This window comes from Lynx canadensis, chromosome A1, assembly GCF_007474595.2.
Source record: "Lynx canadensis isolate LIC74 chromosome A1, mLynCan4.pri.v2, whole genome shotgun sequence".
Lineage (NCBI taxonomy): Eukaryota > Metazoa > Chordata > Mammalia > Carnivora > Felidae > Lynx > Lynx canadensis.
Window position 1 is genome coordinate 202,740,049 of NC_044303.2, and position 144,179 is coordinate 202,884,227.

A 144,179-nucleotide genomic window follows, 5' to 3' on the forward strand; every position below is an offset into this window, starting at 1 on the left:
GTCCCTCATTCCTGTTATAAAATATCTACTCAGAGTTCACGGAGGAAAAAAATTCACAAATCCACAAAACAGTATTGTAACATTGTTTATGGGGTAGTGTTCAATGGTATCTTAAACTTATCTTCAATATTTAAACATTTTTACACAGAGAATAAACTTATGTATTACTTACATGTGATATAAACTTAAAATCATCACTACTCTCTATTTGTAGTTCTAGTTTGATGCTGGCCAAGATACAAGTTTTATCTTACCAAAGATATTTATCTTTTGAACTTTTTTCAGATCAACCACAAGTATGATCAATACCTCCCTCCCCCACCCCCCCACATTGCCGCATTTAACCTTCATTCATTCATCACTCATTCATTCACTCATTCATTCATCAGTTACTGAATTCCTACTACATACAGGTATTGCTTCTAATTATTTAGATATGAGCTATAGTTTGATTTTTGTAATTAACAGATGGTTAAAAAATTTTTTAAAGTGGCGTGTATCCACAATTGAAGTATCTCAGCAGGAAATCAGTATTTTAGGAAAAATTACAAAGCTTGTAGGAAACACAAAACGATGAATATCACATATGCATAACGAACAGGCAAAATGCTGATGAAGGCACCACCTGGGCAATTTTAAAATAGCTTGCAATGGGAGGAGGGGACATTTCTTACATTCTGATAGGTACTTTTTTAAGAGAAATAAACTTAAAAACATCCAATCAAGTATGAAGCCCAAATAGGATATCATTTTTGAAATATATTGGAAAAAGTTCAAAAACATTTTTTTTCTGCAGCCCTGTCAATGGAACAGAAGACCCAGAGGTTACTAAATTCTGCATAAAGCAAAGAGGAAGAAAAGAAAACCTATGTAAAGACATGTTTGTGGTTGTATTATTTAGTTTTTCTGGGACTAAGAAACAAGAAAGATACTCTAAGGCTGAACGAAATTATTCCAACTCTTTCTCTTTCCTCTCAATGCAGTGGCATTATCTGTTGGCTTGAGAAACCAAAGGAAATTAATGAAAGACATTTGTGATGGTTAATTCTGTGTGTCAACTTGATTGGGCCACAAGGTGCCCAAATATTTTGTGAAACATTATTTTGGATGTTCCTGTAAGAGTGTTTGGATGAGATTAACATTTGAATCAGCAGACTGAGTAAAGTAGATTGCCCTCCCTAATGTGGATGGGCCTCATCCAATCAGTTGAAGGGCTAATAAACCAAAAAGGCTGAGTAAGAAGGAACTTATTCTGCCTGACTGCCTTTGAACTGAGATAATCAGCTTTTTCCTGCCTTCAGACTCCAGCTGAAACATTGAATCTTCCTCGGTCAAGCCTACTAGTTTATGAACTGGAACTATGCCATCCTCTCAACTGGATCTCTAACTTGCTTACTCACTCTGCAGATCTTGGGACTTTCCAGCCTCCATAACTGCATGAGCCAATTTCTTATATTAAGTGTATATCTATATATGTACAAATCTGTATCTGTATTTATCTATTTAATATAGACTTATTTATACTAAAAGATAAATATAGATAAAATTTGTAGATACATAGATATAGATATCTTCTATTTGCTCTTTTTCTCTGGAGAACCCTGACTAATACAGTCACATTTGGTATGGTGTAGACTCTTAGGATGCTTCTTGTCAGTATCTCTTTTAAAAAACAATTTACTTTGGGGGCACTGGATGACTCAGTGGGTTAAGCATCCAACTCTTGGTTTCGGCCCAGGTCACGATCTTGCAGTTCGTGGATCTGAGCCCCACATCAGGCTACATGCTGACAGCTCAGAGCCTGCTTGGGATCCTCTCTCTCTCCTTCTTCTGCCCCCACCTACTTGCTCTCTCAAAATAAATAAATAAAACTAAAAGAAAAATCTCTTAAATCTCCACGCAAAAACAAAAAACAAAGAAAAAACAAACCAAAGAATGAGAGAAAAATTTAATGGGTAGAAGCCCTATTATTAAACTGTACTCTAGGGAGGGACATACATGAGAACTTAAAAAAAAAAAACTTATCAGGATATTCGATATAAGCACAAATCACAAAATTCTATTTCATTTAAATTTGAGAGAAAGAGGGGCGCCTGGGTGGCTCAGTCGGTTAAGTGTCCGACTTCAGCTCAAGTCATGATCTCAACTCCGTGAGTTCAAGCTCTGCATGGGGCTCTGTGCTGACGGCTCAGAGCCTGGAGCCTGCTTCAGATTCTGTGTCTCCCCCTCTCTCTGCCCCTCCCATGCTCATGCTCTGTCTCTCTCTGTCTCAAAAGTAAAAATAAAAACATTAAAAAAATTTAAAAAAAAATTGAGAGAAAAATATTTTAGGTCTTTCATTCACAAAACCCAATGAATAAACATTTAGTTATGGTGAGTGTATTGAGGTATGAGTATATACTGTATATTATTTACATTTATTGGTAGGTACTTGGGATTATGTGTATTAAAAAATGAAATATCACTCACTAGAAATCTTAAAATATAATCATTTCTGTCCCACTATTCTGTAAAGCTTAATATAGATTCTCATCTTGATCTCAAGTATTGCCTCTCTAGTGTCATTTTTGTACCTTGATAGTAATAAAGTTTAAAGCAAAGGTGTACTGTTTGAGGGAAACAATAGATTGCAGTATTATTATTATTATTATCATTTTCCTTCATCTGTCTATGGCACTGAGGCCTTGGTTTATGTAGCTTCCCATGGCCTTTGGTCTTTCATTCTGTAGCTCCTCCTTATGGTACTGGGCTGAACACAAGCTCGATAAAGTCAGGGTCCTTTCTGGTTGTACTTGCTTTATATCTTCAGCATTTAAAATAGTGTCCAGCCCAAGGTAAAGGATAAACAATTTATGGATGAATAAATGGCAAAATAGTGCACAAAAACAAGAATTCAGTAGGGTCTATTCACAGGCAGATTTGTATTAGATGATAAGACTTGCATGAAATCTTAATTTGTGAAGTTTTGCTACACTACCTAAACTTTACAGGTAATATTAGGAATAAGGTAAGGATAAAGCATTTCTAAATATACCCCAAACAATATATATCTTAATTAAGAGAAACTTTCTGGGTTTGTTTTTTTTTGTTTTTGTTTTTGTTTTTTTGGTAATATAGAATCTCCTTAAGAACAGAACTGTTAACTTTTAAATCTAAAATATGTTAAACTTAACACCAATAACTTAAGAGGATTTTCAAAAATTAGAATGCCGGTGGCTTCTTTTAGAGAACTTACGCACTTTCGTGGTAAGAACAACAAAAAAAAGTTTTTGAAATTGTGTGGTTTCAGAGCATAGAGGAAGAAAGCAACAAACTTTAGAAGTTCCTCATTGCCCATCTTTTGTATAAATTTGCAGGTTTCATAGCATGAATTTTTTACCCGGGTGGAAAAAGCAAAGATTTTTCCTACTTCGGAATTATCACTCATGTAAAATATGTTAAAGTGTAAATGACTGAAACATTCAATTAAAGTACAGAAAAGTGCAATATTTTTAAAAGTTTAAAGTAAAACCTGCATGAGTGTGTCTGGTGGTTAGATTTTTGAGGTCTGGTATTTCCTACTGGTTATATTGCTAAATCTTTTTTTTTTTTTAACATAGTTCCTAAAGAATAATAAAAAGAAAAATTCTAATGTCCGCTTCTTACCTACTTTAACTTTTATTTTTTAACTTCTCAATTATCCAACTTTTGGGATATGTTTTATCTGCTTTCTTCCTTCATAGAGAGCCTCTTGTATTTGTTTCTTTGTTTTTATTCCTCTTTTCTACAGTCCCTCCCCCCTTTTTGTCACCTACCTCTTGTATAGAGGAAATGCAGTTGCAATCATTGTGTTCTGCGTTTTGATTTACACTTTACCTCCTGTCCTCTGGTAAAGTAATTGACTAAAACCTTGTGTGTAGTTAGATCTTAGTGCGGTGCTTTTTTATTCAACTAAAACAAAGATGACAGTTTCCTCACTTGCACGTTAAGGTGGAGTGTATCTTTAGTCATGGAATACAGCTGCCCCATTATTCTCACAAAACAGCTTTCCTTCCAGTATTTCTTATTTTATTTTATTTACTTTTCTAAGTGATCTATACGCCCAACGTGGGGCTTGAACTCAAAACTCTGAGATGAAGTGTTGCATCCTCTACTGCCTGAGCCAGCCAGGCGCCCCTTTGTATTTCTTATTTTAGAAACACAACGCAGCACCACTCACTGAACTGCCCAGCCCCAAGTGGGAATTTCAACTTTGGCTTCTTCCCTTCTGTCCTTTCTACCCCACGGCTAAGTACCCCTGAGTTCCTGTATATGGCCTCCTAAATAACTCATGAATAAATCCACTTCTTTCCAACTCTTCTCTTGTTTATTCCAATCCATTTTCCACAAAAAAGCCACATTAGCCCTTACTGGAAGCTCAGACCTCTCCTCCTCCCTATGTGAGGAGTACAAACCAACCCCAGAGGACCTTTTAGACTCTGACTCCAGCTTTCCTCCCTCACCCTGGGTTTTTCCACCATTCTCTTCCCTGGCCTGATAACTACTCTCCAGCCATGATGTGGTTCTTTCAACTCCTGGAAACTGCTCTTTGTCTTGTGCTTATACATTTGTTTTCTTACTTCCTGGCATTTGCGCATGCTCTCTGCTCTGTCTGGAACACTCTTTTCTCAGCTCTTCCTCTGCCTAACTCCCACTTATCCTTCAGAATTCATCTTAAATGTTATTTCCACTTGTAAATCTTAATGGACTCTGAAGAACCTTATTTTCGATCCCTTCATAGTACTTACACGTCATTTTCTTTCTAAGTGGGTGGCCCATCACATTGCTGTTTCTTACTAGGTGAAACCTTTTGTTCACTATTTTGTCTCCAATACCTAACATTATACCTTACTACGATAAGCACTAATAAACCATGTTTGAATTGGTGAGTTCACATATTTCATTTTAGGTTTATTATTTTGACTAGATTGGGTGCTTTCTGCCTTCTTATTTTTCTGTCTCTTCCACTTCCTTCTGTCAAAGACAAACAAAACTGGGCACTCGACAAAGTGGTAAGGACAAATTCTAATCAGTAATACGTTATCACATAAAGAAGAGAGTCCAGTGTGAACTGAACTCAACTTCAATTTGTACAGAAGTGACTGGCTGCTTTAAAAGGAGAATGAGTGAATTGGGGAGGGAGTGATCATGGGCACAGTAGAGTCAGGGAAGTGGAAAATTACCAAATGCAGTGAACGGTTCTTCCCACACGAAACCCCTCTGGGTTTGCTAACTGGTGCGCTTATGGAGGTGAAGCTCCTATCCTCCAACAGAGGTTGGGAGACAAGGCCCCATCTTCAGGTATTGGCTGAAACAAACAGTGAATTCTTTTGGCAGCTTTGAGTTTTCTTAGGTGGACTTTAACGGGGCGCTAGAGTCATCCTAGGGATGTGGCCTTGTGTTGTTAGAAACTATACTGATATTTAAGTCTTTGTTACCAGAGGGGAGGGTGTGGGGGGATGGGTTAGACAGGTGTTGAGGTTAAGAAGTGCACTTGGGAAGAGCACACGGTGATGTATGTAACTGTTAAATTACTATATTGTACACCCCAAACCAATATAACCCTGTATGTTAACCAATTGGAATTAAAATAAAAACGTAAGGTAAAACAAAAAAAAAGTCTTTATAGGCCAAGATTGAGGCTTGTCAAGAAGAAGGCTCAGAGGAACCTGGCTAAAGTTTGGTCAAGGAGGGAACCAATGGCACTTCTTTGAATACTTCTAAAATCTCCTCTTTTTAATTTTTATTTTGCCTTTCCTTTGCTAATGTTTCTATCCAACAGAATTAAAGCGAATTAAATGTATTAAATAATCCTTGATGCATAATATCAAGGCACCTGGCTGGCTCAGTCTATAGAGCCTTTGACTCTTGATCTTGGGGTCGTGAGTTCCACCTTGGGTAGAAAGATTACTTAAAAATAAATAAACCGTGATATATAATATAAATTTAACAGAGCTATATCGACTCATACTGATTATGCATGTAGCATTTGAAACTGAGAGCAAATTGATATGAATTGGCACCAAGATACTAATTTCTAACACTGATGCTATTGCCCAATAATAGCTGTTTATATATCAGGTTTATGAATATTCCTGAAAAGTCATTGTTGGCCACTTCTAGAGGGACTCTCCTATCTTCCTTCTGAAGTGAGTAGTCAGGGTCTCCCTTTATTCTGAGTGTATCCTTCTTGGTCTATGGTAATGATTACGACCTTACATCTCATGTTTCTGACATCAGAAGGAGATGTCTTCAACATTTCACTAACTTAGAAAAGGAAGGTAATAAAACGTTCTTTATGGTAAGCATTTTTCCACTCCAAGCTCAAAGAAGGAAGTTTTAGGGAGCATGAAATAAATATTTCCAGTCAAACTGAACAGACTTGTTAAGCCAGGAGTTTCTTTCTTTCTCTTATATTTATGGGCCTATCCTGATCAAGGACAAAATAATGTACAGATAAAATTAAGTAGTTCAAGTGCGTTTTTTGAATATTTGATCTACTCACTAAATCATGTGGTTTATAACTCAGTACAGTTCTTCAATTATCCTTCCTAACTTCATTTCCTGGTTTATAAATAAAAATACAAGGTCTTTCAGATAACTCAATTAATTTCTTAGAGTTTGATATATCCCTCTTTGTGATATGTCTATATGCTAAAACTGTTTGGTCCAAGGTGATATTTCTGAGCTCAATATAAAGAGCTATGTTGTAAAAACACCAAAGATCTGTTCTTAAGAATGACAGTTAGGGGGGAAGCCATGCATAGGTGGGGGCAAAGGATATATGAGAAATCTCTTTACCTCCCTCTCAATCTTTCTGTGAACCCCAAACTTCCCTAAAAGTCTTTAAAAGAAGAAAAAGAAGAAAGCCAGTTAGTTGTTGCTCTTATTTATACTATGATACTGAGGAAAAGGGGAAATGGGGAGATGTTGGTCAAAGGGTACAAACTTCCTGTTACAAGATGAATAAGTTCTAGAGATCTAATATACAGCATGACTACAGTCAACAGTACTGTATGATATACTTGAAAGTTACTAAGGGAGTAGATCTTAAATGTTCTCACCACAAGTACAAAAATGGTAATTATGTGAGTTGATGGAGATGCTAACTAACTCCTTTGTGGTAATCATTTCACAATATATGTGTGTATACGTCTTAAACTTACACATAGTTATATGCCAAGTATATCTCAGTAAAGCTGAGGAAGAAGGAATAATCTGTTTTATCTCTAAATCCAGACTTAGAGTAAGTATATTGGAAAGAAGTTTGTGTTCAAAGGAAGAGAAGAAGGTGACAGAGTTTTCAAGGCAACAAATAGCTTCAAGTAAGTCTTTTTATCATTCTTTGATTAAATATTCCAATAGCTTATGGATGTTACCATTCTATTTTTGGAGCATTGTTATTTTTGGAGTTAAATGCTTACTTCTCAGGGAGCAGGGAAGTACTGTAATACCTTTAATATAAAAATGCTCTGTTGCTTTTATAGGGCTCAAAATGGGTGGGATCTCACTGGTAAGGTCAGGTAAAGGAAGAGTTCTTGTTTCTAGAAAAAGGGATTGCTTTTGGACAGAGTTCTCTCAGAGAAATGAATGTAAATAGGCATTGAAGAGGAAATTCTTTTTGTAAAACAATCCCCAAGTTATTTCTTACCAAATTCATTAAAAAAAAAAAAAAGGTTGCAAATTGCATGCAATTGTACATATATAAGATTGCACTTAAAATGATTTGAGCCTAATAAGACCAGGGAAACAAAGTGGGTATATATGTATGTATGTGTGTATATATATTTGTGTATATATATATATATATATATATATATATATATATTTTTTTTTTTTTTCCAAGAACAAGAATTTCCTTTAAAATAAAACACAGAAGTCATATTTGAAATTGCCACTAGAGGGCAGAAAATGGGGGAAATGATATATAATAATAGTGGATTTCTAGAATCAGAACTTAAAACCTCTTGGAAACTCTGAAAACAACTGTCATAATAACAAGAATTAGTATTTATAAAGTGGCTACTATGTACTACTAAATTTTAAAGATTTCCTTTTTTTTTAATGTTTATTTTTGAGAGACAGACAGACAGAGTGTGAGTGCGGAAGGGTTAGAGAGAGAGGGAGACACAGAAACTGAAGCAAGCTCCAGGTTCTGAGCTGTCAGCATAGAGCCCGATGCAGGGTTCAAGCCCACAAACTGTGAGATCACGGCTTGAGCTGAAGTTGGACACTTAACCAACTGAGCCACCCAGGTGTCCCTTAAGATTTCCATTTTGTAAATGGGGAAACAGGTTAAATGATAAGTGCAAGGTCATGTAGTAAGCAAAAGGTAGCACTGGATTCAAATCCTACAATTTGACCTCAAAGTCTTTACATAGGATCACAACCTCTCTCCATGGACAACAGTTTCTTTTCTTTGAGTGTACTTTATTGAGAAGAAAAGAGTGTACAAACATCCTCTGAACTGTGAGTAGGAGCAAGAGGTTTTCCCAGCATGATGCATTTTCTAACTTGCTTCTACTGTGTTACCTGACAAACCAGGAATTTTGTGGGTGGTCTCATATACACACCTCGGAAAACCTAAGTCTAAAAATGTGATTCATTAATGCCGCAAAATGCCAACATTATTAAGTTTTCTGAGTAATTTAAACTAATAAGCAGGACCTGTGAAGATATCATTATTAATAGTATGAGGGGGAGGCTGAGCCCAGAATGAAAGAGTCGCTGCATTAACGAAACAGAAGACCAGAGAGCACAGCGTGTTCTTCAGCCACATTTGTGAAAGGTGCAAATTAAAATAGAATGGTTGGAGGAGCCAAGATGGCAGAACAGCATGGAAGCTTTTTGTGTGTCTCGCGTCCATGAAATACAGCCAGACCAACACTAAACCATCCTACACACCTAGAAAATCGATCGGAAGATTAACACAACAATCTGCACAACCTGAACCACAGAATTCAGCAGGTACGCGACACGAAGCGCTGAACTTGGGGAGCAAGAAGCCCCGAAAGGTAGGGACCTCCTTTTGTAGGCAGAGAGAGGACGAAGACTTGGGGGGGGGGCATACGGGAAAAGCATCCCTCCCCAAAAGCAGCTGGAGAGAAAGTGGAAAATTCGAAACAGTGCAGGGACTCAACTAAAAAGGGAGAAAGGAGAAAGGAGAGGGTTTAAATTCCATTGAGACTGTAAACAGGGAGAGCGCAGAGTCTGAAACTCCGCAGCTCCATACCTGGTGGTGCTCTGGTGGGAAAGGTGAATCCCCAGGAACAGAGTGGTGTCTGGGAGGTTCTCGGGCCACACGGGGAAAAGAGGTTCCACTGCTGGAAGGACATTTGGTAGAGACTGTTGAAGCCACCTGGTCCCAGCAGATCCCGGAAGGCAGCCACATTCGCTGGTGCTGGGGCAAGGTTGTTGAGGGTGAAGCCTGGTGCCAGATGTGTGTTGTGATTTTCCATGGTCCCTGAAACGCTGAGGCCACACTGTCTCGTGATTTTTGGGTGGGCGGACTGGCACCTGGCCGCAGTCTCGAGGCACCGGCAACAGCAGGGTCCAGTAGGCGTTCGTGGGTGCAGCCGACATTCGGCCACTCCTCATTCGGCCATTGCTCAGTGAGACCCTCCCGCAGAGGGACGGAGCGGGTCAAAGCCGCAGTCCTTTGGAAGTAAGGGGGCTGGGGAAAACAGCCGCATCTGAGACAAAGCTCGGGAGAGAGGTACTGCCTGGGGCCCGGTCACGGAGAGTGGAAAGGCAGAGAGTGGAAGAGAGCTGAAGACGGAGGACCAGTACGCGATTGCTGATCCGGGAGAACAGACTGGGTGGCTGGATGGTGCCATTTTTCACAGCTCCCGCACATACGCATGTGCGCCCACGAGCACCTCAACAATCCACCCCAGTAGGCTAGCAGCGCCATCTAGGGGACAGCAGAGCTGTTACACCGAGCCCCGCCCACCTGGGCCAACTTCACTCTTCAAGAACACAAACCTCACCGCCAGCTTAATCTATGGACTATAAAGAGCTACATGGACTGACCTCTAGGGGAAAACGAAGCAATTTCAGTCTGACTTCAATCTGTTAGCAGGTTCATCTATTCCATTTTTTTCTCTCCCTTTTTCCTTTTTCTCTTTTATAATTCTTTTCTTTTTCTTGAATACAGAAAGAGTAAAAACCTCATCTTTATTTTCAATTATTATTAAAAATATCTGTCTTTAATTTTTGTTACTATATTTTTTACTTTTGTGTAATTTTTTTCAAATTCTATTTTACTCCCATCATTTTATTTCAGTCTACTATAGAGTATTCACTTTTTCAAATTTTCAAACGATTTCTTTTTTTGTATTTTCTTTTTTCTTTTTTTTATCTTTTTTCTATTTTTCGTGTTTCTTTTTCTTAAATACAGAAAACGAAAAAATTCGTATTTCTTTTTAACTTTTATTAAAAATATTTTTCTATAATTTTTCTGCTATATTCTCTACTTTTGTGTATTTTAGTCTACTTTAGTGTATTCATTTTTTCAAATTCTCAAACGATTTCCTTTTTTTTCTCTCCCCCCACTTTTGTTTGTAGGTTTGTTTGTTTCTCTAATTTGTCAAACCACTTTCTACACCCAGACCAAAACACACCTAGAATCTAGCATCATCTATTCGATTTTTGTGTGGATGTGTTTTTTAATTTTTAATTTTAATATTTTTTTAATTTTAATTTTTTTAATTTCAATTTTTCTACCTGATTAATTCCTTTTCTCCCTTCAAAATGACAAAACAAAGGAATTCACCCCAAAAGAAAGAGCACGAAGAAATGACAGCCAGGGATTTAACCAACACAGACACAAGCAAGATGTCTGAACCAGAATTTAGAATCACGATAATAAGAATACTAGCTGGAGTCAAAAATAGATTAGAATCCCTTCCTGCAGAGATAAAAGAAGTAAAAAATAGCCAGAATGAAATTAAAAATGTTATAACTGAGCTGCAATCATGGATGGATGCAGCGGCGGCAAGGATGGACAAGGCAGAACAGAGAATCAGCGATATAGAGGACACACTTATAGAGAATAATGAAGCAGAAAAAAAAGGGAGATGAGGCAAAAAAGCACGATTTAAGAATTAGAGAAATCAGTGACTCATTAAAAAGGAACAACATCAGAATCATAGGGGTCCCAGAGAGGAAGAGAGAGAAATAGGGGTAGAAGGGTTATGTGAGCAGATCATAGCAGAAAACTTTCCTAACCTGGGGAAAGACACAGACATCAAAATCCAGGAAGCACAAAGGACTCCCATCAGATTCAACAAAAACTGACCATCAACAAGGCATATCATAGTCAAATTCACAAAGTACTCAGGCAAGGAGAGAATCATGAAAACAGCAAGGGAAAAAAAAGTCCCTAACCTACAAGGAAAGACAGATCAGGTGTGCAGCAGACCTATCCACAGAAACTTGGCAGGCAGAAAGGAGTGGCTGGATATATTTAGTGTGTTGAATGAGAAAAATATGCAGCCAAGAATTCTTTATCCATCAAGGCTGTCATTCAAAATAGAAGGAGAGATAAAAAGTTTCTCAGACAAACAAAAATTAAAGGAGTTTGTGACCACTAAACCAGCTCTGCAAGAAATTTTAAGGGGGACTGTCTGAGGGGAGAAAAGAATGAATATATATATATATATATATATATACACACACACATATATACATATATATATATATATATTTAATTTGGTATATTTGGTATATTTTTAATTTGGCATATTTTAATTTGATATATATATATATATATATATATATATATATATACCAAAAGCAACAAAAGATTAGAAAGGACCAGAGAACACCACCAGAAACTCCAACTCTACAAGCATCATAATGGCAATAAATTCATCTTTCAGTACTCACTCTAAACGTCAATGGACTCAATGCTCCAATCAAAAGACAGAATGGGTAAGAAAACAAGACCCATCTATATGCTGTTTACAAGAGACCCACTTTAGACCTAAAGACACCTACAGATTGAAAATAAGGGGATGGAGAACCAGCTATCATGCTAATGGTCAACAAAAGAAAGCTGGAGTAGCCATACTTATATCAGACAATCTAGACTTTAAAATAAAGACTGTATCAAGAGATGCAGAAGGGCATTATATCATAATCAAGGGGTCTACAGACCAAGAAGACCTAACAATTGTAAACATTTATGCACCAAATGTGGAAGCACCCAAATATATAAATCAATTAATCACAAACATAAAGAAACTCATTGATAGTAATACCATAATAGTAGGAGACTTCAACACCCCACTCACAGCAATGGACAGATCATCTAATCAAAAAATCAACAAGAAACAATGGCTTTGAATGACACTTAACAGATGGACTTAATAGATATGTTCAGAACATTTCATCCTAAAGCAGCAGAATATACATTCTTCTCCAGTGCACATGGAACGTTCTCCAGAATAGACCATATACTGGGATACAAATCAGCCCTAAGTAAGTACAAAAAAATCGAGATCATACCGTGCATATTTTCAGACCACAATGCTATGAAGCTCGAAATCAATCACAAGAAAAAATTTGGAAAGGTAACAAATACTTGGAGACTGAAGAACATCCTACTAAAGAATGAGTGGGCTAACCAAGCAGTTAAAGAAGAAATTAAAAAGTATATGGAAGTCAATGAAAATGATAGCACCACAACCCAAAACCTCTGGGATGCGGCAAAGGCAGTCATAAGAGGAACGTATATAGAAATCCAGGCCTTCCTAAAGAAGGAAGAAAGATCTCAGATACACAACCTAACATTATGCCTTAAGGAGCTGGAAAAAGAACAGCAAATAAAACCCAAAACCAGCAGAAGACAGGAAATAATAAAGATTAGAGCAGAAATTAATGCTATCAAAACCAAAAAACAGTAGAACAGATCAATGAAACCAGAAGCTGGTTTTTTGAAAGAATTAACAAAATTGATAAACCACTAGCCAGTTTGATCAAGAAGAAAAAGGAAAGGACCCAAATAAGTAAAATCAAGAAGAGGAGAAAGCACAACCAACACAACAGAAATAAAAACAATAATAAGAGAATATTATGAGCAATTATATGTCAATAAAATGGGCAATCTGGAAGAAATGGACACATTCCTAGAAACATATACACTACCAAAACTGAAACAGGAAGAAATAGAAAATTTGAAAAGACCCATAACCAGTAAGGAAATCAAATTAGTAATAAAAAATCTGCCAAAAAACAAGAGTCCAGGACAAGACGGCTTTCCAGGGGAATTCTACCAAACATTTAAGGAAGCATTAACACCTATTCTCTTGAAACTGTTCCAAAAAATAGAAATGGAAAGAAAACTTCCAAACTCTTTCTATGAAGCCAGCATTACCCTGATTCCAAAACCAGACAGAGACCCCACTAAAAAGGAAAACTATAGACCAAATTCCCTGATGAACATGGATGCAAAAATCCTCAACAAGATATTAGCCAACCAGATCCAACAATACATTAAAAAATTATTCACCACGACCAAGTGGGATTTATACCTGGGATGCAGGGCTGGTTCAATATCTGCAAAACAATTAATGTGATTCATCACATCAATAAAAGAAAGGACAAGAACCATATGATCCTCTCAATAGATGGAGAGAAAGCATTTGACAAAATACAGAATCCTTTCTTGATAAAAACCCTCAAGAAAGTAGGGATAGAAGGATCATACTTCGAGATGATAAAAGCCATATACAAGTGACCCAATGCTAATATCATCCTCAATGGGAAAAAACTGACAGCTTTCCCCCTAAGGTCAGAAACAAGACAGGGATGTCCACTCTCGCCACTGTTAGTCAACATAGTATTGGGAAGTCTTAGCCTCTGCAACCAGAGAACACAAAGAAATAAAAGGCACCCAAATCGGCCAAGAGGAGGTCAAACTTTCACTCTTCGCAGATGACATGATACTCTATATGGAAGACCCAAAAGATTCCACCAAAAAATTGCTAGAACTGTTCCATGAATTCAGCAAAGTTGCAGGATATAAAATCAATGCACAGAAATTAGTTGCATTCCTATACACCAACACCAACAATGAAGCGACAGAAAGAGAAATCAAGGAATCAATCCCATTTACAGTTGCACAAAAAACCATAAAATACCTAGAAATAAATCTAACCAAAGAGGTGAAAAATCTATACACTGAAAACTATAGAAAGTTTATGAAAGAAATTGAAGGAGACACAAACAAATGGAAAAAGATTCCATGTTCCTGGATAGGAAGAACAAATATTGTTAAAATGTCAATACTACCCGAAGTAATCTACATATTCAATGCAATCCCTATCAAAATAACACCAGCATTCTTCACAGAGCTAAAACAAACAACCCTAAAATTTGTATGGAACAAGAAAAGACCCCGAATAGCCAAAGCAATCTTGAAAAAGAAAACCAAAGCAGGAGGGATCACAATCCCAGACTTCAAGCTATACTACAAAGTTGTAATCATCAAGAGAGTATGGTACTGGCACAAGAACAGACCCTCAGATCAATGGAATTGAATAGAGAACCCAGAAATGGACCCACAAATGTATGGGCAACTAATCTTTGACAAAGCAGGAAAGAATATCCGATGGAATAAAACAGTCTCTTCAGCAAGTGGTGCTGGGAAAACTGGACAACAACATGCAGAAGAATGAACCTGGACCACTTTCTTATACCATACACAAAAAATAAACTCAAAGTGGATGAAAGACCTCAATGTAAGACAGGAAGCCATTAAAATCCTTGAGGAGAAAGCAGGCAAAAACCTCTTTGATCTTGCCCTCAGCAATTTCTTATTCAACATTGTCTCCAAAGGCAAGGGAAACAAAAGCAAAAATGAACTACTGGGACCTCATCAAAATAAAAAGCTTCTGCACGGCGAAGGAAACAATCAGCGAAACTAAAAGGCAAGCGACAGAAGGGGAGAAGATATTTGCAAACAACATATCAGATAAAGGGTTAGTATCCAAAATGTATAAACAACTTACCAAACTCAACACTCAAAAAACAAATAATCCAGTGAAGAAATGGGCAAAAGACATGAATAGACACTTCTCCAAAGAAGACATCAAGATGGCCAACCAACACATGAAAAAATGCTCAACATCACTCATCATCAGGGAAATACAAATCAAAACCATAATGAGATACCACCTCACACCTGTCAGAATGGCTAGCATTAACAACTCAGGCAACAACGTTGACGAGGATGTTGGCGAGGATGCGGAGAAAGAGGAGATCTCTTTTGCTCCGCTGGTGGGGATGCAAGCTGGTGCAGCCACTCTGGAAAACAGTATGGAGGTTTCTCAAAAAACTAAAAATAGAACTACCCTACGACCCAGCAATTGCACTACTAGGTATTTATCCACGGGATACAGGGGTGCTGTTTCGAAGGGACACATGCACCCCCATGTTTATAGCAGCACTATCAACAAGAGCCAAAGTATGCAAAGAGCCCAAATGTCCATTGATGGATGAATGGATAAAGAAGATGTGGTATATTTGTACAATGGAGTATTACTCGGCAATCAAAAAGAAAGAAATCTTGCCATTTGCAACTATGTGGATGGAACTGGAGGGTATTATGCTAAGTGAAATTAGTCAGTCAGAGAAAGACAAAAATCATATGACGTCACTCATATGAGGACTTTAAGAGAAAAACAGATGAACATAAGGGAAGGGAAACAAAAATAATATAAAAACAGGGAGGTGGACAAAACAAAAGAAATTGATAAATATAGAGAACAAACTGAGGGTTGCTGGAGGGGTTGTGGGAGGGGGGATGGGCTAAATGGGTAAAGGGCATTGAGGAATCTACTGATATCATTGCTTCACTATATACTAACTAATTTGGATGTAAATTTTAAAAAATAAAAAAATAAAGTAAAATTACAAAGTTTAAATAAAATAGAATAGAATGGTTGAGTCATGGGTCTCCTGGGTGGCTCCGTTGGTCAAGTGTCCAGATCAATGGAATTGAGTATTGATTTCAACTCAGGTCATGATCTCATGGTTTGTGGGATCAAGCCCTGCTTCGGGCTCTGTGCTGACAGTGCAGAGCTTGCTTGGGATTCTCTGTCTCCCCCTCTATCTGTCCCTCCTTGGCTCCTGCTCTCTCTCTCGCTCTCTCTCTCTCTCTCTCTCTCTGTCTTTGAAAATAAATAAACTTAAAAAAATTGAAAAAATAAATTACAAAACTTAAAAGATAAAACTCCAGGAACCCAAGGCAGGCTGCCCCAATAGCATATTAATTATTTTGAGCTGAAGCTACTTGGGAAAGAGCCAGTACAAGGACGTTCAGACCCTCCTCTGTCTCCCTGGAGACAGGAAATAATTCTCTCATGTGAAAGGTACGCTCCATGTACTAAGCAGTAAAATGACATCCTTATCACTGAAGATAGGGAGTTTAAAGCAGAGAAAGCTGTAGAAACAACTTTGTTACTTTTTGCTAATCTACTACCCCAGCCCCAATTCCACTTAGAATTTCTTACTAATTAAAACTCCCACACTGTTTTCTTTGTCCTGTCAATTCCTCCCAAATTTATTGTCTCTATGTCTAAAATGTATAAAAATTACCTGACTTGGCCATTTCTTTGGGTCTCATTATTGGACCTCTGTGTACACATAGTAAAACTTTTTCTCCTGCTAATCTGTCTCAGGTCAGTTTAATTACTAAACCAACTGAAAGAATGTTAGAGAGTAAAGGAATTTTCCCCCTCCCGTACAAAGTCAAAAGTAGAAAAAAAGGAAAGGGACTACTCCATAAAACAGTGCAAACATTTCAAAATCCTTGGGTTTTAAAGAGAATTGATTGGTATTCTTATTGCACCCGTAGGTCACTGGGAGAGACACAGGCTCCCTGTGATGCAAATATTAGTGAATATATATTCATATATATATTGCTCAAAGGATGCCAGGTATCTATATGCAAAACCATAAACATTCCCAAGTGATCACTATTTTGTCTCCTCGGAGTTTTTATCTGTGAAGTAGAACTAGTCACATTCAAATGATTGGTGACTTCTAAGCCCCTGAAGGTAAATGAAAAATGAAATTGTATTTTTGTCTATTATCGCATATGGAACTAACAGATGTTATTACCAGAGAGAATGGAAACCTTTATTTACCCTCCACCTAGTTTTATAATCCAGTAGACACATTCAAGCTGCCCAAGGAAGTATAAAATATTTTTAGTCATTGTGCTATTTTTATGATTTTACTAAACTGTAATTTCTCAAAGATCTGAGATTTTATGACTCTTTTATGGAGATTGCTTATGTTTCTAAACTTTCCTGTTATTTGATTTTTACAACCTTGAAAGAACATATGCTTATGAAGAGATGGTGTGTTTACTCTGCTGTGGTCAAGTGGGAATTATGTAATATGTACATAGTCCATTTCACAGTTAGCTAGTTCAATTTTATTTGTTAGAAAATTGTCTCCATTGTCCATTAATTAATTGACTAATCCAACAAACATTTTTTTATCACTTTACACATATGCAAATACATACTGAACATTGGAAGTTAAAAGCATATGCACATAAACACACACACTATTTCCTGCTTTCGTAGAATTTGCAGTCTAAAGAGATTTTTAGCCTTGGAGAGTCTGGGTGGCACATTCGGTTATGTGTCCGACTCTTGATCTCGGCTCAGGTCACGATCTCACAGTTTATGAGTTTGAACCCTGCATCAGGCTCTGCACTGATGTCATGGAGCCTGCTTGGGCTCCTGTCTCTCCTCTCTGCCCCTCCCCTACTTGTGTACGTGCGCGTACACTCTGGGTCTGTTAAAATAAATAAATAAACTTAAAATTCGTTTCATTCTTTTAAAAACATATAAATACATAAATACATAAATACATAAATACATAAATAAATAAATAAATACAGGGATTTTTAGCCTTTAAATTGAACTAAAAGTCTACCTTCCTGCAACATTTTAATTGCTGATTCTCTACATCAAAACAAACAAACTTATTGTCTCTTCCACATGAGAGTTCTTTAAAAATCTGAAGAATCATCAGAACCGTCCTTCTTTAGATGTTATGAATAAATCTCCAGATCCCATATCATTTTCTATAAGACCCTCTTAAAATGCAATACTCAGAACTGAATTAGATACTGTCTGCCAAATGCAGTTAACAAATGGGATGCCTTCTTTTAAAACAGCCTGGTATGTCAACCTTTCGTCACTACTGTGTAAACCATGCTGAACTACGTTTTCCATTCCCTTTGTCGTATGGTAGGGCGGACCACAGGGGAGGTACTTGGGAGAGTTGGAAGCAGAGGGGAAGCAACAGCTGTTTCCAAGCTCACACATGTCGTTTCCAATCTGCTGAATCACCTCCTTGGGGTGAAGTAGCAGCTGGGTCTGCCAAGCGCCCTAGTTTGCCCTGGATCCAAGTTTGGTTTCTTTTATTCCTCAGTCAGGTGTATTTGTTACCTCTGTGAACAGAGGACCCTGGAAATCTTGCAGAATACCTTTGTCAACAAGGTCCAAGGCAAAGAAACTAACATGGTTTCAGTCTGTCCTCTTGGGGTTCAGTCTTGTGCCTCTGGCTTCCAATTTCCCCTTGGTCTCCTCCAGTTTCCAGCTATCTTCCCTTCCTGACTGCCTTCCTAGCAGACTTTATGCATCAGCATGAGAAGCAGCAACAACCACATCACCAGGGGTGCTTAACCAGCTCCCACAGTTGTCCAATTCTCTGGAGCAAATTATATATATTTTTCTCCTAGTGATTCTGATTTCCTAGTTGAATGGATACAATTAGAGTAAGATTTTGTTATTTTCAAATTTAATTTTGAAATAATCCACACACGCACACACTGATGTACCCCATTTGTGAAGCAAGACATTTCTGATACACCTGATGCTGGTTGCCCTTTGCCAACACCAGTTGCTGGTGCAACTGCCATCACTGTTGCATTTGTATTTCTCCACCTGTCCCCTCTTTCTTAGGTAACCACTATTCTGGATTTTATGCTTACCGTTCCTTTGCTTTTCTTAAGGTTCTAATGTATACATTATTTAATTTTTTTTTAATTTTTTTTTCAACGTTTATTTATTTTTGGGACAGAGAGAGACAGAGCATGAATGGGCGAGGGGCAGAGAGAGAGGGAGACACAGAATCGGAAACAGGCTCCAGGCTCCGAGCCATCAGCCCAGAGCCCGACGCGGGGCTCGAACTCACGGACCGCGAGATCGTGACCTGGCTGAAGTCGGACGCTTAACCGACTGCGCCACCCAGGCGCCCCTACATTATTTAATTTTAAGCATTTTTGAATTTTAAATAAATATTAGACAGCTGTAGGACAGTGAGGACTTGTAAAAATTATCTTCTTAAATCTGTATATGTTCTGTTGAAAATATCATCCAGATAAGTGCCTCCCATCCCATACTATATTTTTCCCTTGTTCAGTGCGATTACCTTGATTTTGGACCATCAACCTAGACTGTTGACATTAGTTTGGATCTTGCTTCAACTCTCTAGTATATTAAATCTCCCATCTGCTGTGTTGCTTTCCCTCAAGCCTTGCTGAGAATATTTTCTACGTTTCCATTCAAATGATAAAAATATTAAGAGGAGAGGTTCGAGAACAGGGCACAGACACATGGTACTTTTGCTTCACCTTGGTATGGCCTTCAGTTCAGTTTATATGTTGCTTTGCTGCATTAGCAAAGTGTTCTTAGCATCATTCTTATCATACCTGCTGTAACTGTTTATTTACTTATCACTCTCAATAGCTAGACAGTAATATCCTTGGTGAAGGGACAAAGCCTAATTCCATTTTGTATTTTCTGTGCAATCACAACTCTCAGTACTAAATAGGCACTCAGTCATTAAATTATTTACTGAATGTACCAGTTTCATCTAGAAGGATAAATAGGAATTCAAGAGCTGAATAAGGTGGGAAAGGGTGTTTTAGACAGTGGGAGCAATTAAGGGGCAGGGTAAATTGAACAAAATTAGGGACAAGCTTGGTACTATTGAATTTCCTTTAGGGAATTCATATTATAGGAACCTAAGTAGGCAAATAAGTCAATGGTCAGACTAGGCTTTCAGCTAAACCATCTTAATAACATACTACAGGAAAATGATAGTGGGGACCACTATTGGTATAATTTTTAAATGAACTGGATAAACCATCATGTTTTTCACTTGAAAAAGAATCTCAGAGCTATTTGAATATTTGCTTTTGTAAGGACTTTTTGACACTAATTCATCTTTCTTTATTATTTCTTTCCTTTTCTATATTGCACCTCTGGTTTTTATTTTTGTAATATGCTTGAAGGGAAGAAGAGGGAGAGAGGGAGGAAGGAAGGATGGGAAAGGAGGAGAGGGATGGACAGAAGGAAAAGATTTATAGGTGCTGCTTCCAAAGATTCTGATTCAGTAGACTGAATTGGATGCTACTATAAAACTGCATTTTGAGACATTTCCAGAATTGATGGTGATGTGCACCTAGGTTTGAGAGCCATCATCTGAGGGATGTGGTCATGTGTTGATAAACAAATGAACACACAACCACAAAAAAATCATCTATGAGTCCAGTGTAAGCTACTGATCTACTAATAGAACATGAGTGACACCTCCAGTTGGAATTGCATCAGCAAATGTCTCTTCTGGTTCTGGATCTGGATCACATTTTACTGCTGTCTCCTTCGATCACCTGTAAATCAAACACCAGCAAATTTTCTGAGTTGACCTTTGTTCGGCAAACTGATCATTTCCTTGAAAAGATGTTGACATCTCCATTTTAGAGTTCCTCAACAGTTTTACTAAAAATTAGAAAAATTTTGAGGCATTAAGAGTTTTAAAATTATATTTCTATTGATTAATTTCTCTTCTGTATTAATTAGATTATAAATTCAATGGTACACATGAAAGAACTGTATTAACATGTTGCCTATAAGAAAAAGCAAATTGTGGAGGCTGAATAAATATGGGTGATAGTGGCAGAAAGAATGTTTCCAATGAGGGGAAAAAAAACCCTCATTAGAAGCTCATCTCCATTAAACTTATTCTCACAACAAGAATCACCTGGAATGTCGTTCTAAATTATTCCATAACAAAGTCTTAAAAATAGAAAAGCCTAAGAAAAATAACTACACAAAATCTGAAGTCATAAAAAAATTTCAAAGTCAATGCTGACTTGAATACAATACAGGAATGTTAAAGGAGACATTGTACATCCAGAGTCCTGGCTTTTAAACCAAATTAACCACAACTGATTACAGTGTTAAAATTGTACTTTCTTGCATTTGCTATACTTTTAGATGTCTTTAAATTCAGTGGTTTGAAATTGTTTTCTAGTAAAATACTTTTAAAAATCAACCAATATTACTGCTTCATTAACATACACTTTTCAAACTGCAGTGCATTTTTGTTTTGCCTTTTTTTTACTGTATAGTTTGATTTGAGAATGAGAGAGATTGAAATAAACTTAGGTTTGATCCTAGGCTGGGAAAATTAGACTTAAACGGAGCAGCCACTGCTATTTGACAGGATTATTATGTTGCTATTTTAACAACAGTATTCACTTCACATTCCAAAATGCTCTGGTAATGTATAAGTTGTATATATGGTTTCATATTTTATATTTTAAATATACATTAAATTTTGCTTTTTTATAAAGAATTTATACTTTCAGTCAGATATTTCTGACTTTTCCAATCACACTTTTGGGGATATAGACTTCAACTGAAAATTTGGTCATATATATGAGTTTGAAATAATATATACGAATATATATATATATAAACCTATATAGGTGTGTATAACTAGATATCTTATCTACATATATAGATGTGTGTGCATACATGTGTGTGAGAGCAATTAAGAATGAATTTGTGTATTTTAAGGGCATCTCATATACTTCCATTCCAAGAGAGCACTAGTGTTTTGTTAACTGAGAATTTCTGAATATTCTTTTCTGCAGACATAACAAGAAAAATATTTTTAAAGTGTTTTATATAATTAATTATAATTCAAGCCAATAAAAGGTATTAAATAGAGAACAAGAAATAATACTAAAAGCTGTGTCCCCAAAGCATGAAATTATTATAATATAATGTTGATGAAATTCCCTATTAGTTGGGACTACAGAGAAAAATACCATTTTATATTTCTAGTCCATTTATGTATAACACAGAATGTAGCAGTACAGCTATCTGATAAATATATAAATATATAAATCTGATAAATATATCTGATAAATATATATATACATATTTAAAGTTAAATCGTTTAGGTTTGATAAAATTGTTTTGTGTTTACTCTCCTTGAAATTGGTATTAGATATATAAAGTATAGATCCTACCTAGTAGAGAATGATCAGGATTCATATGTCACACACACACATACACACACACACACACACACACACACACAACTGTACATATTTAGGACCAGATTCAATTTGGAACTTTGAGAAGTTCAAATTTTAGAGAAACATTTGTCTATTGCCGTCAAGTAAACAATAACACTGAGAGCAGAGATGCTAACCCAGTCAAGTCCTAATTCTACTGGAAATGTATATAAAGTCACTGGAACAGCTCAACTCGTGGAAGAAAGCAAATTCCACCGAGGAGGTTCTGGAGTAAGAAATTGGCAAGAGTTTATCTTCTCTTCTGCCTTTCTCTTCCTCTGTGTATATAAGATGTTACCCTTTCTTCCTGTTTATAAACCTGAGTTGATCAGAAAGGTGAAACTGAACAATGAGTGTCTAAAATTTCACTTCCCTGGGGAACAACAATATCTGATCTCACACTACTCCACTTCAAAGATAAAGGCTTTGTTGAAATAGGAAACATAGGTTGTGTGGGGTCACAGGTGGGCATAACCAGTTATTTGAAAGTACTCCAGAAAGTGCCAAATACTATTGCTTTTAAAGTCAAAATGGGACTGAGGCACCTGGCAGGCTCAGTCAGTGGAACGTGTGACCCTTGATCTTAGGGTTGTCAGTTCGATCCCCACATTGGGTGGACAAATTACTTAAAAAAATAAAATCTTTAAGTGGGCAAAAGACATGATAGACACTTCTCCAAAGAAGACATCCAGGTGGCCAACTGACACACGAAAAAATGCTCAATATCACTCATCGTCAGGGAAATACAAATCAAAACCACAATGAGATACCACCTCACACCTGTCATAATGGCTAACATTAACAACTCAGGCAACAACAGATGTTGGCGAGGATGCGGAGAAAGAGGATCTCTTTTGCATTGTTGGTGGGAATGCAAACTGGTGCAGCCACTCTGGAAAAGAGTATGGAGGTTTCTCAAGAAACTAAAAATAGAACTACCCTACGACCCAGCAATTGCACTACTAGGCATTTATCCACAGGATACAGGTGTGCTGTTTTGAAGGGGCACATGCCCCCCATGTTTATAGCAGCACTATCAACAAGAGCCAAAGTATGCAAAGAGCCCAAATGTCCATCGATGGATGAATGGATAAAGAAGATGTGGTATATTTGTACAATGGAGTATTACTCGGCAATCAAAAAGAAAAAAATCTTGCCATTTGCAACTATGTGGATGGAACTGGAGGGTATTATGCTAAGTGAAATTAGTCAGTCAGAGAAAGACAAAAATCATATGACCTCACTCATATGAGGATTTTAAGATACAAAACAGATGAACATAAGGGAAGGGAAGCAAAAATAATATAAAAACAGGGAGGGGGGCAAAACATAAGAGACTCTTAAATATGGAGAACAAACAGATGGCTACTAGAGGGGTTGTGGGAGGAGGGATGGGCTAAATGGATAAGGGGCATCAGGGGGCATTAAGGCTAAGGGGTATCTACTCCTGAAATCATTGTTGCACTATATGCTAACTAATTTGGATGTAAATTTTAAAAATTAAAATTAAAAAAAATTAAAATAAATAGATAAATAATAAATAATAAATATGTTTAGCCCTAGAAATGAATGAATGAATAAATAAATAAATAAATAAATAAATAAATAAATAAATAAAATTTTTAGAGAGAGAAAGAAAGAAAGAAAGAACGAAAGAAAGAAAGAAAGGGAAAATGAGATGTGGCTAATTAAAAAGGTTTTGCTATATATTCATTGAGCTATTTCTGATAATATTCTAAAGTAAAATGCTTGCTTAACTTTAAATATAAGACATTATCTTAACAGTTAGTTTGATTGTTATATAATCTTTATTGCAAACAAAATATTTTGTAAAGAGATGACAGTATTTTATAGGTAGTAATTATATTCTGTCATTTCAGTGAGTCTGCATCTGAGTTAAATGCTCTTACATTTGCATCTAATCTGGTATTGAACAATATAAATGGCATAATTCTTCGAATAATTACAACTTTTTTCTTCTACTTAGAACAACATTCGATACCAAGTAGAAAAGACAGAAGTCAAGAGAGAGACCGCAGAAGAAAGGTAACAACTTTATGGTTTAGTGTTTGTAACGGGACTTCCTTTTTGAACAGAGGCCCCACGTTTACATTCTGCACTGGGTCCTGCAAAATGCGGAGGTATCTCCGCGCAGCTTATTGAGGCCCCGGAGAGGATACCACCAGGGGACAGAGGTCAGCGACGCTCTTCCAGGTGCTGCAGCAGGTGGACTTCCTACCTGACTCCACCATTGTGGCAAACTTCTCCAGACTCTCTTTGCCAGCTTGTGGGGACCAACGCGCTCAGACTCCCACCATTGCTCTACCCTGCCCTGCTTATTTGCTTGTCTGGCTGTCCGGAGACAGGTCTGGGGCTCGGACTACCCACCCACAGGCCAAGCCTCCCGTCACCCGAAGGCTTACATGTGCTAGGGAGGACCAGGGCCCCGGGGGTGGGCAAGCAGCTTCTTCCCTGAGTCACTAGGGCCTCAGTGCCACCTTTCCCCGCCCCCGCCCACGAGGAGTGACATGGCGCCCTCGACGTGGCCTGTGGCTGCCATTGCCGCTGCTGCCTGCCGGTGGGGAAGCCCGTGTGCTCCGGCTGCTGTGTCTGCAGAGCGGGGATGGAGGACTTGGGCAGCCATAGGGGGCTTTCGGCACCCTGGGCTGTCCCCCCTCCCGCCCAAGGAGTGAGGGCTGGATCCCCACCTGCAGCATTTGCTCCTCCGGGTCTGCCCATAGTGGGGCCCAGGCCGGGCCCACCTCGGAGGAGCCCTCCCAGGTCTGCTGCACTGTCTCCAGGCCTGGCGGGGGCTGGGCTGAGCCTTCACCGTGGGGCCTGAGGCTAGGGGAGGCCACGTAAGGAGGTCCAGGGGCTGGAGGCCTCCCTCCACCGGGGTGGGTGACGGGCAGCGCCGCCAGGCCACCCGAGGTAAGAAGGAGTCTAAGGGCACCCTGCCCGGGCCCTGCACAAGATGCTCTCTGCAGTGCTTGCAGCCACAGCTCAGAGAGCTTCAGCCACAGGAAAGCGCTGTCTGCATAGACCAGGCCAACAAGGAAGCCACAGAAGAGCTGCAGGAAGGGGGGCTTGTTGTTGAGCATGTAGCCATGGCAACAGCCACTGTGGCTGTCTAGGATAGTAACCCTGCCCCGCCCAGCGTGACCAGGTGGACAGGCATATGGCCATGGCCACCAGCTGCACTGGGTACCCTGAGGCCTGCCTGCAGCACACCCATTAGGCTAGCAGCCAGAGGGAGCAGGGCAGAGGCGTGCAGGGACCGCAGCCGCCCAGGGAGTGCTCCCTCCACCAGCTCAGAGTGGGTGGGACAGCAGGCTCAGGAGCAGGCCAGATAGGGCTGCGTAGCCCAGGTCAGTAGCGGGAGCTCCTGCGGCAGCTCCGGGGCCAGGGTGAGGATGGGGCCAGTCCCACCGGCCACAGGCTGCTCAGCAACGCTACAGACAGTAGAAGGGTGGGTACGTGGGGTGCTCTGGAATGCACAGCATGGCTCAAGGTGTCAAGGATGGTTTGGGGGCTGTGTGCTTACTGGGAAGCTGGGAGGACAGAATGAGGACACAAGGACCGGAAAGATTCTTCTAGTGATAGAGAGTCCCAGTGTGGTTTGGACTCAGCTTTGCGACTTTAGGAAAGATACCCAAATTCCTTGGGCCTCAGTTTCCTCCTTTGCAAAGCGTAACCCCTTGCCCCTGGAATGTTGCGTAGGGCCCCTGGCAGGAAGTCCAGACCCTAGCTTCTTCATGAGCTCAAAGCCCATTCTGCTTGTACTCAGGTGCTATGACCCCAGCCGGCACCTGTGCACTACCCCCTCCTAGGCCACCCTCCATTAGTCAGCCATTTTTCTAGGCTTGGGTCTCTTCCCCCAGCCCTCCCACCAGTCTCTGTGTCCAACCCACTTTTTAAAATTTATAGAAATAACAAAATACAAACATTTGTTTTAAAATACCTTTAAGGGCACCTGGGGGGCTCAGTCAGTTGGGCATCTGACTCTTGATCCAGCTCAGGTCTTGATCTCAGGATGGTAAGTTCAAACCCTGTGTTGGGCTCCATGCTGGGCATGAAGCCTACTTAAAAAAAACAAACAAACAAACAAACAAAAAAACCCAAACCTTAACAATGACAGAAACAAAACATTGCTATGAATTATATACTTAAGAAATATTTAACTAAGATCGTGTAAAATTTACATGAAGGAAAAGTAAACATTTCCTCAGACTACATAAAATGGAGACAACCAAATAAAGAGGAATCAACATTACAAAGTTGTCAACCTTCCCTAAATCAATCAGTAAATTCAGTGCGATTTCTTTTTAAATTCTACTTTTGGGGAGCTGGGGTGGCTCAATTGGTTAAGCATCAGACTCTTAATTTTGGCTCAGGTCATGATCCCAGGTTCAAGGGATTGAGCCCGGCATCAGGCTCTATGCTGAACATGGAGCCTGCTGAGGATTCTCTCTCTCTCTCTCTCTCTCTCTCTCTCTCTCTCTCTCTCTATTTTCTCTCTCTGCCCCTCTCCAGCTCATGCATGTATGCATAATAAATAAATAAATAAATTCTACTTTTAAAAGTAACTGATCATGAGAGATTGATTCAAAAGTATTCATTAAGTACAAAAAACCTTTAGTAATTTAGGAATAAAAGAAAACTTCCTTTGTATAATTATGGGTATCTATCAAAAACCGTATTTTCAGTTATGTACAACCAGCCCAAGATTCCTCAAAAACATTTAAGATAATCTTCAAGTGGGGATGCCTGGCTGGCTCAGTCTATACAGCATGGGATTCTTGATCTTGGGGTTGTGAGTTTGAGCCCCATTTTGGGTGTAAAGATTGCTTAAAAATAAAACCTTAAAAAAAAAAAAAAGAAAAAGAACCTTCAAGTGAAGCTCAAAGTCAGAAAAGTCCCGTATATGTGCTCAGAGTGATTAAAATAAACTTTTAATTCCCACAATCTTAAACAAGAATAAACAATTCAACATCACCCAACACGCAAGGAGAAGATTTAATATGGAAAGAGAAACTAACAAAAATTAGCAACAAAAATTCCATTCAACAACAGATTACTATAGGATTTCTAATTAAAGTAAGAAAATAAATCACACTTTCATTGCTACTATTCAGTATGCTTTGATGAGTATATTTTTTGCAATATTTTCTCATCTTAAGAGCTCCCTTCCTGTTCCCATGTTTTCCCCTTTAATTTGATTGACTCTCTTACTTTTGAGAACTTTCTTCAGTAGCTTGCTGAGAAAAAGTACGCACGGGGGATAATTTTTTTGAGATAGTTCATACTTTAACATACATTTCTTTTGTCCTCATATTTAATTGACATTAATTGACAGGGCCTACAACTCTAGCTTGACAACGTTTCCCTGCAGAATTTTGGAGGTGTTTCTGTTCTGTTAAGAATGTTAAAGCCATTCTATTTTTTGACCAGTTCCATATCCCCTTCTATGGAACCTATAGGATTTTCCTCTTATCCACAGTGTTCTGAAATTTCACAGTGATGTGCCTTGGTATTTTCCAGCTATACAAGAGGGGTGTATTTTCATTCAACCAGGAACTTAGTGGAAACCTTCAGCTTGCATTTCCTTCAGTTTTACCCAATTTTTGAATTATTTTATTGTCGATTGTCTCCATTTTCTCTATTATTTAGCTATTGGACCTCCTGGACTAATTATATAATACTATCTTTTTTCTCTTCTTACAGCCATCTCTTTGTCTTTCTGCTCTACTTTCTGTGAGATTTTCCTCAACTGTATTTTCCCAAACTCCTTTCGTTTCTTTTATCATGTTTTAAAATCTGATCTTTTTTCCCCTTAAATGTTCTTTTTTCATAACAGCTTGTTCTTTTTTCATAGATACAATATCATCTTTTAATCTGAGGATTTTTATTATGATATTTATGAGAATAAAAGGTAGGGCATAAGGAATATAGTCAATTATGATATTATGATATTATGATAGCATCCTATGATGATAGATGGTGGCTACACTTGTGACCATACCATATAGTTATAAAATCACTGTTGTATACTTGAAACTAATGTAACATTATGTGTCAACTTTAGTTAAATTAAACAATGTAAATTTTTTTCATGTTTATTTTTGACAGAGAGAGAGGGAGACAAAGCATGAGCGGAGAGGGGCATAGAGAGAGAGGGAGACACAGAATCCGAAGCAGGCTCCAGGCTCTGGGCTGTCAGCAAAGAGCCTGATGCGCAGCTCAGACAACCGTGAGATCATGACCTGAGCCGAAGTTGGACGCTTGACCGACTGAGCCAGCCCAGGTGCCCCAAAATATTTTTTAAAAAGAAAATAAAAGAGGTCTTAGCATCCAGCATTCAGTGTGTGTGTGGACACCGATCTTACTATTTTCAGTAAAGTACCCACGCAGCCAGCTATATAGGAGGCAGAACCAACTTGTAAAGTTACACTGAGTCCTAATAACAGCCCTACACGCGGTTTAATTCTCTATGGTAGTCCTCTCAAAATTAGCAATTTTTGAACATCGGGCCTGCATTTGAGTTTTGCTCTGGGCCCCCAAAATTATGTGTCCAGTCCTGAGTACCCACACCCTCAAGTCTGCAGATCAAGACTAAAGACCAGTTTTACTCTTTTCTGTTTTCTCTGAGGCTGGGAGAGGAGCATTTGCCCAACAATGTACAATTCAGGTGGGGACCTGGAGATCTGCTTCTAAATTCAACGTTACACAATTCTCTTTACTCCAGTGCCGCTTTTCTTCCTTCGGTCCCTCACAAAGCTGCTGTGTCTAAATCTCGCTTTGCACGGGCACCAAGGTCACAGCATGCTGGCAGCTGATATTTCTCTACCATGCCTGTATGTGTTGGCCACAAACTCCATCAAAAAGGCTGCTGTCTATCAACAGTGAGGTACAGTTCTTCCCCTGAATGCCAAACCTACGTTGTGTATCTGGTGGAGGACTCTGGCACGAGCGGGCCTCCTCAGGGGTGTTGTGCTAATTAAGAGGAGGTATTGGATGGCTTGTGTCTTTCTTTCTGGTGATCACATCCATTGTAAGGTTTGCCAATAAATTCTTTTTTTTAACGTTTTTATTTATTTTTGAGAGAGAGAGAGACACAGCATGAGCAGGGGAGAGGCAGAGAGAGAGAGAGAGAGAGAGAGAGAGAGAGAGAGAGAGATCTGAAGCAGGCTCTAGGTTCCCAGCTATCAGCACAGAGCCCAATGCCCGGCTTGAACTCACAAACCTTGAGATCATGACCTGAGCTGAAGTCAGACGCTCAACCGACCGAGCCACCCAGGCGCCCCTGTCAATAAATTCTGTTCCTTAATCCACTAGAGTGACTTGGTAACATTTATTCTCAGCTACAGTGCACAACAAAACACAGCTCCAAATTGGATGCATTTTTGCACAAAAGGTCCTCAAGACAAAAAATACCATAATTGTGTAATCTATAACAATAATAGTAGTAACAACAAAAATCACTACAACAAACATCCAAATATTCTATTTTATAGTTTGCAATACTGCCAAAACTTTTATCTCAACAACATTTGACAAATGTGTACTATCCCCCTGTTTTAAAGGAAGGGAAACTGAGGGGTAGTTGGAGGGGTAGTTACTTTTAAAAAATTTGGAGGGGTAGTTACTTTTAAATTCACCAAAAGATTAAGTGGTACTGCTGTGACTCAAAACTACTGCCTTCAAATATCCTTTTAACCAGTGTGAATATGCAAGGCTGTCTCATCCACACACAGAGCTTTCTTTTTTCACATGCTCTCTCCATTTTTGCTGATTCTCTACACTGAGAAAAACTAAACCTTCTTCAAAAGTTCCTTACCAAACAAAAGCTACATTTATCAGATAAACACTCTCCTTAGCAACCATTAATCTTCCAGGGTGAATACAAAGCTGCTTTGCATCAGAACACAAACCAGAGTTACTATTTATTGATTATGCCACATCTTCAAAAAGACCTTTATAGAGCACCTCACAGTTTGTTAAAACTAAAATAGAGCATGCTTTCTCTGTAACGGTTTAATGAAAAAGAAACAAGGACATCACTACAAATGGGCAACTATCTAGTTGTAGAGATGAATTCATTTTATCTAACTTTTAATTCTTACTCAAAAAAACTAACAAAACAGTTAAAATGTCATGGGAAGTAATATATTGGTTCTATTCTGAGATAAGACTCTTTGCATAAAGTCAAACATTTGGATAAAAACTGAAATTGTAGGGGTGCCTGGGGCAGCTCAGTCAATTAAGCTTCCGGCTCTTGATTTTCACTCAGGTCATGATCTCATGGTCATGAGATCAAGCCCCATGTCAGGCTCTGTGCTGGGTACTGAGCATGGACCTTGCTTGGGATTCTCTCTCTCCCTCTCTCTCTCTGCCCCTCCCTCAAGTGCACGCATGTGCGCGCGCACACACACGCACACACACACACTCTCTCTCCAAATAAATTTAAAAAAATTAAAAATAATTGAAACTCTGAAATCATTTATAGTGAACAATATTCTCCCTCTCCATCTCCCCCCAACATTGTAAAGGTTGAGATAAAATTTTAGGGATAAAGGCTTTGAGATCTTCGATTTTGCCTTTTATAAATTGCTTTGTCTCTAAAATGTGAACATGAGCTAGATCTCTTGAGACTCAGTCCAGTTACAGAATCTTTTCTACTTTCAGGTATATATTCAGGTACATATTCAGATATTCAGATTATTTAATTCTCCTTCTTATTCATGTATTTGGTTAGCCTCTCCCCCCACCCATCCTCTTAACTAGACATTGCCACTTCCTTACGGTAACTTGAAATATGAGAAAGAATCAGGAATATTAAACAAATAACAAACAATTCATTTAAATGATTGGTTAGTTTATTGCCCAAATGCAGAGATGACATAAAATTCTAAAGTACAAAATTCTGAAAATGACAGGAAGGTAAGTAATAATTATTACCATAAATTTTTATAATAATTTTACATTTATAGAGATTAACATTTACATTAACTTAAATTTCAAACATAAAAAAGAGAAAGCAAAAAATACTAGAAGAAAACATAGGATGTCTTTATTTTTTCCTTAAAGCAATGAAGGCCTTTCTAGGTATGACAGAAACAAAAGCCCTTTTTTATTTTATTTATTTTTTATTTATTTTTTTTACTTTTATTTTATTTTATTTTTTTTCCAATATATGAAGTTTATTGTCAAATTGGTTTCCATACAACACCCAGTGCTCATCCCAAAAGGTGCCCTCCTCAATACCCATCACCCACCCTCCCCTCCCTCCCACCCCCCATCAACCCTCAGTTTGTTCTCAGTTTTTAAGAGTCTCTTATGCTTTGACTCTCTCCCACTCTAACCTCTTTTTTTTTCTTCCCCTCCCCCATGGGTTTCTGTTAAGTTTCTCAGGATCCACATAAGAGTGAAACCATATGGTATCTTTCTCTGTATCAAAAGCCCTTTTTTAAAAAGACTGGTTAATTTGGCTACATAACAAATAATTCTTGGTGGTAATGTCACAAGACAGAAGGCACACTGGGAAAAGTTATTACCAAAAACTAAATAGACGGTGACAAATGATGGAAGCAAACTTGGATTCTCCAGGCCTCTCTCCTTGTCCTGCAGATGACTGCCTTCTCTTTGTGTCCTCACATGGCCTTTTATGAGTGTGTGTGTGTGTGTGTGTGCACGCGTGCGTGCATGCGTGCTTCCTTTGGTATCTCTTCCTCTTCTTATAAGGATTCAATATTGGATTAGGTCCAAGATTAGTCATATTAGATTCTAGGCCAACCCATATGACCTCATGTAACCTAATTACCTCTTTAAAGGCTTATCTCCAAATACAGTCACATTCTAAGGTACTGAGGATTAGAGCTTCACCATATGAATTTGGTGTGTGGGGGGTTGGGGGGGGATACAATTCAGTCCAATACACTTTTGGTTTGGCTACGGCATCCTTTTTCCTCCCTATCAACTTATTTCTGGTGCCAAGTGACAATATGATATCAGGATCTGGTCTTTGATTCTTCACGTTTATGTCAAGATGCCCAGAGAGTTGACTCAGTCACAGTGCTAGTTGGGTCACACAGCAAGAAGTCTGTATACCTTTAAGCCATTTCTAAACTGGGTGGCTAGCAATAACTTGTCTCTATACCAAAGGGACCGCAAAACAGAAAACTATATTATAATAAAGCCCTATGAAACGTATCCTTAACTCAACTTGCTCTTAGGGGGATCCCAGAAACGCACCCAGCATGCCATCTGACTTGTGGGAAAGTGAGATACAAGAGCAGTTGGAGTAGAAATAAGTGGTCATATTAAATAATTCCAGTTACAGTGTTTACTTTAGCAAATTTTACAAAAGCATATGTCAAATGCACACACTACGAGCTCCTGTCCCGGGGCCTGAGAATGTGCATCTGTACAAGGCAGGGATCCAGCTTCCTCTTCTAGAGGGGCAGGTTCTCTTTGTGGGTTGGATGGCGTGTCTGCATTTAAGTGGGTACAAGGCATATCAAGTTGGGGAGCATCTGCTGTTGTTTTAAAGAATCAGGATGAAGAAAGTTTGCCTGTCACAGTGAGGAGGACTGGAGTGGATATTTGACATATTCAGGGCCCCTGGTTGTATTTGGGAAACGCTTCTGTATTTAGGGAGAGTTCCACATTAGGAATCCTGCCTTCTCTCAAACACTCAGCGTCTCTGGAAGCTAGCAGTCAGGCTCGTCGTGCTCTGGCCTTACACTCCCAGGTGAGCGACCAATTCGGAGGGGAGCAGAACAGCTCTCCCACTTGGCTGGTGAAGGGGCTGCAGGGATTGCCAAGGGTCAGCTGCTGACACGCAAGAGGCCTCAGGGATGGAGGCAGAAGTGGACGCAGGGTACCGAGTCCCTGGCCTTCGTGTTTGATGGGGCAGGCATCAGTGCTCTCCACGAATTCTGGTGTTCCTCAAAGTTTACCTTGAGTCTATTTTTTCAACAATCCCAAGAAGTACCTGACAAGTTTTAAATGCTGGTTTTTCTGCTTCAACGACTGAGACAGAATTTTGTTGGTTTGCAACAATGCTTGTACATTACATTTTCACATATTAAAAATGCTCACCCCAACTTACAATAAAACAAATATAAACTGTAAATGCATGCTGTTTTCAACTGTCAGATTGACAAAGACAGAAATTGTGGTTTGTTGAGTGATACAGGTAAACATATTACATCCTTCCCTCTCGCGTATTACTGTTTGATATAATGTTTTTCTTCAATAAAAATTTTTAAAAATTAAATAGTGCCTTCCAAAAGAGGTAACCCACATTCCCATTCTCACTTTATGTGTTTCTATATTTATGTATTTATTTATTTTGAAAGGGAGAGAGGGAGAGAGGGAGAGAGTGTGGGCAAGTGGGGGGGGGGCAGAGAGAGAGAGGGAGGGATAGAATACCAAACGGGCTCTACACTGTCAGCACAGAGCACAACGCAGGCCTCTAACTCATAAACTGTGAGATCATTACCTGAGCCGAAACCAAGAGTCAGACACCCAACTGACTGAGCCACCCAGGCCCCTCCCCCTGCCATTCTCATTTTCATACCTTTCTAGGATCCTGTCATATGCTTTTCACTCAACAACAGCTTATATCCTAAAGGAAAAAAAAAATAAAGATTTTATAGCATTATTCTACAAACACAAGTTTTAGCACAAAAAGGAAAAAAGTGTATTTCCTAACTGATTCTCTAAGAAGTAAAAAACAGAGCACACTAGCAGTAACTATTTTTTTTAAGATACTGCAGGAAACACAAAGATGTATAGAATGTATTTTGAGGTACTGAGAAGAGTTGTAATATACTTGGGAAAGAAGATATAATCACATAACCAGTTGAATACTAATAAAATATTTAAATGTAACTTGAAGCCAACAATGAAGGTCAAGTCACAAAGCTATAAATTATTAATTGTCAAATTAATCCTAGGGACAGTATGAGTTCAGAGGAGACTGTTGGATAATTTACTGTGGTGACACAAGCTACCCCAAAATTTAGTGGATTAAAGTGACAGCACTATCTCCCAATCCTGTGGGCCAAGAGTTCGGGCGGGGCTCAGCTGGCCAATTCTTCTCCACGGAGTATCAGCTGGGGTCACTGCACGGTACTCAGCTGGGGACTGACCTTGCCTAAGGCTCCAAGAAGAGACTGTCACAAATGTAGCACCTTCCTGCTCTTTGGCCTCTCTCCACCCGGCATCTCATTGTTCCTGTCCCTCTATGCAGTTTGGGCTTCTCACAGCATGTTGATCTCAAAGTAGTCACACGTCTTTCCTGGCGTCTGTCTTGCAAGAAGGAGGAGGAAGGAAGAAGATGCTCTTGTGGTTTGGATTTGGAAACTCACACAATGTTACTTTTGCCATGTTCAATAGACCAGAGAAGTCACAGAGACCAACCAGCCAGCTTGAAGAAGGGAAACACGGGACTCTCGTTTCCCCTCAGTACTCCACATGGTGAGGACTAGTCAAAGTATTTGTGGCCATGTTTAATTCATCATGAAAGAAAAGGTCAATTTGGACTAGAAAGGTCAGAAAAAGCTATACAGGAAAAGTATTACAGACCCTGGTTTTAAAGACTATAGAACGTTTGAAAAAATGAAGTTGAGATAAGGTCAAAAATATCAACTATCTAAATATAAAGCAGGTAACAATGGGGAAAAGACTTAGCAAAACAAGGGGTGCCTGGGTGGCTCAGTCGGTTAAGCAGCCAACTTCAGCTCAGGTCATGATCTTGTGGCCCGTGAGTTCAAACCCTGCATCAGGCTCTGTGCTGACAGCTCAGAGCCCAGAGCCTGTTTCAGATTCTGTGTCTCCCTCTCTCTGACCCTCCCCTGTTCATTTTCTGTCTCAAAAATAAATAAAGGTTAAAAAAATTTAAAAAAAGACTTAGCAAAACACGAATTATATTTCTTTCTCAATTTATCTTGCTGTAACAACAAAAGCAATTGCCTCAGCTTGGGCAAGTCCCTTTTTCCTGTTCACCAACACATTGATTCAACCGAGAAGATAATTTTTCCTTAAACAAGGTCAGCTCATCTGAAATAAAGTGAATTTGGGCCTATTTCCCAGGAACACCTGGGGAAGGTCAGTCAATGTTCAGCTTGTTTGGAAAAGTGCTTGCTGTTCAAACTCCAAAGGTATAGACAAATGATTGTAGTTAATCCTGAGACAGGATTCAGGGCAGCAAGACAGGGGTGTGATTTAGCAACCATTGATCAGGCAATTTGGGTTTAGCAAGTCTGGTCAAGGTCCCAAGAGAGTCCATGATGTAAAATCTTAATCCTACAGGGTCTCTTATAAGGCTTTGTTTAGAAAGGGTTAATCATTATAACCATAATTTTCTCACTGAGAAGAATTTTTCCTGAGATTTGTAGTTCATAAATAAGTAGTTCTCTAGTGTGTGTGTGTGTGTGTGTGTGTGTGTGTGTGTGTTTAATGTTTATTTTTGAGAGAGTGCAAGCAGGGGAGGGGCAGAGGGAGGGGGACAGAGGATCTGAAGTGGGCTCTTTGCTGACAGCAGCCAGCAGAAAGTGGGGCTTGAACTCATCACGACCTGAGGGAAGTCTGACCTTCAACTGACTGACCCATCCAGGTGCCCCCCATGCAGCCTATTCTGAACCCAGTGCCTGGCGCTTGGCAGATTTTTTAATATTAATTCGATATTAATATGCTTAATGAATTGTATTACTCATATTCTCTTAACACCAATTTAAATAATCTACACTCCTCCGAAATTTTGCCTATATAATACTGAACCCGAAACAGGCATACTTTATAAATACACCAATTAAAACGTAACCATTCCTTAGTAAAGTGAGCATCGCTCTCTCTTGTTTAGCGCTTCAGTTTTCAAAATTTGTGTCTCACATCTTCTTTAATTTTTTTTGACACTGATATAAAATGAACTTATGAGTATCAAATCTGGCATTCTCAAAACAAAGGAAAAGGGAACAAGATTCGTGAGAAATACTTAAAATCTTTTCATGTGTTCTAACACCCTGGAGAATCATAAGGTCTTACTGCCTCTTATGTTATAACATAGATTTCTCCTCCCCTCTCTGATAGCTTTTAGTTTGACTTTATTTGGTGGGGAGCACTGAAAATCCCAAGCTACAGTCTTGCCGGGTTAGAAGTAGTATTATCTTAAAACTGTGTTCGAGTTTGACGAAGGTCAACAGGCTTGTGCCATTTACACAGTATCTGCTTTCGGTAGTTTCTGTTTCTTGACCTCTAGGTGGCTCCTTAAAAGCTGCTAGGCAAAGCAAACAAAAGGAAAAGAGAAGCAGACTCAGTGGGGCCTTGAGACTCGGAAACCTTAATCTAGAGAGAACCGGTTAAGCCTTCAGAGACCGGAGGGGAGGGTGTGTGCGATTGGAGAGCCGAGAGTCGTCCGGGATGCAGGGCAGCTGGAGAGCGCCTACCACCTGCGCAAACATAAATCTCCTTAATAACCCAGGGATGTCCCGGGGGGAGCGGGAAAGTGTTCTCCATCTTCTCCTGTGTGTCATCAAATAAGTGACCGCTGCTTCAGACGAACTGCACAGAATAGTCTGCAGATGTATATATATGTGTGCACACATTAGGAGTTTCAAGCTCCCCTCCCGGACACAGGCTAGACATCAACTGCCGCGTCTGTAGCAGGCTCCCTCCGAGCCCTGCCGGAGCCGGGAGGGCGGAGGCAGGAGAGGCTGCGGCGCGGAGGTGGCCACTGCACAGCCGGACGCGCCTGCCGCGGCCAGCGTGCTCCATAATTGATGGAGGACCGCGCGCAGCCCTGGGTCGGCGGCGGGCGCGGCGAGAGCGTCTCAGGGGTGGAGGGCAGGGCGCCTGGGCCCCTCCCACTCTGTTTTTAGTCGCGCGCCCCGCCCCGGGGACTAGCTGCTGGCGCCGGGGTACCGGCGACTGTGCGCAGGGCCTTCGGCCACCGACGGCGGTGCGCGAGGACCGCAGCTGACCCGCCGGAGCCATGCGCGCCCCGTCCGGCCTGCTGGGGCCCCGGGGGCCGCTGCCGCTGGCCCTCTTGTGTCTCCTCGCCGCGGCGTGCGGGAGCTTGGCGGAAGGCCAGCCCTCAGGTGCGATGGCTACAGGGCCGAGTTGGGAGGAGGGTGCGCTGCAAGGGACGCGCGAGCCTCGGTCCCCGTGGGGAGAGGCGTTGGTGGGGAGAGGCGCGGGGATGCTGGAGACCGCGCGCGGGTGCGGAGCGGCGGCCGCCTCCGTCCTTTGGCCAGCTTGGGTTGTCCAAGCTGGACGGGAGGATTGGGGCGGCTCGGGCTCCTCCGCTCCGGGGAGGGAATCTTGGAACCGAGAGCGCCCCGCGAGTCGGGGGCGTTGGTAGCAGGACGGGTCTGGGTGTTCCTGGGACGAGGGCGGCACGGTGTGGGGGTGCGAGCGGGAGCAAGGAACTCGCTCCGCTAAAGTGCCAGGATTTCTGAAAGCCACATTCCCCGAGGCCAACTCCCTTCGCTGGAATCGATAGTAGGTTTAAATATCACCTCCCTGCCTGGCAGGTGGGCTGGACTTGAGGATGTTTTTTAGAGCTGAGTTGAAATAACAGCGTAACCACAACCGATCAACCAAAGCCCCCCGCTCATTGGGTAGTGTGTGTATCTTCTTTTAAACACCACGGTCTCTGAAAACGAAGGTTTTGCGGGTTTTAATTGTTTCAGACACTTTGAAACAGGGATCTGTGTGCAAAACATTACCAGATTTGGCATTGTAGTTTCACCTGTTTATAATCACTTGCCATATTGAAAGTATTTCATCCAACCTACTTTCTAATGCAGGTTTCTGTGTTACAAATTTCAAAGTGTTAGCAGCTAATTAGGAGAATAGACTGCCTTTCAGGTTGACAGATACTGCCTATCACCAACTAAAATTAAGATAGTATACACAAGATTTTCCACCTTTATGAGCTTATAGCATGTAGATTTTTTTTTTTGTAACATAAAGATGGAAAGATAATCAAAGGGTAAGATTTTTCAGTTTTTTACATGTCCTTTAAAGGGTCTAGTTGTTAACTTGGACAAAGCATTATGGATTGCTTCAGTTCCTAAATTTCCTTGCCCCACTTCCTAGCCACGTACCTCTTTTTCATTCCTACCACTTATAAAGAGTGGTCAAGGACTTTTTACCCCCCCCCTCCCCCACCCCCGTGCCATTCCTGATTCACCCCTGGTTCACCTGAGACTGCTGCAGCTCTGAGGCCCATTGCATTCTGGGTAAGTCCTGTGGTTCTCCACATTGTTGTATGTTAAAATTATCTGGGAGCTTTACAAATACTGGATTCTGCCCTCAAAACTTTTGATTCAGTTGTCCTGGGATTTAGGCTGGACATCAGGTATTTTGAAAGCTCCCGTGTGATTTAATCAAGAGATCCTAAGCTGGTTTTCAACCCACTGCTTTAAAATTGCGGTGGCCGGGGCGCCTGGGTGGCGCAGTCGGTTAAGCGTCCGACTTCAGCCAGGTCACGATCTCGCGGTCCGGGAGTTCGAGCCCCGCGTCAGGCTCTGGGCTGATGGCTCGGAGCCTGGAGCCTGTTTCCGATTCTGTGTCTCCCTCTCTCTCTGCCCCTCCCCCGTTCATGCTCTGTCTCTCTCTGTCCCAAAAATAAATAAACGTTGAAAAAAAAAATTTTTAAATTGCGGTGGCCTAGAGAGTGCACCATTGGGTGAATATTTATATGCTGTTGGTAGCAGGGAGTCAGGTTTAAGTTGACATTCAGAGCAGACTTCTAAAGAGAAAAAAGTAGGGAACAAATGAAAGTGGGTTAAATTAACAAAGTTATAAATAATTGGGATGGTGTATGTAGGTATGGCAATTGTCTGTGTATGTATATAGTGTCAGTCCTGGCCTTTCACCTCCGCTTAGGCGAAAACTGTAGAATGATGTGCTGTATAAAAGGCATGAAGTTAGCATCTCATTTTAAGGCAGGATTAAAAATCGTGAAGCAACCTCATTTTATTCTATAGAATCACTTTTGATCTCTGGGAGATTCAGTTTTCTGTTTACTGACTATTTTTTATGTAGGTACTTTGAATTACTTGGAAATAGGTATTCTATAAGCCTAAGAGTTTGGGCAAAATTTTAATAACAAACATGGTTATAATTTATCATATTTACTATATAACAAGTGGGCCAGGCATTACACTGTGCAGTATATAACCCTATGGGTTAGCTTTTATTGTCCCTGACTTTCAGATGAGGACATTGGAATTTAGGGAGATTAAACAACTGCCTAAGTATATATAATTATTTAAGCAGTAGAATAGGAAATTAAGCATTGTTCAGTCTGACTCCAATGCCTGTTTTCTTTATTTTTTAATGTTTTAAAGTAAGCTCTAAGCCCAATGTGGGGCATGAATTGTGACCCTGAGATGAAGGGTCACATGCTCTACCAACTGAGCCAGCCAGGAGCCCCCTCCAATATCTGTTTTCTTAAACACAATATTCACTCGTCTCTCTGAGATAACTGGATATGTCTATGAAAGTTTGGAACCACTGACAGAACACGGTGTATGGATTTAAATGCTTGATTTCAGCTGAAGGGCATGCTAACACACTTTAAGTTCTAGAATAAAGTTAGACAAAGGGACTCACTTTAATTCTTTCAGGCTGTTTCAATTAAATAAGAAATGTAAAATCACTTTATTAAAGCAAATATTAGATAAATGGGAATATTTAAACATCATTAATATTACTCTTATGTGGAACAAATTGAGGGGATGGGTCATGTGTATTTTTTTTTAATTTTTTTTTTTACATTTATTTATTTTTGATAGAGACAGAGCACAAGTGAGGGAGGGGCAGAGAGAGAAGGAGACACAGAATCCAAAGCAGACTCCAGGCTCTGAGCTGTCAGCACAGAGCCTGACATGGGGCTTGAACCCACAAACTGTGAGATCGTGACCTGAGGTAAAGTCGGACGCTTAACTGACTGAGCCACCCAGGTGCCCCGAGTCGTGTTTATCTTTTGAAAAATATGTTTGCAATGCAAGGGAAACATTTGAAGTGATCATTTTTAACTTCTGGGGGACATTGCTTATATACTTTCTTGATTAACCACCTTCCTAGAGATAGGAAGGGATCAAGAGATTTCTTGATAGGAAGAGGTAGGAAGAGATAGGAAGAGCTCAACTACCTTTCTAGAGATACTCCCGATCCCACATATACAGCAACCACCTAGTAATAAATATTTGTGAGAACGGTATTATTGAAGCACCTACATGTGCCTGACATTGTGTTAGTCTAGATCTAAGTAGAAAACTTAAGCAATATTTTTTAGCAGTTTTGAGTCCTTTCTTTAAACTGTTTAAAGGAACAGATTAACTATAAGCTTATGTTTAATAGAGTTATATCTGATGCATCAAACTTTTGAGCCTAAATTATCATCACATTTAAAATTATATAAGCATTTGTTAAGAATTAGTTCTTGGCTCTTCCTCTTCCTGTTCTTTGGTCCCCACCTCTTGCTCCCATCTCCTCCTCTTCCTTCTAGGAATGGGTTCTACAGTCATTAGGTTGGGGAATGCAGGGAGGCAAGCTCCCTTATTAGAGGAAGCCAGAGGGTCCCAGGTCAGGGAATTAGAAATTGGGCCAGGTCAGGATGGCATCCAGGTAGGGGAGCGGCCTCATGTGGAGTGTTAGAGCCCGAGTACGTTGAGATGTGTCCTCCTGCAAAGGGGTGGCCTAGAGCCAGGTCTCAGAGCTGAACAGCGTGACAGAGGCTTCAAAGCAGGGGCAGCCGGACATTGTGCTGTCTGATCTTGATCAGGGGGGTGTAGGGAAAGCACACAGAAGAGCCAACAGTGCAAGATGTTGGAGCCCAAATGGGTGAGGAAGACATTTCTTTGGGGCCAGGAGTGGCTGTGGCAGTGGGAGATTAGTTACATACAAGAGGATTGAGCAAATAAGTAGAATGAGTAAGAATAATAGGATGTAGGTTTTTCTCTTACAGCAGAAGGAAATAAAGAGGGGAAACTACAATGACCCTCGCAGTGTTGGGTTGCAATTGACAGCATTAGCGTGAATTCATGACTTTAAATCTATTTGTCTTTTATGTGTGTGTCTATATAAACAGATGCATAGATATAGATGTGTATATGTAAGTATACATATAACGCATATACATCACATATATTTATATATGTATGTATGTTATACCTTTCACATATATTTATTTACGGTGTGTGTGTGTGTGTGTGTGTGTGTGTGTGTGTGTGTGTGAATATACACATGCATTAGCTCTGCCCACAGAGGTGGGGACCACTGATTTCTCAATTGTGACGACCATACTTAGCAGCCAAATCTTGACTCTATATACGATTCTTTACTAATGGGTAACTAGGACTTCCTGGAAAAATGACTTATTTTACAAAAAGGGAAGAGAAAGTATAAGATAAACCCTGAACTTCTTGTGCCAGAAAGCAACGAAGTGCTCAAAGAATGATGGGCCGTGTCAAAAAGATACAAGAGCCAGAGAGTTCCCAGTGGACAAACCTGGGACAAATTGAGCATCAAAATAAATGATAATCATAATGAACTAGTATCCATTAGTATCCACTGGAGAATGCCCACTGAATAATATAGGCATTCTTGAGTACATACTGATATAAATTAATTAAACGAATCAATTGGAAGTTTGATGAGGCACAAAATGTTACATAATTTTAAAGTAACTTCCCACAAAATTGGTGAAGTTGTACTAATGAAAAGGTACAGAGGACAACTTTACAGTGGAGAAGGCTTTAATCAAATGATCAAAGTGAAAACCATCAGCAAAGAGAGGATTAAAAATTGTGAGCCATGTGATAGGATGCAATGAGAGCACAACATCACCTCTGCGATATATTTGCCAAAGAGGTCTACTCCAAATCTAATCACATTCAACATACCTATCCTGGAGCCATACTGGTCATAGAAGCCAAGAATGACTAACGCTGTTCCAGAGTGAAGGGGAACAGAGGGACGCGGCAGCTGAGAGCAACATGTAATTCCGAACTGCAACCTTTGGCTAAAAAACACATTTTAAGGGCTTTTGTTGAAACTTCAATGAGATGTGGGATGAGATGGTAATAGCATAAATGTTGATTTCCCAATTTTAATGGCATTGTGGGATGGTGTGAGGGTTATGTCCTTTGTAAGGAATGTATAGTAACGTTTCAGAGGGGAATAGGTCATCAGGTCATCAGCTTGTTCTCAGATGGTTCAGGGGAAAATTTTTCTGTGCTTGAAACTATTCTCTTTGAGATCGTTTGAAAAGAAGGAAAAAGAATTTCAACTCTTGAGGCCTGGGTGACTCAGTTGGTTAAGCATCTGACTCTTGATTTCAGCTCAGGTCATGATCTCACAATTTGAGTTTGAGCCCTGAATTGGGCTGTCAGCGCAGAACCTCCCTGGGATTCTCTCTCTCTCCCTCTCGCTATCTCTGCCCCTTCCCCATTCTCTCTCTCTCGTTCTCTCTCTCTCTCTCTCTCTCTCTCTCTCTCTCTCTCTCAAAACCAACAAAGAAACAAACTTAAAGAAAAAATAATTTCAACTCTTTCTGGGAAAGCTTTAGTTAACATAGACATTAAACCACAATGAGAGTTGAGAAACCGTCATTGGTTTATGTAATTAAGTATCATTTTTCAAAGGAGTTTTTGTCCTTAAACAGATTGTAAGTGTGGAGGCTGTTCATCCTACAGTGTATTCTTTTGAAATTACTTTTGTATCACTGGCCTCCATATTTCACAATATAATGTGAACCATAGAAATAAAAAACAAGACACACACAGTGACATAGAAGGAAAAAACCTCAGAGCACCTGGCTGGCTCAGTTGGTAGAGCACGTGACTCTTGATCTCAGAGTTGTAAGTTTGAGTCCTATGCTGGGTGTAGATTACTTAAAATAAAATCTTTAAAAGAAAAGAAAAAAACCTCACAATATTCTATGAAAATAATAAACCCCCTACTCCTGATAAGACATAGTCACTGTTCACATATAATATCTCAAATAATATATTGTTAGAAATAATAGATGTTACCTTTGAAAATAGTGTTTTTCCTTTAATCGGAAATAATGTTTTTCTGCAACTTTTAAAGCTGTGATTATATTGGGGCACCTAGGTGGCTTGGTCAGTTAGCATCTGACTTTGATTCAGGTCATGACCTCACGGTTCGTGGGTTTGAGCCCTGCATCAGGCTCTGTGCTGACAGCTCAGAGCCTGGAGCCCGCTTTGGATTCTGTGTCTCCCTCTCTCTCTGCCCCTCCCCCACTCACACTCTGTCTTTCTCTGTGTCAAAAATAAATAAACATTAAAAAAATTATTTTTAAAAAGTTGTGATTACATTATTACTAATGTATCTTCACTCCAAAGATAGAATCTTTTTTTTTCAATAGCCTTATAATTACATAGTTCTGACATCCTGAAAGGGAATTTAGATACATCATTCGATTGATCTTGAACCCAAGTGCTTTCCTCATGTAGCCAAGAGGCTGGAGCTAGCTAATAGCTATAATAGATTTCCTGGTTTGTGTTTCAAAACTCTTTCCATCCCTTAGTGCCTGTCTGTGAAAGGTCCTCAAAAGGCCCCTGGCAGGAGGGTGTGGCTGGCAAAAAAGGTGGCAAGAGATGTTCTTGCTTTAAAATATCTACACCTAAAGTGTATAGAACAGGACCTGAGGGCCAAAGGGCCATTTGAAGATTACTAAAAATAATCACATTGAAGAATCAGAAGTAAGGAGGTACCTGTTTTGAAATCAAGGTTTCTCAACCTTGGCATTATGACTTTTGGGGCTTGATAATTCTCTATTGTGGGGGGCTGTCATTTTAGAATGCCCAGCAGCATCGCTGGCCTCTCCTATATCATGAGTTGTGTCTCCAAAAAAGATACGTTCAAGTCCTGGCTGTTGGTACCAATGAATGTGACCGCATTTGAGAGTAGGGTCTTTGTAGATGTAATCGAGTTAAAAGGAGGTCATAGGAGATTAAGATAGACCCTTAACCCAATGACTGTGGTCTTTGTGAAAGAAACGAGAGAGATTTGGATACAGAGATAGACACACACAGAAGAAAGATGGCCCTGTGAAGACAGAGCCAAAGATTGGGCTGATGCAGCTATCAGCCAATGAATGCCAAGGATTACCGGCAACCGCCAACAGCCAGGAAGAGGCAAGGATTCTTCTCTAAAGCCTGCAGAAGGGGCAAAACCCTGCACCTTGATTTCAGCCTTCTAGCCTCTAGAACTGTGAGAGGATAAACTTCTGTTGTGGTAATTTGCTACATTGTGGTAATTTGTGTGGCATTACTAGAAAACTACTGTAACCTATTAGATACAAGTGGTACGGCCTCCATTTTGTGACCTCCGGAATGTCGGATGGCCTGTGGAGGCAAAGGTCAGCCCAAGCTGAGAACCACTGAACAGAATGTAAGTCTCATTAAAGAATAATCTCGTGGGTGACACATTCGACAAACCCACAGTCAAACCTTGGGGGTTTTATTTTTTAAGAGTTTTTTTTTTTGGCCTAAGTTTCACTGTTAAAATATCTTTTTTTTTTTTTTTTATGAAATTTATTGACAAATTGGTTTCCATACAACACCCAGTGCTCATCCCAAAAGGTGCCCTCCTCAATACCCATCACCCACCCTCCCCTCCCTCCCACCCCCCATCAACCCTCAGTTTGTTCTCAGTTTTTAACAGTCTCTTATGCTTTGGCTCTCTCCCACTCTAACCTCTTTTTTTTTTTTTTTCCTTCCCCTCCCCCATGGGTTCCTGTTAAGTTTCTCAGGATCCACATAAGAGTGAAACCATATGGTATCTGTCTTTCTCTGTATGGCTTATTTCACTTAGCATTACACTCTCCAGTTCCATCCACGTTGCTACAAAGGGCCATATTTCATTTTTTCTCATTGCCACATAGTACTCCATTGTGTATATATACCACAATTTCTTTATCCATTCATCAGTTGATGGACATTTAGGCTCTTTCCATAATTTGGCTATTGTTGAGAGTGCTGCTATGAACATTGGGGTACAAGTGCCCCTATGCATCAGTACTCCTGTATCCCTTGGATAAATTCCTAGCAGTGCTATTGCTGGGTCATAGGGTAGGTCTATTTTTAATTTTCTGAGGAACCTCCACACTGCTTTCCAGAGCGGCTGCACCAATTTGCATTCCCACCAACAGTGCAAGAGGGTTCCCGTTTCTCCACATTCCTCTCCAGCATCTATAGTCTCCTGATTTGTTCATTTTGGCCACTCTGACTGGCGTGAGGTGATACCTGAGTGTGGTTTTGATTTGTATTTCCCTGATAAGGAGCGACGCTGAACATCTTTTCATGTGCCTGTTGGCCATCTGGATGTCTTCTTTAGAGAAGTGTCTATTCATGTTTTCTGCCCATTTCTTCACTGGGTTATTTGTTTTTCGGGTGTGGAGTTTGGTGAGCTCTTTATAGATTTTAGATACTAGCCCTTTGTCCGATATGTCATTTGCAAATATCTTTTCCCATTCCGTTGGTTGCCTTTTAGTTTTGTTGGTTGTTTCCTTTGCTGTGCAGAAGCTTTTTATCTTCATAAGGTCCCAGTAATTCACTTTTGCTTTTAATTCCCTTGCCTTTGGGGATGTGTCGAATAAGAGATTGCTACGGCTGAGGTCAGAGAGATCTTTTCCTGCTTTCTCCTCTAAGGTTTTGATGGTTTCCTGTCTCACATTTAGGTCCTTTATCCATTTTGAGTTTATTTTTGTAAATGGTGTGAGAAAGTGGTCTAGTTTCAACCTTCTGCATGTTGCTGTCCAGTTCTCCCAGCACCATTTGTTAAAGAGGCTGTCTTTTTTCCATTGGATGTTCTTTCCTGCTTTGTCAAAGATGAGTTGGCCATACGTTTGTGGGTCTAGTTCTGGGGTTTCTATTCTATTCCATTGGTCTGTGTGTCTGTTTTTGTGCCATCACTGTTAAAATATCTTAATGGCCATTTAGAGGTAGTTTGAAACAAGAGTTTTCACACTGCCCTTCAAAATATATTTTATTGCGAAAATCATACTTAAAAGAAACGAAAGGATCAATTTGTTTATATTTCAGTGTGGCCAAGTCTTAAAAACAGTTTTACAAGGCTCTGTAAAAGAGCACACTGTTCTTGCCATTAGGCTTTTTAATTGTTCTTCAGCTTTTTGTTTGTTTGTTTGTTTTTGCTGGTCTAAAAATGGCCTTTTCCAATGGTTCTCATTCTATGTAGAAAAAATATGAGTTCCCTGTTTGTTTTTTTATCTGTCCCTGACTTAGAAAGTCTGACTTGTAAATGTCCCCATCAGGAATTTATTTTTTGTCAAACCTTCTTTTCTCTTTTGACAAACTCTCTCTGGATTATGTGTCTGGGATCAATATAGTCTTATTCTCCTCTTCTTTCTACTATTCCTGTTACAGACAGGGGATAGGAATACCATATTCCTTGAATCCAGAAGTAAAATTCTAAAAGCACTGTTTATTAGAAATATTGGTAATTCGATATTTTAATGCTATAGTTTAGTCATATCATGGCTTAAAAGGCTTTTGCAATTTGGCATGGGATCTCATGGTTATATATAGCATTGCTTCCATGAGGAAATATATTCTGAGTTCCAAACCTCTGTTGTATAAATAGTATATATTATCCATTCCTAGTTTATAGTCTTTTTGTAATTGGGCTGCACGTTTATAATACTGTGTATCAGACAATGCTAAAATTAAGATTTATTAAAAACAATGTTAGTTATACATATTGATAGCAATCAACACATTATTTGGAGGAGAGAGAAAAAGAGAGAGAATATTTATCCTAATAATGGCTTTTACTTACACCTTTCTCTAAATGAAGTCCTTCCAAGATTGTAAAATATAATAAAGAGATGGGGGGGGGGGAGGGATTTAGAGAAAATGCTTATTCTTAAACAGAGGTACGGTTGAACTTATTTTCTGATACAGGTGAAAGCAAATCTTAAGACCCAATGCGGTGTTCTAGTGTTACTTACCCTCTTCTTTATCTTCCCAATTTACTTCAATTAAAATGGAGCTCCAGAATTAAATATGTGAAAATGTTACCTTAATATTTTAAGTAGAAATTAGAACATGTTTATTTCATTTAAAAATGTTAATAGTATAAATTATAAACCCATCTAGCAATGTCTATTTTAAAATATAATATGTGAAAGATATTTAAGTAGAGACCATTTTGCTATCTTACATGAACCTAACAATAGTTGAAAATTAGGATGTTACTCAGTTCTTTGATGCAACACCCTCATGTCCCATTGCCCCTGCAGAGGGAGAAAAATCTTTAATCCTTAGAAAAACTATTAGATGTGGGGTGCCTAGGTGGCTCGGTCGGTTGAGCATCCGACTTCGGCTCAGGTCATGATCTCGTGGTCCGTGAGATCAAGCCCCGCATTGGACTCTGTGCTGACAGCTCTGAGCCTGGAGCCTGTTTCAGATTCTGTGTCTCCCTCTCTCTCTGCCCACCGCTACTTGTGCTCTGTTTCTCTCTGTCTTGCAAAAATGAATAAACATTAAAAAATTAAAAAAAAAGAAAAAACTACTAGATGTTACTATTTCATGTGGCATTTTGGCCACTACCTATAAAAGAATGTCAAGTGGAAAATCTCCAGCAACGGTTAAGAAAGGGGTGAGCAGGATACATTGAGGAATGTATGCTATGATCTTGGTACCGTCACTCAATATTATACAACTTTTCTGATCCCTCCTGTTTCCTCCATGAAATGAAACCCCAGGTAACAAGTCAGAGGCAGCACTTGGATTAGGATACAAAGTTCCTGCCTCTCCATTTTGAATTTCTTTCTGCGACTCAGCCTAATCCTTTTGGAAAAGTATTCAAACCAATCTGCCTGACTCTCCTGCCAATTTCCTTTAAACATCAACCTCAGCTGAATCAGCCTCCTGCCAGTGTCCTCCTACTGAAAGCAGTAAGGTTTACATTCCCACTTTTTTGATTAAAAACAAAGGACTTCTCACTGTTACTATTCTCACACCTTCCGGAGACTTGCCCTGCTTTTTCCACTCAAGAGGTTTGTGTACCTTGCCTCTTAAAGGGACTGTTCCCAAGGCAAAACATCACAAGAGTTACACATTTCCTTTTGCACTTGGGCTTGTTCAGTGGAACCTGGAGCCTGATCAAGATAAATGAATGTATAAAGTTAGGATACAGGTGGCGGCTGGTTTACAGATGTCTGTATTTTTAATATATGGACTGGCCGTGGTCACAACAGTTAGCACATTCTGGAGCTACCCAAACTTCCCTGCTCTTGAAGCTTGGTTTTTCTTTTTCCTCCTATTCCTTCAGCTTCTGTAAGCTTGGATTTTGCCCATGCCACACCTAGACCTCTTTTCTCTTCTTGCTCGAATACTGGTGGGCTCTTCCATCCAGGTCCTGAAATCGAGAAATGCAAAATGACCCCAGCTTCCAAGCCCGTCTCCTTGGCATTATCTCCACCTCTGTTCCATCACCAGAGTCCCTCAGAGATGGAAACCTGGCTTCGTACTCTGCAGCTCACACGCCAATTTGGGAAATACACAAGCTAGTTATAGTCAATACAGCCAGTGGGTGGCACTCTGAAATTTTAATCACTCTCAATCACATTGTGGGCTTAATCGATATTAATATGACCCATGTCACCCTGGAGGGACCAAGTTTACTCAGCCTCATTGTCCTTACCAGCATCAAGCATGTATCAGGGGCTCTACATATTTACTTATTTAAGTGAAATAAGAATTAGAAATAAAACACTTTTTTCAGCTTATGTCACTTTCTTATTGCTGTTGGTGGTACGAATACTACTACTACTAATAAATGATATGGTCTAATAAATATCAGATATTAGACCATCTCATATCGTTTATTAGTATTATTAGTGATATTATTTTCAAAGGATTATAGGCTTTTTTAGGGGTAAAGAATGTGGGGGGAACCCTCACGATTGTATTCAGCTCTGCAGCAGGCTAGGCCAAGAAAAGAGAACTCCCAGGCAAGGAAGCAAAGGTATCCAAGTTGATGTTTTGCAAGTTTCACAGAACAGATGATCTAGAACAGCTCATTCCTTCCCATCCGCACCCTCCTGGCTTCCGATCCACAAGCCAATCACATCCGCCTTCATCTTCCTGAGATATTTCCTCTTAAATACAACCTCTAAGTGAGCTATGCTCAAGAATGGAAAAAACAATACTTTTTTTTATCAGGAGAAGAATGATGATAAGAGCCTTTTGGCTGTGTGTGTGTGTGTGTGTGTGTGTGTGTGAGAGAGAGAGAGAGAGAGACAGGGAAAGAGAGGAGGGGAGACACACACACCGAGAGAGAATGAGAGAGAGAGAGAATATAAATGAATGAATATTAGATGCGGTTGGAAGAAATGTTTTGTATTCCTGATAGCCCAGTGAGAAACTCAGGGCATATTTTCCTTTATAATCATTGTCAGAGCATGGTATGATTTACATATTAATTTCATTAAAGGATTAAGGAGGAAGTGCATTCTACCTTCCAAAGCTGCGTTGAAGTGATCAAGCCTTTGGAATACAGCTTATTGGAGAGCTAGGTCCTGCTAGGTAGATTTTTTATTAGGCAGTATTGTAAAAGCTATGTATAAGCTGAACCAACAAAGGTGATCACTAATTTTGATAATATTTTTCAGGCACATGAGAAAAGAACTGGAAATCTAATCTTGCACTAGGAGTAAGTTTCTGAGCAGAGTATTAAGAAAGTGAAATAAAAAAAGGCTCAGGTTTAATTTGAATTGAATGAGATGTTGAAAGAATGCAGCCAAGACTACACTCATAAATAAGCCTTTTTCCCTTTTTTGACTTACTTGATAGAGTTGGGGTGGTTTTCATGGGAGGTAAGTTCAGGTGCCTTGAAGTCAAAGAAACCGTAACCAGAATACACTCTCCAGATGAGTGGGCCAGGTGGAAATGGCAATTTTCTTCTTCAATAAAGGTTTTCAAAAGATGAAAGAAGTGACAGAGGAAAACCAAAAGTCACTTTGGTAGAGGGCGGCTGGGTCTGTCACTGGAAGACAAACAGAAACCTTCACTGTGTGTTCATTGTATCTTCTCTGTCCTCTTTTAATGCCCCTTTATTATGGTCTCTCTGTCTTTGTTTACTCATTTTCTTTCTGCCTCTTCATGTCTGTCTTTTCTACCACTCTTATCTAATTCCTCAATGTCTTCATTTATGTTTTATAAAGAAACTACAAGTGGTAGGATAAGACAATGAATTTTTTTAAAGCTACTTGATATAAATCAGTAGGTATTTTTCAGTAAAAAAAAAGAATATAGAAAAAGTTGGAAATTTGGTCACATTTGATAGCTCCATATATTTCTGAATCTCTGGGAGCATATGAGACCTAGTTCATTGGAGCTTCCTGAAACATTTTTCATTAAATAGTATACAATATAACATTTTAGCTGTTACATACTAGCTTGTATGTATGATAATACATAGCTTGATAATACTATGTAACCACCTGTTCTTTTTCTTACAGTTTCACCTTTGACAAGTCTACCCATTGAAGAAGAAAGGATAACAAAGTATTCCAACCTTTCCTTGGAGAGTCATAACATACCACCCACAGGTAAATGTATCTCATTTCAAATAATACAGTGCCCCCCCCCCCCAGAGTTTTTACTTTTGATTAAGTGACTGAATTTTGCTTCATGAACTGTTAATCCCTGTTCATAGTCTGATGGTAGAAACACACCAGTACCTCATCCAATTAGAAGGGAGCATGTAGGAGTCTAAGGCAAAGAGGGCAATGTGCTTGGTGTGCAGGGAGGGGGCAGCTGGTCAGATGTGGGAAGGTTAAGGAAGCCTCTCTAGAAGAGGGACGCCAGAGAAGAAGGGAAGGTTCATTTTGATTGGCAGATGCTCTTACGTTTTCATCAATTCTTGCTGGTACGTCCATTCAAATCTCTGCATTGAGGAGGTCCTGGGAGACCTTTAGGCAGGGAAATGAAAGATGCTGTCAAATGAGTCAATGACAGTCCTGTGGAAAAATAAGTATTGTTTCATCTTGATAATACTATGTAACCACCTGTTCTTTTTCTTACAGTTTCACCTTTGACAAGTCTACCCATTGAAGAAGAAAGGATAACAAAGTATTCTAACCTTTCCTTGGAGAGTCATAACATACCACCCACAGGTAAATGTATCTCATTTCAAATAATACAGTGCCCCCCAAAGTTTTTGTGTTTGATTAAGTGACTGAATTTTGCTTCATGAACTGTTAATCCCTGCTCATGGTCTGATGGTAGAAACACACCAGTACCTCATCCAATTAGAAGGGAGCATGTAGGAGTCTAAGGCAAAGAGGGCAATGTGCTTGGTGTGCAGGGAGGGGGCAGCTGGTCAGTTGTGGGAAGGTTAAGGAAGCCTCTCTAGAAGAGGGACGCCAGAGAGGAAGGGAAGGTTCATTTTGATTGGCAGATGCTCGTACGTTTTCACCAATTCTTGCTGGTACGTCCATTCAAATGTCTCTGCATTGAGGAGGTCCTGGGAGACCTTTAGGCAGGGAAATGAAAGATGCTCCTAAATGAGTCAATGACAGTCCTGTGGAAAAATAAGTAAAGTATTGCTTCATCTTGGTAATAATATGTAGTCACCTGATCTTTTTCTTACAGCTTCACCTTTGACAAGTCTACCCATCCAAGAAGAAATGTTGACAAAGTATTCTAACCTTTCCTTGGAGAGTCATAACATATCATTGACTGGTAAGTGTACCACATTTCAAATAATACAGTGCCCTCCCCCCCAAAGTTTTTGTGTTTGATTAAGTGACTGCATTTTGCTTCATGAACTGTTAATCCCTGCTCATGGTCTGATGGGAGAAACACACCAGTACCTCATCCAATTAGAAGGGAGCATGTAGGAGTCTAAGGCAAAGAGGGCAATGTGCTTGGTGTGCAGGGAGGGGGCAGCTGGTCAGACGTGGGAAGGTTAAGGAAGCCTCTCTAGAAGAGGGACGCCAGGGGCGCCTGGGTGGCGCAGTCGGTTAAGCGTCCGACTTCAGCCAGGTCACGATCTCGCGGTCCGCGAGTTCGAGCCCCGCGTCGGGCTCTGGGCTGATGGCTCGGAGCCTGGAGCTTGTTTCTGATTCTGTGTCTCCCTCTCTCTCTGCCCCTCCCCCATTCATGCTCTGTCTCTCTCTGTCCCAAAAATAAATAAACGTTGAAAAAAAAAAAATTTAGAAGAGGGACGCCAGAGAAGAAGGGAAGGTTCATTTTGATTGGCAGATGCTCTTACGTTTTCATCAATTCTTGCTGGTACGTCCATTCAAATCTCTGCATTGAGGAGGTCCTGGGAGACCTTTAGGCAGGGAAATGAAAGATGCTACTAAATGAGTCGATGTCAGTCCTGTGGAAAAATAAGTAAAATATTGTTTCATCTTGATAATAATATGTAGTCACCTGATCTTTTTCTTACAGCTTCACCTTTGACAAGTCTACCCATCCGAGGTGAAATGATGACAAAGTATTCTAACCTTTCCTTGGAGAGTCATAACATATCACTGACCGGTAAATGTACCACATTTCAAATAATACAGTGCCCCCCCCCCCAAAGTTTTTGTGTTTGGTTAAGTGACTGCATTTTGCTTCATGAGGTATTAATCCCTGCTCATGGTCTGATGGGAGAAACATACCAGTACCTCATCCAATTAGAAGGGAGCATGTAGGAGTCTAAGGCAAAGAGGGCAATGTGCTTGGTGTGCAGGGAAGGGGCAGCTGGTCAGACGTGGGAAGGTTAAGGAAGCCTCTCTAGAAGAGGGACGCCAGAGAAGAAGGGAAGGTTCATTTTGATTGGCAGATGCTCGTACGTTTTCATCAATTCTTGCTGGTACGTCCATTCAAATCTGCATTGAGGAGGTCCTGGGAGACCTTTAGGCAGGGAAATGAAAGATGCTCCTAAATGAGTCAATGACAGTCCTGTGGAAAAATAAGTAAAGTATTCTATGCTGAAACTCAGCTCTGCTTTCGTTTTCACAGTTTTGGATTCCAGTATTTCAAAAGTAATCTCAGATTTTTTTATTTATTTATTTTATTTATTTATTTTTTTTTTTTTAATTTTTTTTTTTTTTAACGTTTATTTATTTTTGGGACAGAGAGAGACAGCGCATGAACGGGGGAGGGGCAGAGAGAGAGGGAGACACAGAATCAGAAACAGGCTCCAGGCTCTGAGCCATCAGCCCAGAGCCTGACGCGGGGCTCGAACTCACGGACCGCGAGATCGTGACCTGGCTGAAGTCGGACGCTTAACCGACTGCGCCACCCAGGCGCCCCTCAGATTTTTTTTAAATGAGTAAGAGTAGTTGTCTGTTTTAGTAACAATGTTAAAAGTATAACTAGAATTTAAAATATTGTAAACCCATTTATTGGGTCAATAGCATGTTTTATCCAATACCTGTCTAGTCTTTAACTGTCCTTTTGTCTTAAGAACTGTTTCTCTTTTTCTCATACAAACAGTATGCTTCCCACATCTCCCCTCTGATACTGACCTTTTTGCAGTATGTTTGCACTGACCTTTTTTTGGAGACCATTTCTTATGACTTTGTACAACTGTTTGTTCTCAGTCTCTATTCCAGTATTTGGAATTATCCTTAATTGTAAAACGTAATTGTGTCTTGTGTTGTTACCTAATTTTTTACTTTTTGCATGTTCTACTTGTTGATTTTCCTCGTCAGATGAAATGTTTCTTCAAGACAGACCCATATGAGAACCTAAGCTTGCAAATCCTTTGACAAGCCAGGTGATGTTGGCAACATCATGCCCCTCACTTACCCAGTAAGGACCCTGAGAAAAAAAGGGTCGGTGTCCGGGAAGAGAGAAAAAAGTGGACTTTTCAGTTGGTATTGGGCTGGTTATTTACTTACTTAACCCATTTGGAGGGTTTAACTCCTAACTACTCTTTTATTCTAATTCTTCTATTAAAACCAGTATTCCTGCCATTCGGAAGAGACCTAGCACTCACAGTGGTCTATTAGTTATCATCTGCCTTGGCTTGATCAAGCTTTAGTCAGGCTTTTTCTTCCTCCCGGGCCCCTGAACTTTGGTCTGCCCCAAGTCTGAGCAAGCACGAGGCCTGAGCACAGCCCGATCATGCTGCCTCCATCCACCAGTTTGTTCTGTTTCCCCTCAAAAGTGCCCACTGACCTGCCCCCCCCCTCCCCGCCCCACACCCCTGCTTCCTGTAAAAGGAAAGTGTTTTCTGTTTGGTTCTGAGATACTTGCAGACAGATCCAAAGTCTGGAGCATCTTCCTTACCGCAATAGACTCTTTGAATAAAATCTCTCCTTAGGTAAATCTGGATTCGTTTTTATTAGACAAAAGAAAAGATTTGACGTTGATTTTGAAACAGTGGACTTTTGAGCTGGTTGCGTCTTCATGTAGGGTTGTTCTCATGGTTCCTGCCCATCGAAATGCTTGGTGTTAGGGACCGCCTTTACTGAAATACAGAAGTTAAGTCTGAAGATGTGTTCAAGCTCATTAGGAACCATGGGCTTTCTTCTTATTGCTGTCACTAGGATTTTTAATCCACTTTATGAGTGGAATGTTTTCATACTGTGATATTATTGTGTACTTGAACTGCACTTACATTTCTAGGTTGTCCTTATTATTTTCTCTTTCCCTCAGGCCCTTTTAGAAATGGATCTCTCTGTTAGGAGATAAAATGTTTCTTGTGGAGAGATTCAAATATAATACATTAGTTGCACATTTTGGACCATCGTGATGACACTGGCCCAGCTCCTAGCATGCTTCCTTACCAAAGATGCTAGAGACTGGGGAAACACAGGATCCTGTGCCTGGAAGAATGGAAAACATGACCTTTGATTCATGGAAGCCTGACCATTTACTTATTTTATGTTTTTAAAATGTTGCTAATTATTTACTTAACAGACACATGGGATTGATTGACTACAGACAATGTATATATTTCTAAATATAATGTAGTTCAGTCCTCATAACAACTCTGTGCAGTGGGTACTATTACTATCTGCAATTTGCAGATGAGGAAAAGGAGGCACAATGAAATCAAGTGAATTGACTGAGGTCCCAGATGAGAAGTTGAAGCATGGTTTTGAATCCAGGAAGTGTGCTGCCGGGGGCCATGCTATTAATCAGTATATATGCTGTCTTTCTTAATGCCCAATTATCCATTTCCCTCAACGGTATTATTAAAACAGTTATACCGGGGCGCCTGGGTGGCGCAGTCGGTTAAGCGTCCGACTTCAGCCAGGTCATGATCTCGCGGTCCTGGAGTTCGAGCCCCGCGTCAGGCTCTGGGCTGATGGCTCAGAGCCTGGAGCCTGTTTCCGATTCTGTGTCTCCCTCTCTCTCTGCCCCTCCCCTGTTCATGCTCTGTCTCTCTCTGTCCCAAAAATAAATAAACGTTGAAAAAAAAATTAAAAAAAAAACAGTTATACCTATTTTAAGGAAACTTACATTATTTTTGAAAATATATAAAGTTTCAAAAACAATGAAAACAAATATTTTAATTACCTTATTCTTAAATACATTTGTTATAGAAATTACATTTGTGGAGATTATGAATATATTTGTGAAAGTATAACTGATTAAGAATAAGAGGTTTTCTTTTTTTCCCCTTTTTTTCCCCTTTTCTGATATCATTGGGCTTTTAAAACTGCTCTTTTGATAATGGACTTTTTTTTTTTTTTTTACATCACTAATTTTTCCATTGTCAGTGTTTGAAATTCATTGTTTGTGTTACAGCAGTTAGAGTGTTTTCTTTATTGTTACTTTATTCTTTTTTCTTTCCCTCTGCATATTACAGTGTTTGGTATCTCAATCAATGTGTTATAGTTTAACTAAAGAGGTTAAAATCAAAACATACGCGGACAGTTTTCTTGACCACCCTGGTAATGTTGGGGTAGGCTCTCCCTGATGACAAATTTTATTTGCCATGTTGAAATGTTAGCAGCTGGCCTGGCAAGGTCCTGGTGAAACGGGGAGTCAGACAAAGCAGTCACTAATGGAATAGATATTTAAATTAAGGTATGGAGTGAAATTTGAGAAGACTCATTAAGGTCGGGAAAGGAAGGTAGGCGTGTTGCCTAGAGCTAGAGGCAAGAAGTCAGGGTTAGGACCTCTCAGACTCTAACCTGGTCCATGAGATTGAGAAAAAGGATTCAGGAAGAGAGAAAAAGAAATGGACTTTTTAGTCGAAAAAGAAAAAGAATAATGAGTCCCTTATATTTGGCTGCTCAGACCCCTTGTGGCAGAGAAGACCTTAGAATGATTCCGAGGAGGTTCAAATGGGTGTGATGTTTCTCAGGGCCGGACTCTCAGTCATCACACCTTCTGCAGACGCTGCTGATGTACAGAGAAAAACAAAGTGAATATTAGCATTCAGAGTGACAGAAAGATATGGAAGAGGGAGCCACCGTAGTGGTATAAGTGGCAGTAGCTGCACGCATTCACCATGGTTTCTCATTAGCAGAAATACTGACCTTTTAAACGGGATAATTCTTTGTTGTAGGGGCAGTGGGGCTACTGGGGGGCACTGGAGGATGTTTGGTAGCATCCCTGGCCTCTACCTACTAGATTTGAGTAGCACTCACCAAGTCGTGGCAACCAAAAAGCTCTCCACACGGTGCCACCCACATGTCCCCTGGGGAGGCAAAATCTGCCCAGTTGAGAACCACTGCTCTATACCTAAAGAACAGCTGTGTAACTGTGCCCCACCCCGTCAACATGAGAAGACAAATGATTTAATAATCACGTGGTTGTTAACCTTGGGTGAAGAATCCAATGAAAAAGTTCAATGATGGTGGTAAGGAGCAGGGACGGGACATCCTAGCATAAGTGGGACAGGGAACCTGATAGGATATAGTCCCATCTCTTCCCTTGTCTGCTGCTTACATTCAAATCTTCCCAGTCTTTCAGAATTAAGTCAAAAGCTACATCTTCAATGAAGCACATATAGAGAAGTAGTTTCTTTTTCTCTGATATGTATTTAGCATTTTAGGTTTTTTTTTCTAATGTTTATTTATTTTTGACAGAAAGAGACAGAGTGTGAGCGGGAGAGGGGCAGAGAAAGAGGAAGACACAGAATCAGAAGCAGGCTCCTGATAGCACAGAGCCTGACGTGGGACTCAAACTCATGAAACGAGAGATTGTGACCTGAGCTGAAGTCGAATGCTTAACTGACTAAGCCACCCAGGCACCCTTGTATTTAGCACTTTAAATTAATTTTTAATTACATAAGTAAAAGTGAGTTGATTTTCAAAAATATTGAAACATTTTGGGGCGCCTGGGTGGCTCAGTTGGTTGAGTGTCCGACTTTGGCTTAGGTCATGGTCTCCCGGTTTGTGGGTTCAGGCCCTGCATCAGGCTCTGTGTTGACAGCTCAGAGCCTGGAGCCTGTCTTGGCTTCTGTGCCTCCCTCAGACCCTGCCCCTCCCATACTCATGCTCTGTCTCTCTCTGCCTCTCAATAATAAATAAACATTAAAAAAATATTGTAACCTTTTATTTCCAGCAATATAGTAAATTAGGGAATCTGAAAATCCTCCTACCATATCTAGAAAATTTAAAATATCTCAAACATTCTTTTAAGTATTTAGTTAAGTACACAAAAAAGTAAAAACAATATCTGCCAGCCAAAACTGATGACCAGGCATCAAGTTTGTGAACTGATGTGTTGGTTTTCTTTGTGTTTGTCAACAAGGTATTTGAGTTCCAAGAGCCACAGATCTGAGAATAAGGCCTTGAATCTAAGCAAGGAGGGGAGCTCGAACTGAAAATCCCCAGAAAGCCGATCCTTCCAGAAAGGTGGAACTGAAAACTGCCAGAAAGCTAGAAATACAGTGAAAAGAGGTTTGGCCTAGGAAGTGAGAAGGGGTGGGGAACAGTGGGTTAGCACCAGGCCATGATTTTAGCCTTGGTTTAGCCTTGTTCTGCATCAAAAACAAAGACCCTGAGTACTCAAAGTCAAGGGCCTGCCCTCAATGAGATTTAGAGTGCACATTTACATTACTTGGATTATACAGGAGCCTGCAAGCTGAAAAATAACACAAACATGACCCTGGCAGGTATTAATTCTGCAGAGAAGCAAATGAAAAAACTTTATGGAAGGACACATCGCCTGCTCTGGCTGTGGAATCTCTACTGAAGACTTACAAGTCAGAAATACAAAATACAGTGGAGTAGTTCCCAAGACTGGGAGTCAACTGAGGAACAGCAGGATTAGATTGTCTAGAGTTGTTATATCATAGAAATAGTAGGTAGAGGTATAGAAGAAGAAATATTAAAACATGAGAAAATATTACGCTATCAAAAAAAAAAAAAAGACAAAGCATGTTTGAAAAATAGCCAAATAGAATTTCTGGTGTTGAAAACAACTTGTCAGAGGAAGTCAAAGCCCTTTTGCACAACCCCTGCTTCTGTCTCAAGTCTCTCCTCTCCAGGAGTAACCTCTGTTCAATGTGTGTGTGTGTGTGTGTGTGTGTGTGTGTGTGTGTGTGTGTGTGTTTGTATTCATAGAGACTATAGAGTACTGTGTGCATTGTTTTGTATTCTTTAAAATTAGTGTTTTAAACCCAAATGTATTGTTCTGCATATTGCTTTCTGTTATCATTCAGTATTAATTCTTGGAGATCTAGCCATATTACATGGGCATAGCTTGTTTCTTTTACTTGTGCACACAGTATAAATATACCAGCCTTCTTAGACATTTTCCTCTCAATGTACCCCAGTTTGTTGAACTTTTATTCTATTGTAAACCATTCAATAACGAACACTTCTTTCTACATCTCTCTCTCTGGGCATGACTGCATGTGCTCCTCTAGGGATAATACCACATAGTAGAATTGCTGAATCAGAAATTGTGTGCATTTTACTTTTAATACAGACTTGCAATTTGCCCTCTAAAGTGACAGTTTACCTCTCTCTCCCTTAGTCCCATATTTGACTATAATTCTCCCTCGATCCTAACCAGCACTTGATATTATTAAACTCTTTGGTTTTTGGCAGCATGAGTGCTAAAAGCTGTATCACTTTTGTTTTAATTTGCATTTTGGAGTTGGACATACTTATATATATGAATATGTGTGTTCGTTAACGTCCTGTATCCATTTATCTATTGGGCTTATATATTTTTAAATTGATGTCTGGAAGACAGCTATAAATTTTAAGTACTGATTTGTACTTTTTATTGAAATTACAAATACTGTCTCCCAGTTGTCTTTAAACATTTGCATGGTGTTTTTTATTGTGAGGAAGTTTCACTGTTTTTGTTTTCTCCTATCATTTTTATAGAAGTATTTTCATAGGAGTTTTTCACCTTTCAGTTTTCAATCCATTTGAAATGTACTTTTATTTACTGTGCGTGATAGGGCACTAACTTTATTAAATTATTTTTATGTAGATAGCCATTGTCTCAACCCTCAGTATTGAATAGTTCTCCTTCTTCCTTTAGCTTTGAAACATCACCCTAATCATATTCCAAATTCCCATGTGCTATTCTGTTCCTTTATTGTTTCAATGTGTTTTGGACATTTTATAGAGTTGGGCACAGTAAGAAATGAATTTACCTTATAACCTGATTCACCACCCATGCACACGCAGCACACACACGTGCACACACACACTAAACAAAATGTTCATTAAGCTATGCCCACACCTAATAGTTGTGTTACACTGATAATTTCTCTTCTCTTCTAATTCATTAAAAAACAAATCTCGTGGTAACTGTTATCTTGACTTCTTGACCACTAATAGTTTCCAAGTTGCAATCCAGAAATTTTATTCCATTAATTTCTTGGTGTTTTCTAGCATCATGAATACATTAATATTAATGTTGTGAAACATTATGATACATCTTTATATCTTTGTTCTTTTCTTTTTAATAGGTTTTCCAATGTCCTGTATTTTTACTCTTTCATGTAAATTTTTTTGGAATCAAATTCCACAACAAATACTGCTTGGTTTTTGACTGATTTTTCACTGAATCTGTAGAATAATTTGGAGGGGAATGAATGATTTTCTGATATTATATTATCACCTGTGATTTAAATCTCATTCGACTTAGAATATCTATTACAATTAATTTTTTTCCTTTTTAAAATATATTAAAGAAATATACCCTATGACCCAGCAATTGCACTACTACATATTTATCCAAGGGATACAGGTGTGCTGTTTTGAAGGGACACATGCACCCCCATGTTTATAGCAGCACTATCGACAATAGCCAAAGTATGGAAAGAGCCCAAATGTCCATTGGATGGATGAATGGATAAAGAAGATGTGGTATATATACACAATGGATTATTACTTGGCAATCAAAAACAATGAAATCTTGCCATTTGCAACTATGTGGATGGAACTGGAGGGTATTATGCTAAGTGAAATTAGTCAGAGAAAGACAAAAATCATATGACTTCACTCATACGAGGACTTTAAGAGACAAAACAGATGAACATAAGGGAAGGGAAACAAAAATAATATAAAAGCAGGGAGTGGGACAAAACATAAGAGACTCATAAATATGGAAAACAAACAGGGTTATTGTAGGGGGTGTGGGAGGGGAGATGGGCTAAATGGGTAAGGGGCACTAAGGAATCTACTCCTGAAATCATTGTTGCACTATATGCTGACTAATTTGGATGCAAATTAAAAAAAAAAAGAAAAAGAAAAATAAGAAAATAAAAATTGTATGTATTTAGGGTGTGCAGCATACTGATTTGTTATACATATATAGTGAAATGTTGCTATAGTCAATGAATTAACATAGCATCTCACAAAGTTGGTTTTTTTGTATGATGGGCACACCTGAAATTTACTGTCTTAGCATATTTGCAGTGTTCAGTACGGTGTTACTAAGTGTAGTCTTTATGCTGTACATTAGCTCTCTAGTCTTACCCTGCAGAATTGCGGCTTTGTACCTTTTGACCAGCATCTCCTCATTTCCCCCACTCCTCCAGTCCCTGGTAACCATCCGTCTACTCTCTCTGCTTCTACAAGTTCAACTTTTTTCTTTCTATTTTTAGGTTCCACATAAAAGTGAAACTATACAGTATTTGTCTCTTCCTGTCTGGCTTATTTCGCTTAGCATAATGTCCTCCAGGTTCATCCCTGTTACCGTCAAAGGCAGAGTTTCCTTCTTTCTCACAGCTGAATAATGTTCCATCCTTTTTATCCATCCTTCTTTCTATGGGCACTTGGGTTGTTTCCACATCTTAGCTCTCGTGAACAATGCTGCAGTGAGCATGGCAGTGCTGATAACTCTTTGAAATCCTGATTTCATTTCCTTTAGGTATTTACCCAGAAATGGGATTGCTGGATCATATGGCAGTTCTGTTTTTAATTTTTTGAGGAATCTCCATACTGTTTTCCATACTGGCTAAACCAATTTACATTCCCACTCACAGTGTACAGGAGTTCCCTTTTCTTAAGTATCTGTTGGCCGTTTGTATCTCTTCTTTCGAGAAATGTTTATTCAGCTCCTTTGCCTGTTTTTATTTTATTTTATTTTATTTTATTTTATTTCATTTCATTTCATTTCATTTCATTTCAATTCAATTTATTTATTTACTTATTTTAGAGAGAGAGATTGAGAGTGAGCAGTGGAGAGGGGCAGGGGGGAGAGAGTCTTGAGCAGGCTCCACACTCAGTGTGGAACCCAACACGGGGCTCTATCTCATGACCCTGAGATCATGACCTAAGCCTAAATAAATCAAGAGTCAGATGCTTAACCAACTGAGCCACCTGCGTAGCCCTACTATACAGAAACCTATTAGTTTGCTATAGTTCCACATGTTTATATTTGTTTTTGTTGGTCATATCCATGAAATCATTGCCCACACCAATGTCAAAAAGCTTGTCCCCCAGGCTTTCTATTTCTCCAGGTTTATGATTCGGATGGAAACCAAAGTCTAGAATATGCCAAAGACCTAAGGAGGGCAGACAGCAAGAAACCCTGAAATCATCTGGTTAAGATATTGTTGCTAGTACTGTACTCTTGATATCAATGCTCAGAGTAAAGGCACCTAGTAGATTTTTAGTACAATTGTGAATGAATGGATGAATGAAAGGCATGTAGTAAATAAGTTTTGAATGAATGACTATATGAACACATATTCTATCATTGCTAGATGTTTGCCATTGCTGTGTGATTAATTTTTCAATTAATTGTAGGGCCTTAAGTCATTCTCTCTAATTTTAAAGTCCTGGATGGGAGGATGTGATTTGTCAAGTGGCCATGCCCTTACCCTCAGAGAGGTAGAAGAAATATCTGGTTTTTCGGCTTACATAGTGACTGAGGGGGCTTTGCTTCTCATTAAAACTTACACGTATGGGAATGGTATTCAGATTCTGGTTATCAAAAATATGATAATCTACTACTACAGTGTTGGATTAATTTTGTTTTAGTTATCTGGAAATAATAGTAACCTGTTTTATTACTAAAACAGTTTAGCTATTAGTTGTATTTTCTCTCTAACTGATATGAACAGTTATTACAGTACCTCCTATTCCTTATGTTGTATAAAAAGGTATTTAGTTGATGGATTATTACTCAATGCTATACCCTCAAATTAAAGGCTACATTGTTGAAAACAAGAAGAAATGTGCCTTTCTAAAATTCAAATGGAACCATGTCCCTTTTAAATGGTTATTTGAAATGATTTCAAGTCAGTTTAGAAAGTAGAGAAATAACCATTATACCTGGTACTAAGTGACCAGCAGGAACTTCGTTTAATGAAGTTTAACTAACATCTTTTCTTGGCTAATTTTATAACATTTTCCATCATATTGCTGAATCTTTGAATTATGGTTGGTAAACCCGGCTTCATTTGTGTAGAAGCCATCTACATTTTCTAGTATTTCCCTGACTTTTGATGCATAAAATTCCAAAAATTTTGAGACTAAGCTGTGCTTATATAACACCAGTCACATAGTTCCTAGAGCTTGAGGGATTCCAAAGGGAAGACTTGGAGACTTTGTGTGTGTGTGTGTGTGTGTGTGTGTGTGTGTGTGTGTGTGTATACAGACACATGTATACATACACATACATACTTTTCTTACATACATTAAACAATTTTTTTTTAACATTTATTTTTTGAGAGGCCGAGAGAGACAGAGCACGAGCAGGGGAGGGGCAGAGGGAGACGGAAGCACAGAATCTGAAGCAGGCTCCAGGCTCTGAGCTGTCAGCACAAAGCCTGACGTGGGGCTCGAACCCACAAGCTGTGAGATTATGACCTGAGCCAAAGTCATATACCCAACTGACTAAGCCACCCAGGTGCCCCTTATTATATACTTTTTAAATATACATTTTATACTCAGGTTAGGCTTATACCCATTTAGGTTTCTTGTGCATGTTGGTGAGTTTCTGTTCTAAGGTTATGGAATTCAGGAGCCACATGTATTTTATTATTTATTTATTTATTTAATTTTATTTTTTAATTTACATCCAAGTTAGCATATAGTGCAATAATGTTTTCAGGAGTAGATTCCAGTGATTCATCCCCTATCTGTAACACCCAATGCTCATCCCAAGTGTCTTCCTTAATGCCCCTTACCATTTAGCCTATCCCCCCACCCACAGCCCCTCCAGCAACCCTCAGTTTGTCCCCCGTATTTAAGATTCTCTTATATTTTGTCCCCCTCCCTGTTTTTGTATTATTTTTGCTTTCCTTCCTTTATGTTCATCTGTTTTGTATCTTAAATTCCACATATGAATGAAGTCATATGATATTTGTCTTTCTCTGACTAATTTCACTTAGCATAATATTCTCTAGTTCCATCCACGTAGTTACAAATGGCAAGATTTCATTCTTTTTGATTGCCAAGTAATACTCCATTGTGTGTGTGTGTGTGTGTGTGTGTGTGTGTGTGTGTGTGTATATATATACACCACATCTTCTTTATCCATTCATCCATTGATGGCCATTTGGGCTCTCTCCATACTTTGGCTATTGTTGGTAGTGCTGCTATAAACATGGGGGTGCATGTGTCCCTTCGAAACAGCACACCTGTATCCCTTGGATAAATGCCTAGTAGTGCAGTTGCTGGGTCATAGGGTAGTTCTGTTTTTAACTTTTTGAGGAACCTCCATACTGTTTTCCAGAGTGGCTGCACCAGCTTGCTTTCCCACCAGCAGTGCAAAAGAGATCCTCTTTCTCTGCATCCTTGCCGACATCTGTTGTTGCCAGAGTTGCTAATGTTAGCCACTCTGACTAGTGTGAGGTAGTATCTTACTGACAAACCATGTGTATTTTAGACTCTATCACATCAGTATTGTGCTGATCAGATGGCATCTAAATAACAGATGCAGAGAAAAAAAAATGATCATGATTCTTTACTTCAATATGAAATTTAATTTGGGAGGAGCTGAAAATTACAAGAAGCAAGGAGCAATTTTCTTGTGTTACTGTACAAATTTTGAATATGAAGTTTAAGATACCATATTTTATTCTTATTCAGAGGAATTGTTTCATAAAGTCAGTTAAACTCCATACAGTAAGAAGCATCATATAAATGGAGCTACAAAATGTTAAAAATAGGAATCCGTTTTGTGTACAGATGTTGGCCTCATGTTAGAGTGGCCTTCTGACGATTTCTGTCAGGATTCTAAATGTTCCATCTATATTTTAGGATGTAACATGGGACCTCATTGACATCTACAGTAAAATAAAGAAGAGCCCTATATTTCCTCTCTCTGCCCCAGTCAGAATTGTCCCATTTTACCAGTTTTTTTATGTTGTGGTACGTTTAACTCTTGCAAATAAAAGTTACTGCTTTTAAAGCATGTTTGGAAACACTGTCTTATGCAAGAAATTTCAATTTGCCTTTTTCACTTTTTTTTCTATAGAGGAACAAAGTAGACTTTTATTTTGAGTGATATGATTCCTAAATAGACCCATTAAGGTCCTACTGTTGTCATTTCTCTGAAGATTTCAAATTGCTTAAATGTCCATATACTTAAAAACTTTTAATTATGAAAATAAAAGAGAATTAGGAAAATAAGAGACAGATGTAAATTACCATTTGACTTTAAGAACAGCCTTTTGGGGCGCCTGGGTGGCGCAGTCGGTTAAGCGTCCGACTTCAGCCAGGTCACGATCTCGCGGTCCGTGAGTTCGAGCCCCGCGTCGGGCTCTGGGCTGATGGCTCAGAGCCTGGAGCCTGTTTCCGATTCTGTGTCTCCCTCTCTCTCTGCCCCTCCCCCATTCATGCTCTGTCTCTCTCTGTCCCAAAAATAAATAAACGTTGAAAAAAAAAATTAAAAAAAAAAAAAAAAAGAACAGCCTTTTAAAAATATAGTTCAGAAATTGAGCAATTGGGTATAGTCTTAGAAATGTTGATTTCATGGATGTTTTTGCAACACTCCAAAATAGCAGAAATACATTGCAGTTGTGGTTTTGGGGAAGTTGAAACATTGTCCATTGAGTTCAATGGACATATTAGTTTGTTGGCTAACTACAAAATAGAGGCAAAACTTTTTACATATTTTTGATCTTCTGATAGGAAAGCAAGCTGCAGAAGCTTCTGCGAAGTATTACAAGAAGCAGGGAGGTGACAAGGAAGGCTGAGAAACTGGCCTGACACAAAGAAAGGCTACACGCATTCAGTTGAAAGTGTGAATGTTTAAAGTATGTTGATCACACCATCTGTCATCACATTGCTATGTTGCTGCATTATAAGTTTCTTTCATCTTTTATTCATATTTTCTTGCATTTAAGATCACAGTTTAATAGTTTGAAAGTGATGAGGAAGCGCATTCCATTATCATAAGAATTTCGTATCTTTGAGAGTCTGTACACATCATTGGTTGTAAGAATCCGAAACCGGCCACACCTAATTTTGTATTAACATCTGTCGTTGTCTTGATATGTGATCTAGGGAAAGATGGGTAACCTTCCTTTGCCTCAGCTTCCTCATCTATGACGTAGGAATGATAAAAATGGTACCTATGTCATAGAACTGCTATAAAGATGGAATGATGTGTGCTCGCTTCGGCAGCACATATACTAAGATGGAATGATGTGAAAAATACATAACTTTAGGTAACACATAGCTTTTGTTATATTCCCCAGTGAGATAAATGGTGAGAGGAAGTTAAGTGGGGGAATTATTCAGCAATTAATATATTACTAACATTTACCCCATGATAGCTCATTTAATTCTTTCTGCGGTCTCAGGAAATATGTATTGTGCCATTTTACAATTGAGGAAACTGAGGTGTCCAACATGAAGATACTTTGTATTGCCCTGTCAGCAACGTCAGGCAAGGAACCTGACACTGGGCTGCTGCCTTGTGAAATGGGGATGCAAATTCATATTCTAACTTCCTAATGTTGGAAGGCTCCAATGAGCCACATCACTGAAAAGAGCGTGGTGTCCCGGAGTCACCTTCTGGAACGTAAAGGCCTCCTGCTAGGAGTGATAGTGCTGCCATGTCTTCTCGCGAGTCCTCCCGCAAGAAAGATAGTCTGTCGTCAGCCCCACGAGGTGCCAGGGAAATAATGCAAGGGTCAAAATAGCTTTCTCTGGGTGCTCCGGCCTCTCGGGCCTCTGGCAGCTCGATGGCCTGCAGCTCCAAGGCCTGGGACTCCTCATTCTGAGCAAGGGTGCCTTGCCAGCATAAACTCTGCTGAGCAGAGGCCAGCAGTAATGACTGACACTCAGCTTAGCCCTGGGGAAAAGACTCACAGAAATCTCCAAAGACTTTGTCCCTGAAGCAACAAGTGGGCAGTTTTGCAGGATGTGAAAGAATTTTCAGTAGACGCGCCTTGGATATTTTGACCTCCTGTGGCCCCTTCCTTCTCTGTAAGTTAAGATTTCCTGTCACACAGCAGCAAGGAGATAAAGCAAACTAGCTCAGCTTTCTAAGGATCCCTGAAGGACCAGCAAAGACCATAACTGCTATGAGCAAATGCTGAAGAAATGCAGACCCCTCCAGATGGGTGCAGTCATTCAGTATTTGTCCTTCCATGGCTGGCTTAGTTCACCTGTGGTTGGTGTCCTTGGGGTCCATCCATGTTGTTGCATGTTGCCAATTTCCATCTCTTTTGGTGGAAATTGATTCCATCTTTTGATTTCCACCTCTCTCTGTCTCTCTCTCTCTCAGAGTAAATAAAATACATTTTAAAATGTTTTTAAAAATCCAGGATAGGGGCGCCTGGGTGGCTCAGTCGGTTGGGCGGCCGACTTCAGCTCAGGTCACGATCTCGCGGTCCGTGAGTTCGAGCCCCGCGTCGGGCTCTGGGCTGATGGCTCAGAGCCTGGAGCCTGCTTCCAATTCTGTGTCTCCCTCTCTCTCTGCCCCTCCCCCATTCATGCTCTGTCTCTCTCTGTCCCAAAAATAAATAAAACGTAAAAAAAGAAAAAAATTTTAAAAATCCAGGATACCAAGGTGACATATTTTGAGGGGAGTGTGTCCTGAATCACCTCAAAGGCATAAATTAAAAGTGGCTGCAGACAACTGGGCAAATATATTTGCATTTCAGAGGTGGAATCAACTGAACTCTCCCATATGTGATTCAGTGTTGTGGGTCAGGGGAAGAGAAGGCTAATCCATCTCCCTTGGATATATTGAGTTTGAAGCACCTGCGGGATATCTAGGTTTAGATGCTCAGTAGACACCCAGAGCTATGGACATGGGGATCCAGAAGCAAGTCTGGAATGGAGCTAAGAGTTTTGTGAATAAAGGATATTAGAGATAATAGTTGAATCCAACATGCGAGTGTCAAATTGAAAAGGAAAGGGGCCAGAGAGCAAAGTCCCAAGGGATACCACATTTATGGGTAGTTGGAGGAGTTGGTGTGGCCAGCAAAGTATTAAAATCCTGAAATAGAAGCAAGGGAAAGAGAATTTCAAGGCGTATGTAGTCCCTGGCAATGGCTGATACTTGGGAGACATTAAATAAAACATGAGCTGTGAAAAGAGGTAGTCAGGTTAAACAACACCACTTTTAACCTATGGTAAAGCACTTTTTGTGATGTGGTAACAAGATACCAGAATATGCTATATTGGGTGAAGGCAGAGACTGTGTAGAGAACTCCTTTATGAAATTGACCAGTGAAGTAAATTTCTTCATTTGACAGAGACAGGACTAACTTTTAAGGGTACCCCAGAGCTAAAGGCGAATGAGGAACAGAAGACAGAAGCTTAGGACCAAACATAAAAAATCTTAAAACATTGTCTCATGCTTACTAGTACCTAGTCTTATTTTTGGTGTACTCAGAAAATGAGCCAAAACGTGTAAATTCCTTCAGTTTGTCTGACTCAGTTTTTTTCCCTGTATAACTGAATGTTGTTAAGATCTGTTTATACCTAGGTATTTTTGTTTTTGTTTTTGTTTTTTACTCACCACTCTTGTAATCCCGAGAGCAGTTATTTCAAGCTTGTGCTCACCAAGCACCTCACACTACCTGTGCTACCTTTGCACCTGGTCATTGCTTAAGGAAGCATTTCTGTAAAGTTTTAAGTGGAATTAAAAGTGATGTGATGCTACTTAGGTTCTCTTTTTTCTTTTCCACATTTTTGGCTCTGCGTTCTGCTTTTAGTGATACCACGCTACTGAGCATGAGATTGAGAAACATGTTTGTGTAAGGCAGTGCCCTCCCACAAACACAACCCTTTACTTCCCTTTAAGAGTAACCAGCACTACTCTGATTTTTATACAGTCACAGCCTTGGTTTTTAAAATTGTTTCATTACGCAGGTGTACATCCCTAAATATTATAGGTTGGTTTTAGTTCCTTTTCTAAAGGCATGTTTTTAAAGTATCTTTTTATTTTTAGGTTCGTTTCTTTCCCTTTTCTAATTTATCAGTTGACAAAACCAGATCATTCGTCATATAGAGTTTTCTCACACTCCAGATTTTGTTGATCACTTTCATGGGGTGCAGTTTAACATGTTTTTCCCATCCTCTGTATTTCCTGTAAACTGGTAGGTGGATCTAGAGACTTCGTTTCAGGACCCTCTCCCCCTTTATTTTATTTTATATTTTGGGACAAAAGTACAGCTTAGGTAGTGGGGTGTTCCTCCCCAAGGGATACACAATTGTGTGTTGGGGAGGGTTGCAGCAATTCATGCAAAATGCCCAGATCTGCAACATCATTGTGTCAGATTTCTAGAGTTTCTTCATTCATTTGCTGGATACCGATACATTCTTGTCAGAACTACAAAGAACATGATTCCTGAAAGAAGTCCCAACAGTTACTTCATTCTCTCCCTTAGGTTTCCTTTGTTTTTGCAGTTGGACTGTTTCTGTGCTATCAGCATAAAGCACTCCTTTATACAGTGCTCATTCCCTGTATCCTTGTCAGCTAGAGATTTTAAGATTAACATCATAGCCTTAGGCTTTTGCTATTCTGTCAATGTAACAAACCCTTTCTTCAGCTGTGACAATGAAAAAGATTAATATAGGGAACCTAATCTATGTTGACAGAGGAATAATTCTTCAAAGGAATGTTACATTAAGAAACTATTGAGGCACTCGGGTGGCTCAGTTGGTCTGCGTCTGACTTTGGCTCATTTCATGGTCTCACGGTTCATGGGTTTGAGCCCCACATCGGGCTCTGTGCTGACAGTTCAGAACCTGGAGCCTGCTTCAGATTCTGTGTCTCCCTCTTTTTCTGCTCCTCCCCCACTCATGCTCTCTCTCTCTCTCTCTCTCTCTCTCTCTCTCTCAAAACTAAGTAAACATTAAAAAAAAAAGGTTGATAGAGCATTGTTATTGATTACTTAGAACTGCTTTATATATATATATATATGTATATATATATGGTCTCCCCTAAATGTATATATATATATATTGGGTCTCCCCTAAATGTAACTTTACAACTTTTTTTTCTTGGTTTTCTTTTGTGGCTAATAGAACATTCCAATGTACCGGTGGAAAAAAATATCACTTTAGAAAGACCTTCTAATATAGAACTCACATGCCAAATCACAATATCTAGGGGTGTGAATTCAGTAAATGTGACTTGGAAAAAAGGTGATGAACTACTTGAGAATTATCTCACCAATGCAACAGGATGCATCCTGTATGCCCAGTACATGTAAGTATATAAAATTTTAACCTGCATGGCTAGATGAAATTTGTTAACTTCTTAACATTTTTGCTGACTGGGCATTCTTTCCTTTGCTGTCTCTTGAAAGTTATGCTAATGTTCTATTTTGCATATTTACGGGACTGTTTCTATTTTAGAATTTTGACTGAATGCTAAGTCTTTTTCAGTTTGATCAAGAAGTGTTTTGAGAACTAAGTCTATATTAATAAATTCTCTTTAGGTTTACCATCATTAATAGCAAACAAATGGGAAGCTATTCTTGTTTCTTTGGAGGAGAAAAGGAACAAAGAGGTACATTTAACTTCAAAGGTCAGTACTAATAATTTATAGAGTGATAATTTCAGCATTAAATTTTTAAAATTCTAAATATCCAAATATTTAACTTATCATTACAGCACTAAACATAATGAGCTGCGAGAAAATCATATGCTTTTCACTGAATCCTAAGTTGTGACCTTAAAAATGGAGCTTCCCAGTCTTCCCAGTGGTAGACTTTGTGTTTCCTAATCGACTTGCCATCCAGCCTCCCTCCCCTAGATTAAAGCACAAATTTTAGTTTGAAAGATTGGGGTGCCAGGTTATTTGCAAGTCATAACAGTCTCTTGAGTTCATTTATTTTTTCATTTGCTTAGCCCACTAAACTCAGAGCTTTTATACTATCCCTCTAGGTATCTGTTATTGCACCCCTGGACTGTGAGAATGCGATCTGGTATTATGTATCTATCAGTGGCTCCAGGACTTAGGGGTTTCAGGGATCCATAACATTTAAAAATAATATGGAGATGCACAAAGGGTTGCCTGTTTTTGGTCTCCTTAAATAAGGACACACTCCAGAATACAATCCATAGTACTCTCCTGTGGTACAAACAAAGGAAAATCAGAGTATTTTACTTTTACTATCATTAAACCAAAACCTTAAAGGTCTCAATCTCATAATAAAGACTGATCTTTGAGTTGGATAATTATCTTCATGAAAAACCCCTATTTTGTGATGGATTCGTGAACCACGATGTCCATGCTGGTATTTGGGAAATGTGGTCTGTTGCCATATTCACTATTTTGGGCTTTGCTTTACATTAATTTCCCAGGGTACATGAGAAATTGTTCTCTACTTTTCCTGAAAATTTTGAAGTCTGGCTAGCTGCTCTGACAAAATATGGATACCATCTCCAAAGCCCCATCAATAGCAGAATGGCCTGCTTCAGTTATTGTCCTGATTTAAGATAGTTTGCTCCTACAGCCCTCCCTATATTCCCTCTATACTCACAGATTTGTTTCCTTCATGTGGTTTTGTAAATGTTCCTACTCGGTAAATGTAATAAATCCTTGTGTTCGTGCAATTTGGTCTCTGCAAAGGCAGAAACTATTACCATCCTTTGATTATTTGATCATGGACATTCTCTCTTAACCTCTTTTCCTCTGTTTGCTTAATTTAATTTAGTAAAGGATAGATACACTGTACATTTCCTTCTCTTATTCCCTTCCTTCCCTTGTCTTTGTCTCTCCTTCCTCTTCCCCCTCACCCAGTCCCCTCTTCCCTTCCTTCCTTCCTTCCTAATGAGCTAAAAGAATATTAAACACATACGCATACACACAATCCTAGTAAACATTTTATTGAGTCTCCCTTCAATGTGTAAAGAAATCCTATATTTTTTTTTTTTTTTTTAATTTTTTTTTTCAATGTTTTTTTTTTTTTTTTATTTATTTTTGGGACAGAGAGAGACAGAGCATGAACGGGGGAGGGGCAGAGAGAGAGGGAGACACAGAATCGGAAACAGGCTCCAGGCTCTGAGCCATCAGCCCAGAGCCCGACGCGGGGCTCGAACCCACGGACCGCGAGATCGTGACCTGGCTGAAGTCGGACGCTTAACCGACTGCGCCACCCAGGCGCCCCAAGAAATCCTATAGTTTTGAGGAAATACTCATCAAATCTTCAGGCTTAAAATGATTCCAGGAGATTCAGTTTTAAAAAATGCTTTTCCCCTCTCCTAAATAGTACTGTTTTCTAAAAATATGTACTAGTGGGGTGCCTGGGTGGCTCAGTTGGTTAAGCGTCGGACTTCAGCTCAGGTCGTGATCTCATGGTTTGTGAGTTTGATCCCCGCATCAGGCTTTGTGCTCAGAGCCTGGAACCTGCTTCAGATTCTGTGTCTCCCTCTCTCTCTGTCTCTCCCCCACTCTCACTCTGTCTCTTTCTTTCTCTCTCAAAAATAAATAAACATTAAAGAAATAAAATAAAATAAATAAACATATGTACTAGTAATGCCTGTTCAGAATTTAAATATTGAATATATTATGCTTTTTCCTATCAGCTCTCTTATAATAAATTACTTAAATTATTATTTAGTAGTGATTTCTCCTGCCTCTAATGTGAAGATGAACAGAAGCATTTTACTTTTCAATGTGCCAATACACTTAATGCTGAGTGTTCTTGGAGAAGGCCTCTGGATTCCATATCTATTTTGTGATATCTAGGCTAATTCTGGCTGGTCTCCGGAGCACCAACACAAGGCCTAGGTTTGAAATCAAATGCTTGAGGAATGCATAGAGCCACTGAATATTTACTATTTTTTTTTCTTTTTATAGTATTCTTAAGGTAGTTTAGTTCAGTTTATTAGTCTTTAATGCCCACTTATCATTAATGTAACTTTTAAGTATCTACTGTATCCTGCAAGTTATTTAGAAAATTAATAAGTTCGGGCTTTCCAGATCTTCTTTGGTAAAATAATAATTTCCTTTAATTCATCTAGATTGAATATTGCTTGGAGGAGAAATTGCATTTGATTACAATTTCAAGGCATCTGCAGAATAATTCATTCATATTAGTTATTATGTAGTTAGATCTGTAAGATACATATTTTTATAAATATCCTACTATATTATGTCTCCACATGGCTTGTTTGTGGTTCTTCCTAAGAAGAAGGGTTATTTTTCCTTAGCAATGCTACAGCTGAGTGTGGTTGAAAAGGCTTTTTTATCCTCTATTTTAAATCCAGCCAAAAAACGCATTCTGCTATTGACTATATGAGTCAACTATAGGGTATGTTCCTGAGTCCTCAGAACAGTTCATCCGCAAAATCCCTGCTTTGGCCTTTATGGGAGCGGGTTGGTTTATTACCACAAGACTGTAAAAAGGCTTCAACATCACTGATTAGTATAAAGCAAACTTTGTGTGTTTGGCTGTTGATGCCGGTACAGGCGAGAGAGCAAAGTCATCCTGGAAGCTTGCAAGTGCTAATATGTCAGTGATTACTTTTCCCTCAAGAAAGATGAATGAATGCTGGTCTATGGTGTTCCTCGGCAGTGGGTCAAGTATTCTGACATAGTTGCTGAAAACTTCTACGATATTCATTAATGTTAAAATCTTGTAGTAGAAAGATGCAGAAATTTGGTTGGTGAAGGACAAGTAATAGCACATAGAACTTTTTAGAAGTCATGGTGAGATTTTAATAGTACCAAATACTGCAAAACCTGTCTTGGAGTGGCCATCTGCCTTTACTAGGAAGTTTCCAAGGAGTCAAAGTATGGAAGAGTAGCATAATAGAGTCAGTTGGAACTTCAGCTTCAAACCCTGGTGTTGAAGGCTAGTTAGCTATCTTCAAATATGGGAAAAGATCTTTTTCCTAATTTGATAATATCTTAATGTCTTTGAGCCCAAAATGACACAAGCTGATTTTTTTCTAGTCCATGAATATGCAAATATAAATCTCTCACCTTACAACTCCATTGGGCTTTTACTGTCACCAGGTACATCCCAGACTGCATCTTATTAGACATGAGTTTGAATTAGCAATTTTGCCATCTTCAAACTTGGGATTCTTCCATTCCCAAGACTCTCACCTGTCCTGCTTTATCCAAAGTTTCAGAAGGTCAACAGAACACATTCGACTACTGTATCACTGTCCTTTGCATAAATATTTCCAAACATAAGTAGCAGCCCACAACCAACTGTGACCTCTGGAGAAGTTCAAACAAATTCATGTTTCCTGACCATAGTGCATTTTATTATTTAGATCCATACTGCTGTTATCAGCCATATAAAGCATAGCAGAGCAGTGGTTCATGTCCTCTTGATCATGAGTCTAGGGGATAGTCAAGAAAACAGAGGAGATGAAAAGAAAATAGAATTTTGCTTTTGTTTCCCTGTAGCATCACTAAGTCACTGCACAGTTAGTTGTCTGCTGTCTGTACCCTGATCTTAGCATTTCATTGGAATGATTTAGCAGCAGAGCTGTATGTTCCTCACCCAAACCTCATAAAATATCCCAGATTTTCTTGAAAATCCCCTTTCAGCTACCAGTCATGCTTTCCAACCCTGTGCCTCTTAGAGGCCTACTGAAAAACAGTGTTTTTCTGCCATGTTTCTTCCCCCAAATGTTGCCTTTCTTCCACTTTTGATTCTTAGCTTACAGGTAGATTTCAATATTTTGATCTTATTTCAACACGGATTTTCCCAATAAAGCATGTCCTAATGAATTTCCAGAAAGAATCATACTGAGGTTGAGAACCAGGAAAGGTATCTGGGATAGGAGATCAACAAACAAGGAAAGCAGAAACTGTGCCCTTGACTAGTGGCCAACACAACTGGTTTCAAAGTCTGCCTTCAAAGCAGTATTTGTTTTGAGGCGAGCCTAGCCTAGCTCTAGAAGTAACTATAACAGAGCTGCACTACTGAAAAACAGTGCCAGATATATACATGTTGTACCTTTTCATGTGAAACTCAAGAAGTGTGGCTCTGCTTCATCTGAGGTTTGGAAGGAGCCTCGTGGCTTCCGAAAAGAATCCTTATTTTAGCCAAGATCAAATCTCTGCTTCATTTATAAGTCTTCAGTTGAGGCCTCACCTGAAGTAGGGTTGATCTTTCCAAGAGCTTCTGTGTTCTCATACTTCATTTAAGAATAAAGCCACACCAGGTGTTGGACATACTGGGGTGAAGTATGATTAGGAAGTGATCTTGAATTGATAGATCGTGTTTTGTCAGAAGGCCCACAAATAACTTCATTCTCACTTGGTCCAGTCATTCCTTCTCACAGCAAAATCTCAAATAAGAAAATATACACAAAAAACGGATGGTCAAGCAAAGTAACAGTTTGTTATTGGCCAGTCTTGGCCACAAACCTTGCTGAAATTCTTGGAAGCCTATGCCACATGGAAGGCTTCTCTTTTCTCAGTTAGATTGTACTGACCTTCAACTAAAGCAGAGCCATATACTCCTTCTCAGCCCAAGGTCCATTTGGTCTTTACTACCAAGACAAGAGTATATAGCCTCCTGAGCCAGAAAAAAACATGCTGAGCATGAGGCTATGGTATTTATACTTCCAAATTTCTATCCCTGAAGAACAGGGCCTGATCAGTGCCCTGGACCATGACCAATACAGGATAATCCTCCTCTTTAGGACTGGGAAGCTGGAGGGCTGGATGGGAGAAGGGAACTTCTATTGAGGTCACCAGGGGCTTCAGTCCAGGTTTCTATAGCCACCAACTCCAGTGTCTAGTGAGGAAGCTGGATCTACCATAAGAAAAACAAAACAGAACAAAATGTCCTATGGTTCAGCATAATGTAGGCCTGTAATATCTTGACACTGAAAAGTATGGTCTTCTCAAGAATTAAAATACAGGCATGTTAATATCAGGACAGATGGTCAATCTATCCTCTTAGATCCTAGAGTTGCTTCCAGTTTTCTTATATTGGTTATTTTCCTACATTAGAGTGGGCTCTCCAAGTCTACGAATGAGCCCGGGGCGGGGGGGGGGGGTGGGTAGCCACAGACTTAGGACACTGAACAAAAGTGGTTTGACTTAATAGGACAGAACACTTATGCAAGGGACACACTCTACTTTTATTTTTAAAAAAGCACATGGACAGCAATTATTCTGTGATTTAAAAATTTAGGTCATAGATTATGTTAAAGTATTAGTTGCTTTATTCTGCTTTTTCTTGTGAAAACTAGTGTGTGGTAGATGGGCCCTTTTCTTTTTGTTCTTAGATTATATGTAGTATGTAAAATTATTCCATATATTCTTCCTGCTCCGTATACTACATAGGTTTGGAAACAAATTTTCTTTCTTTCTTTTTCTTTTTTTTTCTTTTTTTAATGTTTATTTATTTTTGAGAGAGAGAGAGAGAGAGACAGAGTGTGGGGGGAGGGGGAGTGGAGAGAGAGGGAGACACAGAATCCGAAGCAGGCTTCAGGCTCTGAGCTGTCAGCATAGAGCCCGATGTGGGACTCAAACCCATGAACCGTGAGATCATGACCTGAGCTGAAGTCAGACGCTTAACTGACTGAGACACCCAGGCACCCTGACAAGATTTTCTTTTTAACTTTTTAACCTTTGAACTAATTTCATTCAAAGGAACAGTAATGAGGCACTCTGATTTAATTGTTTTAATTTATACTGAAATTGTAATCTTTATGCAAACAAAATCTTATTTAATTGCTTTCACCAAGTACTTGAATGTGTGTGTCAAGCAGTAGAATTTGTTTTACAGCTTCACTCAGTTGTTTAATGTATGTTATTAAAGGATGGATTGGTGCCATCACCCACATCTCAAAGCTACTGTTTCTACATTCTTTTGGGTCTTGTTTCCTGTGAATTCATACCTTGAATTTTTCATTATTTTACTTTGATAATCTCCTTTCTCACATGGACTGGGTGGTCCATCAAGGTCTCAGCTTGGAGGCTTTCTCCCATTTTGGAGTGTTTTTACAGGTCCCTACAGTTCTGAGGTATATTCAGATGAATTTCCAGTTTTCTTTTTTTATTCTAAGTCTTATTTCTTCTCTGTCCAAAATGACTACATGACCTAGAAATCATCCTCGTACATAATGATAATCTATCCTAGTAAGCTGGCAAATGACCACTATGTAGTAAGGCCATGGGCATTACAACTTGTAAGAAGGATCAGTTAAGAAAAGCAGAACTAGTCCATGATCAAGTTTGTGGTGTTTACTCTGTACCAAGTACTTTATGTTTTATGACCCCATACTTAATCCTCTACGACAACACTGCAGGATAGGTTTGTCCTACCTATGTCCTCAACAGGAGTAACACTGAAACTGTAATTTTAATGTATGTATTTCCTGCACCCAAATCAATTCTTTGTCACATCATTGTCACATTGGGCTGACTTCCTTCAAACACTTAATGACTTGACCTTTGAAATGCACACATACTAACCACATATTAACTAAATATCCCTCAGCCTAATGGTGACCAATAAGGAGTGTGGGACACTAGTGGTCTCAGTCAAAGGAATGCACAGAGTATCTTCTCTGGCTGGGATGTCTTCAATCAAGATAGTCATATATACTCACCTCTCTCCTCTCTCAGGAGCACCCTAGTGGAACCTTACTAGGTTTTCATATACTATTAGTGGGTGATTATAAATTCAGATAGGCAGTTCACATCTTTGTTTAATGTAAAATTGTAGACCATTCAGTTTCATAAAAACATGTTTCCTTAGTTATGAGGAGCGTGAGAACCATTGACTTATAGATTGCTCAGTTATCTTTCTTATGATTACTTAAAGCATTTATACTGTCATGGGTGACATATGTTCCTCTTATTTGCATCTCTTTTTTATTAGCAGTGCCTCATTCAACACTCTGCTGGTCAGCAGTCTTGATGAAGGAGAGGGTGATACGCACAATTGTATTTAGGCACAATTTAAACAATGAGGAATAAAGAAGACTCCCCACACCCATCATTGTAACATTAATCACCTAAGGACAGATTCTATAAAGAAAACCTATTCTCCAACCTATTTTTACCATTTCCCTGGTGATTATACAAGTTAGAATTTCTTTCCTAGTCATTAGTAATTATTTTCCCCTTCCTCATCTTTACAATTCATACATCCAGCAAGTGCCCAGTTATCTTTTATACTTTCTGTTGCCAAACAAAAAAGGGAAGAACAACACAAAACCAAAAATCTCAAATGAGTAAAAGAAAAAATAAATAAATAAAAGTAATCTTTGTTGATCAGTCTACATCTCTAGTGTAAGTATATTCCATAATATATCCTTTGAGGTCAATAAGAAGAAACTGATTCCACCATGGAGCTGGTGGCTGTCTTTTTATTGCTTTGCCTATGTTCTTTTGTTTTAATTTTCTTTACCAAGTCATTCACGTCCTTAAAACTTAACATTTCTAAATTCAGTGTTCACTTTGATTCTGTTACCGGTGAGTAGTAAATTTCTTAGGAAATTTGTCCTACAAAACAAACAGATAAAAACAGAAAAAGAGTCATAAATAGGGACATCAAACTGGTGGTTGCCAGAGGGGTGGGGCGTGGTGGGGAAAATGGGCAAAATGGGTAAAGGGAAGTAGGAGGTACAGGGTTCCAGTTTCGGCGTGGAATGAAAGGTCCAGCATAGGGAATATAGTCTATGATACTGTAATAGTGTCGAATGGTGTTAGATGGTAACCACACATGTGGTAAGCATAACGTATAGACTTATCTGATCGCTGTGTGATGTACACCTGAAGCTAATGTAATATTGTGTGTCATCTGTGATCCAATTAAAAAATAAATGGTTTCACGTTGTATGAAGCTAAAATTACATAAAGCAAATTATATTAATGAGAAAATGAAAGAAAGGAGAATTTGTCCTCAACTTGAATGAGTTTCCTTATTCAAACTCTTTCAGTAACATGTTTTTCTAAATATTTCTTAGTCCCTGAGATTCATGGAAAAAACAAACCATTGATCACTTACGTGGGGGATTCAACTGTCTTGATGTGTAAATGTCAACATTGCTCTCCTTTACATTGGACCTGGTACCATAGTAATGGGAGTGTGCAGGTAAGATCGTATTTCTTTGATCTGAAGAAAACAAAATGGAAACTTTTATTTCATAAATAATAAGATTACCAGCAGAATCAGAATTTCCAGGACCATTTGTACTTCTATTATCTTATTATTTAATATGTATTCATGAAGAAGAACAGTGATAAATGCCGTTGTCATTGAATGTTTTTAGCATATTACATTTTACATCTGAAGATACTCTTAATGTTCCATTAACTGGTACTTTGTTTCTTAGATTTAGCGACTTAATTTAAATTTTTTGAAAGGAAGTTATAATTCGCTTTTAGTTGATGAGTTTAGAAATGACCCTAACAAAAAGATTCTCTTCTCTTATCATCCCATGAAAGTATCTAGAAAAAGTAGACAGTTTTCTTTTTCAGCTTCTGTCTCTGGAAACATTTGTGATAGAATGCAACACAGTGGTGCCATTTGAGAAAAGAATAAAAATTTGGTAACTTAAACTTAGGTCTTGGGAGTGTCATTGGTCTTTCTTGGCCTTCCGGAATCCTAAGGGAAGCCAAAGACTTTACATTGCTGTTAAAGAATTAATGGCTGTTCAAAGAGCTGATAATAAGAAAAACATGGGCATTCAAAAAATCATTTCTCACTCTTTTTCTTCCTCCCAAATAGCCTCTAAGAGCAAGGAAATTTAGCACATTGTCCTCCAGGGGAACACCGTCTATTACTCTGCTACTAGTGAACAGTGAAATTAAAACAAGCTGTAATTCTAGGAGGGACAGCATGAGACAGTGTAGACCTTACAATGAAATAGTAAATTCCTTCTTAGACAAAATTAATACTGCCATAGACTGTTGAAGAGAACCAGAGGAAGGACTTAAAAGGGAGAGTGTCTGATTCTGTGGTGGGTTTGATTTTTCAGAGAAAGCTCCAAGTCACTTAGGAGTAAATTTAAACCAGTCACATTTCTGCTTATCTTTTCATTGGTGATTAGGAAAGGCAATCATTTTGTGTGTGTAAATATTTTTTTAAGTATGTAAATTTATAAAGATAAGTATCAATTGTAGTACTTGAAATATATAGCCTGATTTATTTATGTATATGGGATACTAGTCAAAAACTAACCTAAATCTGATGATATTAAACTCTCAGGATGTAGTCTGTGCCTCTCTTCATTTGCTATCGTAATTTTCTCTCAATTTGGTCCTCAGCTTGGGTCATATTAGGATGTGAGGAAAGTGTAAGGAAGAGGGTGCAGGTCAAAACTTTAAGTCAAGTGTTCTTTTTCAAAATGTAGACAAACCATCTGCATCAGAGTCATCCGGGGTGCCTGTTAAACATGCATTACTGTGATTCATCAGTTCTGAGTTAGAGAGGGTTTCATTTGAACGTCACAGGCAGCTCTGTGCACAGGGAGGCAGGTTGCTAAAATTTTGGCGGGGTGGGGGGTGCAAATAATAAACTCACAGACGATTCTTTATCAGATAACCTCTAAGAATATTTGTATGCAGATTAGCACTTATCAAGCAGGGCAGTTGAGTGGTAGTGCAGTGAAGGCATCAAATGGCCTGAGAATAAATTTTAATTTAAACGGATTAAATAAATCAGCTCCACAGCAGTTTCGTATGGCTCTTTAGAGGCTGGGGAAAATCCAGTGAATCCCAGAAGCCACCTTGCCTGATAAAGAAAGAAATTCAGATATGAGAAGACAGAAGGTGTGCAGACAAGCACATTTACCAGACTCACAGAGGATTTCTACCCTTCCCTCTATGTCAGCTTCAAAGGCCTGAAGATTTCACTCTCAGTTCCAGTCTGAGGACCTCCCGGTGCCAGGGGCCAGTGATCTTCCTTTATACAAATGATCAGATTTAATAGCTTCATTAATTCATTAAGTTCAATAGTTGATTTGATGTATGCCTGCTCTTGGGAAGGAGGAAGTACTTTAAACAGCTAGTTAGGGCTTAGGACATGTAACCCAGATGGCTGGAATTTTTGTGTAATTTTAATTCTGATATTTACCCACGAGCACCTATACACTAGTTTCAAAGACTGAGTGCTTAGCACTTAAAATATCCCTTTCCTTTGCTACCTTTGGGAGAGCAAACTCTTGGACTCTGTTACTATGCCTTATACCTTTTGCTCAAACTAGATTATTTAGGATGTGTATCTTTTATGCAATATGATAGGAATGGCTTTTAATGTCTCCTCATGTTAGGTTCCTATTGATGTTCAAATGAGCGAGAAGTATGCAATCAATAGAACAAATGCTAATGAAACAAGGCTGAAGATAATGCAACTTACAGAGGACAATCAGGGATCTTACTGGTGCCATGCAGTATTCCAATTAGGCGAGAGTGAAGAGCGCGTTCAACTTGTGGTGCTGAGTTACTTGGTGCCGCTCAAACCATTTCTTGGAATAGTTGTTGAGGTTGCTATTTTAGTGGCTGTTATTCTGCTTTGTGAAACATACACCCAAAAGAAAAAGAAGCACATAGGTAAGATTTCTTTTTTTTAGGTAATGTTCTCACGTTATGACTTAATACATTATAGTGGCTTTAGAGTTTGGGGGAAATGTCTAACTTTTGTTATTTGGAGTGGTATTTATGTTAATATTAATGGTGAAAGTACTATGAATTTATACTGATAGACTTTCTGTTTCAACTTCCTAAAATATTTTAGTATGAAAATATACTTTTTTCTCCCTTTTTCTTTGGTGTTACTGGTACCTAAACACCAATTAGGTGATACATGGTTTGGTACTGGAATATTAGAAAGTCCCATCGTAGCTTAACATAGAAGATCTCAAAGACTGTCTTTCAGTTAGATAACACATTTTGAAATATTTTATCAAACATTCTGGAGTTCTTATAAAAGAGACATTTTCTGGTCAGTTTTCTATTTTTGTAGCATGTATCTTACAGATTACAGGGTGAGAAGCCAATGGTCCCCTAAGAAAATGTACCTTACATTCTATATACTTTTCTGATTTTGTACTAAATTTTTATTAACTTAAATAATTACAAATTAGTCAGCCCTATTTTGAAAATCCCAGACACTAGACTATGCCTGATCAGAGATTGGAGGAGGGGCGCCTGGATGGCTCAGTCAGTTGAGCATCTGACTTTGGCTCACGTCATGATCTCACGGCTCACGAGTTCGAGCCCCACGTTGGGCTCTGTGTTGACAGCTCAGAGCCTGGAGTCTGCTTCAGATTCTGTGTCCCTCTCTCTCTCTCTGCCCCTCCCTCACTCATGCTCTGTCTCTCTCTGTCTCTCTCTGTCTCTCTCTCAAGAATAAATAAAACATTAAAAAAAATAAAAATTTTTAAAAATTGCAGTTGAGGTCTAGAGAGCAGGGAAAGGGGAGAACATGATCGATGTGCAAGTGTCTTGTGTGGTATATCTCTTTCATTCCAAAGAGAGAAAACTGCACAAATGTATTTTTAACTTGGGGAAAGTTGAATTCAACATACGTGATCCGTAAGAATAACAAACGAATCTTAATAAATTCTTCTTTTGCTACACAGATGATGGGAAAGAATTTGAACAAGTTGAACAGCTGTAAGTATTATTTTTTACAGATTAATTTTCACTTGAGTAAAATACAGACAAGTATGAAATTGAATATAAAAGTTTGCAGGTGAAAACAAAACCCACAAGTGTAACATTATGCAGGTGTTATTTTCTGTACACATCTGTGTTGTGGGGAGGCTTGCCTGCAAGGGTGCCTCCCCTCCTCCCTCCACCACTCACTTTTACCTCTCTGTGCTTCGGTTTTCTCCTCAACAAAATGGCTTTAATGATAGCATTTGTCATACAAGGCTTTTGGACCAAATGCTTAGCCTGGGCTTTGATGCACAGGGGTGTTCAATAACCATAAGGAAGTATTATTGTGTAAAGTAGTATTTCTCAAACTTGGCTATATCTTTGGTTACTTAGGATGCTCCTTAAAAATACAGTTGCTCAGGGGGCATCTGGGTGGCTCAGTCAGTTAAGCGTCCGACTTCAGCTTGGGTCATGATCTCACAGTTTGTGAGTTGGAGCCCCGCATTGGGCTGTGTGCTGACAGCTCAGAGCCTGGAGCCTGCTTCCGATTCTGTGTCTCCCTCTCTCTCTGCCTCCCCCACTCACACCTGTCTCTCTCTCTGTCTCAAAAATAAACAAACATTAAACATTTTTTTTAAGAATACAGTTGCTCAGACTTGAGCAGTTTGCTCCTGGATCAAAACCTCTGGGATTGGTGCCTGGGCATCTCCATTTCTCTAAAATGTCGATCACTGATTCTGATTCTCTGTCATGTTGAAAATCACTGGCCTAGAATTTTATTAGTCACTACTTTTTGAGAGAACACCTATTGTGCCACAGGTTCTCTTACAGCCCCTTTGTTGAGAGTCAAGCCTGAAGAGGGCAGAGAAGAAGATTATTAGGAAAGTAGCTTAGTGTGGCGAAGATGGGAGTTACTAGGTCCTCTAAACTGGAGGAGTGAACATGGAGTCCAGTGATAGATAGAGGTGCCCAAGTCTGGGATTCAAGATCTGAGTAACATAGCCAAGGTCTAGACCAGGAAAACGAGACCAGATTAAAGCAGCTGATAGAAACCTAGGAAATGGAAGGCCTGAGCAAATGTGACCAATACAGAATGGCACTGAAGTTTATCTTTGTCAGCCAACACAAGTTCTGAGGTGTGGTATATAGCCATGGTTAGAGAGTGTGGGAGCGAGGTAGACCGCTGTCATTCAGATATTCGCAGACGTTATTCAGATAGTTCTTTTTACTCTGTTCACATATGGTCAGTAAAATAAATTATGAACTTCTCAAGTAAGGACATGAAATAATTATATCAGGAGCTCTGTGCTCTGTAACCACAGATAGGAAGAAAACAAAACAAAATAGTGTAGTCTTAGCATAAACACTTACAGTTGGAAGGAAGTTGCACCTCTTTCTGGAGAACTTGGATACCTTGTTTATACGGCTTTGAATGTTTTATCTTTTTGGTTCCCGCGTATTGATTCCCATTGTTATACTTGCAGTCATATAAAAACAAGACCATCATTCAGATACTTGAAACAGTTATAGACTTGCCTGAATTCTGTTCTTCCAGCTCAGCTGCCCCAGTGTTTCTAGCCATTCCCTTGTACTCACATTTGGAGGCTTTGTGGTTTGTGTAACACACACTCTGAAAGGATGACATCAGAAAAGCATGGAATAGACATCAATTCTCAATTTACTTTTCATGTATCTAGCTTACCCAGTTTAAAAAATATTCTTACAGTATTTTTGTCTAGAATACCCTAAGAATAATGTCAAACTGACTCAATATATAGTATAATGATTAACTTTCTTTTCTTTTATGGATAATTGGGATAGTGTACATAATTTTCTCTACCCTGTCCTGCTCATCTCCAGTTTATTTCAGTATCTTTAATTTTAATACAAGGGTCAAGGGCACTTGAATTCATTTGCAGTAACTTTTACCAATGTTCTTTTAGAATTTTTAGTTTAGAATTATCATTACATTTTATATATAATGTTTATATGTTTAGATGCCAGGGAGAGTCATAGAGTTCCTTGATGAAAATAAATCTTAAAAACAGTACTAAGTGCGTAACATCAAAACAAGCTAATCACTTCATGTATTTCAATGAGGAGCTCATTCATTTATCTGATCCACTCATATGTTTAATGCATACACTCTCATCTACTCACCCCTCCCCCAAATTTTGCTTAGGTGGTTGAATTTACTATCTGGTGGTAACAGCTTAATGAGCTCAGGCCTGCCTGAAAGACCTAGAAGGGTATTCTTATGCACTCTTGTTACCTTGTTTAGTCATTCTTGCCTTTAAGAATCTGAAGCCTATATTTGTGGTCTTGCCCTGATGCACATCGGGTAGACAGAGAACCGTGTGTAACATCTAATTGTAATAAACATGTTAGATTACAGCACCCGTCTCTTATGTGTTGGCTGAATTTCTGATTGGCTGTTATCTTGCAGGCCTCAAAACAGCACACAAGTTATAGTCATATACCCAAGTCCTCACTCATGTTGGGCGAGAAGCAGTTCTCCCTCTGCATAAAATAAACGGGACTTGGTTACGGTCATCTGTGGCAATAGTTCTTCTCTAAGCAATGGTATAAAAACAAAATCAACATTATGAGTAAAACGTTTTTAGGAAAAATGAATTGTCTGTATTGACCTTTTACATTTTAACCTGATGGCCACGGTATAGATGGTGTACTGACTTGATTTTATGTAATGTAAATATCTAGTGGTTTTCTTTTTTGTTTTCTATACAGAAAATCAGACGATACCAATGGTGTAGAAAATAATGCCCCCAGGCACAGAAAAAATGTAAGTTACTTCCAAAGGATATTCCAAATAAAAGGAAAAACTCATATACACAGACTCTTATTCCAGCTACACTTTTTAGTTTCATACAAGACCTAATCATTTACTATGTGCTTGAATATGCTTGTTTACAATATTACAGAAGAAAATTTATAGTTCTGCAAGAATAAATGACATCTTTTTTCTACCATAGAACATGCAGCAACAAACCTAAAAGTAAATCTGTTGCACTGTGTGTGTATATATATATATATATATATATCACCACAGGCTAGCTAGTTCCTTTTACTACTTTTCATATAGTCTTATTTTTTTTTCTATCATAGGTTTTCTGGATCTTCCTCTTTTATTCTCATATACTGCCATATATTTGGTGCTGTGAACAAATCCATATTAGCTTATTTTCTTTACTGATTAGAATCCAAATTTTCATAGTTCATCAACATTTTTTCCACAGTATTTAGGATGGATACTGTTGGTTTTGGCAGTGGTTTGGATCACTCCTTGCTAGCACTTTTTGCTTTGCTAGAGTGATAAGTAGTTCTAGAATGATTAGGACATGCTAATTATGTTTCATTATGCTTTATTTAACTCAGGAATCCGTGAGCCAATGAAAGCGAAACATCGTGTCAAGAGTCATGGGAACATGTGCAGTTTGTATTTCAGCTTTATTTATGCTTCCTATTAAGAACATCTGAATTTTTATTTTTAAAAGGATGAAAAGTTTATGCAATATATTGCTCAGCAGTAGCTTTGTAATAATATATGTATGTGGGATCTAAAGATATATTTTCAGTCTGCAGTTATTTTTACATTAAAGCAAGGTAAATTATATTAAATATGTTCTATGAGCTATAACCTAGGATAATTAATTTCATCCTGGTCATCAAGGGATGCACAGAACAGATACCAGCAAAACCAGTTAATACTACACAGAACTAATGTCATTCAAGACCTGTTTATAACCAAAGAATTCATTAAAGAGAAAATCTTTGCCATTTGCCTTAAAAAGTTGTTTTTTTCTAATCATGCTTACTACGTATAGAAATATTTGTAATAATTTTCATGTAAGGTTCATCCTCTGTCACACTGGAAAAAAACCATCTTCACTAGGAAATGAATACTTTCTGCCTTTGCTAACAATTCACTATCGCCACAAGAAAAACATACTTTTCCTCCACAAATAGCAGTTTAAGGCAAGGAAATATAACCATACACTTGCCCCAAATCTCCCATCACCACAAAAAAAGCCCATTTCCCAACCTTTGTTTCACTCCTCTCCACTGCTTTCAGACACCAGGCAAAAGTGACTCTTAGTCTTTATGTGGAGCATTTTTTAAATGCCATGGGTTTGGGATTTCGTAAGTTACACGTGGGCTGATGCTGTAGGATATAGGTTCATATAGTCATAATATAGCACTGCTACAGGGTTCTGTAGAAGCACTGCTTCTGTGGTTCATGGTTTCCTGGTATCTTTGACTTGGTACCTGGTGCCCTGATACTCATGGGTAGCTAAATATCTAAAAAGGCTTTGCTAGTGCTTTCTAGTCATGATTCCTTTGTTTGAAACCCAGAGGTACTAAAGTATCTCTTCTCTGTTGTTGTGAATGCCGTAGACTTTTCTTCAAAATTAGAATGGTTCCGATGGTGTGTATAACTGAAATATTTCATAAAATCACTTTAACTAAATCAAATGAAATAGATCATGAAAAATTGTCAGTGGCTTTGAGTGGACTATTAAAATCATACTGCAGGATACTAGACTGTGTTGAAGACGATGGTGTGAAGCCTCAGTGTCCCTAGTGCTGGTGGGTCCAGTATAGCAGCCATCAGAACAAGCAGAAGCCAAGAGGGAAGAGTTGGGATGGTGACAAGAAACCCATGATTTTTGGTGACTAGGAGACTCACATTTGGAGGAGTTCAGTGATTGGTAATATAATAATAATAATAATAATAATAATAATAATAATAATAACAACTTCTAGAAATTTACATTGTGTCCTGGCTGAGAAAATAATAAAATTGTGTTAATGAAAATTGGAGTTTATATGGCATCTTAACTAATGTTAAAAGCATGACTAATAGGAGTAATACACATAAAGTCGTGACTTAGAAGCTGCTCATTGTTTTGTTGCAGAGTATTTTGTGTAAAGCATGTTAACTACACATACACGTTTTATTGAACTAGATATCCCTTAAGTAATGGCAGATTTTATTTCGTTCTTAGTCTCAGAGCCATAAGCCTTGCATTGTTTTGGTTTAATTCAGTATTTGATAAAATTCTCTTGGATGGTATCTATATGATGGCAGACAACCAATCAGGTCACTTAATTAATATAAACAATTTGAATTCAGTGAAAAATGAGACCTATTATTTGACTAAGTACAATTCAAAATGGTGTATTTATGGTTGGTATATACAAAACAATTTGTAGCTCGTAGGCAGTATGCATCCTTACGTTTTGCAACACTATTTAGGCTAAGATATTTTTCAAGCGAGAAAAATTGCTGCCCCTTGGTAATCTGAAATGTTTAAATAGTAAGTTGAATTTTTAAGGGTCAATGCTTGCTATTTTTCCTAGCAAAGGCAATTCATTTCAGTGACTTTAAGCAGAAAAAGTACTCAGAAAATTAAAGTTGAGTTTTGGCTTTTTAGATCCTCTCTGGAAGAACTTCTGGAAAATTACTTCAGACTCTTAGATTAAAAATGGAATGCTTCCATTAACTAACCTCATGTGGAAGATAGATGGATTAACTCATAATAACCAATTGTAAATTGGCTGAAAATTCTAAGTAAGCAGAAAAGCTGAAGTAGGAAAACTGCTCTATGTTTATATATTAGACATGTTGGGAAGTTCTATTAATCTTTCCAGCTAACAGGGTTTTGCAGAGTAAGTAGATTTAATGATGTCTTAAAATTCCCAGATACTTTCATATTCAGTTTATGCTCTAATGTAAATCTTCTCCCCCATGGTATCTGTCTCTTTTTTCTCAGCATCTAGGTACTCAGGCCAAAACCCAGAGCTCATTATGACATTTTCTTCTCCTCTATTAACTAATACTCATTATTAATGAATCTGTTTCTTTACCCTTCTCAGTAGTTCACTCATCCACCCATTGCCTTCCCCACCCCACTCTCACCACTGCAGTAGCAAGGGCTTGGCTTTCCTTTTTCTGTCTCATCTTCTGTTAGTCCATTTTTTGTACTGCTTCCCGACTCATCTTTCTAAAACACAGATCTCGCTATGCGAACTTAATATGGCAGCTTCCATTCTGCAGACTCACCTTTGATATTCCTTTTATTTTATTTTTTAAGTTTATTTGGAGAGAAAGAGAGCATGTGCTCATGCACCTGTGTGTGCGGGGGAGTGGCAGAGAGGAAGGGAGAGAGAGAATCCCAGCGCAGAGCCCTACACAGGGCTTGAACTCACAAACTGTGGGATCATGACCTGAGCCGAAATCCAGAGTCGGAGACTCCACCGACTGAGCACCCAGGTGCCCATTTCTTAATACTGCAGTTTTCCAAGTTGCTAATCTCTCCCCAGTGTCTTGATTTAGCCTTGATATACAGAGATCCGGTGCAGAATGCTGTCCCCCACCCTGTGCTCCTTCCATGGACTGGCTCGAGTTTAGCTTTCAAAATTTTAATCTGATGTTATTTCCTGGTAGATCTTTCACACCCAGTGGAATATATACCATGTTATTTCATCAAATAACTCCACATTTCTTTGTGTTTATTACCCTGTAACATCTGTCTTCTTCCTGTGTCCTGTACCTAACCTACCACAGAGAAGGTGCATTAGAGATGTCACAAAATGTGTGTTGAATAGGTAAATGTATCAGTAAAAATCAATCAAGTTTCATAAATTTGTAGTTATTTTTAGAACAGTCTAAATTGTGACATCAGAATTAAAACACATTATTTTAACAGAGATAAGGTTTTGAGTCAATGTTTGCTTCTATTACTTTGAAAGCTACACAGGAATAGAGTCAAAAGTGTCATCAGATTTTCATAATGTATCAATATCTAGTGAGTGAAGAGAGCTCTGATTCCTAAATGGCTATACAAGGTATGCCCCCTTCAATTTATTTAAAATTCCTATTGTCCTTTATTTTTCATGAACAGTTGGAATATTAACCCTATTTTTATCTTTTATTTTAATGAGATAATGTATTGAATTTAAATATAAACAACTTTAGCAATTATAGCCTTTACATGGTGCTGTAGTGTCCCCCGCCCCCCCCAACTCATTTCTCATTTCTCTTCCCCACCAATACCTTATAGTACTTTAGAGTATCTCGGAATCCCATTCAAAATTTTATCTTAAATAAAAATTTTTAAAGAAAGGTTTCATTGTTTAGTTTTGATCACTGAAGATTTGTCTTTAATCAAATTCACGAAAGAAAAAAAATGTCAGTTCCGCTCACTTATTCCCTAGGTCTTCATCTTTGAGGCATTTAAATAGATTTATACAAGATGGTTACTGAATATTTACTATACTTCCTTACAGAAAATGCACTTTTCTAATTGAAAAAGGCTATGCAGTCAGTGAATTAGGGGACTTACTCCCTATTACCCTTGTTCATCTTCAGGTGGGAGTGAGTTCAAGTATGTGTTGCAGTATTAGTTAAAAGGCACAGGAGTGCCTGGGTGGCTCAATCGGTTAAGTGTCCAACTTCGGCTCAAGGTCATGATCTCACAGTTCTGCATCGGGCTCTGTGCTGACAGCTCAGAGCCTGGAGCCTGCTTCGGATTCTGTGTCTCCCTCTCTCTCTGCCCCTCCCCCACTCAGGCTCGCTCTCTCTCTCTCTCAAAAATAAATAATAAACATTTAAAAAAAAGGCACAGTGACCTACTTAAAGCATGCTCTGAGTTAATATTTATTGGATGAATGAAAAATAGATGAATGACTCAATTATGTTGGAATCTTAAATTATACATATTTACATAATATCTACTTTGATTCTGATTAATTAACTTTGACTCTATCCTATCCAGAGAAAAAGAAAACTGAAACTGCCTATGTTCAATTCTGTGATCTTTAGGAATGTATTTGCACTGAATCTAGATGGTCAATTACATGCCAAATTGAATTCCTCATTAAGAATACATAAATTTCATTAAATAATAAAACCTGACATTTGTCGAGTGCTTAGCATGTGACAGGCACTGTGCTGAATGCTTTGACATGTGTTGCCTCCTTGAATCCCTACATCACATCCTTATGCTACAGGAAATATTACCATTTGCTGTATTAGAGATGAGAAACCCAAAACCTGGGGAGACGGTGTTTGGAGCTAGGATGGAAATTCAAGGAGTCCTTCTCAGGAGTCTTCGTTTAACAACCATGTTGAACATCTTTAGCCCCTACTTACATGCGTCTTAGAAAATGAGGCTATTATCTATATCAAGTATCTTTTAAAAAAATTTTTATTTTCTCAGATGGTCAGTTAAAGAAGTTCCACAATCTTATCCTCAAGGCTTATAGGATCTGTACTTGTGTCCCTGTGAGTGGTGCTGGGGGATCATGACCCTTCTGTTCCTTTAGAGAGTCCTTCTTCCCACCTTCCCCTATTTTTACTCCTCAGTAGTTAGTGTGAACATTAGCTTTATCATCCAAACACTGAGAATGAAAGAAAGCGTATGTATCATTTCACCAGGACAACAGACAGAAAATGGACCTGTATGGTCACATTTTTCATCTGCAGGGAAGAACTAAGTACTTTATGGATATTCTAGCCTAGGCATAGCAGTAACATGTATAGCAAGTTTGAGTGATAAATTCAAGGTCAGGGAAAGAACTATCTTTAGAAAATGCCAGGTGAGAGTCACTATAGACAAATACCTATTATGAGACAATTTAGTAAGTTTAAAGATTTATTACTTTCCAAAGGTAATGTGATTAAAATTTATTATAATTCAAAAGTATGATTCACAGTTGTGAGAGATGTTGGAAAAGAAAGTCATGTTTTTGATAACCTGTGAAATGAATTGGGCAATTCTTTGGATCTGCTTATCTTCGTGATTAATGTATCATAATAATATCTGTGATTGTCAGTGAATCAGGAATGCCTCATTATGCTTTTATAATAAAATTTACTTACAAAATGGGTGAAGATTACTCATGAATAGCATTGTCAAAATTACTTTTAATCACGTGATTAACTTGGAACATCTATGTTTCTTACTCTCTCATTTTCCAAATAAGAAAATGCTAGGGAAACTTGTTTACAGGATATTGGTTAAAATCTTATATTATTTTGGTGTGTTATCTATTATGGTTCAGAAGTTTTGCTCACAAAAATTGATTTTGCTATTTAATTTGTACTGTACTTCAGGGAAAGCACAAATTCTTTTTTCTATGTTTTATTTGATAAATGGAAATATTAGACATATTACATATGTAATTAACTATAATGTTACTTAATGGCACAAAAATATCAGAAAATATGATTATATAAACAGCTTTTGTATCTCTTAAGATAAAAATGCGACCATAAACTTTACTTTTCTTTTTAAATCAAGGACCATGGATTTATGATGACATATTTCCTAGTAATTTTAATATTTTCTCTTTTTTTAGCACACATGTCTAAATTTCCATTAATGCCTTTCTGACTTATGTAAATAGCACAGAAAATGTCTGTATTGGGATGTTTAAAGAAAGCTTTTTGTTGCATATAACTCAAAGAGTGTACTTAATATGCAATTAAATTCAATAAAATTTCCTCCAAATTAAGGATTTAAGTGAGTATTAGAAAATATATTTTTGGGCACCTGGGTGGCTCAGTTGGTTAAGTTCCACAACCAACTGGTCATGATCTCACAGTTTCTGTGATGGAGCTCCTCATTGGCATGGAGCCTTCTTGGAATTCTCTCCACCTCTGTCTGTCTCTCTCTCTCTCTCTCTTTCTCTCTCTCTCCTTCTCCCTCTCTCTCTGCCCCTCTCCTGCTCTCTCTCTCTCTCTCTCTCACTCTCAAAGTAAATAAACATTTTTAAAAAAGAAAATATATTTTCAATTTTCAATAGAAAAAACTGATTTTTTTCCCTTTCATTATACTCATGGGAAGTTTGGTAAAACAATTCATGCTTCTCAAGAGAGCCCAACAAAAAAGTGTGCCTTGAGTTGGTTAGCTCCTGCTGGGAGAGGGAAAGGGGGAGCTGTTTAGTGGGTATAGAGTTTCAGTCCTACAAGATGAAAACTTCTGGAGATCTGTTTTACAACAATGTTAATATACTTAATGCTACTGAACTGTACATTTAAACATGGTTAAGATGGCAAATATTCTTTATGGTAATTTTATTACAATTTTTTAAGAGTTTTATTTATTTTGGAAAAGAGTGCACACATGAGTGGGGGAGGGCAGATAGGGAGTGAGAGAGAGAGAGAATCCCAAGCAAGGCTCTGCACTGTCAGCACAGAGCCTGACACGAGGCTTGAACTCATGAATTGCGAGATCATGACCTGAGCTGAAACCAAGACTCAGACACTTAACGGCTGAGCCACCTAGGCACCCCTTATTACAATTTAAAACAACAACAAAAAAGAGTGATAGAATGAAACAAAATAACCTATAAATCCTTTAGCAGAAAAAGTAAAATAATATCTTTGAACCTAGGGCTTGGTATAAGCGAGTAGAGGCATGATGATATCAAAAAAACAATCCATGAAAGAAAAAAATTATACTTCATCAAAATTTAAAAGTTTTACTCTGCAAAATATCCCCTTAGGATAAAAAAGACAAATGTATCCAGGGGCACCTGGGTGGCTCAGTCGGTTGGGCGTCCGACTTCGGCTCAGGTCATGATCTCGCGGTCCGTGAGTTTGAGCCCCGCATCGGGCTCTGGGCTGACAGCTCAGAGCCTGGAGCCTGTTTTGGATTCTGTGTCTCCCTCTCTCTCTGACCCTCCCCTGCTCATGCTCTGTCTCTCTCTGTCTCAAAAATAAATGTTAAAAAAAAATTTAAAAAAAAGACAAATGTATCCTGACAAAGGATTCATATTTGGAATATATAAAGAACTCATAAAACTCAGTAGTAGAAACAAAAAGAAACAATCCAATCAGAAAATGAGCAAAAACCACAAAGATATTTCAGCAAAGAGGATATATAGAGGGCAAATAAGCACATACAAACATGTTCGACATCACTAGTCATTAAGGAAATGCAAATGAAGAGCTATTGCTATATACTTATGAGAATAGTGGAAATAAAGAATTTTGACAATACCAAATGCTGGCAAGGATGCACAGAAATAAGATCTCACCTACATTGCTTGTGGAGATGTATAGACATTTTGGTGTAGCAGATTCTTAATTTTTTTTTTTTTCAACATTTATTTATTTTTGGGACAGAGAGAGACAGAGCATGAACGGGGGAGGGACAGAGAGAGAGGGAGACACAGAATCAGAAACAGGCTCCAGGCTCTGAGCCATCAGCCCAGAGCCCGACGCGGGGCTCGAACTCACGGACCACGAGATCGTGACCTGGCTGAAGTCGGACGCTTAACCGACTGCGCCACCCAGGCGCCCCGGTGTAGCAGATTCTTAACGATAGTAAACACTCCTTATCTGAGCAATCATATTCGTAGGCACTTATGTCCGAGAAATGAAAACGTATGTTGACACAAAATACTGTACATGACTGTACATAGCAGCTTTAATTATAATAGCCTCAAATTGCGAGCAGCCAAAGTGACTATTTAAACAAATTGTACTACATTCAAACCACGGAATATTACTCAGCAATAAAAAGGAACAAACTAGTAATACATGTAAACCAGTTAGATTTCAAGACTAATTTATGCTAAGTGAAAAAAAGGCCATCTCAAAAAGTATGATTCCATTTACATGACATTCTCAAAATAACAAGATTATAGAGATGGAGAATGAATTCATGTTTCTTAAGGGTTAGCCATGCTGGAAGAGGGCACAGATGTAATTAAAAGAGAGAGCATTCGGGAGACCTTTGTGATGATCCGTTAGTTGTGTATGTTGGTGGTTGTGTGAATCTGCATATGTGAAAAATGCATTGAACTTTACATACACGTTATACCAATGCCATTTTTTTTCTTTTGATATTATACTACAATTACCTAAGGTATTACCTTTGGGGGAAATAGGATTAAGGGTAAATGGGACTTCTCTGAACTATCTTTGCAATTTCCTATGAATCTATAATTTTTTCAAACTAAAATGTTTAAGAAAATGTTTGAAATGGTTGAGTAGGCTAGGCATTAAATGATTAGATTCTGAAAAGAATATGGTAGAAATGTTTACTTTTTAATTATAGGTTCAGGTAGAAAATCAACCTAAAAGGTCAGCTCAAAGCTGGTGAAAAAGTAAAGAGTAGGGATGGTTACAAACCGATGAGCTAAGATTGTAATTTCTTACCATATGTGAGCAATTTAGCTTTATGCTGACTAACAGCAACAACAAAAAAGTTGCATTATTTTGGAAAGATTGTAATTTCTTATCTGATGGTCCTGGCCAGGAAAAAAGAAATCCATTTCTTATTCTTGTTTAAATGTCAATACGTGTTTATAAGTTTCTTCCCATCATTGATTGGTTGACAATATTTATGTACAAACTTGAGAAAGATCATCTGAGCATAAGAACCTTTATTCTGAGCTATTGTATCTATGTAAGAAATGGAAATTATATTAAATCTCTCGTTGTACCTAACCATATGTGAGCAATTTAGCTTTATGCTGACTAACAGCAACAACAAAAAAGTTGCATTATTTTGGAAATAAATCCATAATCAAGGAGGTTGAATCGAAACCTTTTACATTTATAAAATCTATCTGCACATGCCAAATAATAGTAAATATTCATATTCACGTCACCTCCCTATCATAACTATATTAACTCATATTTGTTTCTTTAAATGGGGGTGTGGAGGGGCGCCTGGGTGGCGCAGTCGGTTAAGCGTCCGACTTCAGCCAGGTCACGATCTCGCGGTCCGTGAGTTCGAGCCCCGCGTCAGGCTCTGGGCTGATGGCTCAGAGCCTGGAGCCTGTTTCCGATTCTGTGTCTCCCTCTCTCTCTGCCCCTCCCCCGTTCATGCTCTGTCTCTCTCTGTCCCAAAAATAAATAAACGTTGAAAAAAAAAATTTAAATGGGGGTGTGGAGCCATTATTGTTGCTGCCATGGGGAGCAGGAGATAAGGGTGATCAGTCAGGGTTCCCAGTGATTTGTAGTGGCAGGGGACAGTTTGTGCATAGAGATCGCATTTGGCAGTATGTGTTTACAAGGGAGGCAGACATCTGCCTCTCATGACACCTTGAGCCAGCCTATTTACTCTTCTAGATTAGGTAGCTCAGGAAACATTAAAGTTCTATGCTTTTGGAAACATTCTATGTTTTCAAAACTTCTCCTGAAATTCTGAAACTCATAATCAAATTACATTTTAATTTTGCTCCTAGTAAAGCCCTGAAGTTTCCTGAGTTGGGGCAAAGAAAACCTTTAGTTAAATATAAAATAAGTCAGCGTAATGCATTATAACAAATAAGTATATTTCATCTAAACAGAAGCCAAGGGTGCTTTTTATTTTTATTTATTTTTTTTAATATACATCCAAGTTAGCATATAGTGCAACAATGATTTCAGGAGTAGATTCCTTAATGCCCCTTACCCATTTAGCTCATACCCCCTCCCACAACCCCTCCAGTAACCCACTGTTTGTTCTCAATATTTAAGAGTCTCTTATGTTTTTGTTCCCCTCCCTGTTTTTATATTATTTTTGCTTCCCTTCCCTTCTGTTTTTCCTTTCTGTTTTGTATCTTAAAGTCCTCATATGAGCGAAGTCATATGATATTTGTCTTTGACTAATTTCACTTAGCATAATACCTTCTAGTTCCATCCACATAGTTGCAAATGGCAAGATTTCATTCTTTTTGGTTGCTGAGGAATACTCCATTGTATACATATACCACATCTTCTCATCCATTCATCCATCAATGGAAATTTGGGCTGTTTCTATACTTTGCCTATTATTGATAGTGCTGCTATAAACACTGGGGTGCATGTGTCCCTTCGAAACAGCACACCTGTATCCCTCGGATAAATACCTCGTGGTGCAATTGCTGGGTCGTAGGGTAGTTCTGTGTTTAATTTTTTGAGGAACTTCCATACTATTTTCCAGAGTGGCTGCACCAGTTTGTATTCCCAGGTTTTGTTTTGTTTTGTTTTGTTTTGTTTTGTTTTTGAATGTTATAAAAGTACATGAAGAGATGATAGAAATGATGTAAATCTATTTATATAGGGGAAACCCACAATTAAGAAAATGAATCCTTAGCCATGAAAATTAGTCTTCTGATCTCACAACTATTAAGTAGTGTCTTGCTATTTTCTATCATATCATTTAGAGCTTAACAATTCATCATGAAAGTACACTTTGAGTTCATGACCCAAAAACTCGTCCATTAAAGTCAGTTGTAGAAAGAAATGGTAATGTTCTCTTGTGAAATAGCAGGAGACATAATCTCATTTTGGGCTCTTGGTCTGACTTTCCACCATGTGAAATTTATCTGTCATTCTTACTTCTCTGTTTTAATCATAGGGATTTGCCAAAAGTACTAATTCCTTTGTATCTGTGTCCCTACCATTGTGCACGCAGACTAAATGGGCTCCGATTACTTGTGATAATATGTTTCACAAAAGCAATCAGTGTCCATAGGATTGAGCTTAGACTGGAAGCTTCTCAGCCCAAAAGAGAGCTATTAGAAGACAGTAGCTGAAAGGTCTTGTGTTGGGCTGACTTGAGAAAGAATGTGGCCAAAGGAATGAACTAGGACAGTTGAATTTTTGCAAAATCCTGGGAGCCATGGCAAAATGTTTTACTTTCAGGAGCTTTGAGCCATTGAGATGATGAATAGGAACTTACGTGTTCATCTTCTATCAATTTCCCCTTCATACCACACATAATAGAATGCAGTGGAGTTTACTAAGTGTTATCTGGCAAAACCGTTGCCTACCCATATCTAGTGAGGAACAAAGGTTATTAGTCAGCACTTTCCTTTGCCTTAGCCTCAGAAATCCAAGAAGTTGCATTTTGGGGAAAGAAGTGAAGGTATTTAGAGAGATCATAATTTGAAGCTAGTTTATTTTCTCAGAATTAGGTCACAGTTGGGCTGAGAGGAAAGGGCCCTAATTAGCCCCAAGTCTCTTTCCAGGTTCTTTACCCTCAATCCTAGTTTTATGTGTCTTGAAAGATGGAATAGGAATTGCAAAAATGTGGGAAAGAACTTCGATGGAAGTTGTACAGAACATTCTTGTCACTTCCTTTCATCTCCTAGTTTGCAATACAGGCATACTGAAATTCTTCTTGCTCATTTTTTTAGCCTTCACTTGTCAAAGGCCCATAGCACCACGTAAGATTCAATTAAATTTGTTATGACAGAAATTTTATGTATGTTATTTCATTCAAGTCATAGGAATGGCTGTAAATGCTGTTAGAAAGACTTGTTTATGCTTGCCACAAGCCATTATTGAGGGCTTACTTTGCTCAGTAGTGTGCTTGCCACTGGGAATTCGTGGGTGAAAGGAGCAGTTCCTAAAGAATTTATAGACTAGTGCTGCGTGAAAAAATAAGAGCCAATTTTCGATACAATGTGAAAAATGCTTTCTTCTCTGCTAAATAATTTCTGGGATATAAATAGAAAAGAGCACATAAAGGAGATTTTTATCTAGGTGGCCTTTGTTAAAATGGGATGATGGCTTTAGTGCAGTAATAAATAAGTTCCTCACGACATAGAGAACATTTACCAAGATGTTACTATAAGCTTCACTACACTATAAGGAAATATAGCATAGAAAATATAATTCTTTCTTTTCAGTAATTTTTAAAGTTTATTTATTTTGAGAGAGAGAGAGAGAGAAAGAGAGCATGAGCAGGGGAGGGGCAGAGAGAGAGAAGGAGGGAGAGAAAATCCCAAGCAGGCTCCACACTGTTAGCACAGAGCCCAATGCAGGGCTTGAACTCCTGAACCATGAGGTCATGATGTGAGCCGAAACCAAGAGTTGGATGCTCAACCGACAGAGACACCCAGGCGTCCTGAAAATAATTTATAATTCTTACAGGGTTGCAGCCCTGTACTGCAGAATGGTTGCCAGACTCCTTTCCTGTGTGAATCCAGGCTGCCTCCACCAGTGGGAGAATTCCCACTGTCTCACCTTCTCAGAGTCCTGGCCACATGTCTAAAAAACGCTTAGAGAAAATGAAAGCTTTTGCACTTCTCAGCCTCCGGTGTACCTCTGGAGGCTCATTTTCTTCCTCAAGATTGACATCTTTCCAGTGTGACTGATGATAGAAATATCCACTGAGGGAAAATTCTACTCTTGTCCATAAAACAATCCCATAATAGTGTGAGAAGGGTATATTTGCTGAATTTTGAATTGTATAATAGTAGATAATACTTGCGTCAAAACCAGTTCAGTTAACAACAGGGCAAACCAAATTCATTGCATTTCCTTTTTGGTTTCTTCCCATCAAATAAAAAAAAATTACAACTAATCTTATGGCCTAATCTCACCAAACTTCTTCTTATTTCTTGTGTGTCAAATGAAACCAACCACATAGTAATTCACCACGTAAGATTTTGAAGGCTTTTCAGGAAAACTTTAACAAACTCACCATCAAACAAAAAGTGCCCAGTGTCATATCAGCTTATGAGCCTAACTCTCTGGGTATAATAGATAGGATATATACTTCATGACAATATAAGAATAGCAGATGGATGCCTAGACGTATAATCCATCACTCATGCATTCATGTACATATTATACAACTGTGCCTGTAAGGGTTCTGGGTCTGGGAGATGGAGTGGCAAACAGAGTGAGGTGCTTACCTCATGGAACTTACCTTCTAATGGAGAAGACAGATAAATGAAAAGGCAAATAAAATATATATTAACTGGGATTAATAAATGCTATAAAAAAATAAAGCAAAGAAAGACTAATTTGTGCTTTTGTTTAAGGACAGTAGTTGGGAGGCTTTTCCGGAGGAGGTCTAAGCAGAGACCAGACTAAAGTTACATATATATCTGGGGAGAGCATGACAGGCTGAGGGACAGAAAGTACGCAGACCGAAAGATAATAATGTGCTTGATGTGTCAAAGGATCAGCAGGAAGTCCAGTATAGCTGAATGAGGATGAAGTGTAGGAAATGAGGGATAAAATTAGCCAAGCAATATGGAGGCCACAGAAAGGATTTTAATTTTAATCTCAGTCATATGAAACGTTAGAATTAGGTACAGCTGCAAGTGATGAAAAATTTATATTTAGAATAGCTTAAGAAAGACAGATGATTACTTCTCTTTCATATAAAGACATTAAGATATAGGCATCCCAGTTCAGCTTCAAAAAATTGTCAGGGGCATAGCTCCTTCTATCCTTAGGGGTCAGTCCTTCTCAGAATGTGGCTTTAGCCTAGGACCCAGACTGCTGAATGAGCCCCAGCAATCAACTCTGCATTTCAATGATCAGAAAGTACAAAGGAGCAAAGCAGATGCTTCTATTTATAAACTTATTTACTGAAAAGTGTATCTTAAGGCCACACCTAGCTCTGAGAGAAAGTAGAAAGTGTAGTTTTCATTCTAGACATTTGTGAATATATTGGGGGTTAAATTCTCAAAGAAGAATGGTAAATAGGTATTGGGGAAAATGAGTTGGTTCGGACACCAGGAGCCATTGGGTGGTGTTGAGCAGAAGCATGATGCGATCTGATTTTCGTTATTAAAAAATCACCTTGCTGTGTAGAGAATGGAGGACGTAAGAAATGAAGCAGGGAGACCAGCTAAAAGTCTACAGTAGTAAACTAAACGTTATTAAGGTCACCTTAGTAATGGCTTTTAGATTTGTAGAGGTAGGGTTTACTTTGGAACAAGCCAAATACTAGTTGTTGGTGTTACTTCCCCAAGTTTCTCTTTGCTTAATTATTCACTTAATATTTGTTTCAAAATAATAGAAAGGTCAAGTGACAATATAGAAGCCTTCTTCTGTAACCTCAAATCTCCATGACAGGAAATGCTATCTGTATATTAAATATATAAACTTGTGCAAAACTTATGACAAGACAAATTAATATATGTTTAGTGAAACATAGGTTTAGAGAAATAATTGAAATCAACGTTATTCACTGCAGAGCATAATCTCAGGACAAAGCATTTTGCCATCATTTTCTTGCCATGGTTTAGATGGACCAGATTTTGCAATATAATTTCTTCTTAGTATAAATCTCCTTCCAATGAGAAGCCAAACTCTAGTTGAAAGAATGAAAGAAAGAAGAGAGAAAGAAAAAAAAAAAAAAAAGTAACAGCCATCTTAATGGGAGGTCCTGGCCTGAAACCCAGCAAAGAAAGATAATCTGGTAAAGTTACTTACAGTTTTTACTGTTTTCCTGTAATTTTTCACATTAACCATTCCTACCAAATATTTTTTTTTAACAATGTATGATTATTTTCTCCAAGGAGAGAAAAAGCATGCTTTGTTTCTGAACAAACACATCTTCCAACTTGGCTGTGGAAATGCAGTTTGTGTTGTGCATGCTTGAAGCAAGGTGGAGAGAGAGAAAAATATGAAAAGGAAAAGAAGCCAGGAAAGAAGTGATTATTTTTTTCATCAGCTAAAGAGCATTAAATTGCATTTCCTAAATGACTTGATGTGTTTGGTATCTTGCTGTCAAGGCCAGATTTCTGTGTTGTGGTCTGATATGAGCAGTGGTAGAAAAATTCCACCAATTACAGATATTTACTACACCCCTTCAGTGCAATCGTTGATTTGGGAAAGCACTACTTGGAAAAGCAGGCACACATAAAGAGAACACCAAAAGTCAGTTTTCTGGGGGGCAGCATGATGGATGGTATAGTGTCTTCCTATATAGAATAGGAATAAGAATGTTTCAGTATTTTCATGCTTCATTTTAGTATGCTTGGGAGCTTAACAGAATTATTTCAAGAAGTTATTCGATAACTAAATGTGCCAAATCAGCAACAAACTTACACTATCAAGTTGGATTTATAAGGGCCATGGCCATATAAATCTACTTTACCTGGACTAGAACAATCCCCACATCTAAAAATGGTTAAGAACTAAAACGCAGAAGTTTTCAAATAGAGTCATCATAGATTGTTAGTGAATTAGACTTCCCCAGAATTTTATTTACTTCTTATTCTGCTGTAGATGTTTGGATATCGCTGAGAGATCACCTTGGTTCATGAGTCCAAATGAAGGTGGAGGTCAATCTCCACAGTTATGACCTGGAAATTATCCAAGTGTCTTATTAAAAAAACAAACAAACAACACTTCTTTTTTTTTTTTTTTTTGGAAAAAGAGAGTGTGAGTGAGGGAGAGGTACAGAGGGAGAGAGAGAGAGAGAGAGAAAGAGAGAGAGAGAGAATATTAAGCAGGCCCCACATTTAGTACCAAGCACAATGTGGGGCTTGATCCCACAACCCTGGATCATGACTTGAGCCAAAATCAAGAGTTGGATGCTCAACAAACTGAGCCACCTTAGAAAAACGCATGACTTTAAAAAAAAATTTGAAATGGGTATCCAAGGTCCTGATTTATGCCTCATGTAATAGTTAATCAAGATTAGAAAATACTAAATCTGTGAAAAAAAGAAAATCAGGACTTTACTAATTTAAAACTTCCTGTACCTTTAAAATATCTCTTTGGAAGAACATGAAACATTGCAGAAACCGGAACTTGATCATCAATGTTTATCAAGGAAAAGGTCACCATATGTTATTAAAACACTAAGTGGGAGTTCAATCTTAATGAATCATAGATGATTGATTTAGTTGAATTTATTCCTTCCATAATAATTATCTTTTGAAAAAAGAGAAAAATATTCTCTTGCTTATATGTTGCTTGTAGTCACTCCACTAAGCGGGTTCTAGTCTCAAGACTGGGCAAGTTCTCCTGATTTGGTATCTTTCCATATAACCATAGAGTGAGTATTTATTGAAGAGAAAGGTAAAAATTCAATGGACAAATAATATTCTCAACTACTGAATAATTAATGGAGAGGGCTTTTCAGGTTAGGGAGAGCACAGGCAAAGGCATAAAGATGGGAATAAGAAAGCAAAATCAATGAATGCTAAAAATTGTGGCACCAGTTATTATAATAGAGGATAGATGTGGGAAGTTGGGAGTTAAGTGGGTTGATGAATCTGCAAAAGTAAATTGGATTTATATGGTGAAAAATTTTGAATTAAATTTTGAAAAGTTTAGGGGCTCTTGGGTGACTCAGTTGGTTAGGCTCCCGACTCTTGATTTCTGCTCAGGTAAGGATCTCAGTGTGGTGAGATTGAGTCCTAAGTTGGGCTCTGTGCTGGGTGTGCAGCCTGCTTGAGATTCTCTCTCTCCTTCTCCCTCTGCTCCTCCCCAGCTTGCATGCCCTGTGTGTGCCCTGTGCTCTTTCTCTCTCTCTCAAAAAAAATAAAAGTAAAATAAAAATAAAACTCAAAAAGTTTACATTTTCTTCTATACGTAATGAAAACTTTATAGATGAAACACAACAATCATTCTCTAAATGCCCTACATTGATTCTGGATAGCCAAGGTAGCAGTGGCCATCTAAATTTAAATCTCACAACATGTCCTTCAAACCTACACAGATCAGGAAGAACAACAAAGAAAACCACACAAATCTCAAGCCTTTACTATAAGTAGAAAACAGAGAACAGTACAACTTCAAATGACTTGTTAGGTAGAAAAACAAACATCATGTTTTTGTGGAGCTATTTCTTGCGTTCTGACCAAACCATTGCAGAAAATAGAAGGTAGACATTTTGAAAAACTCTCCAGAAGATAGGAGGAGATGGAGGGCCTAAGATTGAACTAAATCATGACCAGAAAGAAGAAAGTCTACCCTAGGTGCTAAAATACTGAAAAAAGAGGTCTTGTACAGCAGAGCACTGGTTACAGATAAGGGACTTAAAAGTATGCAGTTTGGAAGGTTATTGCTTCTGGAGGCAATAGGGTAAAAAGGAAGAGAGAAGTGTTCTCTGGAAATTATGCAATGAAGAGTACAAGAGCAAGTAAGGAGAAATTTTGAAAGAAAAAGAAAACAAATTATAGAACTAAAAACACAAAAACTATCCTCCAAGTTCCAGTGATTTAAAAACTGCATTTTCCTACACTGACTAAGGGAAAGGAGTCATTCATTCTTCAACTAAGAATATTCTGAGCCACCCTACACCAGAAGCCTTGTTCATGAAATGCAAGGCAAAAGGTGTTTTGATGTCCAGAAAGCTGTTAGAAGAAGAACACCATAAATAAGAATAAAACTATTTTAGCTAACCACAAGCTCCCAACACACACACACATTTATGCATATGCACACATGTGTGCACACGTGCACAGCAGAAGGAATCCAATATTCTGAAATAAATTCTCAAACATTTGGTGATATAAAAATATCACAATAACCTTGAATTAGAAATTTAAAAAAGGAAAGAAACTACCAAAGCCATAAAAAAAATAATAAAAGGGTAGTTGACTTACTTCAGGAAAGAAATAGAAGAAAAAAAAAGAAAATCATATAATAAGTGAAGACTAAATTAAAAGATGCCTGAGAAACAAAAGTAGGAAAACATCAAAGAGAATCAAACTTGAGATAACGGAGTAAAATTGGTCAGAGAGGCAGCAATTGAAAAAGACAAACAAGGCCCACATAAATATAAATGAAGTTACTGGAGAAGAAACAACACTGGAATAACGTTAATATTGGTATTTATTAGACAGAACACTTTTCAGAAATAAAATACAGATCTATAGGACTTCCTAGTTATTTATGAAAAGTGATCCAGAGTAATCAAGCTGTAGACATATTTTAGTAAAACTATTCAAATTTAAATGTAAAGAAAAAATTTATCAGGACCTCCAGCCGTAAATGATGAGGGAGCGTGGGGCGGGCTGAGACAAAGTGCAAGTTGGCACACACCTCCCCATCCTCCACAACCTCCCTAGCCCCCCACGGCCAGCTCTGCACCCCCACCATTCCAAAACCCCATCAAGGGTGTAAAAGATCAATATCGAATGGTAACTATATTCCTAGTTGATTTTGTTTTTCAGATCTTCTATATTGGACTGTATAAAAGTCTCTTCGTCTTTTAAATTTTTTTAATGTTTTATTTATTTTTGAGAGAGAGAGAGAGAGACAGAATATGAGTGGGGGAGGGGCAGAGAGAGAGGGAGACACAGAATCTGAGACAGGCTCCAGGCTCTGAACTGTCAGCACAGAGCCTGACGCAGGGCTTGGAACTCAGGGCTTGGAACTGTGAGATCATGTCCTGAGCCGAAGTCGGACTCTTAACCAGCTGAGCCACCCAGGCACCCCAAGTTTTTTTCTATCAGTGTTTTCTTACATTACCTATGGTGTCTGCTGTATAGTTATTTGGTGCACAGGCATTCATAAGTATTATATTTTCATTTTGAATTGTAGCTTTGAGATAAAATGTGCCTTTCTTTGTCATGTTTAATACATATGATTTAAACTTGACTTGTCTGATATCAGAATTGCAACCTATGCTTTCTTATTATTTCCCTTTGCCTGGTATACCTTTGTCCATCTCTTTGTTTTTAACCTTTCTAGATCCCTTTGTTTGGGTGTGCTCTTATATAGTGTTGCTTTGTGAGCTAAATTGAGAATCTTAAGCCTATGCATATTTATTAAAAAGACTGATATTGTTTAGTCTCCACTCTGCCCAAGTGATGAGGTTTTGGGATGATGGGGGCGGGGGGTGGTCCGGAGCTGATGGCCAAGAAAGAATTCTTGAGAAGTCTCTGGTGCAACAAGGTGATTTTATTAAACACAGGGACAGGACCCATGAGCAGAAAGAGCTGCACTGGGGTTGTGAAGAATGAGGGTTGTATACTATGGAATGGGAGAGGTAAAGTTAAAAGGGAGGCCTCCAGAAGGACTTTGATATGCTAAAGAGGACTCCTAAGATAACTGAGGCCTTGCTATTGTCCAGCTAAAGTTGTTTTTCCCTCTAGCAAAGCATTAACATTCAGACAGTAGGGGGTTCCTGGAGAAATGTCATATTCCTTATTTGCGTCAAGTATTTGTCAATGGGCTGCAGGTTATAAGGAAATTTAATTTTACCTGCCATTTATTTCTTGTCTTTGTTCCCCACATCACTATGGAGGGGTGATGTTGGAGCTCCAGGAAGCTGAGTCTAAAGGTTTCCGGAGATTAAGGCTATTAATAAGATTGCCTTTTTCTTGTAATTTACTAAGATATTTGTAAACTGATGGAGACCCATGTCCTATATGACTGTGATCTCTATCAGTCAGCCATTTGTTTTCTTTCCTTTCCTTTGTTCTTGGGCAGCCAGGAGTGCCTGAGGAATGTCACACATAGCCCATGCCCAGGAGTGCCTGAGGAATGTCACACATAGCCCACCTTGGTTGGGGGTGGAAGGATATGCTAGCTTGTACTTTGCCCTCAAGGTTGCCTTATGCTCCCACATCACCCTGATAAAAATAGGGTGCTGATAACGTTTTGTAACAACACAATAAAACTAGAAATTAGTTATAAGATATAAAACAAAGGGTCTTTCTACCAGGAATAAAAACCTTTTGTTAGCAGCTCTTTATTTTAAAATATAGGTTTTATCATTAGTTAGGTATGGCAAGGCCAAAAGATCAGAAGACAACTGCCATTGAAATGATACTCTGTTATGCTCACAGATCCCAAGAGGAACGGTCATGCCTTACTATGGGGACTACACAGTGAACCACACTCGTTGGCTTGCACTGCTTTCTTAGAGGGTTGGTGGAGTCATTGCAGTTTCTACTTTTGTTGGAAAAATGAATAAAGTTTTACACCAAAGGGCCAAAGGGACTAAAACAAGCTCTGATCTCTAGCTTACAGACCCCTTTTCCGGGTTCTTCTTGCCCTGTTTGCCAAGTGCGCAAAAACCCACCACAGATAAGGAAGCTGACAACTATAAATTACCCTTCCCCCCCCTTTATTCAGAGCTCAGATCTTTGGAGAAACAGTCTCCTCTGAGCCTGCTGGTGTTAAATCAATCTCTGATCCACCAAGATCTCCGAGTGCCGCTTGGTTTTTCTGCCAGCGTTCCAGCCTGGTGTCGTAACACTTTTACAGTTACTTACTCAGTCACCATTGGTTAATGCACAGGCTTCACCTTTCTGCTATGTGCTGTGCTGTTACTAATTCCAGCAATCAGTCTGTGTATTGTTAAATGCATCAGCTGGAATCATGGAAGATATCTACTTATACAAGAAAAATCTAGTGAAGACACTTTAGACAGATGATTTAGACTGAAAACAAAAACTGAATGCACGTGTCATATACTCAAACTTAGGAAAATATGAACTACTCCATTAAAAAAAAAAAAGCACAATAGCGCTTCTGTGTATGGAAGAAAGCATAAGAGGCGAATAGTGGCCAAGAATGTGAGAGCCTGATAAAGGAGGTGTTTGGGAGTCTGGGCTCTGGGTTGGTTGGTTTGCATACAAAAGACATACCCTAGGTGAGTTGTTTGCTATCTCTAGGAATTAGCTAGACTTGGGGAGGGCACTCTTTCCAGCGGGACCCCAAAATGTGAAAGCATCAAAAATACAGAATAAAAATAAACGATTTGTATATTGGTAATGTTACAGTAAATACTCGGTGCCCAGGAAGAGACAAGCCACAAACACTCGGGGAATCAGGAAAAGACTGTTTATTGCGCACTGGTGCCAGCCCAGCAGAGTCACCTCCAAAGGCTGAGCCCCAAACCTTGGCATCTGCTTCCTTTCATGGCTGGGATGGTAGGGGGTTGAGAGACAAAAGAAAAAGGGGAGGGGGCACTTATCAGTGATGCTATCCGGGCAGTTGGTGGACAGTGGAGGCCAGAAGATTACAGAAGCCAGAAGTATGCAAGGGGAGTATCCAGCCTCAGACATCTGGCTGGCCCCTTTTATCTTGCTTTTACTAGCTTTTCTCCTCAGGAAAAGGATAAATACAAACTAAAACAAAAAATTTTTAAAGTAATGGCAAAAACACTACAGCCAGTGCAAAAGGTAAGAAGAAGAATATAAATGCTTACAGGTAGAAAGGAAGAAATAAAATAATTTCTAGGGGCGCCTGGGTGGCGCAGTCGGTTAAGCGCCCGACTTCAGCCAGGTCACGATCTCGCGGTCCGTGAGTTCGAGCCCCACGTCGGGCTCTGGGCTGATGGCTCGGAGCCTGGAGCCTGTTTCCGATTCTGTGTTTCCCTCTCTCTCTGCCCCTCCCCCGTTCATGCTCTGTCTCTCTCTGTCTCAAAAATAAATAAAACGTTGAAAAAAAAATTAAAAAAAAAATAATTTCTATTTATAGATTATATTATCATATTATTGTTTATGTTATTGCAAGAATCTATCAAAAGAAATTCCTAGAACTAACAAGTCGTCTCAGGTTACAAGATATGAGGCTAACAGGCAGATATTAATTCACATGCTAAGAATGAATTTCGACTTAAAAACACAATATCACAATTGCTCCAAAGAAAGTACAATTCTTAGATATACATTAAAAAATGGACAATATATGTAAGGTTAAAATTATAAAATGCTGACAAAGAAATAGAAAAGATCTAAATAAATGAAGAGGCATACTGTGTTCATTGATTAGAGCCTTAATATAGTAAAAAAAATAGATTGTCCTCAAATCGACCTATGGGTATAATGCAATTCTTATAAAAATAAAATCTCAGCAAGGTTTTTTGTAAACATAGATAAGCATATTCTAAAATTTACATGGAAAGTCACTGGACCTGGAATAGTCAAAATAATTTTGAAATAAACAAGGAATAAAGTGGGAGGAATTATTGTGGCTGATATTAAGGCTTTCCAAATAGCTAAAGTAATCAAGACTGTGGTATTATTGGAGGAATACACTTTTATTTTTGAAAATTTTGACAAAGACATAAAAGCAATTCATAAGAGAAAATATTCCGGATGTAGGGCTAAGTGAAAAGTTCTTGAACTTGACACCAAAAGGCCAATCCATAGAAGTCAAAATTGATAAAATGAACCTCATCAGAGTTAGAAATCTTTGCTCTATAAAAAAGTTTTGCTTTACAAAGCCATTGTTCTATCCTGTGAAGAGGAGAAAACAACAAGCTACAGGTTGGGAGAAAATATTTGCAAACCACATATTTGGAAAAGGACTTATATTTAGAATATATAAAACTCTCAAACCAAACTCTAAAAAAAATGAAAAATCCTGTTAGAAAATTGGCAAAAGACATGAACACACATTTCACCAAAGAGGACATATAGATGGCAAATAAGCAGTGAAAAGATGTTCAACATCATTTGCCAGTAGGGAAATGCAAATTAAAACCATACTGAGATAGAGGCGCCTGGGTGGCTCAGTCGATTAAGCAACTAACTCTTAGAGTCCTGAGTTCAAGCTCTCTGTTGGGCTTCACGCCCAAAAACAAAAACAAAAACACCATATTGAGATAGCCTTGTACGTGTATCTAAATAGTTAAAATAAAAAAAAAAAAATTATAACACTAAATGCTGATGAGGATGTAGAGAAACTGCACTACTCATATATTGCTGGTGGGAATGTAAAATTGTACAATCATTCTGGGTAAGAGTATAGAGGCTTAATATAAAGCTCAATTTGTAATGACTGTACAATCCGGCAATTGAACTCTCAGATATGTATCCAAGGGAAATGAAAAGTTATGTTCATGCAAAATCTTGCACATGAATGTTCATAGGTAGGATGCCTCATTCATAACAGCCAAAACCTGGACCCTATCCAGATGTCCTCCAACAAGCCAGTAGTTAAACACAGTGTGGTATATCCGTACCATGGATACTAATCTGCAATGGAAAGGAATGAGCTCTGGATACATACAACGACTAAGATAGGTCTCAAAGTATCAGGCCGAGGAAAAAAGACCAATCTCAAAAGGCTACATATTGTATGATTCCATTTATATAGCATTCTTGCAATTACAACATTATAGAGATGGGGAACAGATCTATTTGTTACCAGGATTAGGGATAGGGAAGACAGCTAGTTTGTTGTGCTATAAAAGGACAGCATGAGGGATCTTTTTATTTATTCATTTATTTTTAATGTTTATTTCTTTTTGAGAGAGAAAGACAGAGGATGGGTGGAGGAAGGACAGAAAGAGAGGGAGACACAGAATCCAAAGCAAGCTCCAGGCTCTGAGCCGTCAGCCCAGGCCCCGATGTGGGTCTCAAACTCATAAAAGTTGAGATCATGACCTGAGCTGAAGTCAGATGCTTAACCAACTGAGCCACCCAGGCACCCACTTTGGGATCTTTTGTGAAGGAACTGTTCTGTATATGGATTGTGGTGAGGGTAACACAAATCTATGTATGTGATAAAATTGTTAAGAAATAAATACACACATACAAATACAGGAAAACTGGTGAAATCTGAAGAAGGCTCACAGATCTGAAAATTATTACCATTGTGGGAAGCTAAACGAAGGATATACTGGATCTCCATGTTATTTCTTAACATTCTGCTCTCTTAGTGCAGAGCCTGATGCGGAGCTCCAACTCATGAATTGCGGGATCACATGAGCTGAAGTCGGATGCTTAACTGACTGAGCCACCCTGGTGCCCCTGAAATGCATTTAAAGCACATTAGTGGGAAATCTATAACCTTAAACATTTGCATTAATAAAAATGAAAGAATTAAAAATAATGTAATCCCCAACTCAAAACCTGGAAAAAGAAGAACAAATAAAGCAATATACATACACACATACACAGAAATGATGAATATAAAAATAGAAATTAAATGAAATAGGAAATTGAAAACATTATATTTAATTAATAACTCAAAATCATATCTTAAAAAATAAAATAAACCACTAACAGACTTCTTTAGCAAAATTAAGGAAAACACCAATATTCATGTAATAGTTGACAAGGGATAAAATAAATATTTAAAGAGAATAACTTTAAAACATATGAAACTGCTGACATTTCCAACAAATAAATATGAAAACCTAGATTAAATGTATATTGTTTCTAGAAGATACAGAAAGTTTTGTAGAAGAAATAGAGAAAATTATCTAGGAAATACTGACAAAAAAGCACTAATATCAGATATTTTCACAGAAACTTCTACAAAACCTTCAAAAACAAGATGGTCCCAAATCTACATGAATTATTTCCAAGATAAAATAAAAGACAATTTTTTAATTCTTGTTTTAGGCAGAAGTATAACAATGACACCTAAATCTGATGAAGTGAGTACAATAAGAAGAAATCACAGATTAGTGTCACTTATGAATATTATTGTAAAAATACTAAATAAAGCATTGATGATCAGAATTTAACACCACATTAATAAAATCATATATTATATACAAATGGGATTTGTTTCAGGAATTCAAGGTAGGCTCAATATTTTTTAAAAAAGAGAATCTATTAACATAAAACACCTAGTAATCCTACTTCTAGGAATTAACTCTGAAGATAAAGTTCCAAAAAACACAAAAATGTATATGCTTAAATTTGAATTGATACATTGTTTACAACTGCAAAACATTGGAACAATCTAAAATATTCCAACATAAGTGACTAGTTGAATAAACTATAGTATTCCCACACATTGGGGAACCAGGAAGCTCTATAAAAGAATGAACAAGCTTCCTAGGAATTGAAATGGAGGGATTTCCAAAACACATAAAGTTAAAAAAGTGAAGAGAAAAAGATTAATAGTACTATTCTACTTTTATATAAGAATATGGAGAAATAAGAAAATCTAAATATATGTGTTTAACATTATAAAGAGGAACACCAGAAGAAATACCAAAAACTAGTGGGATTGGTTATTTACAGAGAATGGGTGCGATCAGGATGGGAGAACTGAGGGTGTAGGAATAGAAGAAAGGGGTGGGGAGAGGAATGATAGTTCTCTGGGTATGTATTTTATATAGCCTTGACTTTTGGAACCATGTTAATGTTTTCCAATCTAAAATGAATGAATGAATGAATAAAATCAACAGAGATTAAAGAAAAAAAATCTTAAAGTACAAACAGCAACAAGTCTCAAATGAATACCATAAGCATGCTAACAAGACGAGAAAAGAAGGAATACTAGTAACCTTTGAACACAGTATTTTAAATATGTCCATTAGGATGAAAAAGACTGCTAACCAATATCGAAATCTAGTTCCTAGCTTTCTTCTCCAAATCCCTAGTGGGATGGGTTGGCAAATTTGAAAGTATTTCTGGTGTATTCTAGCATTAAGCAAATAAGTAAATATACTGATAGTAATCTGATTCAGATATCTGTGTTGAAGAGAGGGTCATAGCGAATACTGTGTTATGTCCCCAATTCCTATTTTAGGACTGAAGAATATTTCTCTTGGCTGCTAGCAATGCTGCCTCGCTCAGTCCTGAGCTGTCACCGATCCATGGGAATCACCCATAGCCAAATAGAGTTGTCTAGCCTTTTACAGAGTGGATGATCCCCAAACTCAGCATACCACATCCTTTATAGAACTATTTGGTTCTTAGTTTAAATGATATACATGAAAAATAATGTTAGCCAGGGATTTTCAGTCTGTGGCCCATAGGCCAAATTCAGACAGCCATCGAATTCAGAAGCTGCTTCCCTCTGGATCTTCAGAGTGAGTAGTTGCTACAGATACCATACGGCTCACAAAACCTAAAGCATTTACTTTCAGGCTCTTGTCGGGGAGGAAGACCTTCTCCCCTTCAAGGTCCTTCTAGCTAGACTTAGAATCAAATTGACATAAGAAGATTAACAGGAGAAAATCAAATTTAATAGTGTACATATGAGGAATCTAGTTAGGTTCTAACAGGAGGCCTGAAGGCCAGCAAAAAGAAAGCCATGGCTGCTATGGGGCAAGTCAGAGGCCTGTCCAAAGCATGTTTTGGCACACTCCAAAACAAAGCCAACAGAAGCCAGCTCAACCCAGACAGGCCCAAGATGGCAGGTGCCATGACAGGAAACACTTGACCAAATAAGGAAGAAAAAGTGTGAAACCCTGCTTCCAAGAAATCCCTGCCCCAAGTAATGAATATTTCACCCCCTTGTTAACCATTGTCAATAAAACAGAAACTCAAATTCTGGTGTATGCAATCTCTTGGGCTTGAGCTTGCCTGCTCTTATATCTCCACAGTGTACTTTTGCTTTAGTAAACTTTCCTGCTTGTTCTGCTTATCCACTGTGTTGTGTCTGTCCTTGAATTGTTTCTCCTGAAGAGACCAAGAGCCTTCAGTGACATCTTTGGGAGCGATTGGATTGAGGCCTCAGGTTCCAGGCTCTCTCCAGTTCACCTGGCAATGAGGCTGCTGGAAACTCTATAGGCAAGGTATCTGGCCAACATCTCCAAGGGGCTCTATTGGCTCCCTAAAGTCAGCCTTAGTTCCTTAAATCTGTCTGGTCATATCTGAGTTTATGCATGTCTCAAATATGACATTCCAGTCGAAGTCTTGATAATATAACTAAAGTTTCCAATGGTGTCTTCTTACAAAGAGGACAGATTCTGGGGGCAGCTGGGTGGCTGGGTGGGTTGAACTTCAGACTTCGGCTCAGGTCATGATCTCATGGTTTGTGAGTTTGAGCCCCACATCGGGCTTACTGCTGTCAGCACAGAGCCTCTGCTCCCCACCCCCCCGCCCCTCCTCTGCTCATGTGCTCTCTCTCAAAAATAAGCATAAAAAAAAAAAAAGAAAAACAAGTAAAACAGATTCTTATTGAACTTATGCAAATAAATATATTGCCATAAAAATATAAGAATACTTACTGGGTTTTTGAATTCTGGAGGGTTCAGTAGGGAGGAAAGGGAAAATTTTCAATTCTACTTAAATTGGTATAATTTATCAAATTGCTATGGGTCAGTTAGCTTAAGAAAAGATTTCCTTAGATCTGGAAAAACAAAACATTTTAAAAAAGTGGCTGAGTTTTAAACAGAAGGCCATAGAAATTATGATTATCTTCCTCAGTTCATTCAGTCCACGTTAATTTTTGTTTTGTTAGAATCCAGTTCTTCCATTAGTTTTGGAAATTCTAATTTGTGACCTTAATGTTAATCAGAAACTTATACTCAAGAGTTCTTTTTATGAGTCACTGAAAAGGAAACACATTTACAATAGCATCAGTGTAAAACAGTAACTTAAAAATGGCCATGGTTAAAAATCTGGTTAGAGTTCATTTTGATGCAATGGACCTTTTGTTATTTCTGTGACACACACCACAAGGTAATAACATACCTCAATATCATAAACAGGGTTTTATACAATTTTTAGAACACTTATTTTAATTACAAGCTACACAAATATAATCTAACAAATAGTATTGCTTATTTGACAATGTTTTCCGTGTAATTTAACACACCAAATAAGTCTAATTAGTCTAATTTCTTACAAAATCTTTGAAATGTTCCAGCTCTCTGGAACATCTCAGTTAGATTGTGGTCAGAAGATTTCATTTTAGAATTTGACTTTGGGAAGTACGTCAGAAAATATCAAAAGATTTGAACATTTGATTAAATAGGATCATAGATTATTATGAAATAATATTTAATTATCCATTTAACCTAAGTGACAATAAAAGTTATCAAAAACAAATACATAAGGTTACACAGATGTGAGAAAAATTTACCTTTTTAATCCTTGTTTTCTAGGCAGAAACTTGAAAGATAAAAACATTTACAATGTCTTATTAAGAGTAGATCAATTGTCTAAGACAACTCTTTTTTTAACAAAGAACTTGGTTATTTGAATTTTTATATTAAAACTCATTTACTTACATTTATTCCAATCTTAGCCAGCACTGCATACACAAAATTCCCTTCTACACCATTCCCTCCCCATAAACCTTCTATAACTTTACTTTTAACAAGTTTTTTCTTCTTTAAATAACCAGTCATAGGACAAAATTACTTTCTTTTCCCTTAAGAAAAATGTATTTCCATTCCTCACTGGTTTTTTTCCCCCAAAATTTCAACTCTTACTTTTTCTGCTTACAGCATTGTTTCTCATATTTCTAGGAGTCTTAATTACATTTTTTCGAATTCTTAATTCCAGGGCACCTAGGTGGCTCAGCCAGTTAAGCATCTGACTTTGGCTCAGGTCATATCTCACGGTTTGTGAGTTAGCACATCGCATGGGGCTCTGTGCTGTCAGGGCAGAGCCTGCTTTAGATCCTCTGTCCCCCTCTCTCTCTGCCCCTCCCCCATTCACTCTCTCTCTCTCTCTCTCTCTCTTAAAAAAAAACATTAAAAAGAAGAATTCTTAATTCTTAGAAACCTTAGTTTCTAGTGAAAACTAAGTAGTAAGGAATTGTGAACAGTTTGCTATACCAGTATTTTTTAGATTAGCAAATTTATGAATACATTTTATAATTTCTAGAAATGTGTTTTTTATTTTATTAAAAAGAATTTCATGTTTATTTTTGCGAGACAGAGCATGATTGAACGAGGGGCAGAGAGAGACAGAGACAGAGACAGAGAATCTGAAGCTGGTTCCAGGCTCTGAGCTGTCAGCACAGGGCCTGATGCAGGGCTTGAACCCGCGAGCTGCAAGATCATGACCGGAGCTAAGTTGGACCGCTTAACTGACTGAGCCACTAAGGCGCCCCTAGAAATGTGTGTTTTTAATGTGCAATTTTATTAAAGCATAAATCAAGTTTACTAACAGACCCATACGTATCTTTAGTTTATTGAAATAAGACAAAAGTAGACAAATCTATATTTAGTGCTTAACATTTCATTATTTTATCTTATTTGGAAAAGCTAGATATGCAACAAATTCAACTTTTCATCTAACTCAGCAAAACTCTGAACTTTCAGGTTACCAAACATTTTGGAGGCCACCCAGTAGTTTACATATAAACCTCTCAATCTTATTTACGTGTATTTAACCTACTTATTCTTAACAATAATGTTTAGATTACCCACAAACATCATGGGCATTGGACAAAGTTAACCATTATTTTAATTTTTCTTTTTGACAAATAAGCAACAGAGACAACACGAACCTATTCGACCTTCATTAAACACAGATAAATTAAAAGTCTTCCAACTAACGCATAAACAGAAGGCAATTTTATTTTAATTAAACCAACAACCTTAAATTCACTTTAGTACTGAATATTTTCCCAGATTACGTAAACATGAAAAAAAAGCATTTTTATTTGTTTCTATCTTTCAGGATTTTGGAATGCCCAATTTTTACAAGTGCTTGCTTTAGAACCACCTAAAAAGAGCAGTTTGCAAATTAATTTTAGCAATACCATCCAGAGGTGGAAAAAATGTCTTATGTTTATAGCATATATGAACACATACAGAGACAAAATTCATGGAAACACACACAGACAAAATGCAAACAGTCTTCTGGCTTTTATTCTATTTGTGGAAAGGACATTAAAGGCCCAATTCCCAAATACATTCTTTTTTTTTTCTTTTTGTGAAAAACTTTCCTGAAAGTCTTCCATAATTTTTTGTATTTCAAAGAATGGCTCTTAAGTCCTAGAAAGGTGGGGGTAGAAATTTTACATCATAAAGACAGAGGAAGTATTAATGTTTTCTCCAAAGTAGAGATTTGGTGGCTATCTGTCTGTTATGAGAGGTGCAAGAGTCTGGACACAAAAGCCATTTTAGCAGTTTGTATTAAAACAAAAAACAAAAAAATTCGGGGCATGGGTGGCTCAGTTGGTTGAGCATCTGACCTCAGCACAGGTCACAATCTCCCTGTTGAGGAGTTCAAACCCCACGTCTGGCTCTGTGCTGACAGCTCAGATCCTGGAGCCTGTTTCAGGTTCTCTCTCTCTCTCTCTCTCTCTCTCTCTCTCTCTCTCTCCCACCCCCCCACTCATGCTCTTTCTCTCAAAAATAAACAAACATTAAAAAAAAAATTAAAGTCCTTTTCCCTTTTATTTCCTCAATTTCAGGCAATTGTGTGCTGTGTTTATGTTTTAAAGACATGTGGCTTATAATTTGAAGGGACAGAAAGAATGAATTTGTTGTTTGTTTACAAAGTGTCAGGGTAATTGTGGTTTAAAACTTACCTTTTTTTTCTTAAGTACAGGACACTTGTTTTAAAGTCTTGATCTTTCATAATATCTACAAACATTTTGGAATAGGTGAGGTTTGGGGATTGGTAAAGAGTGGTGAGCTCTGACTTGTTTCTAGAGTTGCATTTCTGGTTCTGTAAAGATTTGAAGGACAAAAAGTTGTTTATAATTCTGCAGAGAACTAGATTACAACTTGAATCTCAAGCAATTGGACTGCCTTTTAAACAAAATTTGCTTCTTTTATATTGGGAGATTTTTAACTAAAATTGGAATCAAAAGATTTTCATCTTTGTAAAACCTGTATAAAGCATTTTAACAAAAGCCTTCTTTCCGGGTATGTAATTCAACCTTGGCTTCTATTGGCCCTGAAGAACATTGGCCTTTCACAGATCATTTGTAGGAGAGCCCAGGAGAAATTTTTGGTCTTGTTTTCCTGGAAAGGGGGTTTGTCATTAATCTTTTTAATCTCTAAATTTGGTAGGAACTTTTCAATGTGGAAGTACAGGGCTTTATCATTTAAAACTTTTTGCTATGGAGGAGACAGGAATTCTTTGCAGTGGGGATCCAGAATACACCTGTAAGCGGCATTGCATAGGAATGCCTGAGGCTGGCAGGGCTGGATTCTCAGTCCCTGGAAGGTAGGATCAAAGCAAGCCTTACAGCCATTCTCAGGTGCTTTTGTTAGATGTAGTTCCTGGCTTTAGTATTTATGTAACACGTACTCGTTAAACTTCGAGATTAGGAGCGCCTGGGTGGCGCAGTCGGTTAAGCGTCCGACTTCAGCCAGGTCACGATCTCGCAGTCCGTGAGTTCGAGCCCCGTGTTGGGCTCTGGGCTGATGGCTCAGAGCCTGGAGCCTGTTTCCGATTCTGTGTCTCCCTCTCTCTCTGCCCCTCCCCCGTTCATGCTCTGTCTCTCTCTGTCCCAAAAATAAATAAACGTTGAAAAAAAAATTAAAAAAAAAAAAAAAAAAGATTTAGAGCTCTGGAAGAAGAGAGGGTTTAGGAAGAAAGATGTCTAAAAAAAAAATAAAAAAAAAAATAAACTTCGAGATTAGGCTTGAGTGCTCCCTGGATATCTTATAAAAAAGGTAAGTTAAAATAGGTAGATGAGGCCAGATTTTAAGAAAAATTTACATTGGAGGTGGAGATTTATTTTTAAATCTTAAGTCTAATTTCTTTGATTTCATTTTTGTCAAGGGAATCCCTAAGGTTAGCCATTATTATCAATAAGACAATTGAGAGCTTTCTATAAAGATTATTGTTCTTTCACAGGTAGCCAGATTAAAGGATCTTCATCTGGCCAATGACAACTAGGAGCTAATAGTGACTCAAACAACTAAGCTTTAATGGCTTAGCCGAAGATGCAAGATGCCTCCAGAGAAGGCAAAGGTGATACAGCCCCTTGATCCAAAAGTTTACTCCCAAAACTAGTCTAAGAAAGGAAAGACCTTTGCTGCACAGGCAGTAAGGATGGTGTGTGGTGAAAATAATGTCTCTGGTCTCCCACAAAATTATGAGACGCCTCTAGTCACAGACCCACTAATGTGTGACACCAAGTAAGTGATACTGGTATGGGACTTTCCAGCACTAATAAGCAACAAAGGTTGAGACAACAAAGGTTCCAATGGGCTGGAACGTCTCATGACAAACACCCCTGACAGCTGGCACAGTCAGAGAGAGACAGAGAGGGAGAGAGAGAGAGGAAGCAAGTTAGAGTCGGATCCCTAGTCTATTTGGTCATCAAGGTGAGCCTTGGTAGGTACATCTCCAAATGGTGGAGAACAAAGACCAAAAAGAATGTTCTCACTGGTCGCAAAGCCAAGCTCTTAGGATACAGAACAAGATGGCAGGGAAATATATGCACATCAACAAACTTGGCTAAGCCCTGGGTCTCTTGGAGCTCCACTAATACCTAAGAGGGATCCGCTATGGGGTTAGAGACCATATGTTGGTTTAGACTGTACCTCATTGCATGGAATTTTCTTGAGGTTGGCAGGTGACTGCGTGTCAATCTAATTTGTTCTTTGACCAATTTATCCTGTCACAGGAGTCTTGTTGAAGTGGGAAGCACTGTAACAGCTTTTAAGTGCTTGACTTGTGCCCACCAGTTTTGTGACTTTGACTTCTGAGGTATCCCTTAGCAACAGTTTTACCTTATGTGCACCTCAAACAAAAGAGACAATGAAACAAAGACCATCTCTGGGAGGAAACGGATCAGTATCCAAAAGAGTACTCTACCAAATTTAACCAAAGAGTTGCTAGGCCCAAGGAACTAGTTCTACAAATATTTTCTCCTGCTAATCTAAATCTAGAAAGAGAGAAAGAGGACTGTCACCACTCTTGCTCCATAGGACTCCACGGAGATTCTGGGAGTCTGACTTAAGACATCTCAACTTCTGCTGGCTGCTTGTCAGGTGTCCCAAGGATCTCTCAGCTGTAGCAGAGTCTGCGGCCAGCAGTGTCCAGCAAGTGAAAGTATCCTCCCAAATCTGCCAAAAGTCAGGGAGCCAAAGTCCTTCTAGTTGGACTTAGAATCAAATTGACGTTAGACAGATTAACAAAAGAAGATCAAATTTAACAATGTATACACAGGGAATCCACACAGACGTGAAATTCCAAAGACAGTGAGGCAACATGAAGCTTATATGAGCTAAGGAGAGGAGTGGGTCCGAGGATATAAAGGGGAGGAAAGCCATTAGCAAGAAGGTGAAAGAAAATGTTTTGAAACAAACAAACACACAAAGCTTGCCCTATCATGCAGATAAATCTCTTAGGTAAAGGGGAGTTTTTGTTAACAGCTCTCTTCCTGGTACAGGCTCTTCCTTCCAATGTCAATTTAGGCAATTGAGGACTTGGAAGAGAGCTTTTCTTTCATTTGCTGAATTTTGATTAGTATTAACTCAAAATAATGTTCAGGCCAAAGTGGCCTACCTTGGCGTAGCCTGCCCTTGGTCCCTACACTCTTTACAGAAAAAGGTGACGCCTGCTCTACAAAAGTATAAATTTAATTGTTATAAAATATGCACCAAGGGGTGCCTGGCTGGCTCAGTCAGAAGAGCATGAGACCCTTGATCTTGGGGTTGTGAGTTAGAGCCTCATATTGGGTGTTGAGATTACAAAAAATAAATAAATAAACTTAAAAAATATGCATCGTGGCGCCTGGGTGGCTCAGTCGGTTGGGCGGCCGACTTCGGCTCAGGTCATGATCTCACGGTCCGTGAGTTCGAGCCCCGCGTCGGGCTCTGTGCTGACAGCTCAGAGCCTGGAGCCTGTTTCAGATTCTGTGTCTCCCTCTCTCTCTGCCCCTCCCCTGTTCATGCTCTGTCTGTCTCTGTCTTAAAAATAAATAAATGTTAAAAAAAAATTAAAATTAAAAAAATATATACATCAAGGTAAAAATACTCATAGGACTTAAGTCAACTGCTTTGTATAATCTCTTTCATTAACAGCAAGAAGGAACCCATTCAATGGATCTTTTATTGATCGGTGAAGTCAGTTTTTTTTTTAACATTTCCTGCATGGAATTTTGAAGTCTGTGGATATTATTTTTTAAAAAGTTCTGCAGTGAAATACTTTTTGAGACATGTTGCATACCCTCTTCCTGTCCTGGAAAGTCCTCATATTCATATTAAAGCCCTAAGTAGCCAGACTTCCTATTTTCATTGTGTATGGAAAATAAAACATGTATGTATGACTTGTGACTTTTTTTTCAAGCACATAGTAGTTCAAAAAGGAAAACAATTATAGCCTCTAACCTCACTGCACAGATACAAATAAAACTAAAAACAATTTAAAACAATAGTAAAAACTGCACATATATAAGAATAGAAAACTCAGCAGTATGGAAAGTTATAGGACTAAAAATAAAAACCTCCTCAAAGCGCCTGGGTGGCTAAGTCAGTTAAGCATCTGACTCTTGATTTCAGCTTGGGTCATGATCTCACAGTTCCTGGGTTCGAGTCTCCCACTGGGCTCTGTGCTGATGGCCTGGAGCCTGCTTGGAATTCTCTCTCTCTCCCTATCTGCCCCTTCCCAAACTCGAGCTCCCTCTCTCTCTCTCAAAGTAAATAAATTGATTTTAAAAATTGTGTAAAAACATAAAAATAAATAAAAACCTCCTTCGTCCATTTTCCTTCATTCCACTTCTCAAAGATAATGACTGATTTTTTTCCCCAAAATTTTCCAGTTTCTCAAAAGGAAGAAAAAGAGAAAATTCAGGTATGTCTATTTGTATATTCTTTTTGTTGTTGCTTTCCAGGAAAGAAATCACATGATATATAGTGTTTTGCATCTTGAATTTTACACTGAACATGTACTTTAAAGAGTGTGAACGACTGGTATTCACTTCTCTTTTCTACAGTAGCCATGTTTCTTGGTAGGTATCCTGAAACTTATTTAACCAGTCCCCTGCAGATGAGATAGTTGCCTTTGTATTTGCTGTTTTGTTGTTGCTGTTTATTTATTTTTGCACTCACAAAAATGCTGAAATGAAATCTTTGTAGCTATATTTTGATACAATTTCTATACCTATCTATCTATAAGTAAAATTCTGGCCGTGGGATTTCTAGGTAAAAATTTAAAATATAATTAAAATGTCTCCTGTAAAAGTTAAATTGTTATATATACTCAACAATGAATGGAGTGTTCTTTCTCTATAGTCCTATTAGCAATAAAATCCGTTTATTTGAAAACTACTTTTAAATGTCTCATATTTAAAGGTAGATGTTGAGGAAATATTGTACTCTGTTACAATTGCTCTTCCGTTTATGAAATGAAGCACACAGATAATGAAGTGAAAAACTAAAACTAAGAAATAAGCATATATTTATATTTTATTATTTGTAAAGCTATTATTTATCCTTTATAGGATATTTATGAGGTCAAAATTTATAAAAATGTATCATGGGGTTTAAGAAACTGAACTGAGTTGCATTAAAGAAAGACTTAAGCTGATTACCAAACAAAGTTATCATTGTGTGATTACTAAACTCACCAGAAATAACTCCAAAGAATTCCCTTGCTAAAATTAGATGGAAAGGATATCAGAGAAAAGATACTGGTATCCTGTAGATGTTATTTTGATAGTTGCTTACATTTGTTTGCTGGATTCAAATGGCTAGGGATTTGAAACATATCCAAATGACCTCCATCTGCTTTCCTGTTTGTCCTTATTGTTAGGTAATAATCTTGCTGGGTATTTTAGATTTCTCTCAGGGATATCACGTTTACATTAAGCACGAGCTAACAATGTGATGTTACCGCAAAGAAAAGAATCAGGTGTCCAGTTAAGACTACAGTTGTTTTCACAAAGAACCTCTCTCTGGCTAGCTCTTCTGTAGTCTTAGGTTTGAGAGACTATTAGTTCCTTCCAAAGTTAAGGCTTTGGGGATTCAGGGCCAACTAAATGCATTTATATGTGTATGAGGCTGCATATAGTCACACAATAAGAATTTACATCAAAAGGAGACTGTTTTCAAAGCTCCTTGTAGCCTTTGAAAAGTTGGCTTCTTGTCTGATTCAGAAAGTTGACATATCTCTTAATTAAAGGAACCAGATACCTTCTTACCGTTCCTTCCCTTTCTGTGATTCTGTGATTTTTGTGGTATAAGTGGTTTGACTGGCAATAGCTGCTTTTATTTTCCTAAAGGAACTCCTGATATTTCACAGAGCCAGAGTTAGGGATTAGCTGAAAATGCTGGAAAATTCCAGATTCCCCACTGTCAAAAGAGTAATAGCAAAAGGCTTCTTTTTTTCAATTTCACTCGAAAAGGATGAGTGTTGGTTAGGGTGGTTTTCTAGGATTCAGGGAAAAGGCTATGTTCATTCCTAAACTTCTGCCCTGCTCTCCTTCCCCCAGCAGGTGTACTTTCTTTTCTCCTGCTCCTTATTTAAAGGATATTCACACTTACAAGCTCAGCTACATTGGCCTCCTGGAAGTGTTCCCTAAAAGGTCAGAATTCTCTGCCAGATTCTCCTCTGAATTTCTTTGTAAGCATCCTTTTCTTTTTAAATAACTTCATTTCAATCGATGAGATAGGCACAGCATATAGACAGCTGCCTGTTTTGTAGATGTCATAGTGAGGCTTCTCGGTTAAATACTTTATGCAAAATTGGCCACGGGTATAAGATAGAGCTGAAACTAAAGCTGTATTTCTCACTTCAGTGTTCTTTTGCCTCAATGTGCTGCCTGTTTCATTATAAAAGGGTTTATTCTGCAATTGTTTATTGTGTGCAGACTATGTGCCTGATAATCTACTTGGTATTGAAGAAGGATATAAACAATGTAAAAATATCTTGATCTTCTAATGTACTTATAACCTAGTTGGATAGAAAGAGACATATAAAATAATTGAAGAATAATATAAACTAAAAGAATATTGCTGGGTGGGGGGAGACAATGTGATTCAAAAAGGTCAAAGGTCAATTGTGAGGTAAGATCCAAAAGATGGGTAGGGTGCAAATTTTTAGAGTGAATGGCAAGGAGAAGAAATTTGAGATGAGAGGTGTTTTTTGAAGAATATCTTACCTAGAGTTGTGGGCAGTGTTAGGCAATATGGTAAAACTGACTGTTTGAGATAGGGATCTAGAACTGATTGCAGGGGACCTTTGTCCATTTGCTCCTTGATGCTCTTTCCTCCTTTCTGCTGCCCAAAGTATTCTTTCCCATTTTCACCTATGGGGTTTGGGTAGTATTATTAACTTCACCCAAATTCTTTAAGCTAAATTTGTACCACCTCAATGATTAGTACAGTGTTGGGCAAATTAGAGTCAGTGAGATGTGAAAAGATGTTTAGTGGGACTCTGGGGAATGGGAAATACCTCTTTCTTTCATAGGAAATGAGGCTGCAAACTTTGATAATCATTTTCTTAACACAAAGGAAGAAACTGGATATTCCGGAGATAAGTAGGTCAAGTCTGAGGATCAAGACAGCACCTCAAAAGACAGGCAGAAGCAAAGAAATATGTTAGAGTTGAGCTTGATCAAGACTTGCTTGAAGATATCATTGCTCCTTTTTACAAAATAGTAGATCTCCTTTTTGCTTAAATCACTCTGAGTGTTCTCTTTACACACACACACACACACACACACACACACACACATCTGAAAATCAAATGTGTGGCAGTTTTAATTAAAGTCATAAATGGGATCTGTTTATAAAGGATCCCCAAACTGAACTTTGTAGAATATCTACTTTTAGGAGGCCAAAGATATGTGTATGATGAGCAATTAAAGGAGTTAGGGTGGTGGGAGGAAAAAAAAAACATAGTTCAATATAATAAAAGTGAAGAGGGGACAAAAATCCTACAGGAGTTAGATATCAATGTCATGTCTGCAGTGTTTGAGCTCTGCATCACTCAGGATGAGAAGCTTCTGGAGGCTGCAGATGTGAGATCTACTGTCATCCCACTCAAATGAGAGAACTCCCCTGACCATTGATTAGTGCCTGCTGTGTTCTAAGACTTTTCTCTGCATACTGTGGTTCATGGACCAGCACAGGTCATCTCAGACATATAGAGCCTTGGTTCCTGTTCTCTACCTTCAGATTCAGAATTTCCATCTTAATGAGTTGCCCAGGTGAATGAATGTGGAGCCTAAATTTGTTCTTTTTTAAAACCTACATCAGAGAGTGATAGAATCCCCCCAAACAATGATCTTTTACTACCTAATTGTCCCTGTAATGTTTTCTTCTCTCTTCTTTCTAAACCAGTCCATCTATCCAGTACTGATTTTCCCATTTTGAAAACCATACCCCCTCTACCTCTTTATTATAACTAACCCCCCTACTCTTTCCTCCAAATCAATCATTTATTCCTATACGCTATGTTGAATTTAAATGGAATGGTAAATTTAACTTGTTCACATATTCATTCATTCACGTATTCAGACATGCATGTATTCATTCATCCTTCTACGTCTGAGGAAGAATCAACATAGGGTACAGCTCAATAATGGTGAGTGAGAATGTCGGTAACAGCCACGTGTGCTATGTCTTCCTTTGGTAACTACATTCTGAAGTCACCATCCTCTTTCTTTCTCTATCTCTCCTCTTCCATGTTCTCATTGAAGAATATAGAAATGAAGGGGGGACACAGAAGCATCAGTGGAGGAAGGAGAAATAGAGTCATTGTCTATTAAGGCCATATATTTATGGAATTGGTGCTGTTGCAGTCAACGAGATGAGATATCTGGAGGATAAACTTACAGAATGACAGAATGCTACCTAGATTTTCTTCCAGAGACATTCTCTTCTCATGTATCCTGAGTTCTAAAGTGGCCACTTTGGATTCTGTCCTTTTGGTGATTTTCTCCTTCAGTCTGTGGGAAATTCAAGTATCACCCACACGTGATGAGCTTGAAATGATTCACACTTCTGTGGGGTGTTAGTTTGAAAGACCCGGGGAGTGTCATAGAGCACAGACTCCCAGACAACTGTGAGCATCCTATGATCACTTAGCAATTTCTTGAAAAAAAAAATGAGAAAAAAAAGTCAATATAATGAGTTGTTTAAAAAATTAGTCTTTCTTATATTTTGCTGTTGCAGTATCTTTTATTTTATAAAATAATATTTAGAAAAGGTAGTTGCTTTAAATGAATCGTCCTTGGCAAAATAAATAGTTGGAAACCGTAAGTATGATTACCTACATGGAAATTTGAAAATTTTTATGGTGTCTGCAGGATGTAGGGAATCCTTTCCTTGGTTCCTTGTCTAGAGAACTGTTTTCTTCCTGTCAAGGCCCTGTGTAGCCTAAGAGCCTTCCTACAGCAAGGGTGTAAATCAATTAGCAAACACTGGAGACAATGACAAGACAGAGCCCAGGAGAAGGAAGGTATTCGTGAGGCGATCAACAGTAGGTATTTCAGATGACAAGAAAATCTCCCCAATTGTATATTTTGTAGATCTAAGTAGTAATTGTAAGACGTAAGGATAACTAAGTTATAAAAATACCGTTGTTAGGATAGTATGTTATATAGTTGTAAAAAAAGCCTGTTTTCCAAAAGGCCACCAAGGTTATAACAGGATTAGCAAATATACACCTCTGGGACAAGGAAGAAAAAGTTTCTACAGTCTCTTCCTTACAACTTTCCAAGTATACGTGTGTGTATACACGCATGTGTATTTTAATTCCTTGGGAAGGATGAATTAAAAGTTAACTTACATTTAAGATGACTCCGGAGGAAATTTAGGATGTTAGAATGCCTTGAAGTTATCATTATGGACATTTATTATTATGACAGTTACCTTGCCTAGCTGTAAAACATCATCTTTTACAACTCTGCATTTGGATAGGTGATTTGTTGCAACAGATTCCCAGAACATTAGACTTGGAAAGGACTTGGAGGACTTACAGTTACTGTCCTCATTTAAGAATAAGAAAATTGAAAAAAAAATGAATAAGAAAATTTAAGAGATTTTCCTTGGTCACAGATCTAGAAAGTGGCAAACCTAAGTCCTGAATTTAGGTCTTCTGATTGTAATATAATTTTTTTTAAGTTTATTTATTTATTTTCAGAGAGAGAACACGTGAGAGGGGGAGAGGAGCAGAGGGAGAGCGAGAGAATTCCAAGCAGGCTTCGTGCTGCCAGTGCACAGCCCTACGTGGGGTTCCAACTCATGACCCGTGATATCATGCCCTGAGCTGGAACCAAGAGTCAGACGCTCAACCTGCAGAGCCACCCAGGTGCCCCATAATTTTTTGATTATACTACACCAATTATAATATTTTTATTTTTTTTTAATTTTTTAATGTTTCTTATTTATTTTTGAGATAGAGAGAGACAGAGCATGAGTGAGGGAGTGGCAGGGAGGAAGGGAGACACAGAATCCGAAGCAGGCTCCAGGCTCCAAGCTGTCAGCACAGAGACCGACGCGGGGCTCGAACTCACAAACCAAGAGATCATGACCTGAGTTGAAGTCGGACACTTAACCGACTGAGCCACCCCGGCACCCCTATAATATTTTTAAAATAGGGTGATTGTTCTCTCCCTCTCTCTCTGCCCCCCCCCCACTCGTGCTCTCTCTCAAAATAAACTTTAAAAGAATTTTTAAAAATAGTTTTAGGGGCGCCTGGGTGGCTCAGTCGGTTGAGCGACCGACTTCGGCTCAGGTCATGATCTCGCGGTCCGTGAGTTCGAGCCCCGCGTCGGGCTTTGTGCTGACAGCTCAGAGCCTGGAGCCCGTTTCAGATTCTGTGTCTCCCTCTCTCTGACCCTCCCCCATTCATGCTCTGTCTCTCTCTGTGTCAAAAATAAATAAACATTAAAAAAAAATTAAAAAAAAATAGTTTTAAAATGACAAAAGAACATTTCAGTCAAAATTATTAATAATGAATAAAAAATTATTAATGGCAAATGCCCTAGAAATTAAATTACCAGTGAATTAGGATTCTGCTAAATTTGTCAACTAAATTATCACATTAACATGTGGTCTTCCTTTAAGTATATAATAAAGAATTTACCATTCATTCATTCCATAAATATTTATTAAGGGTTTATTAATTACCAGGAAGACAGATAAAATTAAGGCTTTTGTAGAATAAAATAAATCCCAATCCAAACCAACACTTATTTTAAATATTATCTTCTTAAAATTTTTTTTTAATGTTTGTTTATATTTGAGAGAGAGACAGAGCATGAGCAGGGTAGGGGCAGAGCGTGAGAGAGGCACAGAACCAGAAGCTAGCTCCAGGCTCCGCACTGTCAGCACAGAGCCCCATTCGGGGCTTGAACTCACGAACTGTGAGATCATGACCTGAGATGAAGTGGGAGGCTTAACGACTGAGCCACCCAGGCACCCGTTAAATATTATTTTCAAGTTAAGCTGTTAATTTGGTCTTCATTTGTTCAATAATTAATTCTCCTCATAAACATTTTCTGACAACACACCATTTCAGGTATCATTCTAGGTACTAGGTATACAACACAGAACAAAACAGACGTTTCCGGCTTTCCTATGGCTTCCAGTTCAGTTGGGAGGACAGAATAAAAATGTATTAATTGTGTTATGGAATTACATCAGTGATAAGAAGTGTGGTATGGAAGTGTAGGAGATTTTGTATGGCATGATCACAGGAGGCATCACTCAAAGAGTTCTATTTGAGCAAAAACTTGAAGGAGTTGAAGAGCAGTATAGAGATCTTTTGAGGCATAGAAAACAGTCAGTACAAGGTTCTGAGGTGGAAGTATATTTGGAATATTCAAGAACAGCCAATAAACCAGTGTGGCTACGTGATAGTGAGCGAGAAGGAGCAGACAGACATGATAGCCAACAGGTCACAGAACAAAATTAATAAAAATCACTGATAAAGAGAAAAATCTTAGAAGTTCTTCGCTTCTCTGGGGTATATTGGAGAAAAAATTACATAGGAAAAAATAAAAATAAAGATGCTGGCAGATTTCTCACAGGAAATAACACAATGAGAATATCAAATATTTCAGGAAGAAAAAAACACAGGAAATAGAAAAGGAGATGTTTCTCAACTCATTTAATGAGGCCAGCATTACCCTAATACCCAAACTAGACAAAATATATCACAGAAAAAAAAAACCCTATAGACCAATATCTCTCACGAATATACAGACAAAAATTCTTAACAAAATTTTAACAAATTTAACTATATGTTAAAAAAATAACAAACACATCATGACCAAATACAATTCACCTCAAGAATGCAAGGTTTGTTTTAACACTCAAAAATCCATCAATATAATTTACCTTAGTAACAATTAAAAAGTGGATTAATATCTCAATAGATGTAGGAAAAAGAATTAGAAAAAACCCAATAACTATTCCTAATTCAAATACTCTTTAAACTAAGAGGGTACAATTAAAACCTACAACTAACATCATACATAATAGTGAGAAACCGAATACTTTCCCTCTAAGATCAGCATCAAGGATTTCTACTCTCAACGCTCCTATTCAACATCTAGTCAGTGTAATCAAAGAAATAAAAGGTGCTCAGATTGAAAAGAAAAAAAGTAAAGCTGTATTTGTGGACATGGCAGTCAATATAGAAAATTGTATGCAATTGGCAAAAGCAAACAAATAAAAATTAATTTAACAAGTTTAGCAAGTTTGCAGGATACAAGATTAACATATAAGAATTAATTGCTTGCATACCATCAAAGACTACCAGTAACACACTTGTAATTGAACACACTGGAAGAACATACACTGTACAAGGTATGAGTTTTAGGTAGGCGATTTGGGAAGGATCCAAGTAAGCAGGGATTCTAAATAAGGTGCTGCAAGAAAGTGGGGACAATGCAATTGTGCATCTTGATTAACCTTACCTAAAAGGAGGGTGGAACAGAGCTAGGGTAAAGTCATACTTGGTAAAGAAGGAGCAGATAAAGTATATTACTGTAGAGTACCGTACTATAAAGAAGTAATATACTCAATATAGTCATATTGGCCCAGGGAGGAAGCTATTGGACATTCTGTTGTTTGCCCACTGACCTTGTTTTCTTCTCTGCTTAGACAAAATTATCAAGCGGTCTTGATTTGTCACACAGCTTCTTGGTTGCAGAGTGACCTTGTTGTTCTGGGAGATTCTTTATGTCCAACAAGATAACAACATGGGCACCAGGATAGCTTCTAAAAGCGCCATGGCCTGTTTGTGTCAGGTTGGCTCTCAGATGTCAGGGATTCCCTTTTCCTTTCTAACATCTCTCTTCTAAGAAGGTCAAGTTTCTGAGAGATGAAGCAAGAGTGGAGGAAGGAGCTGCGACAATCCGTCAGGCTCTCTCACAGGCTCCTGCCCCTGAAATTTTAGCTGCTTTGTATGTTGAACATCTTTATAAAATTCCTGCTATTACTTAAACAATCTTGAAAGCCACTCTGTGCGTGCGTGTGCGCTTTATTAATATATCATGAACTGAGGCAGAGATATGCAATGTGTGGGTTGAACTGCTTTTGGATATGATCTTGCAAAGAGTAGATGAATTCAGGAGCACTTGGGGGCTCAGTCAGTTAAGCTCCGACTTCGGCTCAGGTCATAATCTCATGGTTTGTCAGTTTGAGCCCCACGTTGGGTTCTGTGCTGACAGTGCAGAGCCTGGAGCTGCTTTGGATTCTGTCTCCTCTCTCTCTGCCCCTCCCCCACTCATGCTCGCTCTCTCTCTCTCTCTTTCTGAATCTCTCTGAAAAATAAATAAACATTAAGAAAAAAAGAATAGATGAATCCAGAAATTAGATCGGCAGAAACTCAGCCCTATCAGTATTCTTTCCACTACATTGTGCTATATATTTTTTTTAATTAGTAGGAATTTGTTTAGTAAATCCCAGATAATACCACTTCAATGTGCCATATCACCTCAGAGGTTTCCCATATTAATGAGCCAGCATGGAACACATCTGACATAAATTATGTCGGAAAAGTATGTCTTACTTTCATTAAGATGTAGAAACTAAATAAGTGGAAGAAAAGAATGGAATTCATACCTCCGTTTTAAATTTAATTTTTATTAATAAAGCCTTCCTTGAATATTCCTCTGGAAATCCTATTTTCATTTGTTTGTCTACATCTCATCTCTACAAATGGTATTTTCCAGTGTAAGAATTGACACAACTCTCATTCCTTCTTATACTAAGTCAGTGGTTCACACGAATGAGGACTCAATGAATAGTTGCCTGTTGCTAACATTTGGAGTCACAACATAGATCTCTGTCATACCTCATTTTGCTGTAGAATTCGAATATATTTAATGTTAGTTTTAAATGCCTAAAAGAATATTCATCTTGGGCAGTGGCCTTCAGTTTTTGATGTGTAAGAATATCTCACTTATTTTAGTAAAGAAAAGTTTCAATGAAGATATTCATTTCAGTACAACTTTAAGTAAAATTGGGAACAGTGAGGACCTTAACAAAAAGTGAATGATTAAGTAAATCACCATATACTCAAAGCATCCATGAAAAATGAAGATGCTAATTATTACGTGAAAAAAAAATCTTAAATAGGTAGTGATAAGTATAAAGACCAAAATATTAATATTAATATTTAATATTAATATTAATATTAATATTTAATATTAATATTAATATTAATATTAATATTAAAGACCAAAATAATTAATAATAATTAATTCTGATTACAACTCCGATAAGCTGAAGATAGCATATAGAAACTGGTGAAAACTGGTTAAACTCCTGAATGGGAATATAGTTTGTATTTGCATGGCGGGGCAATATATCTTCATTTTACTTAATGTTTTAAAAATAATCAATTTGGTAAGGTTGTTACATTATTTTACAATAAAAATTATAGGGATAGTTATAACTTAACTCAGTTTAAAATTTTATCATATGATAGTGTTTAAATAAAATTTAAATAATATGGAAATTTAAATCTTTCTTAAAACTTCTGTTTAAAATATCGACCCACGTTTCAAGAGCACAAAATTATAAAATTATATACAGATTTATTAAGAAAAGTAGAACCTGAAATTCCTATCAGAAAGAAAAAAAAACACTGATGATTTTTGCTTCACAGGGGAGCAGTGAGTTTTATAAACTGAATTTAAATTTTAATTCCAATTTGTGACAATTGTGTAACTTCACAGGTAGCCAGCAGGTGTCAGACTCACACTACCTTATACGATATAAAAATTCACGTTGGGCAAAGAGTTGGAGTTTTGTGACTTTTTCGAGATACTTAATAAAGTAAATTGAATATAAGGTGGGGGGAAATACATAATTCTATTTTACAAGTTGGGAGAAGAACCTTTAAGACATGCTTTTAGATAAGAACTTGATATTAATGCACTGATTGGGAAATGGCAAGATCTGGAAAGTTATTTGGCATTATTTATTCATAGTTGAAATAAAAAATTCATATTGCTTGAATTAAAAAATGAGGGAAGCATTTATGCATGTATATGAAAATGATTTCATGATATTATTAACTGAGAAACAGCAGTATCCAGTTATCATTACATTTGTGTGTGTGTGTGTCTGTAACAGGTATATTGATATATTAAAGGGTCATAATTTTTTTTTTAATTTTTTGATGTTTATTTATTTTTGAGACAGAGAGAGACAGAGCATGAACGGGGGAGGGGCAGAGAGAGAGGGAGACACAGAATTGGAAACAGGCTCCAGGTTCTGAGCCATAGCCCAGAGCCTGACGCGGGGTTCGAACTCACGGACTGCGACATCATAGCCCAGAGCCTGACGCGGGGTTCGAACTCACGGACTGCGACATCGTGACCTGAGCTGAAGTCGGACGCTCAACCGACTGAGCCACCCAGGCGCCCCTAAAGGGTCATAATTTTAAAAAGTGTATATACCGACTTTTGGCTCAGGTCATGATCTCATGGTTCATATTTTCGAACCCCGCATCGGTCTCTGTCCTGACAAAGAGATCCTGGATCCTGCTTCAGATTCTGTGTCTCCCTTTCTCTCTCTGCCTCTCCCCTGCTCATGTTCAATCTCTCTCTCTCTCTCTCTCTCTCTCTCTCTCAAAAATAAATGAAAAAAAAAACATTAAAAAATGTTTTAAAAATAAAAAAATGTATATACATTAAAGGGCATCGCATCATTAACAGTGATTATTTATGGATGGTGATACTGTGCTTAAATGTTTTCTTTTTAAATTTTTCTTAATGTTTTTATTTGTTTTTTGAGAGAGAGAGAGAACATGAGCAGGGGAAGGGCAGAGAGAGAGGGAGACATAGAATCTGAAGCAGACTCCAGGCTCTGAGTTGTCAGCACAGAGCTCGATGTGCGGGCTCGAACCCATGAACCGTGAGATCATGACCTGAGCCGAAGTTGGCTGCCTAACTGACTAAGCCACACAGGCACCCCTTTAATACAATACTTTTAACATTAAAAGGAAGGTAGTTTTGTAGTTTCCCTCACTCTGCTGTCTGCAATGTTTTGTTTAGCCTTTGTTTGACCCTTGAATATAATGGCTCCGTTTCTGCTTTTGTTATGTCACTTGCTTATTTCTTGTTTTATTTATCAAACACCTAAAAAGCACAAATATTAACGTATTAATCCCATAACAACCTTATAAGGTAGGTGCGATCGTTAGTACATTAGAAAACTGAGACACAAAGCAGATAAGTGACTTGCTGAGCTCATCATTTAAAATCAAGTAGCCAGATTCCATGTTCTAAACTCCTCTGGTAAACTAGAAATGCCATATGGATGGATGATAACATTTTTAAAGTGACAAGTATTTTGAAAATTAGCTAAATACAAGTCTCAGTCAGCAAAAGTTAGATGATGTATAGAAATACAACTTTATGTTGTTTCTGCCTTTAACACTACTTTAGATCTAGTGGGTTTTTCTGCTGTTTGTATGTCGGTCTTGTGGAAGGAACTGCTCGGCTGCCTCCAAGGCTCACCAGCTGAGGGAGCTCTCTCCAAGGACTTAATTTACAGCCCTGTCTGTCCATGCATGATAGAGATCTATTCTTACCCTGGAATATTGCTGTTTCTGGGCTATTATACTTCTGAAGCAGCATACATACTTGCCTATTCTCAGATCCCACCAATTTAGGTGTGGTGTTCATTCTTTTTCAGGCCTCTCTGGGCTGTTCGACATCTGTCCCCTCTTTCTCAGATCTTCTAATCACTTTCAACTAGCATCTCCCTTTCTTTCCTTCTTTCTTTCTCTTTCTTTCTTTCTTTCTTTCTTTCTTCTTCTTCTTCTTCTTCTTCTTCTTCTTCTTCTTCTTCTTCCTTTTCTCCTCTTCTTCTTCTTCTTTTTTTTAAATTTTAATGTTTATTTATTTTTGAGAGAGAGAAACACACAGAGTGTGAACAGGGGAGGGGCAGAGAGAGAGGGAGACACAGAATCTGAAGCAGGCTCCAGGTTCTGAGCTGTCAGCACAGAGCCTGATGTGGGGTTCAAACTCAGGAACTATGAGACCACGACCTGAGCTGAAGTCAGATGCTTAAACGACTGAGCCACCCAGGTACCCCTAACATTTCCCTTTCTTGAGGAAATGAGCGTTAGAAAAACCCAGGGAGCTTGAACATGGCAAAAGGCAAATGAGAGTATGGGAGAGAAAATACCAGTAAAACATATTAATATTTCACAAATATTTTCCAACACATCATGAACTATTAAAAGGAGAGAAGCAAATTTTGAAAGTCAAAGGTGTACCTATTACATCATGCAATTTTTATAGATTTCATATTACATTATGATCTCAGAGCTTCCCCCAATTTCTGAAATGTGTGGGAATGATTTTATTTGGTATGGGTGAATAGTAGCCACATAAAGACTATCATTTTTGAGTTTCCCTTCTCTTTAAAAAATATTTTTTTAACGTTTATTTATTATTGACAGAGACAGGCAGAGCATGAGCATGGGAGGGGCCAAGAGATGGGGAGACACAGAATCTGAAGCAGGCTCCAGGCTCTGAGCTGTCAGCACAGAGCCCGATGTGGGGTTTGAACTCACGAACCGAGAGATCATGACCTGAGCCAAAGTCGGACCCTTAACCGACTGAGCCACCCAGGCATCCCTCCCTTCTCTTTTTTAAAAAGCTTCATAGAAAAGAGAGAGACAGGGAGATACAACCAGTGACAGAGATTGAGAGAAAAAGAGATCCATAATTACTCTAGGGCAAATTAATCTTTTTCTTGCTGCTATTTCCCAGCTCTCCACTGTTTGGAGCCCTTGTTTCATACTTCAGCGGGTCTCTTTACTGAGTTTTGTTTAGTTTTTGTATGCTTCTTACAATCTTTTATTTACCTCTTCTTAGCAGTGTCTCATATATGCTATTTCTAGCTTCCAATAGCATGTGCCTTTTCTGCAGAATTACCATTTGGTATACTGCTGCTGGTCTGATTAAAAGGATGAACTGCGTCAGCTAGTGTGGACGGCTTTGCGTACTGATACTAAGTTGCACAGGGCACTCACTACTGAAACTATTTTCGAAGCTTCCCTCTGTGAAATATTATGCATTCTGAAGCTTCTGTAGTAGTTTTCAACTATCTGTTGAATTGCATTACTGTACTTTGGCTGGAAATCAAGATATGCATGTATAGTTGAGGTTTTGTTGTTGGTTTTGTTCATTTCTTTGCTTGCTTTTTGATGTGAGCTGACCAGAGATGGATGGTGCACTCTAGAATGAAAGGTAAAGGCACTGTATGTTACTATAGATGTGCCAGACTATTGTGTCCACTCATTTCTTGCTAGGGTAGACTTTCATATCTGTTCAGATGAGGATACATGCTTATGTATAACACAGCATTCCAGAATAGATTTCCCAAACTTTATGTAGGAAGAGTGTTCACTTGGGAAATAACAAGCTAGATTATTTATGGGTAAAAGTATTGTCTATTCTTTGTACCTTCCAGAAATGTTTGTCCAATAGAGGATAATTTGCATATTCCCTAAAATAAAAATTCTGACGGAAGTTACAATTGCTGCCATCAATGACTGAAAAGCTTTTAGAATATTTTGCCTTCTAAATAAAGTTCTGAATAGAGCTACCCCTTTATCAAAAGTGCTTTTTAAAAGTCCCTTAATTGCAAAATCACATAGAAAAGCTTCTAATTGAATATCTTTAGTTCTGAGTACTAAAAACTACTAAGCTATTCAAGCAGGCATCAGCTGTCAAGACATAGGGTTTTTAGTCTCCTGTGAACACATGTAATCAGTGCAACCTTTATGGAAAGAATTCCATTAAATGTTAAAAGTACATTTGAGTGCAGTTTCCATTTTCTAGCGAAATGGCTGTTTTTTTTTTTTTGTAAGATTTGTTGGTTTTTATAAGGATTAAATGTTCTTTTTTAAAAAATTTTAGGGGCGCCTGGGTGGCGCAGTCGGTTAAGCGTCCGACTTCAGCCAGGTCACGATCTCGCGGTCCGTGAGTTCGAGCCCCACGTCAGGCTCTGGGCTGATGGCTCAGAGCCTGGAGCCTGTTTCCGATTCTGTGTCTCCCTCTCTCTCTGCCCCTCCCCCGTTCATGCTCTGTCTCTCTCTGTCCCAAAAATAAATAAACGTTGAAAAAAAAAATTAAAAAAAAAAAATTTTAATCATGGACATGAAGTAATTTGATAATAACACAAAAGTTTTCTGAATGAGTTAACCATTATTTCAAATATTTAAAATTTACCTAGAATTATGATACTAATAATGCTTTATAAATTTTTTGTTACATTTTGTCCAAGTGCTTCTGTTGACAAATATTTCTACATGAAAAGAAAGTCTTAATAATAGTCACTAGTAAAGAGAAAAAAAGAAAGAAAATAAAAATTCATGTATTAGGAGTTGAAAGTTAGCTAGTAATAAAAGAAGGGAAAAAAAAGAGAGAGAGAAAGGAAATATTCATTTCATGAAGGATGACCCAACTTTTTGAGACATGTTTTAAGCTTCTTATGAAATCGGACAGAGCAAATGGACCTTTGGGTATCTAAGCCCATATAAAAGGCAGTTTAAGTGAAGAATTATCTGTGGTTGAATACACATGTATATGTGTGTGACAACAGGCCAAGCCTATTGTGTTGTTAGCCAGGGAGGGCAGATTCAATGAAGATTTTGATACAGCCCATAGAAAATTTCTCCTTTCTTTTGAAAATCTATGGCTGAATTCTCCTTCTTCTTCCTCTTCTTCTCCCCCCTCCTCCTCCTTCTTTTTTTTTAAGGAGGCTTCTCTCCCAGCACAGAGCCCAACATGGGGCTGAGATCTAGACCTGAGCTGAGATCGTGGGTCCAATGCTTAACCAAGTGAGCCCAGGTGCCTCCTATGGCTGGATTCTTAAAACCTCCTATGAAGATAGATGACAGTCTTTATTAGCTGTTTTTCTACACACAATATTGTTTTTTCTTTTTCTTTCTTCCTACCTCCCCCCCGCCCCGGCCCACCCACTGAGGGGCAGGATTATGGAATATCATTGTTAGAAATAATATTAATTTTTTTTGAGAAAAAACTTACCAAAAAATCAATAGTTCCCAAACATGCAAAATGTCTGTTCTTTCTCCAGGAAGGCCATCTTATTGATTCCCCTTAATTTCCACTTCCACAAGCTTTTCTTCAATTGCTGAATAAATATAAAATATTTTTGTACAACTCCTCGTCATCAGAGGATATCTAAATGGTCTTGATCTCCATAAAATAAAATAATGATTTGTGTCACTGTAAGTGTCCCTCCCCCCCCCCTTTTTTATGTAACCACTCAGGTGCCCCTTCTTTTTTTAAGTGTTCCTTAAAACATTTAAATAATTCTATATTTAAAAATTCCCTACTGAATTCACAGTATGATCAACCAAACAACTGATAGAAATCTCTTTTCTATAGCATCCAAAGAGAGCTCTTCACTGGACAGATGATAACTCAGCTTTGAAACTTGAAAATAAATAGTTTGGCATTGCTGTGTGAATTAAAAGATCTGTTTTTCATTAGCATGTCATTTTTTAAAGTTTATTAGAATTGTCAGCGCAGAGCCCAATGTAGGGCTCAAACCCACAAACCATAAGATCATGACCTGGGGCAAAACCAGGAGTCAGATGCTTAACTGAGTGAGCCACCCAGGTGCTCCTAGCATGTATTTAGAATGGTCTGATCCTGCCCTTCTCTCTTCTGTAACTCTACTCAAGAGACCATTTCTGCAATGTTACAGAGACTTCTGTCACATAAACAAGTCATCTTAACCAACTGATGAGGTGCTTTTCTCCAAGGTCTGTGAATCTGGAATCCAATTTTGCCTTTTGTTCTCTGTATTCTCTAACTTCCTGCAATAGAACCATCATGCTTCATGCTATTACCCTCTGTTGCTGTGGACTGGATGTTGGCTTATAAAAGCAGTATCTGCTGAGATGAGTAAGCTCTCATTTATATACAAAAATGATTCCTCCATAGGTTAGTGTCCAAAAATGATGATATATTTTTACTTGTTTCTCTATGCTTTCTTCCTTTGATTTTTCTCACATTTACGGTTTGGCCAGATGGAATTGGGGGCACAGTCACTGGAACACGCTCTTTGATTGCTAACGCTAGCCCTGACTAAGCACTGATTTGTTCTTAGAATGTGGCCCGGGCCTAGCCAGTACTAAGCACTTAATAAATGGTTGAATGAATGACTACGTAGAATTTATGGAGGAAGAACAAAAGAAACTAATTGGTCCATGAGGGAATTGAACTTATAATCTTAGCTTCATCAGAAGTGTTTATGTCCAAACGTAATTGTATGGATTCCACATATTTATTTCATAAAGAAGCTTTGAGCAATAGTTTGGCTGGAATCCTCCCCAAATACCGTTTTTCTTTCTTTCTTTCTTTTCTCTCTTTTTACCATTTAGTAAATCAAAGTGTGGAAACACTTTAAAATAAAAATTGAGCTCAGACAAGAAAACTAACCATGCTTGTCAGGTTGCTGAATCAAGTCTGTGCATGAAATCTGACAGAACAAGTGCTCTCTGGGGCCCTAAGGTTGCTCAAGTACATGAATTGCAGCTTAAGCATACAGGCTTCTGGGGAGAAAGCCAGCTACAGACAGTGTCACACTATGCAGGGACATCCCTTGTCATGGGGGGGGGGGGGGGGGTCAGAGTGCGCTCAATTGCTGAAAACCTCTGTTTATTTGCTCTTAATTTTAAGCCACAAAGTATTAGAGTCTACTCGTCTATACTGTCTTATCTTTACCTTATTCAAAGTCCCCTCTTTTTTATGTATATATATTTTTATTCTTTTTTGATGTTTATTTATTTTGGGGAGGGTGGGAGGGAGGGACAGAGAGAGTGGGAGACACAGAATCCAAAGCAGGCTCCAGGCTCTGAGCTGTCAACAGAGCCAGATGCAGGGCTCCAACTTATGAACAGTGAGATCATGACCTGAGCCCAAGTCAGACACTTAACTGACTGAGCCACCCAGGCACCCCAATGTTTATTTATTTTGAGAGAGAGAGAGAGAGAGAGAGAGAGAGAACATGCATGTGCATGTGAGTGGGGGAAGGGCAGAGACAGGGAAAGAGAGAGAGAACCCCAAGCAGGCTCCACAGTGCAGAGCCTGATGCGGGGCTTGAACCCAAAGGACTGTGAGATCATGACCTGAGCCAAAATCAAGAGTCAGTTGCTTAATCGACTGAGCTACCCAGGCACCCCTAAAGTCCCTTCTTTCACAACAGCACCAACAGTGAAAAAATCCTGTGTCACATATAAAAGGTTCCTAGCACCTGAATTTATCACATCGTTTAGAAAAAAACATTCTAAATATAGGATTGCTGTTCTTACTACAGATAAATCTCAACTTTCTTAATAACTCCTCCTTTCCAGGAAAGAAATGATGCTGAGAAAATGTGACATTGGACAACAACGTCTTATTCATTATTTATGGCACCTAGAAAGAATAAATTACCACATGCATTTAAAATTTTTTAAGTCAGTGTGAAGGTTTCTTCCAGTTCTAATGTTTTGTGATTCTAAGAATAGGGGATATATTTTAATGGTTGAAATCATAAGAGTCATCAATGTTTACTGAGCATTTTCTACGTACTCGACACTGTTAAGTAATTGCCTTGTCACATTTCATTCTCAGAAAATGTCTACAAGAAAGGCAATGCTATTACAGCCCATGACAAGGTGGGGAAATGAGGATTATTGAGGTTGAGACGGGCCTAAGTTTCCAGAGGAAAAAAAGTAGAACTGACTTTTGAATGCAGGCAGTTTGATTAAAGGGCCCAAGTTTTAGGCACTCTATATTAGAACCAAAACATTGCAAGCTTTTGTTTGCTACTCTAAGATTGTACCTAAAATGGTTTTATTCACCAAGTATATAGAGTCAATAGAAATTCTGAAGGTAGTATTTATGAGCTAAGAGGGAAGATTAAAGCTTTTTAAAAAAATTCTTTTTAAGTTTATTCATTTTTGAGAGACAGAGAGAGAGAGAGAGAGAGAGAGAGAGAGAGAATGTAAGCAGGGGAGGGGCAGAGAGAGAGAGAGGGAGACACGGAATCTGAAGGAGGTTCCAGGCTCTGAGCTGTCAGCACAGAGCCTGATGCGGGGCTCGAACTCACAAACCTGTGAGATCATGACCCGAGCTGAAGTTGGACGCTTAACTGACTGAGCCACCCAGGCGTCCCGAAGATTATAACTTCTTTATAGACTCCAGTCTCCCTGTCAAATCTCCCATAAATGAACAAAAAATGTAAAGAAAAAAAAAGAAACTGACAATAAATTTACCATCACCACATAGGGTAAATAGCATCATTTAATTCTAAAACCAGAGCAAACATACAAACAAAAACCAATGTCTCAGTAAAGAATGAGACATACATTTCTGACCAGAATAGAAAAGCATAGCCTGGGGGCGCCTGGGTGGCTCAGTCGGTTAAGCGTCCGACTTCGGCACAGGTCACGATCTCGCGGTCCGTGAGTTCGAGCCCTGCATCGGGCTCTGGGCTGATGGCTCAGAGCCTGGAGCCTGTTTCCGATTCTGTGTCTCCCTCTCTCTCTGCCCCTCCCCCGTTCATGCTCTGTCTCTCTCTGTCCCAAAAATAAATAAACTTAAAAAAAAAAAAAAAAAGAAAAGCATAGCCTGGTATTGTTCCTTATAGTAACCACAAACCCCAAAGGCTCTTAGTGAGTGGAGAATTTTTACTAATAACCCCAAACCTGGAGAAAAATAGAATGTTGATACACTTTCCCCCTAACTTCTAAGGAAGCACAGTGGAGATCCTTTCTGGTAAAGATGAAGTGAAAGAAAATAATAGGCCTTGGGAATTAAAGTTCTAGCACTACGTTCTGAACTGGGAAATGATTCAAAGTTCAAAGGTATTTCTCCTATAGGAATGGCCTGCCCCACTCTCTAATCCCACTCCAAACTCAATGCCATATGGGCTGCTAGATTAAATGTTTATAATGAGGGGTGCCTGGGTGGCTCAGTTGCGTAAGTATCCAACTTCAGCTCTGGTAATGATCTTGCAGTCTGTGTTCAAGCCCTGCATCGGACCCTGTGCTGACAGCTCAGAGCTCAGAGCCTGGAACCTGCTTCAGGTTCTGTGTCTCCCTCTCTCTCTCTCTCTACTCCCCCGACCCAAGCTCTCTTTCTCTCTCTCCCTCCAAAAATAAACAGTAAAACATTAAAAAAAATCATATAACAAACAATTACTTATTGTTTATCCAGAACTCAAATTTAACTGAGTGTCATGTTTTTATTTGCTATAGGTAAATTTGGATTTCAGATAAACAATGAATATTATTTTAGAATAAGTATATAGAAAATGTTGCAAGGGACATACTTATACTAATAAAAATATTGCTGATCTTAATCTGTCTTTCTTCATTTCAACATTGATGAGATTCTTTAGGAAATAATATTTCTTGTAGTGAATATATATTCAAAGTTTTAGTTTTAGTTTTTCCTTATTAAATTAAGTACAGGGGCTCCTGGATGGCTCAGTTGGTTAAGTGTCCGACTTCAGCTCAGGTCATGATCTCATGGCTCGTGAGTTTGAGCCCCACATCGGGCTCTGTGTTGACAGCTCAGAGCCTGGAGCCTGCTTCATATTCTGTCTCTCTTTCTCTTGGCCCCTTCCCTGCTTATTCTCTCTCTCTCTCTCTCTCTCTCTCAAATAGAAATAAACATTAAAAACATTTAAATTAAGTACAAATAAATGAAATGCTTTAAATTAAAAAAAAAAAACCTCTTTATTCTGATTTTGTATTAATAAAAATAGTCCTAACATCTATCTACTATCTTCTTAGTGATTTATGTACTGGTCTACCTTGTACATTTCCACTTTCCTGTCTGTGTATTCCAAAAAATTAGGATGATATTACCTAATAGCAACGATGATAATTTTTCAGTGGTTGTTTCAGGGTAAGTTTAAGGTTTTTTTGTACTTTCTGTACTGTTTGATTCTGTATGAGTATATATAATGTTCATAGAAACAAGAGAGCAAATAAAAGAGATAACTGTGATTCAAAAGAATAAGATGTTAAGAGTGGAAAATCTGGGTCATGAGTAATTATTTTCTTACGTACTGTTCTATTTTCTTTTTTAAAAATTTTAATGTTTATTTATTTTTGAGAGAGAGAGAGAGAGAGAGAGGCAGATAGAGGAAGACACAGAATCTGAAGCAGAATCCAGACACTGAGCTGTCAGTACAGATCCCGATGTGGGGCTTGAACTCATGAACCATGAGATCAAGACCTGAGCTGAAGTCAGAAACCTAATCAACTGAGCCACCCAGGTGCCCTGAGTCTATTTTCTTTTCTTTTCTTTTTTTCCTTTAATTTATTTTTTTAATTTACATCCAAGTTAGTTAGTTACCATATAGTGCAACAATGATTTCAGTAGATTCCTTAATGCCCTTTACCCATTTATCCCATCCCCCCTCCCACAATCCCACCAGTAACCCTCTGTTTGTTCTCCATATTTAAGAATCTCGTATGTTTTTGTCCTCCTCCTTGTTTTTATATTATTTTTGCTTCCCTTCCCTTATGTTCATCTGTTTTGTATCTTAAAGTCCTTATATGAGTGAAGTCATATGATATTTGTCTTTCTCTGACTAATTTCGCTTAGCATAATACCCTCTAGTTCCATCCACATAGTTGCAAATGGCAAGATTTCATTCTTTTTGATCGCCGAGTGATACTCCATTGCATATATATACCACATCTTCTTTATCCATTCATCCATCGATGGACATTTGGGCTCTTTCCATACTTTGGCTATTGTTGATAGTGCTGCTATAAACATGGGGGTGCATGTGTCCCTTCGAAACAGCACACCTGTATCCTATGGATAAATACCTAGTAGTGCAATTGCTGGGTCGTAGGGTAGTTCTATATTTAATTTTTTGAGGAACCTCTGTACTGTTTTCCAGAGTGGCTGCACCAGCTTGCATTCCCACCAGCAGTGCAAAAGAGATCCTCTTTCTCTGCATCCTCGCCAACATCTGTTGTTGCCTGAGTTGTTAATGTTAGCCATTCTGACAGGTGTGAGGTGGTATCTCATTATGGTTTTGATTTGTATTTCCCTGATGATGAGTGATGTTGAGCATTTTTTCATGTGTCGGTTGGCCATCTGGATGTCTTCTTTGGAGAGGTGTCTATTCATGTCTTTTGCCAATTTTTCACTGGATTATTTGTGTTTTGGGTGTTGAGTTTGATAAGCTCTTTATAGATTTTGGATACTAACCCTTTATCTGATATGTCGTTTGCAAATATCTTCTCCTATTCCATCAGTTGCCTTTTAGTTTTGCTGATTGTTTCGTTCACTGTGCAGAAGCTTTTTACTTTGATGAGGTCCTAATAGTTCATTTTTGCTTTTGTTTTCCTTGCCTCTGGAGACGTGTTGAGTAAGAAGTTCCTGTGGCCGAGATCAAAGACGTTTTGGCCTCCTTTTTCCTCCAGGATTTTTATGGCTTCCTGCCTTATATGTAGGTCTTTCATCCATTTTGAGTTTATTTTTTGTGTATGGTTTAAGAAAGTGGTCCAGGTTCACTTTTGAGCATGTCGTTGTCCAGTTTTCCCAGCAGCACTTGCTGAAGAGACTGCCTTTATTCCATTGGATATTCTTTCCTGCTTTGTCAAAGATTAGTTGGCCATACATTTGTGGGTCCATTTCTGGGTTCTCTGTTCTGTTCCATTGATCTGAGTGTCTGTTCTTGTGCCAGTACCACACTGTCTTGATGACCACAGCTTTGTAATATAGCTTGAAGTCCAGGATTGTGATGCCTCCTGCTTTGGGTTTCTTTTTCAAGATTGCTTTGGCTATTCGGGGTCTTTTCTGGTTCCATACAAATTTTAGGATTGTTTGTTCTAGCTCTGTGAAGAATGCTGGTGTTATTTTGATAGGAATTGCATTGAATATGTAGATTGCTTTGGGTAGTATTGACATTTTAACAATATTTGTTCTTCCTATCCAGGAGCATGGAATCTTTTTCCCATTTTTGTGTGTGTGTCTTCTTCCATTTCTTTCATAAGCTTTCTGTAGTTTTCAGTGTATAGATTTTTCACCTTTTTGGTCAGATTTATTCCTAGGTATTTTATGGTTTTTGGTGCGATTGTAAATGGGATTGATTCTTTGATTTCTCTTTCTGTTGCTTCATTATTGGCATATAGGAATGCAACCAATTTCTGTGCATTGATTTTATATCCTGCCACTTTGCTGAACTCATGGATCGGTTCTAACAGTTTTTTGGTAGAACATTTTGGGTTTTCCATATAAAGTATCATGTCATCTGAGAAGAGTGAAAGTTTGACCTCCTCCTGGCCGATTTGGATGCCTTTTTATTTCTTTGTGTTGTCTGATTGCTGAGGCTAAGACTTTCAATACTATGTTGAATAACAGTGGTGAGAATGGACATCCCTGTCACGTTCCTGACCTAAGGGGGAAAGCTCTCAGTTTTTCCCCATTGAGGTAGATATTAGCATTGGGTCTTTCATATATGGTTTTTATGATCTTGAGGTATGATCCTTCTATCCCTACTTTCTTGAGGGTTTTTATCAAGAAAGGATGCAGTATTTTGTCAAATGCTTTCTCTGCATCTGTTGAGAGGACCATGTGGTTCTTGTCCTTTTATTGAAGTGATGTATTACATTGTCTGTTT

The 144,179-nt window shown here is 38.5% G+C and overlaps 1 protein-coding gene, 1 long non-coding RNA gene and 1 pseudogene across 4 annotated transcripts; 1 reads left to right on the top strand and 2 right to left on the bottom strand.

Annotated features, from left to right (window-relative positions):
- Positions 1–24,661: 24,661 nt before the first annotated feature.
- LOC115522382 lies at positions 24,662–26,189 on the bottom strand (annotated as a pseudogene).
- Positions 26,190–26,463: 274 nt separating this feature from the next.
- Positions 26,464–34,720, bottom strand: LOC115523906. The gene is made up of 3 exons (XR_003971881.1): positions 34,573–34,720; positions 33,999–34,046; positions 26,464–26,496 (listed from the first exon to the last, which is right to left on the bottom strand). It is a non-coding gene; the product is annotated as an uncharacterized LOC115523906 (long non-coding RNA).
- Positions 34,721–37,329: 2,609 nt separating this feature from the next.
- Positions 37,330–86,620, top strand: EMB (embigin). 3 transcript variants are annotated; one of them, XM_030330130.1, is made up of 12 exons: positions 37,331–37,518; positions 50,946–51,035; positions 51,513–51,602; positions 52,081–52,170; positions 52,885–52,974; positions 70,299–70,482; positions 70,715–70,803; positions 79,173–79,300; positions 81,480–81,759; positions 82,791–82,824; positions 85,558–85,612; positions 86,206–86,620. In XM_030330130.1, exons 1-12 carry the CDS (start codon positions 37,413–37,415, stop codon positions 86,221–86,223), a joined length of 1,254 nt encoding a protein of 417 aa, XP_030185990.1. In that variant the 5' UTR covers positions 37,331–37,412; the 3' UTR covers positions 86,224–86,620. The 3 variants fall into 3 exon arrangements, with proteins under 3 accessions (XP_030186009.1, XP_030185990.1, XP_030185999.1); XM_030330149.1 differs by lacking the exon at positions 52,081–52,170 and having other exon boundaries at positions 37,330–37,518; XM_030330139.1 differs by lacking the exon at positions 51,513–51,602.
- Positions 86,621–144,179: the final 57,559 nt, after the last annotated feature.

Bases quoted from the DNA above. Each gene is read 5' to 3' on its own strand.
- EMB (XM_030330130.1), top strand. From the start codon at position 37,413: ATGCGCGCCCCGTCCGGCCTGCTGGGGCCCCGGGGGCCGCTGCCGCTG. The intron at 52,171-52,884 runs GTAAGTGTACCA...TTTTTCTTACAG, and splicing joins TCATAACATATCATTGACTG to CTTCACCTTTGACAAGTCTA. The intron at 82,825-85,557 runs GTAAGTATTATT...TTTTCTATACAG, and splicing joins TTTGAACAAGTTGAACAGCT to AAAATCAGACGATACCAATG.